This window comes from Neopelma chrysocephalum, unplaced genomic scaffold (assembly GCF_003984885.1).
Source record: "Neopelma chrysocephalum unplaced genomic scaffold, ASM398488v2 Primary Assembly neopelma1_23b, whole genome shotgun sequence".
Lineage (NCBI taxonomy): Eukaryota > Metazoa > Chordata > Aves > Passeriformes > Pipridae > Neopelma > Neopelma chrysocephalum.
The window spans coordinates 8,687,985-8,832,163 of record NW_020897692.1 but is presented as its reverse complement, the minus strand read 5'-3'; the positions used below and the strand labels follow the sequence as shown (position 1 = coordinate 8,832,163).

The following is a 144,179-nucleotide window of genomic DNA, read 5'->3' as shown; positions in this document are numbered from 1 at the left end:
ATGACATTAATTAATCAAGTTGATGGCACTTGGCTCAAGATATCAGTAACTGGACTAATTATAAGGCATTCACAAATAAGGAAAGGTGATATAATGGCTCCTTTTTCTCTTTTTTTCTATGAAACTTAAATTTTATGATGGTACCAAGATTATTCTGAGAATGTTAAATATAATACAGCCAGTAAATCTATATCAGAATATCAAGTGTAAATCTTCTGATACTTCTTTCAGAATATCTGATCTATAGAACAGAAAGCCAAATGAAGTATAAAATAGAGGACCTCTTCTGCATAATAAAACAAAAGCTCATAATTTTTCATGTGGCAAGGCACTAGCATCGTGACCAAAGTACTAGAGAAGTTAATGTAATACACAACATTAAAAGAAAAGACTTATGCCTTTAGGTCAATGTGCAGCTGTGGACCAAAACAGAAACAATGCTTTGTTGCATTAGAGAAGCAACAAAAAGGATTTAGAAAATCACTAAGTTGTTAATGTAATAAGAATAAGGACTGGGTATCAATATATCCCAATGGTCAAGCAGATACATACCCGCATTAAAACACAGAAAGCTCTTAAACCTTTAATTAATCCCTATTTGAGCAACAGATCCCACACAAACTTTTCAAAGAAAAAATAGAAAAAGAAGTAATTTTGTTAGTAATGAGATAACTGAGCAGGTTTCTGTAGAGGATTAACACTCTACTGCCTTAGCTCTTTGATAATGCTTGAGACTTTTCCCAAGGCAACAAGTATTAGTAATTGGTAAAACAATCTTGGCAAATATCAATCCACATCAGAATGAAAAATACATAGAGAATGTTAATGTTTTGGGGTTTTCCTGCTCTTTTAAAGTGATCTCAGATTTTCAAGGTGTTAGTGAGATCTCAAAGAACAGTGATGGAAGCTCTCCAGAAATCATCTGTTAACGAAATACTGGCAAAGGGGTAGATATCCAAAAATATTTTTCTCTATACTAGACTGTGCTCAGCTGGCTAGGCAGTGCTTATGTAGCTTTGGGATAACATGCCAAACATGGGACAAAACTAAGGGACACAGAAAAGTGGAGAGTGTTGTTGGAATGTGATTCCTAGGGAGAGGGGTGGAGAGAGTAATAGAAAAAGGAAGGAGAAGCAGGAACTGAAGACATTGAGGTTAAATCAAAACATAAAAAACTGTAAAAAACATGGTTTCACTAACTTTGCTTTCCAAAGAACTCCTTGTTTTTCTGAAGAGAGCAGGGTCCAGCGTCATCCCAGTGACAGGTTATTTTCTGAATCGTAAGTCTCAAATGGCTCTGCTCTTTCTTGGCATAGCTGCCAGGTAGGGATAAAGAGGGAAGACTTGCACAGGACAGACATGTCTCTGTCCCCTCACGTACACAAAGAAACAGGGAAAGTCTTTAGCTAGATTAGAGAACAGTGGAAGGGGCCAGGTTCTGTCCCATTAGCCAACAAGGCTGTGGGAACGATGCAGAAGCAGTAACACAGCCATACATTTAGAGACTTTTAAAGCCCTCCAGCTTCTTTTAGACCACAGATCTGATTTACATATACAGCACAGACACCATTCAAAGAGTGTGAGAGAAACTTGAGCCAAACTGCTTTGTTTTCCTGCTTGCCTTGTACCACTGAAATTTCCCTTGCAGTAAATTACCGCAGATAAACAAATGTCTTAAAAATTAACATCTGATTGCCCTTAAGTTAAACCCTTGCTTTTACCTCAGAGAGCTCAGTCCATGAACAAGAAAATACTATCACATTTTTACTAGAATACTTTACTAGAGAGATAACACAATTCAGAATTGATTCCCTAATGGAACAAGGTTTGATAGATAATTGTACAATAGAATTCTGTGAAAACAGTCAGTAAGTGCACCTCTCAGTATTCATTTTCCTGGCGTATTATTTACCTGGCTTAACTAACATTACAACCACAAATCCAGGTGAGGAAAGCTGGCATTGCTCTGTTAAAAAATACTTCTTTGCTTCTTGTGACTTAAACATGAACTAAATTAGAAAAAAACTAAAACATATACCATGAGTGCTGCACAGTTAACACTGCTGTGAACGGCAAGCCTTCTAGCAGATTTAACAAAGTCATGACTGCACTAGAGCAAAGTTTGGGTAGGTGAAATGTGCCACTGGACTCCAGTCAGCAAAGTACAGATGTCCAGTGCCTAAAGGATCCCCTCTGAGCTCCAGATGCCAGCTGATAATCAAGAAGTAGCCTGGTTTCCTGTAGATTCTTCTCTCTTACCTGCTATCCCTATACAGATATCTCAGGTACTTTTGGCACCTAGTGCACAATGAGATATCCAGTGTGTAAGAAGATGAAAGACCACCAGTGGTAACAAGTAGATGACCCAAACAGATTCTTCTCTTGTAGAAGCACCACTGAAAAAAAATACAAATATACTCATCCTGGAATAAACAAGTCAAGAGTCTTGTGAAAACAGAAAAACTCCCATTAAATAAAATTTAAAAAAAAAAAAAGGAAAAGTAGACAACCTGGATAAGGATAAGAAAGACACAAACTTACACATACAGACATTCACAGAGTTCACAAAGCCATTGCAGGACAATATGGTGTGTTGCCTGATCCCCTCTAAATAGCCATATTGGCAGAGGAAGTTCTGGATTGTATGTGAAAGTCATCCTATGACCCAAAAGAGAAATCATGTACTTTTCCTAATTTAATAAGGACTCCTAAATATCTAAGTATAATATCAGCTACATACTTCACATTAATTTTCTTAATATTTTATTTGAATGTATTATCTAACACCTTGCCAAATTGGATGTAAAATCCAAAATCAAAAGCAAATATTTTTTGTGCAAAATAAAGCTGTTAAAAATTACATTCTAACATCTCCAGACTAAAGAATAGTGAACATAATTAAAAGAAAAAAATAATTAAAAACGGATGGGGAAAAACCCCTGCAAATATGTACAAATCTTTAGTAACTTCAAGAACTGCTGTCTGTCAATATCTTGAAAGTAGGATAAAGGTAGTCAGCCTTGACATGAAGAGTACAGCACAAAGAACCCAATGGGAAAAATGAACATTCTGCAGAAGACGGGAGTATCTTCTTCTTTCATTAAAACTAATATGACTGCAGAAATTATCTAAATTTTTTTATTAAGGGTAAAATAAAGATCCGAATTTCCCACCCTTCTCTTCCATGAAACGTCACTCTCCAGTGTCCAAGAGTCTCTACATTCTAGCTGAGCAAAACTTTTCTATATTTAAGTGTGCCTATGGTTTTTATGTAATCTTTTGCTACGCAATATCTGGTTTCTGAATACCTCATAATTTATATTTTCGTTTGTAGCACATTAATGGTCTGGAATTCCTTTTCACTACAGGAAACCATCACTATGTTCACTTCTGTTACTGTTTCACAGCTCACACCTTAGCTCACATTTAGGAGAAGCTTCACCCAGAAGAAGCCCAAGATCTCTTCTACCTCCCCTCCTGAAGTCCCTGCTGTCAGATAAGAAGTAGCCCCAGAGCTCATTTAAACTGGCATATTTTAGCTCAAAACCCAGTCATTGCATTCAGGAACTAGACAGTAATCAGATCCAATGAATGAAATCTTTCATGCCCTCTTCTCCCTTCCCCTAAGAGGATTCTATCTTGCCTCTGATCCCTCACTCAGGAAATTGACTAGTAGCATCTGCTCTGGTTATACTTTTCAAGGAGTTGCAAAATAATTTCAAATATGTTTTTAAATAGACTTTTCCACAGTTAGATACTCATGATTTTAGATTTCAGGTAGCATTACAGATAACACTATGGCAAAGGGGTTTCTATCCTCAGGGTTTGAGACCAGAGCTCAGTAAAGGACTTGTTCCCATACATTCTTCTGGGGCATTGTCATCATCTGTTTCTTGACAAGTAATCATAACACCTTCATTATTCATCAATCATTTCAAATATACTGCTATGGCACTAACAACCATATGTTTTGGTTTGTTTCTTTTTGCCTCTTAAATATTTTTGCACACAGAACCTCAGTCATTTCCCACATACAGAGTTGAGTGACTCAGATCTCTGATAACACTGCATGATATCCCACCAACACTATATTGAGTTGAAACTTCAACTATTTTCATAAAGTCTATTTATAGACAAATGTTTTATGAAGTTTGTAATAAGACAGATAGAGTACTCCATTATGAACCTGGGAACTATTAAGAACTTTCTAATGTCAGATAGATGCAGGCAACCTGAGTAAGTATTACAGTAGGTTTGCACAGATTATGGACAATGCCGTCTCTGAAAATATATAAAGAAAAAAAGCTAATTCACACAAATGCAACATTTGTGAAATTCTACCTTGGTTTTGAATTGGGTGCAGAAAGAGATTTTTACCTTATACGAAAGCATTTCTACAAAATGCCAAATCCTATTTGCCAAATTGATCTTGCCCTTCAAGAGCTTCACCTCTTTCCTCCTACTTCTAGTTACCTGAAAATTCTTTCTGTAGTTTATCTTTTCTGTCATCTGTGTCTGTTTGAAGCATGGATTTGAATTAAACAAGGTAGCAAGGGCAAGTGGTTCTCACTTCAGAAAGTTAAAAAAGAATTAAGGTGAGGGACTATTTTCTGAACTCTATTGGCTACAGACTAATTCAGAATTTACAAAATTTTAAAGAAAATCTCATTATTTTCTGCAAACAAAGTTCCATTAGCTTAAGCATTAAAACAACAAGAAAATCTCCCATAAGTTAAGATATGCAGCTTGAACAGACAGACTGGATTAGGACCCAACACTTGCTCTTTTAGGCAAACTATTCCATATTTATGTATTTGTGAATTGAAGGCAAATAAAAGTAAAAATATTAGTAAGTTAGCACATGCAGAATATTTTCTGTATTTGCACAAGCCAGTCTTCATTTTCTCTGCACAAATGGGAAAGAAAAAAGTATACATTTACTTCTTTTGAAAGGGTTTTCATTCTTTCTTGGCCTAGGAATAAATCTACCTTTTGAGAAAGCCTTCGAAATATAAAAAATCACCATATATTTAGTTTCCTGCTTGGTTTTACCAATATTGCTCAGACTTGCTGCCAATATTCTTTGCTTTCTCCAAATTCTCAAGCAAGACAAAGCACTGGTGTCTTTTTTTATTTCTAATTAAACATCTTTAGTCTCTGTTAAAACTGTGGGCTTGAGGTTTGTTTTGCAGTTTTAAATAGCTGAGGACATGCCTACTGGCAAAATGCAATATGAGCATTCCTGCTGTCAGTGACTGGATTTGTATAAAATGCCTAGCAACTTCAATGGTTAGACTTTACTGCATGTCTTTACATGAAGCATCAGAACCTCCCCATTCTCCCAGAAGAGTCTAACATCATTAATCTACACAATGTAGTTAAAAATATGATAAAATAGACAACATTTCTGAAGAGTGGAATGAAAAAAAAAAAAAAGTTCTCTGAAGACATATAATGTTAACAGTTGGCTGCCTAAATGGACAAAATGTGCTTTAAAAACATGCGTTGGATCTTAAGAAAAATAAACCATCAATTAGTTTTGTTCAGTCTTAAATCCGTCTACTGCACATGCTTTAAAAATAGTCCAGTTAAACCTGATGCAGAGCTATTTAAACAGAAATATCATTAGTACTGGGACCTGAGACAAGAAACAGGCTCAAAACCTGTCTGCTTATGGCACGTGCTCAGACCTAAAAACTATTTCTCTTTGTATGTTTATGACATTTGGCTGCTACATATGTTTCAATACAAAACTCTAATACCCAGAAGAAAAGGATTCTCAGTGTTGAACCATCATGATCCCTGGATTTCAATTTCCTGAAAAAGCATAGAGGGTATGTTCTCTTTTTGATTTAGAGAAATTCCATTGTTTTGTGGGTTAGTTTTTAAACAGTTTCAGGGTTTTATTTTTAATTATTTTTATTTAATGTGCCTTTATTAGCCTGGCATTCTTTATCACCCTATTTCAGCTGTTTCAATTGTGTCCTGTCTTTGATCTATTTGTAAATTTAAAACATTCCAAACAGAAGAGTTTCTTAAAATCTTTCAAGAATTTGTTCTTATAGTGCTATTTTCCACAATTAAAGGATTTTATCACAATATTAACCAAACCATTATCCATCTATGGGCAACTGGCCCACAGGAAAAGCATTAGTACAAACTGTGGCATGATTCCCAAGAAGGAATCAAGATGCTTCATGCCTGATCCAATTTGGACAACCTCCACCGAGACAGCAGTGTCAGCCAAAGATGGGAATACATAATCTGTAAACGATAAGTTGCATCACCACCTGAAGCAATAATTGGTCTCCAGGTACCACAATGGGACAGATTCTATTTCTCAAAGTTCCTTCTTATCTTTCAGCTCACACACAAGAACATGATGTGCAGCTGAGGAGTTGGCGTTGACCAAAGAAGAAAAGAGAATTTCTAGCTGGATCCCTGAAATTCTTCCTCCCATAAGGAGCACAGTGTGGTTAATGTCAAAAGAAGCATTCAAATGGATTAGCAGAAATCCAACTTCCCCTTGTAACAGATACCTGCAGAGTATCCAGTGTACAGCAATATCTAGCTACCCAATAACATTACTAGATGCCAAACTTGGGGCATAAAACATGAAGATAAGGGGAATGGAAAAGAGTCACAACAACTAATAGTTTTGTAGGTGGGGGAAAAAAAGCCTACAAAAAATTACACTGTCAAGCCCTTACAGATGTTATCACTAAACAAACAGTTATTTTTTTTTTATTATGGGATCAAAAATTTCCCAGCAAAATGCAGTTAAAATCACCAATCTTCAGGTGCACAAAGGTAAAAAAGTATTTTGAAGAATAACCATGCTGGGAAGCCGTGGAAAAAGACAAAGACTGTAAATCAAAATAATTGTTTGAGTGTCAAAACCTCAACCAAACACAATCATTTCTACAGTAAGAAGGCTTTGGAGGAGGGATAGCAAGCCAAACTCTGCAAGTGGAGCAGTGATAAATACCTGCTCCAATGTACATGCTTCAACTGAATAACCATTACAGTCTGAGTCCAGTACAGAGAGAGGAAATCAAAGAGGTGGAGAGAAAACATGAAGAACTGATCATCCACCAGACACTTGAAATCTCTCTTAGGACTGAGTTATCACACTGTATTGAGAAGACTGTGCTTGCTGCTGCAATCAGTAGAGAGACTGCGTTGTAAAGACTCCTATAAAATCTTCTTTTCTCATAACCATGGAAAAAGTCAAGATTGGGTGTGGGACAGGGAGATAAATGGTACAAATAGCTAGGAGAGTTGGCTCACATCCTCCTGAACTCTTGCCATAAACAATGTCTGGGAATGGCCAGAGGCTCCTCCAGGATAGGAGCTGTGCATGTTCCAATGTCAGAAAACTGGAATTTCCAGCGCAAGCTCTGTGTAAATTACAACAAGGTCAAGCTGTCCAAAGTTGCACTTTTCCGAAGATCCCAGGAGAACAGAACTGAGATGCCCACATTTAATTTCATCATTATTGTCTCAAATCCTCAGTGAACTTAAGAGAAAACTGACTTAGATCTAACAGTTGCACTCAGAATCAGCTGGGAAAGGGCACTGGGCAGTGGAGAGATAACCAGAGAGATCATCATCATCATGGCCAGTCTTCACGAATGAAGATTTGGGAAAGGTCACTACCCACGTTTGCTACATGCGCGCTGGTGATACAGGGCTTTGCAAATGCGGGTAAGGCCTTCGAGCCTGCGCAATGGATTTTTTAGGTGAGACACAGCATGCGCTGGACCGAGCCCACCCTTAAATCCTAAGGTTCATCTGCCGGGGTCGAGCAAGCTTGGACGGTGGCAGCGAGGTCCTCAAGACGTAGGTTTGTTTTGAGTGACCTTCTCTTAGATGGATGGCCTTACAGGGCTGAATGAGCTCCATCTGCCTGGGTTTAGAGTTGTCCTTCTCTTCTGTGTGTTCCAGGGCTCCCCCCTCATCTCCCACGATGGCACTGTCTGCACAGGCAAAGCTCCCACTTTCTCGCTCCTTTTCGTGCCCGGGGCCGGGCCTGAGCACCTAACCAGAGAGATAACAACATTTTAAAGCTTTACCACACCAAGACAACCCTTTTCTTTTTCTCCTTTGCTCAGCATAGCTCACTGCACGTTCTGTCACCTTGCAGAATCAGTGGTAACCCCTAAGTGACACATGAATCCACTTTTAAATATAGGATTTAAAAATAGCAGGAATACAGAAACAGCTTAAAGACTGTACTTTCAAAATGTCCCCAGTAAATACCATTCAGATGCTGGGAGAATGTTTTTTTAAAAAACATTCTACATTCTCTTTGTTAATATAACATCAGAGTGATATAAATAATTTCTTGTTTTCATTTTAAGAAAATAAAGGATATGTTTAAAACTCCAGATAGTCACCAGGAACACTGAGAATACTAATAGCGTTTGGCTTTTATAATGATGAATTAACAAGTAAACAGGAAACCATAATTTTTAGTCTCATGAGGCAGATAAGAGATGAGAGAGTTCTGGTCCAACATATATCTCTTCACATATTTCTACGCATACCTAATAACTACACTTTACATAAGCACATACATGTTTCAGTACACACGTGTGGAAATACTCAGAGAAAAAAATTTCCAGATTAGCTTAAATAGCAAATACAAACAATTTTAATTGAATACAGTACCAGGGTAACATGGTTAAGCTTTCAAAGTCTAAAAAGTGTCCACATAAGTTTGCACGGGTAACCTTACATTTTTCTTCTCTCTTCTACATGCCAAGACAAAGTTTCAGTCAAGTATCATGCATAGCCCCCAGAGAGTTTCTGTCCATTTAACGGACAGGATACACTGTTCTCAATTAAAAAAACACTTAACGTAAATAAGTCAAAATATTTGAACATTTAAAAATGTCATCTCATGGCTTATTTACATGGTGTAACCAAAAATCTGTTCTGTAGGCAAATTAAGTTTTGTAAGTGCTCAATTCCACAGAGTTAATCAGCATAATACCTATTTTATAGTAAAAAGTTAATAATTAAATAAGTTTAAAAAAAAAGAGAAGAAATTGATAATTAGCAAAATAGAAGTGTGGGTTACAACTCACAACCAAGTCACAAAAGCCGTCTTCTCTTCTTCAGTAATCACCTGTTCTTCAATTTTATTGGCCACAAAGGAGGAAGGGATTTCACAGGGAGCAGCTGCCTTTATGACACAGCCCAAATTCACACTGAGCACTGGACAACCTTGGAAATAAATGGCAAAAATGATTGGTGCTCCTGCAGTTCAGAACTGCATCATTGTGCACACATGTAACTCCTTTAGAAATTGTATAATGCCAGCATTCAGCACTCAGCTTTCAGCTGTTTTATTTCCAAGTTTCCTGGTCTCCTCCTATCCCAGCATCTCCTTCCTCCTTCACAATGCCAACACCCATCTCGCCATCTGCACAAGACTCCTTTCCCCCAGCAGTCTGGTCACCATCTCCTCTTTTCTACTTGCATCTTTGAATTAAGAGTTGCAGGTCCCAAGCCCAAATATCACAGCAGTTCCTGGCCATGGTCAGGACCAATGGGTCCCATGCCACCTCATGAAGGGATAGGTTCGGCTTGGCTCTGCTGGCAGGACTTGAGTGCTGGCAAGGGATAGGAGCACACACATCATTACCGTCATCATCTTCATTATCAGAAAAATTAACTGCCAGCTGTCATAAGTCTGACCATCTACTAACAGGTTTTTAAACATGCAACTGTGGGTATATTTACAAAGGAACAACTACAGGAATCACTTTCCATGCCACAAACACCCTCTGCTGTCCTTGTCCCCAAATGGGCAGATAAAAAATACACGTATGTCTAGAAGAGAAAAATTGACAAAATCCTACAGAATCTTCAGGTTTTTTTAAGACTATACATTTATTCTCATTACCCACTATCATTCCTTCCTCTCTTCCCCCTTCCTGTCCCTCCATCTATAAAGAATAAAGGATTTCTTGTGGAAAGTTACTAAAAAAAAATTAAAATTTGGAGAAGTTTTAAGTCACTGAAAACAGTATTTTATAACGGAAATTGCGAGTTTTGGCTGGAGCCTGCCTCTAATAACTAACTGTGATGAGCTGGAGTAATAAGAAGACATTCAGACCCTGGGGTGACAGCAGCAGTTAGCATAGGCTGTACTGCATTTGGGAAATGCATCAGTCAAGAAGTTCTAACCAGGTGGTCTGGGGAGCACTTGCCTGTCACCCACAAAGAACTGCTTGGTTACATGATGCTGAACCTCCTCATTTCCAACTGCTAAATTGCATTAAAAGACAGATAAGCTTTCCTAATATTTGTCTCAATGTACACCAACCACTGCAGACAGACGTATTAGTGTAACTGTTTGGAGGAAGGGAAAGCTGGCATTTTCACAGATGAAAGAGAAGCATGTCTGCAAGACAAGCCCTCTCAGAGAATGCAACCTGTGGTAGTGAACCTTGCACTGGGCCATTAAATTCACCAGTATTTGTAGAATACTTTAGATGAGGAAACCTTTTCCACATCCTTCTGCCTCTCCCCAGCCTTGCAGCCAAATGTTTACTGCATCTGTGGGGAAATAGCAGAGTTGTTCCCTATGAGCCCCTGGCCTTACTGATTTCTGTGGAAGTCCTCCACATCAATGTGTTGTTAACATTATTCTCATACTGAATCCAAAACATAGCACTATACCAGCTACTAAGAAGAAAAAGAATTCTACCCCAGCTGAAACCAGGACAATATCCATCAAGAAAGCTGCTTCTATCTTTCTCAACTGCAGTAGAGATAAAAACCCCTTCAAGGATCTTGCTCAATTTCATCTGAAAAACTTCTACAAGAAAAACAATTGCACCAAAGTGAGTTCCTCCTTCACTCAGCATATTCATTGCAGTTTCAATACAGGCACTTTATTGTAAACAGAGAAAAGGAAACAAAAAAGCAGAACTAGCCATGATCTCATGCACATCCATGCACTGGAGGGAACCATACAGGGTAGAGCTGAGACAGGGGGGCAGACAAACAAAGAAGCAGTAACTCCTCAGGCTTTCTCACACGACAACTAGGGACAAACACACCACAAAGCTAGGACTTCTCAAACCGGGATGAAACTACCTGCTCTCATTTACAGCAATGCCTTTGCAGAACACTGCAATTTCTATACAAATATATTCATCTGTGTCACTGTTGGTCCTAGATACAGCAGGCTTCTCTGCATTCAAAGGATCATTTTGTTTGCAAACATGGAGGATGAGAAAGAGGGCCTGTGATCTTCCTCTTTGAAACATATCTCCCATGAATGGTCAGAAAAGGAAAACAGGAAGAGAAAAAGCAGCTTAATGAGCCCAACTAAGGATATTTTGATACTTGACATTGTCCAAGTCAAAAAAAATCCCTAAATATCTATATACACACATACAGAGAAATTAAGGATAAAATACATATATTAACACTTTAATATTTTTAAATGCTTTTATACACATTCATGCATAAAGTTGTATGTATATATATACACACAAAGTAAAAATTTCAGTAACTACTGTAATTTCTGATACATTGTTATTATCACATATTGTGTATGGTATTATAATTTACCTAAAAATTCAATTTAAAACCAAATTCTTGTACCTGAAGTCATTCCAACATTGCAGTATTTATCAAACATTATTTTTAGAAATAATAACTAAAGAGAACATAGGGTGAGTAAATATTTTTATCACTAAAGAAAAAAAGAACTTCCTATTGAGAAGACTAAAATATTTTTATACCAGTAAGACTTCTGGTTAAAATTTGTGAGTAAGCAATTGCTAATTTTCTATTCAATAATTCCAGAATAATGTTTTCAATAGCCTGACAGCGGCTAAGAAGTTCATTAACACATTCTGAATCCCAGAAAAAAACATTGAGAAGACCAAACACCTAAAATTTGGTAACTCACAGAAAAAAAAAAGAAAGAAGAGTATAGTCAGATGTCTAATCAGAAATCAAACACCTGGTATTGATGTTTCAGGTAGGGACATGTTACCCATTGGATTCAGGGGGAGGGTTCCTCAGCTGCAAGAAGTTTCTCATTTTCAGCTAAGAACCGTCTTAAGTGGCAAATGGGAATAAAAAAACAAAGCAGACACACTATTTTGTTTCAATAAAGTCAGCATCTGCTTGCCAGCTACAAACCAGAAATCCTACATTTACATGAGTTGCATAGGAGCAGTCTTGTTTTTCTTCTCTACATGGCAGCAGGGAAGCACAGTCTGGAAGCCAGAGGCCTGTGTCAGAAACTGTGGGTTTGGCTCTGTTTCCAAGTCTGTTTTTAAATTGAAGATAACTTAAGGCCAAATTACAGTCTTTATTGGATTATAATAGGTTAAAAGCTTTATATATCACTTTTTTATTATTGTTTTTTTTATTTTTAGCCAGTTCTTTTTTTCGGTAGAAAACAGTGATTGAAAGATTTCCTCTGAAACATCTTTTGATGTCTCAAGGTCTGGATTCATCTTCTTTAATTTCAGACACTTGCCTAAAGCACTAAGTACCCTACTTTTACTCAGTGGAGGCTATCTGCCTTTTGAGTCATTCTGAAAGTCCTTCCGTCAACTGCAGAAAAAACCTTGTGTGACTAGATTTATAACTCCATTGTCCCATTTTGGGTGGGATGAAACCAAAGGCAAGGTTACATGGCAAGATTTCCAGCTTTTTGTATTCTTAGTAAATCCAAATTTTAACTGAAGGATGAAGAGAACAATCCCATCTGTTGGATTTTGGTGCTTGTTTATTTGTTTGGGTTTTTTAAAATTTGTTTGAGTATACCTCAGCCAGATATTTCTCTCAATGTCTCAAAAGGTTTAGGTCTCACATCTTTTCCCTATAAACAGATGCAGTGATGGCTGCTCTACAGTGTTGCCTGATTATATCTAACTAAATGTTTTATTTCATTAAGACATCTTCAATGCAAGTAACTAATCCAAGCAATTCAGTAGCCTGTCTTGCCCAGCAGCTTAGAGCAAACTATGGTGCCATGAGTCATATTTTATTTCTGGTCAGCTTACATGCCATTCTGTGATGGATCCCCTAGAAATTACAGGGCATAACTGAGAAATCATTTGATTAAATTTTAAGCCATAAACATGTCCATCAGAATAGACAAGGCTGGTGGGACCCAGCTGGACTGTCATCCAAACCAAAGACTTCACATCTGCTCCAATGGTGTGAATGTGAATGTGAACGTGAATCCAAACAGATACAGTGGTCCTTTACTGGAGCTGAGTAAAAAAAGCTGAGTCTGTAAACAAGACCGGAATAACAAAAGAAACTGGGAAGAAATTAAGTAGTTTACTGGATCCGGCAGAAACATTTCAGAAAGAAATGCTAATTTTTTCTTAAAGATATTTTGAGTTTGACAGCAGCCACTTTCTCAATCACTGAATGAACAACTTCACATTCATTCATCACATAGGATATCAACCCTAGTCTCAAAGGCAAACCCAGAGAATACACATTGTGCTTTCCTCTATATGCTGCCATTTTTTGTGGGCCTGATCTGGCTGTCTCTGAGGTTCTAGCTCATCAGTGGTCCTTTTTCCCTCTCCCCAGGCCTGGACCATAAAATCATAAAGGTTGGAAAAGACCTCTAAGATCATCAAGTCAAACTGTCAACCTAGCACCACCATCATGTTCACCACTAAACTAGGTCCTCAGATGCCATATCCACATGTGTTTTGAACACTTCCAGTCATGGTGCCTCCACCACTTTTCCGGGCAGTCTGTTCAAATGTTTTACAACTCTTTTGGTGAAGACATTTTTCCTAAAATCTAATCTAAATTTCCCCTGGTGGAACTTGAGTTCATTTCCTCTCATCCTGTCACTTGTTACCTGGAAGTAGAGGTTCATTACAGCCTCTTTTCAGGTAGTTGTACAGAGCAATAAGTCTCCCCTGAGCCTCCTTTTCTCCAGGCTAAACAACCCCAGCTCCCTCAACTGATTCTCATATGACTTGTACTCTAAGACCAGATGGTGATGGGTACACATGGCACTGTGCTGTCCATCTCACAGGCCCATTGCTGTCATGGAAAGATAGAAACACAATTATAAGGGGCAACTCTGTGGAAGAAGGTGAGGAAGGGCTGCCACAAAGAGATGCGGATGCAGAAGCAGTGTGAGGGGGAGGGGGGTGGGCAGCCCAGACAGGGCTCCCCAACACACCAGTACCCTCTAGACAAGAGGGAAGGAACCCAGATGGCCTCTCATAGCACAGACCGAACACTTAGGGCTGCTCTCAGATGCCCTCACTGTCATGACCTTCTCACATGTTTCCTTTCGAGTCCTTGTGATCATACAGAGCTTTTGCAGTAATTCTCTTTTTTTCCTGCCTCCTTGCAACACCTCTTCTTATAATCTCCCACCTCTGCCTCCTCTGTTGGGTCTACCACTCTAGTTACATCCTCTGAGGTTTTTTTCCCCTCTTCTTGTCAACCTAGTAATGCATCTTTTTGGGATTTCCATTTTCTTCTTGACTAGGCAGACCATATGTAAAGCAACCCATGAAAAGAATAATTTTAAATGCTGTCACCAAACTAGATGTTTCCATGTTTCTTTCCTATGCTGTAAACTCGTAGGAAAAGGGAATGTCCCATATGGGATACATGTATGCTCTGTGTATCCCTACTGTGGAAGGCAGCCACTCTCAGAAAAACATTCTTTTAGATGACCCCAAAAGTTAACAGAAGCAGTAAAAAGCCAATCAAATTAAAAAAAAAAATCCACTCATAAACTAGTCCAAAGAGATAGGTTTTTTTGTTTTATATGTGTGCACATATATCCTCACAGCATTTTTGCAGTAGTCATTTGGTATATAACCTTAGCATGTACTAGGAGGTGGCTTACTCAATGGTTCTAGCCATAAGCTGTACAAGTCTTCCCATCTACTGGGAATAGGTTTGCTTTGGGATTAGGATTGCCTAGGGAACAGATGCCTAGGGATTGCCTCTGTGCAGAGCCTACATCACAGGTTGGCATGTCTGCCTACCAAGACCTCGGTACAACAAAGTACTGGTCTTGGTATGCAAAAGTGGCCTGTATCAAATCTTCACAACATTCTTTGCTTATTCCTTCAACTAACAGAATTTTTTCATGCTTCTCTGTTCAAGGATATTCAAATTACATACAAAGTCATCCACTTTGAGCTTTCAAAAGACCAGTCAGTACGTGTGGCAAGCAAATGCAAGGCAAGATGGATGCTTGATATATTTAGATTTATAGCTATACCACTGTTTCATAGAAGCAACGGCAAAAGTGGAAAAATAATTTATTCCAGCCTTGGTTCCAGTGCAGACCTGCTATAGCAAGATTAATCAATTATAGCTAATTGAAAACACAAATCTATTCTCACGTCCTACTTCCCTTCAACTAACCTAACTTTGGATAAAATAAAAAAGGCATGTGGTGGGAGGAGGCAAATTCTATCAGAAGAAATCTTTTACATTTAAATAAAAAAATAAAATATTAAAAGAAACTACTGATACAGACAGCAATGTTTTAAACTATCCATTTCCAGATCTCTTTCAGTGGTTCTGTGGAAAGAAGTAGAAAAAAATGGGCCTGGTTAGTTGTCATGGTTGTAAAGCAGTTGCAGTTGTTTATTACTGTTGATTTCATGAAAAAGAAGCTCGAAAAGGTTCAACTGATGGCTGAGATTGGACTGAAACTTTAAAACACATTCTGACTTTTTAAGTCAGAAGGTTAAGACTGGATTTGCCATTCCCTGAGAGAGACAGACAGACAGAGACTCTGAGAAGTGGTAACTGAAGAAAGAAATCAAAACACAAAACCATACTACTTTCTATGTGAGAAGACGTAAGGGAGCTTCCTTATTTTGGTCACTTCCTCTTCCCTCTTTCTCACCAACGGACTCACACACATGCACAGTATACACACACCCTCAGACGGCTTCTGAGCCTGTAATCCTCTGCTGAAAATCTTTCTTGCTGCTTTAATGAGCTGAATTCTCTTTGGAATTAAAGAGATTAAATAACAATTCCAGCACAACAGAGCAGTCAAGCTGGAGGCAGGAATGAATGGCCAGAGCAAGATCATGATAAATAAATAAACAGGAATGCAGAAGCAGTGTCAAATCAAAACTGTCATTAAAATATATCTTTTGTATGCCCCTGTTTCCAGCTGGCCATTAAATCAGTTGAGTTCTGCTTGGGCTCAGATATCACTTAGAGACTTCCATGTGAGTCCAGAGTTTAAAGGCTGACAAAAGAGAAATTTCACTAGCAAAAGTCTAATCACAGAAATCTTTATGTTATTGATTCACAGAAATCTTCATTTTATTCGTTCACAAACGAAAAGGACAGAAAAGAACCAAAGACCAAAATATTTTAGGTAAATATTCAAAAAGAAGAGTACTAAAATTAAATTACCACTACAGTTTATTTAAATTTTGAGTGTTTGGAAAACATTATATTGCCAAGTGCCATACAACATAGAGGAATTTAGGAACAGTTGATTCTGCTTAAACAGGATTACATGAACTTTTCAGTTCTATGTTTTATAATTCTTCAGTTCGTGACTGGGACCATTTGTTGCTTTTGCAGTGCTATTAGGAAAGGTGCTGCAGTACTACAAAATAACAATTATGAGATCATGACTCCCACTAATCTGATCTGGGCTATCAAGCCTAGTTATTCAGCACAGAATGTAACCATACAGCAGAATTTTAGACCATCCCACAGTTTCACTTCACCAAAAACACACAGCATCCATCCACCCTATAATAAGCCTAAAGCCTTTCACACACAAAATAAGAAACCTCAAGAAAAGCAATTATGTCACCAGAAAGGGGAAAGATTCCTACAATAGCAGGCAATTACTCTGGTGAAAATGTCTAGAGATCATGAGGGTGCCTAGAGATGCTTCGTTATAGCTGCAGCACTTAGGCTTTGAGACTGTGCTCCTACTAGAAAAAGACAATGGGCTGGCTGGGAACTTCCCAACAGCTGGACCACAGGCCCAAGTAACTCTGAGCACTGGAAAGTTCTCAAAAACAAAACCAAAAAAAACCACCAACCAAACAAAAAATGAGTAGCAATTCTTATCAACTTGAGAGAAAAATCTTTTCTAGCAATTAGTTTAACACTGGGTACACAAGAGAAATATCACTGAATCATCTGAGACTGAAAATGGAGCAAGCAAAGAAAATATCCAGGAGTCAATGTAAGGGATTAGCAAAACAGGTCAGGAAGGATTGGCCTTATAGATGACTACTGTATAACAAGTGTCAGTGTTTGTTGGCACATAAAATGATCTAATGCTAAATCTACTTCCATGTCTCCCCTGACAGCATGAATGAATTCAAACACCCAAAGTCTTAAATGTGTTATAGGGTTGACTATTAAAAATTGCATTATCTGTTCATACAATTTCCTCCAAGTGATGAGCAATCACCTAGTCCTACTATGTGATTATTATTCATATTTTAAAGGCCATATAAATGGACATATGGCTGGTGGGGCAGAAATTCACTCAACCTGACTCTAGACTCAGATTCTAGATGCTGCCTCTGAATCTAAAAGAACTCCTGAATGGTGAGAAACACTGCTTTAATCTGTAACTTAGGCCACAAAAGAAAACATTAAAGAAATTCCACTTACAATTTGCAGAAGCTTCATTTTAATTAAAAGAAACAAACAAAACCAACAAACTTGAGGACCATACCAACATATTCAAGAGTCCAGGCCTCACAAAGTCCTTGGTCTCACCAAAATACAAAAAGCAGGACACTTAATCCTTTTATCCACAACAAACTCACAGGACATGGATTGTAGAATATGGTTTCAAACTTTTAATTATCTGCATGCAATCTTCATCCAGATTCTTCAGATGCACCTGAAAACAGTTTAAATTTCTGGTATGTACAACCAAGAGTGATGCCCATGGAAATATCATTCTGCTTTATCAGTACTGATAATGATTCAGCCTAATAAGTGATGCAGTTTAGGAAGTCACAGTTCAAAAAAACCCAAACCCCATAGTTTAACTGGAAAGTTTCTGGAGGGAAAAAGAGATAAGTATTTAGAAGAGCAAAAACCCTCTAATTCCAAAATGCAGGGTGCTAAACCTACGGAGAAAAGACCAAAGAGCTTAAACAAAGTGGGAAAGACAGCACATGACTCCAAGTAAATAAAAATCTGTACAACAAAGGTGCTTGTGGTGGACAGAATAAAAGTTGCATAAATGGCACGCTAACCTAGCATGGACTTATGCATGTTGCTGTTACATTTAGGGAAAAGTTTTATAATTAAAAGCATAGTGAAGTAATGGAATAGATTACACACTCTAGGTCTTAAAAGTTACGTCTGTAATTGTAAACATCTGTTAACTTGTTTAAAATCCAACCTAATTAGCACAAATCCCTGTGTGGCATTTCACTGAGTTAAACTAAATTTATAGACTCCTTGGACTGGAAGAGGTCTCAAGAGGCCATGTAGCCCATTCCCTGTCCACAGGCAGGATCAGCTCCTCTCACATCATCCCTGACAGATGTTTATCTATCTTGTTTTTCAAAGACTACCAAGAATTGAGACCTCTTTAGACAATCACTTTACTGTGAGACTTTTGCTAATCTACATAACACAATATTACACAGCCATAGCAAACTAGGAGCATTCATAGTCAGACATCAAAGTGATAAAAAGCAATAATGATTGATTTCAATCATGTGAATATATTTATTGTCATCTATGAACAAATTATCATGCATTGGCTGACAGATGGTAGTAAGCCAAGAACACACACAACCTATCATAAATGTGAAGTGAAATAAAATAAATTTGCTTAAACTGAAGTTAATCATTTTACCTGCATTTGCCAGGGGCTAAAACCATGCACATGATTAATTGCTTTTCCTCAATTAGCAGCTGGTTTAGTCAGGATAACTCTACATTTATACATTATTTACATAGGTTGATTTACATATTGTTTTTTGAGAAGAACATTATTCTACTTAGAGTGCTAGTACACTTTTCTTTTTCTACCTATCTATATGACTAAGTCTGGGGGATCTAGCCAGACTTTGATAGAGATATAGAAGAAACACATTCTACCAACTACAGCAAATAACACTCCTTGGCATTTTTTTTTCCCCAAAGATACTTCTCATGCTTTTGACACAGTCACCAGTACCACAAAAATCGTGGTGGAGAATCATAGAACAGTGCAGGTTGGAATGGACCTTGAAGGATCACCCAGTCAGCCTTCTGTGGAAAAGTGTGCTTAGATGAAATTATCTAGTACCTGTTCGATAGTATCTTGAAAACCTCCAGCAAAGGGGACTCTATCACATCCTGGGGGAGGTTGTTCCAGAGATTGTTCTCACTGCAAAAAATTCCTGTCGTACGTCAACATGAAAGCACTCTTCTCCTCAAGAATTCTTCCTTTTGATTTTAAATCTAGCTCACTTTGCATCTACATTGATGTTAGCATAACACATATACTGCTACAATGCATTGTTTTGGCTACAGAGTAATGAAAAAATCATTTTTAATATTTGTTGTGTTGAGCAGAGACTGTTGCCTCTCTCAACCCCCAACTGACAGCTGTACACACTCCTAATGCCTACACTTCCCTCTGCCATCATGGTACTTTCTTTTCAGAGGAGAATACAAGCATAAAAGGTATTTTTCATCACATGGAAGTATACTGACAAAGACAACTTCAGAGACAATCCTGGAAACTTGCATCATCCTAGAAAGTCAATATTCCTTTGTATGATTTAAGGTATCTCACAAAGTCTTTCATTTCCCTCCCTTAAAACTGGGCTTATCATATTTTTTGCTTCCTTACACTATTAAAAAAAAATCCATTTTTTTATTTCTTAAAACATAATGATCAGTAATGGCAGGTCCCTTTTTCTTTTGTTAGATGAAAAGATATCTGACACATATTATATTAGTTCACGGTGAACCTTCACAGTTCCAAAGAATGAGTAAAGAACTAGGCTTATTTTTCTGCAAAAGACCGAGTTATAAAATTAACATTTTATAAATCCTTTCATTTTTTTCAGGTCTTTTAATATTCCACTTTCATCAGTGTATCAGTTCTATAAATTATAGTAAAATAATAAATCTATCACACAAAAGAACAGGGTGAAAAAGTTATTAGAATATTTCACAATTTTTAAAATACTTGATAAATATTAAAATGCAGATCTTATATTAAAAATATAATCTTATAATTTTAAAATTTAAAAAGCTACATTAAAACAGAGAAACATTGTTTTATGTTGTAGATGTTTTGTCATTTCATTTAGATCACACATTTTGAGAGGTAGAATGGGGAGAGTCTGTTTTCTTACAGAACTACCTCACGCAATTGCACTGTGTGTTAATCAGTGTTAGCAATAACATTCAAATCCATCAAATTTTAAAAAAATAGGAAAAAAGGATTCATCCTGGATAGAGAAAAGACATGGAAATTACTTTCTGGACTAAGGATAAGGCAATAATTGTTTTGTGAATTAAGAAAGATGCTACCACATGCCACCAACAGGCACTTAACCCATGGGAGAAACAAGATGCCCCATCCTTTGCAAAAAAACAGGAGGCTATGTCAATTTGTCACTCTGGAAAGCAGGACACAAACCCATTACAAACCAGGCTTTTCTACTTAGATTGCACTTTGACCAGTTAAGAGTTGTATTTTTGTCTCATTTAAAGTCAGAGCTTTCCTTACAATGATGTCTGATAAAGCATTTTCTACTGTGAAATTTACATACATTTTAGTATGTTGGTACCCCATCACCACTTAAATACATTCAAAGTTTCCAAAAAACTAGACAGGCTTGTGCTGACTTTATGTCATAAAGAGACCACATATAAAACAAATATACAAAAATACAAAAATAGTTCTCAAATGCAGACACATCACACGTTAATTGGAGTCCCTTTTATTTCCAAAGGGCAGCAATGTATTAGAAGTTTATGAAAAACACCAACAAAGATATTGGATCATGTAAGGATAATATAAAAATTCCCTCTTAATTGTTCTGTTTACGAGGTTTTTGGGGAAAAAAATGTCCTAAAAGAATAGTCTATATCTGGAAGACCTTCCACACAAAAATCCCAATGCTTTTCTAATCAACCTATAATGTGGGGTGGAGAAAATAAAGGAAAAAAAAAGAGAGAGGATAAATTAAATTATATCATTACATTCTACAATGAAAAGTTATCCAGAGTAAACTAACCCCTGGCTATTTAAAATTGTGCTGGTACTTCAAGGCACTTTGTTCTCATTTGTTCTTTTTAGAGAAAGGAAAACATTGGAGAAAGTCATACTATTTTTTTTTTTTATTCTTTCACATTGATGTTATGACACTAGATGACTCCCCAGATTGAACTAGCTGTTTATTTCTAAAATAATTTTTTAATGTTCATTGAACCAATTAACTAAGCAACCTTCATAAAGGAGATTCAGAAAAAGTTAATTAGGTCTAAAATACAACTGGCAAAAGGCAAATAATCTCATAGATTATTTGTTCTCAAATTGTAGAATAATTGATTGTAATTGCAAAGGAATTGTAAGGAATAAGTGAGGTTAGCACTGGTGTACATTGGTGACAATAAAGGGTATTTTGACAACATAGATTCATTGGGATGTATCTCTGTACACTGGTGCTGCCAGTCCTGATGAGAATAAGCTTCTGAAGTGTTGGATAACTATCACTGTAGATTACCTGACACTGGCCAAACAACAGGTGTTTCCTCCATTCCAGTCTTTAGCTGGCTTTAGCGCCACAACACTCAAGGATGTCATTCTACATAACACCCTTTAAAGAAAGCAATATAAAAGAAAGTGCTTTCTTACTAAAGAGGGATTTAAATCACTGGAGGTAACAAGGATGTTCCTTACACAGAATCAGAAGTCTTTCAAAAAGATTTTGCCATTTTTATCATTTCTTGGATAATAGGGACTTTGCCAGAGTTTGGGAGCTTTATTTTCTTCCTCTGTTAAATAATTTATATCTGACAGCAAGTGGCTACTGACCACTTGACAGAAAAAAAGTCCCAGACTTCTACCAGGTTCATGAATTGAATGCAAAACACAAAGTTTGGCTTGGTGGTTCCAAACGGAAATGGATTTGAAATTATTGAGCTCTAGAGCAAAACATATCAGCATTAATGAGCTGTGCATTTGTAGTATGCGTGAAGTAACACATGGGTAAGACTAATGCAGTGAAACGTAAGCTGTAGATAAGTGCTCCCAAGTAACTCATCATCTGAACATCTGGATACACATCTCATAAGCAACTGAAAATCTGTTTTAACAAATCTGTCACTGAGATGCATGTTCATGATTTTCTCTGATGGCTGGAAATCATCGGAAAGTATCTAATCAATAATCCCTGGAAACTCAGAAGTCAGATGTTTCAGGAGGCTATCAGCAGGGGGAACTCCCAGGTAGAAGACCAAGGGAATGCAGAAAGGACACTTAAAAATAGGACCAGTTTAAACAGACATGGATGGGAGACATACTTTTGAGGTTGTGACCTGGCAAGCAGGCAGCAAACGTCTTGTAATTGTCACCATCTAATTTTAACACAGAAACACATTTCTGGATTCTTATTCCAGACAAACTCTAAGCCATATATCCCCTGTATTCATGTAAGGTATTTTACAAATATATTCTATGCATGTTATCTTAGTGGACTTTATGTTAAAGAATATGTTTTTCTAAGATTACATTTTTCCCCTTCCGTCACATGGAAATGTGACAGTTTATTAGTAATTCATTTGAACTGACTCAAGTGATTTAAACATCCTGGTTTTTGGTTGTACAAGGTCAGTAAAAGAACTACAATACAGGAGGTATAATTAAATTGAGAAAGTTTTACAGGCCAATTCTCCCTCCAGGCCAGGCCAATTTATGGAAGCTTCTAGAGGACACGATAACTGCTCCCCAGCAGAAGAAAGCAGAGAGTCCTTGCGCAACAAATGATTTATTGGCTAGGCTACACATTAGATAGAGTATTTAGATGAGTTAACACCAACTCACTCCAATTCTGAACTTGATTCTCTGTGTATTTACTGTGAGGTCACATCGAGTAGTTATTACACTGACCTCCCTGCTGGCTGACGTTGACCAGAGATCCCGGCCCTTTGCCTTTTATCTTCTCTCTCGTAGTAAGGACATTCCAGAAAATTTAATCAGACTGTGGGTCTTGCGAAGAGCAACTAATGTGGCAGGTCCTGATTTGAATGTAAGCTGGCTTTGCCATCTCTCTAGTAGTTTCCATTTTCTTGCAACCTATATCAACAAGCAGCCATGAGCCATATTTTCTAAAGAATTACTAATTTTGCACTAATTAAAACACTAAAGATTTCACTTTTAGACCTATCTGATGACCAAAAAAAAGTGCTCAAGAATCCTAGAAAAAAAAAAAATTTTTCAGCTTTGCTTTATTTAAGTATTTGTAACTGCCATAAGGGCTTTCTGGTTTTCCTCAGTGGAATAAAAAGAAAAACACATGCCCTCTGAAGAGCTACTCATTCCTGTAAGTTATTATTAGGGTAGGCTATTCATTTACTACTCATTTTTGTGTGGATAATCAGTGTTATATACCCAAAATTACATGTATTCCTATTTTTTCCAGTTCACATAGAGGTCCACGCCACCACTCACAGTCATCTGTTATTCCCCTTCCATATGACAGCACACAAGAGGGAGGGAGGAAGTAAAATTAGCCTAAACATAACAAAACATAATAAGCATTATGTGGGATGTTCGCGCTTTCAAACAAGCCAGCTGCTTTTTTCAGTCAATAGGTCACAATCCTAAGCATGTGAGCTATCTCCAGAAGAACGAAGAGGTTGTTCTTTTTACAGAGGTTTCATGTTACTTCACATGGCATTTCCTTCTGTTCCATGATCTCCTTGAGTTCCCTTTGTTATCAACATCTTTTCAGACTAGTGAAGCAGAAAAAGAAATTTAGGAGCCAGAACACCAGGTTCATGACATTAACTTATCACTCTTCTCTCCCCATTTCCCAAAATCCTTGAAAACAAAAGAAAATTAAATTTCTTGGGCCCAAAAGGCATGAATGGACAGACTACTTTAAAAGAATCTTCTGGGAAACATCTGTGAAATACATAGGAAAACAATTGCCTTACTCCATTTTTTTCTTTTAAAGAAAAACATTATTTTGTGAAGATATAAAGACAACTGAAAAAAAGCCTTGTGCCCCTTCATGTGCTTCACTTTTCCTGAGACATCTGAATCTGCTGAAGTATATTCTGGTTGACAGACAAGAGAAATACATATGTTTTTGGTTATAAAAGTAAGGTATACTGGCAAAGACTGTGTTGTCCTGCTATATCACAAAATAAAATAAAAGCTATAAAAATGCAAATCTTTAAGCAAAGAAATAACTTTTGCTATTCACCTTTGCTTACAAATATACCAGGTGAAGTCCAAGGGCCGTATTATTGACTAGGACGAACTGCAGATGTCTGAGGAAGACACTGAAGGGGAAAAAAGCATATCACACTCCTCCAGAACTGCCTTCCAGCCCCGAGTGCTTTCAGGCACAAAAACTTTCTTTGAATTTAACTGCCAAGCTGCATTTTGTTCCATGAATTACCTTAATCAAACTTGTGGCATAAAATGATATCTACAGTGTCCCCTGGTAAGGAGTCTGGCAGAGTTCTTGCTCACTTGGTGAAGTATTACTGTGCACTGTCAAGCTCACTTAATGCTCCCTAACTCCTCTAGTGAGTAAGATCCTGGAGAATTCCCAGATGATCTTTCTCACAGTGCTCATACCTTTATGACCTTGTATCATCTCTCTCCAGGATGGAGATATCTAGTCCTGGGCTACCCTTGTTACCCTCTTCCTTTTGCAGCCATAACGGATAGTTTTGAACTAGACAGCATGAAATGTATTACAAAAAAAATACTTCATAACAGAAAAAACACTGATTTATAGAACATTTTGTACTCCGACCCCTAAGTCTACTAGCACGGTTTGCTTTTCCCCAGACCCCCCTGAGAAGCAGTGAAGCAATGCTTTTGTAGCCTGTTTCTGGCCCAAGATCCTATTCACAGGCATCAAAACAGATTGGCCCAGAGGCCAGCACAGAGCACTCAGGATTAGATATTTCTCCATTCATTTCGTTTTAAATTTAACTGGATCAGACTTCAGCTTTTATTTTGTTCTTTGGTATCAGATGGTGCTTCTGTGACTCTCTTCACTCAGGCTTTAAGATTCTAAATCACTTGGTGCCATCAGCGAATTTTGATGTTCCACTACTACACAAATCAGTTACTAAGATGTTGAGTAATGCAGATACCAGAACATATTCTTGAAAGATTCCAATAAAACTGAATTTTTCATAGTTTTCCAGCTTTTCAAAAGTTTTTATCCTTGTAAGAGCGTTATCTCTTGTATGGCAGAAACTTAGACTCTTTGATTTTCAGGCATGTAGCTTGTCAATTTCATTAGAAAAACCAGCTATAATATATTATCCAAGTCTCCTTTGTCCATAACTTCTGCTATAAATTCTTTAAGGCAGTCCAAGCATTTGAATGTTCTGTTTAAAAATAACAGATTTGCATTTTACTATTAGCCTGCTCACTGAAAGAGATAACTTTCAGTGACATAAATTGGACCCAGACCTTTATTTGGCCAAAATTTAATGGTTTTTGAATTCAGCATTTTGAACAGAGTTGTAAGAAAATAGCAAGTTCATTGTTGTGAATATAGTCAAAGTGACAAGATGTTGGCAGCTAGTCCATATAAGCTATTTGACTGAATAAGCAGCTTTCATGCTGAAGTCGCCTCCATTTGGTCTTCATTTTGTATTTCCAGTCTCATATCAATACAAAGACACAAAAGTTCTCACAGCTTTGATTGCTGCTGATGGCTTATTGGAAATAAATAGTCTCAATACAATGTAAGATGAGCATGTGATTGACATACTGACAAAGAAAAGACAAGGCACCACTGAAAGAAGAAAGAAGGAAGAATCAAGGGAAACCAATTTTACTTAGCTTTCTTGATGACAAAGACATTCAAATACAGTCGTCAGAATGCTAACAATAGTTTGGAAACAAAAAAATCGATCAAAATAAAAAGTGAATACAAGCAAAGTGGGACTCAAAGATTGAAAAATGATCCTGTGAGATATAAGAATTCCCCTCATAGTGCAACTGGAAGTCTGAATGGCCCTGAATAAGCTATTCATTACATATGCAATCCATATTACTTTGTTACTCTGAATTTTTTAAAAGGTCTCAACTGGAATTTCTTTTGTAAAAAGTGTCAGGAAAAGATTATTTACATGGAAATACAAAGAATGCACTTTCAAAGAAGTGGTCACAGTTCTATGTAAGTCCCTAAAAAGAAGATTGAAGTAGCTTAGTGTTTGTATCTCTACCAAGAGAGCATTGCATTTGTTTTCTGCACTAGTCAAAGCATGAAATGTAAACTTGGCTGACCTACTTTCAAGAATTTACTCATACTGGAGTGTGTTCCTTAGTAGCCTTCTTTGTTCATGGTAAAAGTCAGTGAAATATATTAAATACAAATCACCCACACAATAATTAGTCTGTTTCCTCAGCAGATTTCTGCTCCCTGAATTCTGCAGCAGAGAACTGGAACGCTAGAATGTGCTGATTTGATCTGCAGAAGCCTCCTCAAATAATAATCTACTGCATTAACCTCAACAGTTAAAAAAAAAAATCCAGATTAATTATGTAACTACAGTGATACATTGTTACTCAGAAAAATAAACATACTTTCACGTTTATTTAGCCATCAACTGCTATTTTTTCTGGTCTTTAGGATGTTTCCCACTTTTTTCTAGCAGTGCAGGGACTGGGTTGAACCTTCAGTTGTTTCAAAAGTGACACTGAAAACAAGAATTTTATTCAGCTCCAACAGAGAAATTTCTGCATAGGTTTGCAAATGAGCCATTTTCTGTCCTTCCTTTGAATGTTCAAGGAGTCCCAGAAAGAAATGGAGAGACATCAACAAGAACTAGATGTAGGTTACAGGGATCACCCTAGAAGTGATACTGCCTTCTCAAAAATGCCAGTTCAGAATAATATTTGAGAAACCAAGACTGTTTAATTTACCTATACTGGAACCCTTTCCCTGTATGCAATATTATGCTAATTTTTATAGCCTGTATCTTGTTCATAGTATCTACCTTATAAAATTGATTACATAGCTTCCTAGGTTTCTCATATTTTGAGGAAGTGCTTTAAAATATTATAAACTGTGACCTCTTTGCATTCAGTAATGTAAAGTCCAAGTCTTCAGGTACTGTCAAAATGCAACAAGGAGACCTGGGTGAGGACTTTGGTAGTTCGAGCAGACACAGGTTCCCCCCTGTCCCAACCCCAGTTATTTCTGCTTTTCTGCACATACAATACAAGTTATGAAAGCTCTAACAAGGTCAAAACTCAATATAATATCATTGAAAGGAGTGATAATAGTTTTTCCAATCTTTCAACCCTCTTCCTTTGTTTTCAGTCTACCTTAGGTGTTGTTAGTTATACATGAACTGTTTGCTACATGAAGCAAAAATGAAACATCTGGCAGCAGATTCAATGGAGTATTTTTAAACTGATAAATTCTACATATCCAATCTCCCCACTGAATTCAAAGGACAGAAGAGCAGCTATTCATCAAGAAGTGTACATATTTATCAGATGTTTATTTGGATGTCTAAAAAAGATATGTTCTTCTTCAAACTACATGTTACTTTTACAGTGGGAATGCCAGTCTCTGTACTGTATTCAGAGACTTAATTTTAAAAATTATACCTGCAAGAGTCTGTGTAGAATTTGGTTTTACCAACGTTAGTAAAATTTAATAATGTAGAAAGTACAAAGTGTCCTTTGAAGACACCGAAATCAGATGATGTCACATATCCATCAGTAGCCAAATTCATTATATTATTATATTGGAAGTTAGCTGAAATAAACCATTACAGATATGAAATTACTTTGAAATTAAAGGAAAAAAATATTAAAATCTACTGTTAGCTCTTTTTTTGCACGTCAAATTTCAGTAAACACCTTTCTAACAGTTTCAATTCATTAAGTGTTGAATATATTTTATCAAGAGTTTCAGTATGTATTACTAGCAAAAGCAATATTAAAAAAATTACTTTAGTATGTACCAACACTTTTAATTGGTATATGAATTTAATCTGCTGTGGATAAACATGCATATTTTCCATCTCTAGATACACCAATGAAAAGTTAACCAGAACCAATACTTCAGATTGCATCACAGATACAGGAAATGAAAAACATAGTCATGTGGAACTGAATTTAAAGAATGGTGCTGTGAACAAGTTATATCATTGTATTATCTGTAATGTACATGCCTATAAAATCACACATTTGAGAAATAAAGTGTAGTAGAAAACTGCAGATTTTGAAGCAACCACTGTAAATGCCAGGCTATATTTCATATCAATTCTTTTTTCCACTTGAGTCAGAGTATCACACATGGTTCACATTGCAATACTTGCACATGTTGATTGCCTTCTAAGGCAATTTAAATTGTCTCGTTAAAATAGATAACAATGTAGTCTGAGGTTCTTCAAAATAAAGCTTCAGAGGGATTACATTGTCTTTGGATTTTGAATCAGTTTAATGGAAAAAGAAGAGATGTTATAGGGCAAAGAATTCTGAGGAGGAAAGCAGTTTTATTTTCTGTGTAACAGATGCATCACAGTTTGAGAGCAAAATCAGAAGAGATCTGGTAGAACAACAGCATCTAGTACTCTAGACATTATTTTCATGTCCATTGGAATATAGTATTTTATTACCATTCCTTGGAAGTTAACACCTAGTGGAAAGCTAGAGCTAGGTAGGGAAAGAGAAACTGGGAGAAGAGAGATCTCCAGGGAAAGGTAGAACAAAATTGTTGCATTGACTTATATCAACTTTGCTCAACCAAGAATACCATCATAAGTACCACACAATGAAATGCAAAAAGCTCCACAGAGATACTACCTGTGTTTTTGAACAGTTACCACATCTATATAACAAACGTTTAGTCTCTTAGTCTAAAATTAATCAGTCTCAGAGCAAGGAATTAGTTGTCTAGCTGAAAGAGTGTATCAGGGACAAAGTTATCCATCTAGCACTGCTGTGTAGTGTTCTATGCACATTCTTAAAATCTCACATTAGTTCAATTACTTTGCACAACATATCTCAAGTTGCTGGATGAACATATCACAGTTCTGTTAAATATTTCAAAAACTACAATTTTATCACAGCACATAACTAGATCAAAAAGTACATAGCCTCTATAACATGACATTAAAAAAGATTTAAAGCCTGTTGCATGAACCTTTCTTTGTTTGCTGCAACATCAGCAAGGAACCTGGGAAACAGCATACTAATTCCAGCACATTCAGTATTATTCCTACACTCTATATCACTCTGTAGTCAAAAAGTAAGGGGACAAGCAAGTCAAAATTGGCATATCTATCACATACTACCTTTCTGCACTTCTCAACAAAGAACTAATCAGCAAAAACCTTACCAGTGCAATCAGAAGCCTATAATACCACTTGACCTACACAAAAAGCCCAGTTTTAAATACTGATGATAAAAGTTTTGACTAGCAATACTGACTTGTGCAGTATATGATTTCAGGCAAGAGGAAGTAGAGTTTGTTTTACATTATTACTCTAGTATCCTACCAAAAAAAGGTCCTGAAATGGAATAGACCAGACTTGGGGCTGCAACCTTTTAGCAGGAGGTGACACATGCCAACAAACTGCTTTAACAGCAGGCCTTGAATACGTGATCATCTGATCTGCTACCAGATGCAGTGTAGCAGCAAGCTGACTGAGGTCAAAGAAGCAATTTCTGCCTAGTGTGGTAATTCTATAATGCATTGAAGACAAATTCTACAATAATTCTGGGAAATGGTAATTTATACTTTTCTAGGAATTACTTATAGGGTACAAGTCCTACATACATTTTAAAGTTCCCAATGGGTAGCGATGTTCAATTTCCAATTGATGATGCTGAGATATGAAAGATAATGTGTGCTAGCAATTATTGCATAATTATTTTCAAATGATGACTTAGATTTATTTATTTTTGTATAATTGATGCCTTACACACCTCAGACAGAGCACTTTCTTATTAGAATGTCATAAAAGCAAAACATAATTCATCCTCTAAATATGTTAGCAAACACTTTCTACTGCAATTTTTTATTGTGTTGCTGTACTTTTGTTTTCCCAAACCATAAAATTTTTTATACATACACAAATACTTTAAACAGCCCTACATAGGAAAACTTTCAATATAACCAGAACTTCAATATTTGAAATCACAACCAAACCCCACTCAATCAGTTAAGCTTCCTCACTTACAGGAAGGGAGTGTCTCCGCAACAGAAACTATCAAAGGTAGAAAACTAAATTTTATCCAGCACTGAATATTAAATTTAAAAAAAAGGAAATCTCATTCATGGAAAGATGTGACTATGAGTGGCAAACTCTGACAAGCCTCAGACATTATGGTTGTTTGCACAGAAGAAGTATTTGGCATCAGACAATGTGGAGTAAAAGGTTCCTTGCTACTGCTGCTGTTGCATTACTGCCTGCCTTGTCTTTATTGCCAGTCTCCTCTGTGCTTCATTCCTTCATGCTAGCTTTCAGACTATTTAATAATACTGATTTCTGTAGCTTCCATTAGATGTAGGCGTAGAACAGAAGGCACTATTCAAAGAGAAAGGACAATATTCACCCTCAGCTTATCATCAGGAGCTCATTGCATTATACGGTGTTGCTGTTATCAAGCAAAGGAAAAATAAACAGTTTGAGAGTAGCAAAAGAGCTTGTTACTATTACTATAGAGTCTATGTGAATGGAAAATATCCAGTGTCAGAGAGAAATGTTTTCTCTTGGTGGTTCAATGAGCTTGCACCATATTTCATGATTTCTTAGTGGCAGCCAAAAATTAGATCACTGTTTGTATATCCCCTAAGCCTGTGTCAGTTAACTAAACTGTTAACAGGGAGCTATGCAGATATAAAAAAAAAAATAAAGAGCAAAAGAAAACCTCTTATTTGTTTAAATTTCCTTAATTGTACTAAACTCATTCCTTGTTTCACTAGATTTGATAAATCCAATCTAGTGGATTCCAGTAGATAGATCCAATATGATCTATCATCAGGGCTGTCCTCTGCTAGAAAACAGTGGCAGACAGACAATAATTTGCCCTGCAGATTTAGCACAGCCAGAAAAAACAAGGGGTTAAACAGCTGGAGAGATAATAAAACTAGGGACTGCAGAGTGCACAAATTCAGTACATCTCTGCAAGAGCATCTGCCAGGAAGAATCCTTCCTTGAACATACCCGGCAAGGAGTAAACTCCTTCAGATGCACTGGTAGCACTCCCTCACCAATGAGCCCACATCGGCACAGCTCACTGCAGAGTAACTTCACTGTCTTGTGACAGAATATGTCAAGGGCTTTTATTTTGCTAATGAGTTCTGTCTGTCTGTTTTAGTAATTCTAGCTGCTGCTCTGAAGTGGAAATTTTATTTCTCAATTACTGTTAATTTTTACTTGGAACATATCTGCAAGCACTTTTGATCCAGGTGGAAAGAGGCAATCACTCTAAAGGGTGACCTCAATCTATCAGGAAGCAAGTTTATTTTTAGACTGTGATTGTTAGTTGTGTAAACGATATGGCAAGTTGAACTTGCAGTTTCCCAAAGAATCAATCAGGGAATCATGCACTAGCAAAGCAGTGCAATGTTAAGACATCCCCTTGGCAACAAGATGACTACCAAACTAACAGGCAAAGAAACACATGTACAGAAAAAAATCTTGTGCATGCTGTCATCCAGCTTTAAAATAGAGTAAAAATTCAAAAAACTGGGCATTAAGGAGAACAATTGCCTCTAGCAAGCAACAGCTCCGTGAGGTAAAATGGTCAGGTAATATCATAGCAGCAGTGCATCAGCAAGCAGCAAGAAGTCACTCTAATTATGTTACTTTGTCAGATGTTCAGGAGCAAAATGCCACCTCTAAACTTTATTATAAAAGAGCATTACTACTAAGTTTGGGACACCAGCTATGGCTATTAAACTTAGCTTACTCAGAGGTCACGTATGACCACAGTCCCCACTTCTCCCTGTGGCTGCGATCAGCTCTGTTCCCTGATCATCTCTGCAAGGCAAACCACAATAAAAGGTAATGCTTGTCATGTCCCAAGAGAATAGAGCCTGTAAGATAAGGTTTGGCTCCATTAACTCTTCAAGATTAACATGATTCCTTTCTTCCCCCTAATTCAACCTGAGAAAATACATTACTGTTCTGTATGATGGTAGCATTTGAGGGAACTCTCAATGTTAGCACTCAAGTCTCTGAGTTGTAGATAACCTCTGATGGTTTCTCCTCCACGAGCATGGTACGTAAGCTAGCAAAGCATTATGCCTTCTCTCATCAGCCAGATGAAGCTTATCCTTCAGATGACTGTCTCGGAAAGCGCTAGAGAAGAGAGAGCAGTAAGGCGCTGTAAAGGCCCAATTCTACATCAGTCTGTGATAAAGTTGTCATTACAGTTGTCCTCCTGGGGCTCTGAAATTTTTGTTCTGTAGAGAGCAGAAATCCCCTGGAGAGGATAAATAAATGGAAAGAAACACATACCACCAAGTCTCCTAGATCTTTGTATTTGTACATATTTCCTTACCCACTGATGGGCATGGATCCTCTCAGGAGATCCATCTACTACTGTAGGGGTGAAGTACAGCATCTCTCAGGCCAGCCAAGCACCATTCTTCTTTCAAGGAAAGTAGCTGCAGTACCATTCACAAATCACAGTGTACTATCAAAGAAGCATAGCAAGAATTTGCATCATTGTTGCTTGTTTTCCCTAGTTTCTGCACTTCTGAACTGGATGGGTCAATTGGTTTCCCACAACAGCAGAAAGCTATTCATTAAGACAATTTAAATCCAGGCTGGTGCAGCAGACAATGCAGGAGCTCTGCAACAAGTACCAGTGTTTATAGCACCTGAGTCATGGGCTAAAATATGCTTCACGGAAGGAAGCTACAAATGCTTTATGGCAAATACCCTACACAGACACACATTTAAAAAAATAGAAAAAGAAAAAGTATCCTGTTCAGCTAAGTTGAACAGTAAGTTGGCACCAACATGACCCTGAAGTAATGATATTTGTTCCAAAACAGGATGCTGTCTCAAGGACAAATCTTTTCTGATGTCAATGGAAAGGGGGACGGCTGCAGAGAAATTCTCCACCTCTGCTTTCTCCTTAAGCATTCAAAAGCTGTTGGAAAAAACTCCGTCAATTTTCATATCTGCACTATCTAAATTTTTTTTTTTCACACCTGCTTTATGGAATGACCTCAGAAACATAAGGAACCACAGTACAGCCTAGGCTCACCAAGCTGCATAAAATCTGTTACTAAAGAAAGTGGATGCTAAATTCTCAAAGAGCAAAGAGAAATCATAACAGTAAGCTACAACACAACCCAAAGTCTGTGAAAGGTGTCCTTATCAACAGCATGAGTTCAGCTGCATAGGTCCTTACAGACTGCAGTTTTCTGGTCCATAGTTCACAATTATTCCTTCTGAGTTCTCCCTACTGGTCTGAGCTCCATATTACCTATGCTGAAGTCTATAATGAAAAAAGGATGTCTCACAACTGTTGCTTTCACCATTACCCTCATAAATTACTGCATGGAACTACATGTACTGCTTAAGCCTGTAACACCATTTGCAGAAGAAAATAAAGAAGAAATAATGCAAAGGAACAGTGAAACTAATGATGAATGACAGAGCTCCCTTCCTCCATACCTGACTCCTAGACCAAATTAAAGCAGAGGAATATCATTTGCTTCTAAGTGTGCTGTCTTAGGGTTAATAATCCTATAGGGAGGTTCTGACTCGATTACAGCCTATACAGAGACCATTTTACCATCTGTGCAGCCTGTTCACATCCCAGCAGAGCCTGAGTGCAAATTAATACTTCTGTAGCACAGAGTACCAGGTAAGCAGGCCCTCAACTTGAAGGCAGACAGGCTGATCTAACAGTCTGTATGTGTGAAAATTCTTCTCTTGAAAGGAGGATGTCCCATTATTCAATTATCTCGGTGGATGAATCCACTATTCCCATCCTCCAATTTCACGCTATGTCAGGCAGGGAAAGCAATGGGGAAAATTATATCAAATAAGAAATTTGGGATTCACATAACATGTTAAAAAGAAAGAAAAAAAGAAAAACAAGAAACAACAATCAAAAAAAAATAAAAATCACCAAAACCCAACAATCCAAATATGAAACTGGACCAAACTCTTTATGGTCCAAAGATACTCTTGGTCGCTTTGCTTCTCTGCAAGCTAATCCTTTTCTGGGGCAACGTGTATGACTTACAGGCAATTTTTAAGTTTCCTGAACTGTCATATCATTCTGACATTGCAAGATGCCAGGTCACGGTTTTAGGCTCTTGTAGAAATGGCTAAAAACTAGTCATATTTGTCAACTGCATACAGAACAATTCCACTGCATGAAGTAATTCAGGCATGAATTGGAAAAGGCACAGAATTAACCTGTGCTTTAAGTCTTTTCTCAAAGAAGTTCACAAAGATGTCATAGCTTTCCTGTATTTCCAACAGGTTACAGAGGTTCCTGCCATAACAATTATTTCTGTATAGTAAAGGAGAATTTTTCAGTTACATTTTTTTATCCCAATTCCTGCTTCCAAAATTTTATTTCCTTTCCTCAATAAAACGTGCACAGGCATGATAATGTTGTATTTCATTTTTAGAAGTGAAGCATACATTGGCTGAACCTCATAGAAACATTGGATGGAGAAAGCAGTAAGTCAGAGCAACTGAAACAATAATAAGAGATTTTGAAGAATGTGTTTTTTTCTAATCACAAGATGACCCTTTAAATAACAAAGAAAATGCCCTTGCCATAAATTCCCAGATATTCTTTTTAATCTGCCTGTATGTTTTTCCTGACTGTGCTAGCATTTATGTAGGTAGCACAAACATCATAAAGGCATGTTGTATCCTGGATTGCAGAACACACATGCAGTGCACTCTGCAATTAATTTAACTTTTCTTACCCGTAGATTCACTGCTTGAATCACATCCCTGGGATTCTGCTTTCACACTCCATACCTAAATGCTGTTACAGCTGAGTCAGAAACTAAGTGACCCATGCATGTTGCTGACACATTGGTGTGGATTCTAGGAAGTACACAAGTCAGCTTGTATGTCCTGGCTCATGGATTATTCCTGGCTGGCCTGGGGCACTTATGAAGAATTTTTATTGTCTCAGCAAACAAAAACAAAGAGAAAACTGTGATCTTCCTAAGGAATAAACAACAGCTCAGACAGTTCCAGAAGAGGCTGTAAAGTCCTTGAACAAAACATTAGCCTCCAAGAGCATGGAAATATCCTGCTTGGTAAAAAAATTTCTTTAAACAAACCAAAACACAACATAAACAAAGCTCCTGGTGTTAAATGTATATATATTTTACTTTTTTTTCCAAACCTTAGTAAGGCAAACTTTCACCACTGACAAATACAGACAGAATTAGATGTGTCTTACACAGCACCTGCATTGACTACCGGAGGCATCACACCAAAGTAATCATCTTATACAGAAGGGCTCTTCTCTGATCACTTTTGTGAAAGCTAAACATGACTCAAAGGAGAATATTCAGACCTGCTAAAAAAAGTACTTATTGCAGTACTTAAAGCATGTGCTCCAGTCTGTACAAAAGCATGCAGAATCCCTGCGCTGTCTGAAGGATATTCACAGATGCTTTGACATGCAGAGTGCTACCTAGGTACAATCAGGAGGAAAATGACAGATATTTCAATAGCATCTGAACTCCTTGGAGCCAAAATCGCGTCCATGTGAGTTTTCATCCACCTGCTACTTGGGTTATCCCCACATATCCCAGCTGATACAGAACCATGACTAGGGAAGGTAGAAACGGCAAAACTTGCCTTTTTTGCATCATAGTGGTTAGAGCTTTCATCTAGGCATGAAATGGAAACACTGGCTTCAAATGCTGTTAGCCTGAGGAGATTCGGACCCATAACACCTGTTTCTCAACAGATCTTCATAGGGCCTATGCTATTCTTGGTTGATGTATTTTCTGATCCTTTATTTAAACAATCAGCCAGAGGTCAGCCATGAACTCAGGGTTCACTCCACCAGAAGGCTAAAATGCAATACAAACAGTGGGCCCTGCTTCATAGAGGTTACCATGTCCACTGGAAAAGTGTAAACCCGAATTCTGCTTCCTTAGACTTTGAAGGCTTTTGCCTTTGGTTTTACTTGTCATATGGAAAATGCATGCATAATCTTAGAAACCACACCTGCCAAAAGCTCTGCCTTCTGACTGAGCTGCCTAACCAAGAGATTTCTGGGGACTTCTAGAGAAGCAAAATGACCAAAATACCTCTGTGATTGCAGGGCTATGAAGTACAGTCACCAGAATTAGGTAGGATCAAACAGCATTGCAGCAGCCCAGAGTAGTTCTCCAGATCCAAGTGCTACAAGCCTCATCCGTTGAGGCTACAGAACCTCAAGTAGGTAGCCTGAACCTTCTCCAAAGATCTCCACTGAGATTTTTTTGTTTACCTATACCGTTTAAGTTACAAATGCTGAGAAATAATGTCTTCTCTGTTGCCAGATCCAACTAGATTCAAACTGCAAAACTTTCCGTCTTGTAAAAGAAGAGATGTCACCTTAGGTGGAAGCTTTGACTAGTGGAAATGCGCTGACCTCCAGCCCCTGCTGTCATGTACAAAGTGAGGTTCTAGATCTGCAACCAGCATGAATGATGCTCAAGAGAATATCATCAAACAATAGCATTTACTACTGAATTTTGTCCTTAATGAGGCAATATATAACCATATGGAAACATAGTTCTGTTTGCAGTGCAAAATGACTAGAAGCCAAAAGCCATTTAACCTCTGAAAAATCAAGCCAGATGGTAGGTATCAAAATCTGAAATTGTCTTCACCTAATCAGATATTTGACATCACTGGAATATGGCAGAAATTGATCTCATTGTTTCAAGAGTAATTTTCTAGGACAGACATGTTCCTAATTCTCACTTTCAACAGCACAGATGATAACTGTTGGTAGTGGCAGAACTCATAAATTTGCTCCACAATCTATTTCACTCTTTATTAATATCAACATTTTCGGGCAAAACTCTTTTCCAAGGATTTAAGAAATCAGATCTGGTGAGTTTATAAGTGAAGAGATCAATAAATCCATGGATAAAAACAAATCCCCCAAAGTCTTGCCAAATGTATTATGGGATTCCCTAAATGCTTACTTGAGAAAAAGAGATTCATTTATTTTTTCCTCACCAAGAGCCAAAACAACAGAAATAATAACACTGGAATATATATGTGTGTATATATATATATATATATATATATATAAAACCCAGATAAAAAGAAGTAAACTATCTGTTTAGGGTTAGCATTACCAATGACAATTCCAGCGTGTTAATAAAATTGATATTTAAATTGCATGAGGTCAATCATCTCAGAGCAAGTTTCTTGAGAAAATATTTTGTAGACTGATAGGGAAATAGGAAATTAAAGTAACTGAATGTTCACATTCTAAGAAAAAGTTTGGATTAGTGATAAAAACGAAATAACAAATGAGTTCAACTCATGAAGAAAAAGGAAGTCTTCAAATAGAGTATCATAATCCATTTTTGGTACATGTTTATTATGATCAAGAATATTAATTTTTTAAAAATTCAAATAAGTGGCTCTAATTTTTTGTCTTTGTAATTTATGATTAAGGAATGCATTCAGATATCTCCACTGGAAGAGTAACTTTAAACTAAAATCTACTGTCTTTTTAAAAATTTCATCTGACTACTGGCACCTTTTTTATCTATAATGTTTAAAATTTCAACTATAATTCATTAATAAGAAACAAACTGACAACACAGATCCCATCTATCAGACCCTGTAAGACTTCAAATTAACCTCAGTTGAATTTGCCTAAGATTTTAATAAGGTTTGAAGTCCTGTAATAGGAAACGCTAATAGTCCCATTTTGAATCCTTTTTGCTTCAAAGAAGAAACAGTTTTACTGATTTACTATTAGTAGGCTCTTAATTATATTTGGATGAAAGGCCAGTTACAAGAGCATAAGAAATTATATGTATTACATGTCTGCCTCAATTCAAAGACCCTTTTATACCAAGAGTTGCAAGGAGAATCCAAATTAAGAGTTCTAACCTAAACATTTGTGCAAACATGGAGAAATTAAAATAAACTCTAGGCAAGAATATACATATTAAAAGGAAATGAAAAAGATGACTGAGTAACTTCACAGATTTTTAAGTTTAATTCCTTCTTAACAGCAGTCCCCACATATTCTCACTTGAACAAACTGTCCTTTTGCTATGATATGCTTCAGAATGAGAAATTCCGTGAGAAGCTCCAGCATCAGATCACACACACAGCAGATACTGATATCTACTCACACCTGACCCTGAAAGAGGCTGATTCCTTACTTCTGGTACTGGAGCTTGGCTTTTGCAGATCACTTCAGGGTACATTGGGAAGGATAGGACTTGGAGGAGCAGAACTTCTGGTTTCAGCTTACAGCAAGTGAAATTCTGTAGGGTCCCATTTTCTCTCCAAATCATTACTAATTTTTCACTGCCTGTCTATGCTCCAGTGTGAATATCAGACCTTTTACATCTTAATAGCATGTGTTTTACATCTGCTGATTTGAAAAAAAACACAAGACTCATCGATCTTCTATTCTTCTCCCTTCTTCTCCCATCATCCCAACTGTAATCAGTCCTGTAATTGATCCTGACAGTAACTGACCCTGATAGATTTTTTTTGAGCTTTCTACCCTTTATTAAAACCTGCTCTAGATCATGTCAATGTGATATGGCCACAACCTTTTCTGTCTCCACTGTCATTGTACATGAACACTGTAGTCAATTGACAGGCAACAGCATCCCAGCACTGGGAGCCATACAGATTTACAGCTTTATCCCACCCCCCAAATCAGTCTGATCCCAAAGGTCACCCACCTTTTACTTGCTAGATTGCTTCCATGAATAAGTATGAAATTAACATTACAGTTTTACCTGGCCAAAACCCAGTAGTTGTCAGAAAAGAAAAAGGGGGGGGAAAAAATCATCTTTCTTTAGGTAGTCAGCGCATGACAGCCAGGTGTGACAAACAGCAACACCAGTAAAAATTCAGCTGTAAGTTCACAAGGCACATTCAGCTTTCCTGCCATAGCATCAAAGTTAAAGTCAGCAATGAGTAGCTCAGATCCCCTGTCAAACACATTTCAATGCTTGACTTTCTCAACATTCATACAGATATTGGGGTTTCACTTCACAGAATTGTAGAATTATTAACGTTGGATAAGATCTCTGAGATCAGTGAGTCCAATCATTAAACGAGCACTGTCAAGTCCACCACTAAACTGTGTCCCCAGGTGCCACATCCACGTGTCTTTTATATACCTCCAGGGATGGTGACTCCATCAGACTGCCCAAGGCAGCCTATTCCAGTGCTTGACAACCCTTTCAGTGAAGGAATTTTTCCTAATATCCAATCTAAACCTCTTCTTCTGTGACTTGAGGCCACTTCCTGTTGTTCTACCACTTGCTACTTGGGAGAAGAGATAAACCCCCACCTCGATACAACCTCCTTTCAGATAGTTCTAGAGAAGGATACGGTAACCCCTGGGCCTCCTTTTCTCCAGATTAAACAATGCCAGCTCCGTCAGAGGCTCTTTTTAAGACCTGTGCTCCAGATCCTTCACCAATTCCATTGCCTTTCTCTGGATACGCTCCAGCACCTCTTTCTTGTCTTTCTTGTGGGGAGAGGCCCAGAACTGGACACAGCACTTGAGCTGTGGCCTCACCAGTGCTGAGTACAGGGGTACAATCATTTCCCTGGTCCTTATGACCATTCTGTTCCTGATACAGGCCAGGATGTCTTTGGTCTTCTTGGCCACCTGGGCATACTGGTGTATCAGAAGGTCTAATTTGTACCTATTACATGTTGTCTGGCTATGATCACAGACAGCAAAACAAGAAACACTACATAAACAGAGATATTCTTTCAAGTTTTCCCTGCAGCTTCCTAGTGGGGAGGGGCCGGGGAGGGAGGGGGAAGGGAAAGTTGCTATGCAAATGAACAAAAGGAAAGTGAAGCAAAGGAGGAAAAACACTCCAGGGAGCAGCAGACACAGCCCCATGGCAAGAGGTGCTGCTATAGTACAACACACTGACCCACAACGGAGGCTGTGAACAGCAAGAGCTTGACAGGGTCAGCCTGCTCATTGAAAATGCTTTCTTCCAAGTCAGAGTTCCTTGCATTTTAACAAGGGATAAAATAGGAAGGTCATAACACTTATTATTTAAAGTAATAACAAAAAAGAGGCTAGTTCATATATAATGCTTAATGCTATTCAGCCCATGTATGAGATTTACAAGTCCAAATTTTCCTCCTGTTTTTTTTCTGTGGTGCAACTTTTCATTTATCTTACGTTTAACAAAAAGTTTGGTTTATTTTTGCAAAGGTACTTAATCTAACCATGAAGGATGAAGGAAGGCAGCAGATGGTAAATACAGGAACCCTATGTGAACCTTTCATCTTGTGAAAGACATGGACAGAAAATGAACTGACCTCTGCGATAGCTATATCATAGAATCATAGAATATACACAGTTGGAAGGGATCCCATGAAGTCCAATTCCTGGCTCTGCACAGGACAATCCCAAGAATCACACCACATGCCCAGATGTTGGACAGGGGAACAGCATAGGAAATAATCGAGGCAGATAAATTATGTATTTTGTCCTCTATTCCAGTACTGAGTCCTCTTTCTGTGGTTTGAACATAGTCTTTCCCCTCATTTTTCACCAAACTCTTTCAGTGACACTATTCAGATGAAACTTCTCATGTGATATACATAATAAATTTAAGGCAGGGAATAAAAAGGCAGGTTGGGTATCAGTAGATTATTTTTCAGTGTGATTAAGATAACATGGTTATGTTAAATAACTATTTTAAGATGTTATGATTCAATTTTATTTTAATTGCCTCTTGTTGAACTTGTAACCTTCCACTCCACCCTGTCCCTCTTGGTAGTGCTCTTACAGAAGTCAGTTGGATCTCTGCCATAACATATACGGGCTGCAAGCAGTGGTATAGAAAAAGCATTACAGAAAGTTTGTGTGATGAAAGAATTTGGCATCCTTTTCAAGGAGAAATAGAATAATCACCAACTTGGCATTTGAGTTTCTAGAAGCTGTTCCCCCCCTTTCTTCTCCAATCTTTGATCAAATACAAAAAAATAACACTGCTTATAGAATCACAGCTTCTGCTAAAAGGAGTGTCTCACATCTGGAACAACAGACATGTCAAACTTAGGAATGAAGTTCACTGGCACACATGAAAAATTAATATAGTCTCTATCCATACTTGCTCTTCTGCCTCTTAGCCAGTGCTGCGTTAGTGATCACTCATTTTCAAGTATCGCCAGCATTTTTACTTAAATATTACAGAAAGCAAAGGCATGAGCACTAGAAGACCTCAGAATTGTATTATGTGTGTTCAGCTTCTATATCTAATAATAAATGTTTTTAAGGCACACCTCCCCTTTCTTACCTTCCAATAGTTTCCTTTAGAATTCAATATGGAATCCAGGGAAAGGAAATTGTGTCAAGTTAAATCCTTACTCACATCTCTAGATGTTTGGTTTTTTCCTCTGCCTTTGATTTCCGATAGCATCAGCTCAAGAAATATCAAAGAATTAAAATGGACAGAGGAGGAAAAATATGTAAAATAGTATCTCCATACAGAAAGAAAAAGAATTTCCCAGTCTTCTCACCAGTTCACAAATACCAATCTGGTGAGAGATGGGAACATACTCCACACACAGAACTTTCTAACCACTATAGATTTAACAGGGGATAGAAAAGCAATATTGTTTCAGTGAGATTATTTTGATGTAAAATGGAAGTAAAAATTTCTTTCAACACCTACAGTCTCTGAGCACAGAGACAGAAGTCTGGTTTGAAAGAATCCACTTTACAAAACAATTTCAAATGTTGCTTTTAAGACTGACTCAGCCTTCTCTGTTTCACTAACCCCTCACAACACCTCACTTGCTTGGCAAATATAAAAGAATAATGTGATTTTTGAAAGACAGAAGAAAGCCGGAGAAAGGAACTGTGTAGCTTGATAACTTTAAACTACAGCACATTAGGTCATATTCAGAGGGAAAAGTAGTGAAGATCTTTGACTTTAGTGCAACCAGCAATACAATTAATTTAGAGAAATCCAGTCAGCAGGAAGACACCCATATGAATGAAAATTACAGATTGAAAACATAACTGGGGGAGAAGGGCTGTCAAAGAGAATATTATAGAAGAGTGTTCACTACTGAGTATTAATAATCTCACTTGGCCTAGAATAATCCCAGTTCCACACGATGCCAGGTACAGGAAAGGCTTGAAATGATAGCCAGTTGGACCACTGCACAACTTCCAGGTATCTTAAACTTACCTATGCCTCAAAATATGCATGAAACTGCAATTTAACAGCCGATCATTATTTTAGACTCAGATGTCCCAGCAGGCTCATTTCGTTTCAGCTCATCAGCCATCCCATTTAACTACATCTTGACATATCCCTCAGCCAAGAGAGAGTATTCGAATCATATGTCCTGATCTCATGGGTAAGACATGCCCATATACCAGCTCGCACAAGAACTGAACTGCATGCCCTGAATTCTTCATTGGGACAAACCTTCCAAAAGCCTAATATTCCCTCATTAATGAAAGCATCTCTGGACTATACACTGCTGTTCTGCAACACACACTTCACAGAATTCATCTGATACTGTTACTAAATGCCTTGGGAAACTATACAGGCAGTTTAAAAACTTGCTGATCTTTATCTCTCAGCACCCCTGAATTATCAAAATGTCTAGAAGCAAATGGAAATCCTGTGTCCCAAAGCAACAGTCTGGTTCAACAGAAGGAGGACTACATAACAGAAGAAGGAAAAAGAAAGAAAAAGGCAACAACCAAAGTCATTGACCTAATACATGGAGAATTGGGCTGGACTTGGTAAGCGCTCTTCACCTCAATAGCCTGTTAAAATAAAACAACAAAGCTTTTATTTAGACATCTTTCTGTTGGCACCTACAATAAAGCCACTCCTGACTTTTACTGTCATGCTATGAAGTGCAGATCCATAAGACTTGAGAATTCATTTTTCAGTTCAGTATCTAAGAATCCAAATGGCAGAAGTTAGTACTGAGAATTTGGAAAAATGTTGAGCTCTGAGACTGGAAACTGGGAAAAATAATACGTCCTTACCACAGATGTTATTATTACTTAGCAATTAATGGATAGAACACAAAAATTTTGGGCACAGTTTACTTAATGCAATCCATTTTTTCTTCTGAATACCTTAATCCAGGTCTTTCATCTACTTAGGCACAAAACATCCTTGCAAATCACATAAACAGCAAGAAAAGTATTTTCCAGACATAAAACTAATGGCACTGGTTGGGTTTTGGTGTAACAGGTAGAGCCAAGACAGAGAAAGTGCCAGTGCCTCTCAGAGCAGCTTCTGTTACAAATTAATCCCCAGGAGTCCCCAAGTTGCTTGATATATCAAGAGAGCTACAAAGGTAATTCATCCTTTTCAAGTGCTACTGACTCCAAGGCTGTAGCTGCGCTCAGCAGGGTGGCATTTATTTTTCAACAAACAGGAATTGCATTTTCAGGTACAGTTTTGCCTACCACCAGAACACTTAGAGCCTGATCTTGTGAAACAGTTATTGATTTCTGCAAGGTGAGAGACTAATCCCAAGAGAAACAAGAAGTATCTCTACTTGGTATATTAGGACTTGAAGTTTTAGTTGTGATATTTTACCAGGCAGATAGTCCACCTTGATGACTGAACTGCATAAACCTTCTTTGCATCATTGAGCAGGGATTCTCATTCAGCCCCAGCTCCTGCTGCCAAAGTCTCATCAGGCATTTATTCTAGCTACCAAAAGCTATCTATATTATTTCATAGACAGTCTGGATCAGCAAATACATATACTGCTCATTAGGAAATTTAAGAACACTGACTGGAAAATAAGACAGATTTTTCTTTCCTCATTCCTTAGCTTCTTACCCACCAGAGGTGTTCTTTTCACCATATTGGTAGTTTCCCAATCACTGTTCTGTTCAGTACATTTGGAAAAGGTTCTTTTTTCTTCTCGAAACAGTCACTTTGACAGAATTTCACTATTAGAATTTCAATTGCTTACAAAATTATTTTCTTCATGCAATTATTTCTTAGCTTTCACTGCCTTCCTCAAATTGTTCAACTGCAATAACAGATTATATATTTCCATAGCCTGCAAGAGCACACACCACAAAACCTTACAGACTCTGTTTGCCTTCTGCATTTACCTTGAACAGTTGTCCGCCACCCATCTGAAGGAAAATTTTACTTTCCCTCTATGCTTACACAAACCTTTACTAATATCTCCACTCCAAATAACTCACATCTTCCCATTTCAGAGATTATTTATACTTCCTTGCCTACAGGTGAATGACATGGTCAGTTTACAGAACTCAGTGGTTAATTCACCTTACATCATGACAGGCTGAGGAAAGGCTTTTAATACCCATACCTTTGCACCTGTAGTTGTATAGACTATATATATGTATTAAGCTTCCTAAATGGACAAATGTGACCAAAGCACACATTACAAGATGCTATTGCAGAAAGACTTACAAGAACAGGCTTCATCCCCAGAGATCCTGGAAGCAGATGGAAAACATAAGAGCAAGGAGGGCAGCCATCTGTAAGAGGTGATGGGACTAAGCCGCAATTATCTGCTTTGAGTGTGTCTCCAGGAGTTACCACTAAATTTAAAGGCCTAGCACTAAAAACATCCTGTTGAAGGAATGCTTCTAAAAGAGAGAAATTTTGTATTAATTAAATGTATGAACAAAAAAAGGAATAAAAAGCTGTTAGAGGAGAGAAGAGTGCAGAACAATGTCTGAATGTCATTACACATCCTAAAAAATGGTGGTACCAATTCTCAGGGTTTGCAAAAATGAACAGGAGACACAGCATTATATTTTGTATGTTGCTTTGGTTATGCTTGCCTTCACTATTATCTTATTTTTTTCTATTATTTTTATTATAGCTATTATAGTTACGTTTAGACAATTGAATACAATTTACACTTCTTGGAAGGGCACTTCTCAATAGCACTACTTCTTCCTCCTGTTTTTTATGAGAAGACTTTTTCTGTAAGTGTGTTCTGAGAATATTAGGAGTGGAAATGGGTCATGTGTAGTTGGGCAGGGACTTTCAAGCCTATTAAGTGTAACCCTTTAGACTTCATATCCTCAACAAATTCTAAAGTGTAGAGAACATGGTGAAAACACAGACCTTTTAAATGTTTGTTTCCCTACATTGAGGTCACCACCAAGTGCTATTTTTTGAATACCTTCAATTTAGACTCATGATGACATTCCTGTTGAGGATCTGGCTCAAAAATTACTCTGGGTCCTGAGAAATTCAAAGACAAAGGAAGGGGAGTTGCTGGTATACAGGGAGTTTGCAGTTAATCCAGCTTAATCAAATCTACCTCTATGAATCATGTACTTTATCAAGTGTAGGTCTCTTCCAGGTCATTCATAAAAGTGTTAAACAGGACAGCACCCACGTGTAGAAAAAGCACCTGATATTCCTTCCAATTGTTGCCATTAATGAAAAAGAAGAAGGAAGATATGGTTTGGCACACCTGACAAAATTGCTGGCCATCAGAAAAAACTAGAGATACCGCAAGGTGTGCATTTACAAAGAGCTTTACAGTCCACTTGACTGACTTCAACCTACAGCAGTCCCCCGAACATCTTGCACTCCCTGGTGCTCACTGACCTCTGTTCTGCTCCCACCTGCTGCCACAGGTGGTCTCCCTTGCAGACAGCTTCATTGGCAGAGCCAGCACAGAAGTCTAAGAGTGAGTGGAGGTGAAACCTGTAGAGATGGTACAGTCAGGATGTACTTCATACTGCTTCCTGTTCCTACTGCAATAACTTCCCAGCCCATCCATGCTGATCTACTGTATCATGCAGACTTTTCTGGAAGACAGAGGTTTTCAAAGTGGACATGGGCCTCTCATTCTCACAATTCTCTTGCTTTTGCTTATGAGTGGCCTCTGGAGCTGGTAGACAGAGATAGGAAACCAAATAGTCCCCTTGTATTCCAGGAGGAAATAGTTAGTGACTTACTGAGTCATCTGGATCCTCACAAGTCTATGGGACCAGACGGGATCCATCCTAGGGTAATGAGGGAGCTGGCAGAAGAGCTTGCCAAGCCGCTCTCCACCATCTTCCAACAATCCTGGCTCACTGGGGAGGTCCCTTATGACTGGAAGTTGGCAAATATCACCCCAATCCATAAAAAAGGCTGCAAGGCTGACCCGGGTAACTACAGGCCCGTCAGCCTGACCTCGGTGCCTGGCAGAGTTATGGAGCGGATTATCCTGTGTGAAATCACACAGCAGCTACAGGATGGACAAGGGATCAGACCCAGCCAACACGGGTTTAGGAGGGGCAGATCCTGTTTGACCAACCTGATCTCCTTTTACGATCAGGTGACCCACCTGGTGGACGAGGGAAAGGCTGTGGATGTGGTCTATCTGGACTTCAGCAAAGCCTTTGACACTGTCTCCCACAGCATACTCCTGGAAAAGCTGGCAGCCCACGGCTTGGACAGGGGCACTGTCTGCTGGGTCAGGAACTGGCTCGAGGGGCGGGCCCAGAGAGTGCTGGTGAACGGAGCTGCATCCAGTTGGAAGCCGGTCACCAGTGGTGTCCCCCAGGGGTCAGTGCTGGGCCCAGTCCTTTTTAACATCTTTATCGATGATTTAGATGAGGGGATTGAGTCCATCATCAGCAAATTTGCAGATGACACCAAGTTGGGAGGGAGTGTCGACCTGCCGGAAGGCAGGAGGGCTCTGCAGAGGGATCTGGATAGACTGGAGAGATGGGCAAACTCCAATGAAATGAAGTTCAACAAGGCCAAGTGCCGGGTCCTGCACTTTGGCCACAACAACCCCCTGCAGCGCTACAGGCTGGGGACAGAGTGGCTGGAGAGCAGCCAGGCAGAAAGGGACTTGGGGGTGCTGATCGACAGGAGGCTGAACATGAGCCAGCAGTGTGCTCAGGTAGCCAAGAAGGCCAATGGCATCCTGGCCTGCATCAGGAACAGTGTGGCCAGCAGGAGCAGGGAAGTGATCCTTCCCCTGTACTCTGCATTGGTGCGGCCACACCTTGAGTATTGTGTTCAGCTCTGGGCCCCTCAGTTCAGGAAGGACATTGAGGTGCTGGAGCGGGTCCAGAAAAGAGCAACGAGGCTGGTGAAGGGACTTGAGCACAAGTCCTATGAGGAGAGGCTGAGGGAGCTGGGGTTGTTTAGTCTGGAGAAGAGAAGGCTTAGAGGCGACCTCATCACTCTCTTCAACTACCTGAAGGGAGGTTATAGCCAGGCGGGAGTTGGTCTCTTCTCCCGGGCAACCAACAATAGGACAAGGGGACATGGGCTCAAGCTCTGCCAGGGGAGGTTTAGGTTAGATGTTAGGAAAAAATTCTTTACAGAGAGGGTTATCAGACATTGGAACGGCCTACCCAGAGAGGTGGTGGATTCACCATCCCTGGAGGTTTTTAAAAAGAGATTGGATGTGGCCCTTAGTGCCATGATATAGTAATTGGAGTTGGATCAGGGGTTGGACTTGATGATCTTGGAGGTCTCTTCCAACCCTACCTATTCTATGATTCTATGATTCTATGATTCTATGAGTGAAAGGACAGTGATTTGCAATCACAAGAGCACAGAAAAAAACCACTTCTGGCTCATTCCCATTCAAACATTGTTACTGACGATCCTCTGGGTATCTGGCTGAAATATTCTAATTCAATATAAAAGGTTATTTGCTTTATGTTTTAATTTAGCTTTCTCTTATATCTTCTATACAGCCACAAAAACGCCTTTTTCCATTTTAAATCAGGTAGAAAATCACCATCTTGGCTCCAGTGTAGAGGGTGCAATATCAAAAATATCAGTATCCACCTAAGTAATTTTTAATGAATTGAGTCCTTTGTTCAACAACAGATGAACTTGTCCCTTTGGTGGAGTAATACAATCTAATCTGTTCTTATTTTTGGATTAATTTCAAATGCTGTCTCTCTGCATTTGAAAGCTTTCACTTATCCTTCTTTGTGTTATTTTTCTTTCTTAAAATAAACCTTAAGCCCTATTTTTACCTTCATTTCTAATTTCCACTTGGAGGGAAGATGTCTCACTCTGAAGAACTAGAGTTAAATTGAGAAATCCTTGCCAATGTGTAGTTTTATTTACATTTACCTGGCGGAAATATAAACAGTATATTTCCTATCCTGGCTTGAAGGACATAGGCCCTGAGATATTCAGTCTATGGGTTCTACTCTGACACACATATTTTTTATTAGACCATGCCATCCTTTTACCCTCTAGACCTTCAGGGAAGTAGAAGACAGACATTACTGTTGTTACATTCTCAAAAAAAAATCAAGTGTCCGTGGTTGATTTATGCAGTTTTTTAATCTGAAAAGCTTGGGCTCCCTCTTATATAACAGCTCAAATAATAAAAACAAATACATATTTTATGTGTTAAATTACATAAGTCATAAAAGTCTTTTAAAAAGAAGACTAAATATATTTTGAGTCCATCTACTCTCATGAACCTTTTTAGTTTTCCTGTCACCTCACAGTTCTTGACAAATTCTTTTGTCTCCTTTTCATGATATGCAGCTATTTCTGTTTCTGTTCACCCACAGCCAGACTCTGACCTCAGTAACATTGGTGTTGTTCCAGTGTAAATCCAGAATGGTCCCCACCATCTGGATGAAAGTCCGATACTCGTGGATTGATCCAGATAAAACAGTAGTAATGCTTGCTGGCAGAAGGCAGCATTTTTGGGGATTTGACAAGGACTGTGACCAGACTTGAGACTGAGGGCAAACATGTATATCCATCTGTTGTCAAGACAATCTGCAGTCCCAGGGTCTGTTGGGTTTGGCTGAAAAGGGTCTGCTGTTGGTCCCCTGGGCAGGATTCATAGGCTATGTTCTCAGGATCCTGCACTCCAGCTTTCTTTCCCACTGCTCTCTGCTATCATGGGCCCCAGCCCCAGTGCACTGTGCAAGAGCTCTCTGGACCAGCTTCTTCCTCTTTGGCACACATCCTGTCCTACCCTTAGACAATCAACTCTTCCAGATAATGCTCTGCAGTGGACTGAATAGGAAGGCTGTGCCCTCCTGCAGAAGAAGGAGACTTTTTCAGGATGTTGCAAGACATTGTAGCACAGATGTACAAACTCCAATTCAAGGTACTTAATTATCTTAATCACACCCATTAATACTACAGAAAGTGTAAGAACCTTTTTTTAAAAAGTGGAATCAATTATAGTATCATATACATTAAACAACACAGACATTAACTCCAAACTATATCTTTGAGCTTTCTGACTCACTGATGGAACCATCCCATCAGTATCTACAGCGGCCAAGAGAAACAAAAACAGTTGTGCTCTGACTAAACATCTCACTCTTCAAGGAAGGAGCTACTGCTGGAGAAGTACATCTTGTTGGGATTTTTTTATGAGAAACTGGAACCTTTATAAAAGCCAGTTGACTATACCTGAAGCTGAGTCAACATTAATAGGCTGGGATAATGAAAATCTGTTTTTATTCTGCCCTGTCTTTTCAATTTCATACAACCTTTCCACTATAGAAAAATGTTACTTATTATACCTAAAAGAGCAATGATATTTTTTCGGCTTGACACATCCAAAGACATACAAATTTTCTCATCTACTGTGGCCTTTCCTCTTCTGGTATGCCCTACTACACTTTTTGTATTCCATGGGTCTTTTAAAGCACCTCCCTTTACTCATCATGCCTTACTGACTTACTCGCTGAGCCTCACTTCTACTCTGTTTCCATATCAGTTTGACTGTGTACACAAGTCCTGCTTCCAGGGTCCTCACACAATTTGCATTTCCACCTAGATCCTGAGTTTTAACTGAAGTCTGTATCAAGCTGTAATTTTTCCATTAGGTTTGGAATGGACTTCTAACTAGGGAAGAAATTTGAACTGTTTATGTTGCTAGTATGTCTATGCCAAATAAAATTAATTTTAGCATAATTATATTACCATAACCCAAGAAATTCCTGAATCTGTGGGATGGTGGAGGAAATCCAAGACCACTACATGAAAGTATGACACGACTGTCATTTCTATGTTTGTGCATGCCACCCTAGTGAACCGTAATAGCTGATGGGCATTGGCTGTTCTGGCACCCTCAGAGGGTGGTATTTCTTACCGTGCTCAGTGAACCCATTATTCATCTGGGAATTGCACCCTTTGCATGTTTCAGCTCTTTTCCACAACAATGTTCTGTGAATCAAAGGCCTGACACAAACCTATTCTGACAAGTCTGAAAGGGAAGGGCAACTTCACAGGAATATCCCAAACTCCTGTCCAGGGTCCGCGTTCAATATCTCAGCCAGGGATTGGTCCGCAACCCTCACACTGTGAACCATCTGCTCACATGCTAAACAAAACTTGCAGGACTATGACAGCAGCATATTTAAAATGTTATTAAGCTTGAAGAGAGTTGAACTATATGTGTCCTCCTGTTTGTATTGATTATTGCTTGAATATCTATCAAATTACCATAAGCAATCAAAAGATATCCAGTGCAACAATTGCTATACCCACTGACCTTCAAAAAGTGTCATGGACTCTTAAAACCAGAATTACACTCATGTCTTGTTACTGAATCCCTTGCTTTCCTCTGCAAACAGACATCAGTCAGGGAAACTGTCTTGCATTTCTGCTGACTTTGGAGCTCTTAAACTCTTTGTATGGATCTAGGTCTGACTACTGCAACTGTCTGGATTAGGATCCTGCAATGTGCTCTGTAGCTTAAATTACCCCACCAGCCTGACTGCAGTCAGCAGAGGACAGCCCAGTTCAACTTGCAACGGAACACTGATGATGCTAGTGTTTAACATCTGTTTTGATTGTCCAGAGACAACATAAACTGCAGTTTTGTTCTGTAAATACTGAGTGACTTGGACTCATTAAATCTGCCACTGGGGTGCCGCCACTGCACTGGTTAATGTAGCCACAGAAGCTGAAGTTCCCACAGTTTAAAGAGAAGCAACTTACCATCATGGTCTTGGGAGGCCTCTTGTCTTTGCAATTTAGTCTACCTATTGGAAATACAGCATCTTGTATCATTCACTTTCAATAAAAATTTCATTTACAGGAATAGCCAATGCAAGATACAGGCTGCTATTTATTCCTCACCAATGAGGTACTGTTTAGATTATTTTGTTTCTATAGGAAACCTATGTGAAGTCTTCTGTTTTACTGGTCCTGTACCATGATTTTACAGTAGAGTATTTGAAGGGAAAAAAAAAGATAGAAACTTTTAAAGTGCTTATAGTAATTAAAATCAACATAATACAGAGTGATACCTGCACACATACACTGCAGACAAGAGTGCAGAGACAGCTCCTGGATCTGTTCATCTGCATGGGCATGACCACATGCCCACCTTCACCCTGCCCATCTCCACTGTGCCTCTTCCTCCAGAGCCCGGGCAGGCAGAGCCAGCTTCTCTCCCCCAACATAAATATACCTTCAGACTGTCAGAGTCTGACAAGGGCTGATTCAAGCAGTGTAGGGGGAAGAAGGATAACATACACATGCAGTTGCTGCAGTGTGGTAGCCTGACTCCTGATCTGCACTGTTCTTTCAATCATTACTCGACAGGATCAACTGCTCATTGCATCCATTACACACTCCTCTTTTTCTCTGTCCCAGTTCAGGAATTCATCCCTATTTAGCAGAACATTAGTATGCAAACTCAAATGTCCTTAGAGCTGTCAAAGTAAGGCTGGAGGTGGATATGCAAGTTCAAGGAGGTGTCATTATGAGACACAAGAGCTGGGTACAGAACTTCAATACGAAGTGAGGCACCAAAGTATCCTGAGAATTGAAAATGGTCTTTGGAGATAGCAAATAAAAAAGTCCAACTTTGCTCAAAAAAAAACCAAAATACCTTATGACAGGTTAGCAAAAGAAGAACCAACTGTGAAGCAGAAATTAACGTACTGATTAGAACAAATCAGTTGCCCATGTAGGCAAATACAAGTTATTTCCTGTTCATGCAGTCCCAAAATAAACCTACGAAAAAGTCAGAGATTTAAACTCATTTCACTTCATTTTAGCTACCCAGAAGTTGAATTTCTAGTATCAGCTGCACAAAGAGGCTCTCTGTAGCCAAAGAGGAGACAGACAGAAACCTCCAGCTCTGTCCTCCTCGCTCTTACCTGTCCTACAGGAAAGGATTGGGTTGCCTCTTTGCTCTCTTACAATATTTTCAGGGGAGAAAGGGACTGGAAAACTGCTGTGTCTGGCTTTCTAAAGCTCTTATGTAGATGTCTGCAAAGAAGTTATGCCACTGGCACATCAGATCCTACACACCATTACTTGGTGGCTCTACTTAGTGTACTTTTTTGGAGTCATACCAGTCAGGAAGCCCAGGAGCAGAACTACATTTTAATTTTCGTGGTAGTTATGCTGCAGCTAATTGGAAGATACTTTGCAAACTTCAAGGAGATAACTGAAAATGCCAGGAGGTAGCACACTGCAATGACTGTTAATATCTGAGGAGCTTGTTTTTTTTCCTTCAAGACCCATCTCACTGCAGTGGCAGTAAGCAGTACTACTGCAAAGCTTTGACAGTGTGTCATTCAATGCTCTCATCATGATTCTTGATCTCAATGTGAGGTCATGGCCTTACAGATCCATGTGCTTCCTGCTGAAGCTGGCCAGGGAATTGCAGGCTCACAACTGTAAAGAGGAGTCTTTCAGCAAAACAAGTAACATGTCATCTGCATCCTTGCTCACACTCCTATTCCCTGGGGACACAGAGGACTACAAATGAAGCACGATGGTACACAGGCACTCAGTGGAAAGGGAGCACAATTGGAAGGGAGTCTGAATTTCTACATCTTTGTTCTTGCTTCCAAACAAGCAGTAAACTCACTCTGGGATCCCTTGCAAAGACTGCATGAAGCAGAGAAACCAGGAAAGTCTAAAAAAACATCTTGGCTCTTCTTATATCCATAAGTTAAAAAGCAAGACCGGGAAAGAGGCTACCAGAAAGTTGTTTACCCATCAACAAAGATGTTGTCGAAGAGATTTGTCTAGTAGACTAACATCTCCCAAGATAGATGGTGACAAGCGTTCAACTTCAGAGCCTATCTGTGCAAAAACTAAACTCAACAGGTTTATGCTTTGTGCTGGAACTTTACATAACCTGTAAATACATACATAACTATCTTCATCAAGAGATTGTTTATTTGTATTCTCCCACCCATGTCTTTTGCATCAACAAGAAATCTCTTCTGTATTGAAGGAGAGGACTGTGAAGGGTATGTCTAGGATACCTGGGACTAAAGCCCAGTCTGCACAGATCACTACAGTTTACACAAGGCCCTGCATGTCTCAAATCTATGGCATATACACTGATGGTATACAAAGAACCAATAAGTCAACCCTGTCTCACTGCAGTTCTCTGTACTACTCCCACAGCCCACGAGGTATGTCAGACATGCATCACCGGTAAAAATAAGACCTACATAGGAAACCCTCCTTCTCCCCACAAATCCTTACACCTGAGTCCCAATCCATCTTGTACAAAGCTGCTGTTTCTAGCCATTTTTCACTCATGGCTAGGCTTCGCGAACGAAGATTTGGGAAGGGCTCTACCCATTTTTCATGCAAGCGCGTTGGTGGCTAAAAAGGCCAATACGAGAAAGGCAAGTCCGGTTGCAAAAGACACAGCAGAAAGACTCCTTAGATGGTATATTCTGCAAGGTTCGATTCTTTCTGCGTTGTCTTTTCTCCTCAAGAGTGATCCTGCGTGCCTTCTCAAAAGCATCAGCAGCGTTATAAATGGTCTGTCTCCAGGCCTCCCGATTAGAGGCCAGAGTGGACCAGTTATGGTGATCAATATGCCCGAGGCTGAGTTGTTGCTTCAGGGAGTCCTTGTATCTTTTCTTTGGAGCTCCTCTCTTGCGGCAGCCAGTGGCAAGTTCACCATAGAGCAGGATCTTAGGGAGGCGGTGGTCCTTCATCCTAGAGATGTGCCCTGCCCAACGCAGTTGCGTTCTCAGGAACATGGCCTCAATACTCGTAATTGCTGCCTGTTCGAGAACAGATGTATTGGTCACATAGTCTGACCAATGGATGTTAAGGATTGTACGGAGGCAGCGTTGATGGAAGCGTTCTAGGAGACGCAGGTGGTGGCGGTAGATGACCCATGATTCGGAACCATATAAAAGAGTAGACAGCACTATGGCTCTGTAAACACTGATCTTGGTGCTTTTCTTCAAGTGTTTATTACACCAAACTCGTTTATGGAGTTTTCCAAAAGCACTGTATGCCTTCGCTAACCTATTGTCTATCTCCCCATCAATCTTACCATCTGAGGAGATGAGGCTGCCTAGGTAATTAAACTGTTGGACTGAATTGAGTTCTGACTGGCCGATGGTGATGTGGGGACGGTGGGGGACTTCCTGAGGTGCAGGCTGATGGAGAACTTCTGTCTTCTTTAAGCTGACTTCCAGCCCAAAGAGCTCAGCAGCCTCTGCAAAGCAGGATGTTAAACGCTGCAGAGCTGCTTCTGTGTGGGCAACAAGGGCGGCGTCATCAGCATAGAGCAGCTCCCGGACAAGATGGTTTAGGGTCTTAGTATGGGCCTTCAGTCGCCTTAGGTTGAATAGGCTTCCATCAGTACGATATCGAATGTAGATACCGTCCTGATCGTCGAGGTCTGCCGAGGCCCTTTGAAGCATCATACTGAAAAAGACTGTGAATAGGGTAGGAGCGAGAACGCAGCCTTGTTTCACACCATTCTTTATTAGAAAGGGCTCAGAAAGTGTGTTGCCATATCTGACTTGGCCGTGCTGATCCTCATGAAGTGAGATGATCATTTTAAGGAACTTGGGGGGACAACCTAAACGTTCCAAAATCTGCCACAGACCTTTTCTGCTCACAGTATCGAAAGCCTTGGTGAGGTCGACAAAGGTTACATAGAGACCTTTGTTCTGTTCCCTACACTTCTCTTGCAGTTGTCTGAGAACAAATATCATGTCTGTGGTGCTCCTGTTGGCTCTGAAGCCACACTGACTTTCAGGTAGAATTTCTTCTGCTATAGCGGGTATTAGTCTGTTCAGGAGTATTCTTGCCAAGATTTTGCCAGCAATGGAGAGCAGAGTAATACCACGGTAATTTGAGCAGTCTGATTTAGTACCTTTCTTCTTATACAAGGTGATGATGACTGCATCACGAAGGTCTGAAGGTAGTTTGCCTAGTTCCCAACAGCGCACCACAAGCTCATGAAATTTAGCATGGAGTGCAAGGCCCCCATGTTTCCAGACTTCAGGTGGGATTCCATCAACCCCAGCTGCCTTGCCGATTTTCACCTGCTGTATGGCCTTGAGGGTTTCTCCTAGAGTGGGGGCAGTATCCAATTCGTATTTCACCGGTTGTTGTGTGATGGACTGAATTGCTGAGTCTTGTACTACACGGTTGGTACTGAAAAGAGTCTGAAAGTGTTCAGACCATCTATTCAGAATGGAGGTTTGATCTGTCAGAAGCGTTTGACCATCTGCACTGAGTAGTGGGCTTTGGACTTGGTATGTAGGCCCGTATGCTGTTTTCAGGGCCTCATAGAATCCTTTGTGATCCCCTGTATCTGCACATAGTTGAGTTTTTGCAGCTAGGTCGGTCCACCATTTGTTCTGGATGTCACGGAGTTTCTGTTGGAGTTTGCTGCAAGCAAGACGAAAGGCTGTTTTTCTAGCGTGACAGGAAGGCAGTGCAAGGTGTGCTTGGTGGGCGGTTCTCTTCTTCCTCAACAATTCCTGGATTTCTTGATTATTTTCATCAAACCAGTCCTTGTTCTTCTTGAGGGAGAACCCTAAGGATTCTTCAGAGGATTGCAGGATGCTACTTTTAATATGCTGCCAAATTGTTTCGGGAGAGGAAACTGCAGAATCTGTGGAATGGTTATCAAGCTTAGTTTGAAGGTTTGCCTGGAATCTTTCTCTTACTGTGGCTGATTGGAGATCGTTAACTTGAAGTCTTCTCCTTGGGATACTGCCCCTCTTGGGTTTGAATTTGAGATAAAAGTTGAGTTTACAGCGCACAAGCCGATGGTCTGTTTGACATTCTGCGCTGGGCATCACGCGGGTATGGAGGACATCACGGACATCTCTCTGTCGCACCAAGACATAATCAATGAGGTGCCAATGCTTAGACCTGGGGTGCATCCAGGTTGTCTTCAGACTGTTTTTCTGCTGAAAGATAGTATTGGTGATGGTGAACTGTTGCTCCGCACAGAATTCTAGCAGAAGTCGACCATTATCGTTGCAGTTTCCAACACCATGCTTGCCTAATACTCCTTTCCAGGCTTCAAAATTCTTACCTACTCTGGCGTTGAAATCACCAAGGATAATGATCTTATCATCTGCGGGCACCTTTTGGGTAAGACAGCGCAGGTCAGTGTAAAATTTATCTTTTTCAGCAGGGTCAGCTTGGAGAGTTGGGGCATATATACTGAAGATGACAACGTGTTGCTTGTTGTTTAGTGGAAGGCGTAGGGAGATAATGTGGTCAGAGTGACCTGTCGGCAGATTTTCGAGTTTAGGGACAATGGAGTTTTTGATCATGAAGCCGACACCTGAGAGATGTTTTTCGGTTCTGGGCTTACCTGACCAGAAGAGCGTGTAACCGGCACCATGTTCTCTGAGGCTGCCTTCCTCGTGAAGGCGAACTTCACTGAGAGCAGCAATGTCGATGTTGAGACGACCCAGTTCATGGGCAATTAGGGCAGAACGTCGCTCAGGACGTCCACTATTGGCAGAATCGAGCATGGTTCTGATGTTCCAACATGCTAGAGTTAATTTGAGTACACCTTTGGAGGCAGGTGCATGCCTTTGTCTTTTGCTCTTTGTGCGACCGCATTGGAAGAAGATGCCCGTCGGTCTGCGGTTAACCAACCGGGTGAAGGTGGAGATGAGCTTTGTTTAGGCCACCTTTTCTAGGCCCCTCTCCGAGTGGAGCAAGCAGTGCTGTCCTTGAAAAGGCTGTTTGGTCGTTCAGGGTGCTGCCCCAAGAGACTCTCATCTCCGTCAGTCTCAAATGACCAATATCCTGAACCGCCTGTATGCAGGGTTGAGTCTGCGGCTCCCAGTGCATCTTTCACCTACCGTTTCGACCCTCGCCCGTCGCTACAGGACTTTTTGCATGTGGGTAAAGCCTTCAAGCCTGCGCAATGGATTTTTTAGGTGAGATGCAGTATGCGCGGAACTGAACCCACCCTTTAATCCTGAGGTTCATCTGCCAGGGCCGAGCAAGCTTGGACGGTGGCAGCGAGGTCCTCAGGACGTAGGTTTGATTAGAGTGACCTTCTCTGAGATGGATGGCCTTCCAGGGCTAAGCGAGCTCCGTCTGCCCGGGTTTGGGATGAGAGTTGTCCGTCTCCTAGGATGACTGCCAGAAGGCTAATGAGCTCATCCTGCCCAGGGATGTAGTTTATCTGGTCCTATGGTTTTGACCTGTCTGGCATGGGCGACCCTACCGAAGGCATGAACCCTCGCCAGCATAGCTTGCAACCACACAGGGGTACATAGGCTACGTTCCTGTTAGAACGATTTGGGCAAGTCTTTTATTTCCAGTAACAACCCTTTGTCCTGCCCACTCTTTCAGGTTGTAACAGAGCAAAGCAAATATATCCAGAACATGCCAAACCTGGGCAGTAGCCGCAGGAGAGCCAAAACGAAAGAAATAAATAGACAAACAAACAAACAAACTGACCAACCGTTCTGGCCCCCGTACCTGTCCAAGGCTGAGGTACCTTACAAGGCCCCAGCCTGGCCGGGACCCCCATCAATCAAAAGAACCCTCTGTCCACCCAGACCTTATCCTTCCCCCACTGTGTTACCACAAATTCCAGGTGCACTGCTCACATGTGATGTGATGTTTCATACGGGACAGCCCTGCTCTCCCACCCGCCAGTCGAAGGACCCCCATGGCCAGCTCAACACCCATCCCTCTGCTCCGTCCCCCTCCCCCTCTCCCTCCCTCCCCAAACCTGGAACGGCAAACCTCTGTGTGCTCCGAAGCTGTGCTCTCATCTTCCACGGGGGTGCAGTGCTCGCTGGCAAGGCTCCCCCTTTCTCTCCTTTCTCCTGCCGCGGCCTTGCCTGGGGTCCAAAACCGCGCGCGCGGAGCGCGCGCAGCGCGAAGCCCCCGGGCCGGCGCGGCGTCCTGCACAGCGCCTGCAGCAGCCCCCGAGCCTAGCGGGGTCCCGCATGGCGTGTTCAGGGCCACCGGCCAGGCGCGGAGCTCCGTGCGCGCAGCGCGGAAGTTTCCCGCCCGCGCGAAGCCCCCAGGCCGGCGCGGCGTCCAGCCATTTTTAATACTCTAGTTATTAAGGTCAAGAAAAGTTTGTCCTGTTTTTCTAATAGTCTGTCTTTAGGTATTGGAAGGCTGCTCTAAGTTTTCTCCAGAGCCTTCTCTTCTCCCAGCTGAACAACCTCAACTCTCTCAGCCTGTCTTCATAGGAGAGATATTCCAGCTCTCTGATCACCTTCATGGCCCTTCTCTGGACCCACTCCAACAGATCCATGTGTTTATTGTGCTGAGGACCCCAGAGGTGGACACAGTACTCCAGTTGGGGTATCATATGAGAGCAGAATAGAGGGACAGAATCGCCTCTCTCAACCTGTTGGACACGCTTCTTTAGATGAAGCCCTTGAAATGGATGGCTCTTTACTATGTCTGGTATAGCAGCACTCAGAAGTGGTGTGACTTTGTTCAGGCTTCAATAGTCCACTGTTAGGATCCACTCTTCGTTAGATTTTTGCACTGACCATCTGGAACTATTAAAGGACAAACGAGTTTTACTGATCAATTCTTCAGTCTCCAGTGGTCAAATCAGCTTATAATGGGAACCTAGGTGTCTCAATTCATAAGGCACTCTCACCAGTGAACTCTCATGAAAGGAATCAACCCCTGCTGTTGTTTAACACCCAGTAACCATACCACAGAGGGACCCTCTGAGAGACCAGGCAAGCTAGACAGATGTTTCGTCTTCTCCATACTCAGGGGAGCTCTGTCAAAAGCCTACTGGTACAATTCTGGGTCTTTGAAGTACCTCTCCTGAGGTAGTCAGGATGTACAGAGCCTTTGGGCCAGTCACAATGAGTTGTTTTTACCACTCATTCCCAGTTAGGCTTACCTCAGTTTCCAACACAGACAGATCTTGGGATTGTCCCATCACTCCAGAAATACAACTGGATTCTGCCTTTTTGTAACCTAATGTCACTAGGGTACACTATGTGCCAGTGTCCACTAGAGCTTTATGCTTCCATGAGACTGATGTACCAGGCCATTGGATCCGTACAGTTCAGTAAACCAGGTTGTGCCTTTCCTCCACCTGGCTGGAGGCGGGGCCCCTAGTGCTGATCAGTCTTCATTATTTGCTTGTTGTAACTGCAAAACAGAAGTCCCTTCAACAAGGTGAAAAATGTCAACAGACACTCAGAAAGACTCAACAGACACTGGAGCAGAAATTTTCCTGAATGGATGTTTTTTGACTGTTGTCTTTCCTTGCAGCTCCTGTATCCAAGCTTCTAGTTTCCATGTAGGTTCCCCATCCCACTTCATCATGCCCTCCATCTGGTCACTCAGGAAGAACTACAGGGTTGCATGTGGCGTGTGCCACTGACCCTTTCTGTTGAGGAGAAAAAGGTTGACTCTTGATAGCTGAGACCTTGCTTGGAATGCTTGAGCAAGAGCTATGCTTCTCAGCTGGCTAAGATATTTTTGGGGCCAGTTACTTCACAGCCAAGATGGAGGTCCACATGGTTATCTTCGTATTTTTTCTGTTAGCTATCAATCTTTCTCCTTTAGTGTGAGGACTTGGCTGAAGTCTGGTTGTGTACTAGTGTGTTTACACTAAGATGGATAGTATAATTACATATATCAGGGTGCACCTCCTAAAAGCTCACCTAAAGCATCAGTCTCAGAAATGTCTCTAGAAGGGCATGCGTTATCTCTTTACTTTTTGGTTAGACTATTCAACACTTCCATCATTCCCTGAACTGGCTAGTATGGAGAGGTACTTCCCTGATCTTCTAGGAACAAGTTAGATAGGACTGGGATTATTTGGTCTTCCAGGCTAACAGTAACAGCCATTAGTGAGCGTTTTGCTACACAGTGTTGGCCTGCTGACTTGAATCCATGGCAAGCTGCGTAATAAAACAGCAAATCACCTGCACTGCACCTCCAGAACTTTTGCATAAACAGAAATAGTTTTCTTTGTTAGTTTCTTCCAATGCATTGATGACTTTTCTGTGAGCATGTAACCAGATCTTTATGAAATGATTGTAATAGCAGCCTGGAGTAATGGGGGGAAAACCAGTTTTTATTCTCTTGCATAAAATGTCAAAACGTGGATCGGACTGGCTGAACATCCAGAAATTCTTTCCATCGGATCACTGGATTTGCCAGCCATTCTAGGATGTCTTTTTCAAAAAATGAAGATGACTTATGAAATTGTCTAGCTTGAGTAAAGACAGATACTGTTTCCAATAGGAGGAGTGAGTTTATTTTCGAGTTTTTTATTATCTGTTTTTAAAGTCTTATATTTAGGGATTGCTTTTTTTCCAAAATAGTCAAAGATACTTTATGCCACAGCAAAAGGTCCCTAAAATGGTCTCGTTTGTTTGTTTGTTTAAATGACACATTATCTTATTCTTAACATTTAATATAATCCTTTTGAAGTTCATTAGATCTTGTCCAAGTTGCTGACTGTGTAAAATTCCAAAGTATTTAAACAGAGATCAGCAACAGCACAAAGCTTAATAAACAAAGTATGAATGGTCAGCTTTATATGCAAAGAGAAGTGCTCATTTTGGGGGGAAAGTTGATTATCCTTACAAAGGGCAACTGGAAAAATTGTAGTTTTCATGATAAATGTCTCTTTAGTAATGAAACTGAGAAGGAGAAATTAGGTGATGTACAGTCTTCAAAGACTTACCTAAACCTTTCTCTGCAGGATTTGTATGTGCGCGTTGCAATCAGAACAAAAACTGATGGGTATGAATTACTTACTAAATTTGATGTTGCATTTAGCAGCTACAGATGGTGGTGACAAAATTCTGCCAGATTTCTCTGCTCTGTATGCATACTCTGCAAAACTTCAGGAAAAAGTAAAAGAGCATTTGGAGAGTCTGTGCTGTGCACGCTTACAAAATTTGAAGCTTGAACAATTAGAGAAGTGGTCAATGAAAATAAAAGCTGCTGCATATATGAATATGCAGCATATACATATACTTGCTGCAATGAATAAGCAAGAAATATTTGCCATCTGGAGAAGTCATAGATGGAAACTGTCTGCTGGAACAGCCATAAACCAGTAAATTTGACATTATTTTTCCTGCCTTTGTCACTAGATCTTCTCGATGTGTCCTTCTTTGGCAACGCATTGTAGTGTCAAGACACCCAACCTCCAAAGCCCTCAACTTCTTCAAGTTATTGACTCACAAATGAAGACTGAGCACATCTGGGAGCATCTGCTCTGCTGAATGCAACCAAATACCTCAGCCTGAACCCAAAGGAAAACTGTACTCCTATCTAAGCAGTCACCAAACCCTCAGACTAATTCTTCTGGTTAAACCAAGGCTGTCCTTCCACTTCACTGTGCCCATTGCCTTTTAACGCCTACCAGGATCACATCAATGCTTAAGACCATGCGGTATATCTTATACAGCAGCACTTCTGCACTGCATCCTTCACTGTTTAGCTCAGGAGGTGACACGTGGTTCAACTCAGCCTGGCTGCCACTGTTTTGGCAGTTCCCATGGTGGTAGTGCACGTACTCCTGTTTCACCCGTGTGAGAGGCTGGATCTCTCCATTAGGCAGGTTAGGAACTGAAGCGCTTTTGGCCTGAGACTCCTTCTTCTAAGGGCAATACAGTGTGTCATGGTGGGCTGCACCAACCAACCTCTGAAACCCGCCAGACTTCAAAGCCGTGAGGAGCCAAGGCTTTACTGAGCAGCCTGGCGAGTGGGAAGAAACACCATTTCTTTGCCAGCCTAGCCAGAGGATTCCAACCTGAACAGAAGGCAAGGATGAGCTACTTTTATGGGACAAGAGGATCTGGAGAAGTAGAAATCCCATGACGGATGGACAGGAGAGGCCAAATTTCAAGAATCTCATGCTTTTATATTCACTAGAGAAGGAAGATGCCAGGTTACTCTTTGTAGGTAGTAAAAAACTTTTTCTGTAACAGGAAAGTTAGTGCATATAGTGTATCTAGTATACAGTGTATCATATAGGCCATGATTTTCCCTTGTTCCCTGCTTCCCCCCATACAGTTTTCCGACTGAAGATAAAAAATCAACTACGTGAACATGGCAGTAGCTGCTTTTATTCAGTCATTCCCAAGAAAACCAGGTGGATGCTTCAACAAGGCTGGTTTTGTCAGAAGATAGATTTACAAAGGAAAGGTTTACCTCAAATGACCTTAGACTAAAGATGTAACCCACTCCCCTCTGTCCTTCAATTTTGTAACAGTGGATTTCTATATGGGTAAACAAGCCAAGACCCAGCTGTTGACACCTATGGAGAATGATTCCAGAATGTTACAGGACACTGCTTTATGTGTAGAGAGCATCTAACCTGAGTACTTGAAATAAACTTATGTTTCTAAGATTTAGTATTAGCAACTGTTCCATAAGAAAGGTGATATTTCAATTGGCAATTTTCAATTGCAAATAAAATACTACAGCTGGAAAAAACATATACTGGAATTCACAAAATTCCCATGAAAATGAGAGAGGAAGTCTTCTCCTAGTTTGAAGTTGTATGTGGAAAAGACATTAGATACTGTCATAATCTGAATTGAAGCCCGATATCTTTTATCCTGTCATTAATGTGGAAAAATCAGTGACTTAACGGGTAAAAGTAATGTCTATATGAGCAGTCTTCAGTTTTTTATTTCAGCTTCTCAGAATGTGGAACTTCAGGTACTGCAGTGGAGCACATCACTGGAAAATTCAGCCTAGAAATGCAACTGTTTGAAGACGCTATCCTAGGGAAGCATATAAAATCTGCCTGCTTTTTTTTTCTTCCTTTTTTCATAGCAGGATTTTAAGTTCATTGAGATCACAAAGAAAGACAAATAACATAGAGTCTTTTGGTTAAGATTCAGATATCTAGATGAACACTAGATAAAGATAGATTTTGAGATGGCAAACTAAATCCAAACCTTCTCATATCCACCTATAAGGTAGGTGATCGTGAGTATCTCATGCAATAAATCACCAGAAGAAAGTCCACAGATTCACATCCTGCTTTGATTTAATTTCCCTACGGTCTCAGAAGAAATGCCACATGTTCTCATCTAACAGAAGGGAGTATGCACTCTATATTGCATGAACACTACGAGTAAGAGCAGGAGTGCAACCAGAAATCCTACTTGGAATACCCAATAGTCAAAACCAATAGAGTTCAGTAGGTTTTGGGGTCAAATATCTGAGTCCTGTTGATTCTTCCAACTCCTAGTTAGCAACAGTGGAGAAATTAAATGCATACTGGTCAGTGGGCTCGAGGAACAAAAAACTATTGTGGCAACTAAACAGAAACGATTGTGTAGCAAACACACTGAGATCTGGAATACAGGGCTGCTTGAGGACTTCTCAAAAGAAACTGTGGGCATCTTTAAGGAGCTGCAATTACTTGGATTCTGCAAGTAACCATGTCCTGGAACGCTGGACACCCATGACTGGCAGCAAGGAAGCAGAGGAAGCTGAGGGTACTGTGCTGTTGCCAAAATTGGTTTTAATTGTTTCAGTTACAGAACAAAAAACAACTCCAGACCTCATTGAAGTCAATGCAAAATCATTGGGTCTGGGCATACAGATCTGCTTTTCTCACTATTCTCCTTGCTTTTCAGAAAATTCAGATTGTTCTTAGTGATATTTTAATTTCTCATCAACATGCTACTGTTACTTATTATTTCTAGGCAATTCAATAACCATTCAATTTATAGAATTAAATCCGGTCCTTGGTGCAACTTTCCGTTTCGTACTTATTATCTTTCAAATTTCTCACTGCTTATACTTGCAGATCCTAGTGATGGTCAGTATTTCACATTTTCCTACGTCATGCCACCTGCTACAATTATCATTTTACCAGTAAGACCTCAGGATTATATCATACTCTCCAGTACACTCATCTGTCTAAAGGAAATTTTCAGTTCAGTTTTCACTGTGAAGAAAAGAATTTGCTGGATAGTGTATGAAGTTCCAGATGTGACAAAGTCTGGCACTAAGACTCCCTGATGCAAATACAGCAAAGTGTTAATAGATTTTACTGAGTAATCAGCTTGAAAAGGAATAGGGGATTTAAGCCATCCTTTATTGGTAGAAACTCCAGACAAGTGGGCAACTCTCAAAGGTTTTTTGTGAGGGTTTTTGGTGTTTCATGACCTATTGAATTTTGCATTTGTATTACCCTGAGAAAACTTCTGTGGTTCTCATTACAATTTATGTATAACCTGCACTGTTTGCAGCCAAGGCCTAAAGATGAGAACAAATCTCTGCGGAGTTAAAAGTGGCAAAAGGGTAATCTAACCCCAGAGGCGAACAGAAGGAGAGTGACTGGGAACACAGCTGGTTCAGGTAAAATCTGAACTGTCACCAATTAAACATGACAAAGAACTGAGGACACTGGAAACAGTCTCCATCAAGCCTGTTAGAAAAGGGACAAGACTACAGATGCCAGGTCATCGGAATAGGCTCTCAAAATTACACTTGTATCAATAAAAATCCAGCTATTGTTTTGTCCTGTTTTCTACTCCCCCTGCTAAAGCCAGTGTCACCTGTTGAGAGCACCCAGATCTGGAAAAGTGATTTTGTGAGAGTGAGATGCCCTTCTGATGGTTTCCATCCTTTAGTCCTGTTCTGTGAGGTCATGGGCCTCCAAAGATCTGTTATTTTTTAACAGATAGTTGGTTCTTAGGTTCTTGGGTCAAAGGCTGTGAGTGGAATGACAGATCAAATGTGCATTGTGCATATCAGAAATGAACTCATTCTGCTCCAAGAAATGGTTTCAAAGTCTGCTCAAGCATCTAAGGAGAAGGCAAACAAAATCCATTGCATGACCAGGGCCCCTGGTGTAGCTGGAAGTTAAAATGCAACGTGAAATGTATGCCATGGATGAGCCTCTGTAGCACCTCATAAACTGCACCCACTCCTCAGTGTAGTAACCTGACTTTGTTGTTCACAGGTTACTAATAATTAATCTTTCTTCACAGTCTTTTTCAGCAACAGAGACCCTCAACCACAAAATAACACTGCAGAAATGGGGAGAAAAAAACCCTCAAATTCTCTTTGGGGCAACTGTTGCTCCCAAAATAAATGGGAGAGGAATACTTGGCAGCCAGGCACACTAAAACCATCAGGACACCCTATGCAGGACATAGCAAAAGAACTGGAGGAGAAAGGTTTGTTATTGAGCTGTGCTGGGCAGCATGGGAAAAATGAGAAAAGAATAAAAAATTATTTCAAGTCAGAAAAACAACAAAAATTGGAAAGAGTGGGGAAGAAAGGGAGGGATGGGCATTTATTACACCATTTTGGGGGAGCTAATGATCAGGACTAGACTTGGCATGTATCTAAGGAGCTTCTTTTTTAAGAAAGGGTCCACAGTACATTATATGGGAAGCCATGTAGGGGACATTGCAAAACAATTTCAAAAGCAGGATAGGATGCAGCAAGCAAATCCTCTGTATCTATCTCCAGTAACTATATGCATGGAGCAATTCTGCAGGATTGAGCTCTGATATGCCAATTCTCACACCAACATAGTTCAAAAACCCAGACAAGGAATGAGTCACCTTGATGTTATCAGTCCAAGTCTCATCCCTGCCGTCTTCCCCTGAACTAGTGTCCCTTGCTCAATCCTCTGCTTCTAGATTTTACATCATCTCTGTGTCTTCTCATGGGCAAGAATGAGCTTGAGGTGGTAGGTGCTGCTACACTGCACAGGTGCACAGCCTCATCCCTGGCAGCCAGACACTAACTGCTGCAGCCATGCCAAGCAGACAGCTACACAGAGAGTCACAAGACAGAGGCATTAGGAAATGAAAACTCAGCAATAACATTTGATGTCACGTCTCCCATTGCTTTTTCTCAGTTCCTTAAGCAGAAGGCCTGTACCTTAAACCAGCTTCATCCAGTTTGAGTGTTGAGAAAACTCAAAGGCTCAGAAGTGCTGAAATTCCATGGGGCAAACAGACCTGCTGGCTTAAAGTCCTTACTCTGTTGATCCTTTCTCTCTGTGTCTCCTGCACAGTTTTTAAACAGAAATCTTTTCACTCTTCACCTCCTGCCAGGTCCTGATGATTCCTTGCCTGTACCCATCCTCCGCACACATTTTAGTTTGAGGTATGAAATGCTAATTATCTGTCAGCTTTGGAATATGATCTCTCATGGTTTAACCCCGGTCGGCAACTCAGCCCCATGTAGCCACTTGCTCATTTCCCTTAGCTGGATGGGGGAGAAAATTGGAAGGGTTAAAGTGAGAAAACTCATGACTTGAGGTAAAGACAGTTTAATAGGGAAAGCAAAAGCCATGCACACAAGAAAAGCAATTCCAGGAATTTATTCACCACTTCCTATTGGAAGGCTGATGTTCAGCCATCCCAAGGAAAGCAGGGCTCCATCGTGCATAACAGTGTCTTGGGAAGACTAAAGCTGTCGCTTCAAATATTCACCCTCTTTCCTCTTCTTGCCCCAGCTTTATATGGTGAGCATGATGCCATAGGGTATGGGATGTTCCTTTGGTCAGTTAAGGTCAGCTGTCCCGGTTGTGTCACCTCTCAAACTTCTTGTGCACCCACAGCTTCCTCACTGGTGGTATGGGGCGAGAAGCAGAAAACACCTTGATGCTGTGCAAGCCCTGCTCAGCAATAATAAAAACATCCCTGAATTACCAATACTGTTTTCAGCACAAATCTGAAACATAGTCCATACTGGCTACTCTGAAAAAAATTAACTCTATCCCAGCCAAACTCGGCACCACCTCCTTCTGCCTGGTGCTGGCAAGGCAGTGTGGGACATTTGCCTGTAGCTGCCTGACCAGCCGGAGAGGGCAAAGGACTCTCACAGGAGAGGAGCTAACCTGAAACAATTTTATCCCACCCAACTTGAAGGGTTTGCTACAGGAAAATATTTTAGATATTTATCTCCTCTGGCTGTGAATGCACAATAAGGAAGAGTTTAAGGACAGCTGATCCTGCTTTGGGGCAAGGAGACGTTGCAGAAACACTCCTGCTGGCTCTTCCCACCCCATGGAAATCTCATGCAGTTTAACAATACCATGTGCACGGTCCTGCACCTAGGTTGGGTAACCCCCAGTATCAATACAGGCCAGATGGTGAACAGATCAAGAGCAGACCTGCCAAGAAGGATTTGGGGACGCTGGTAGATGAGAGGCTGGACATAAGCCAGCAATGTGTGTTTGGAGTCCAGAAAGCCAAATGTATCCTGGGCTGCATCAAAAGAAGTGTGGCCACCAGCTCCAGGGAGGTGATTCTGCTCTCATGAAACCTCTCTTGGAGTACTGCATCCATCTCTGGGGTCCCCAGCACAGGAAGAACACCTGTTGGAGCAGCTCCAGATGAGGGCCACCAAGATTAGAGGGCTGGAGCACCTCTCCCATGAGGAAAGGCTGAGAGAATTGAGATTGTTCATCCTGAAGAAGAGAAGGTTTCTGGATGACCTAATTGCAGCCTTCCAGTTCCTGAAGGGAGCTAAAAAATGGAGAGAGATGTTTAATTGGGGCATGCAGTGATAGGAAAAGGGGGAATGGCTTGAAAATAAAATAGAGTAGATTTAGATTAGATTTTGGGAAGAAATCATCCTGAGTTGCCGACCAGGGTTAAACCATGAGAGATCAATCATATTCCAAAGCCAACAGATAATTAGCATTTCGTCTCTAACAGTTTGAGTACACAGTGTGTGCAGAGGATGGGTACAGGCAAGGGATCAGTACATCTCTTCTTTACTGTGAGGGTGGTGAGGCACTGAAACATGCTGCCCAGAGAAACTGTGGATGCCCTGTCTCTGGAAGTGTTCAAAGCCGTGTTCAATGGAACTTTGAGCAATCTGGTCTAGTGGAAGGTGTCCCTGCTCATGGCAGGGTAGTTGGAAGTAGATGGTCTTTCAGATCCCTACCAACCCAGGCCATTCTATGATTCTGTGATTCTATGGTTTTCTCTGATAAGGGGACTACGTGGACTGACAGTTTTAGAGTTCCCCACTAGTAGCACCAATCACCCCCCAGGTGTAGAAACAGCCTATATATCCCCCTCTGCTTTATATACCCTCCCACCCCAACTCACTGCGCTGCAGCAGATTCGGATATTCCCAACAACTGGCTGGGACCCCTGGGAGGAGGAACTGAGCAATCCAACAGTTGTGCCAGGTGCTCGCGGCACTTGATGTGGTTTCTGTGCACTCCCCAAACCACCGCGCTCCTCAGAGGGAAAAAAAAGCTGATCAGCAGCAGGTCTGCAGCATCATGAGGGAGGGGGTCAAAGTCGTTGGCACTTCCTTGGAAACACTTCCACAGACACAGTGATTTCTTGCTAGGAAGTTAAAATTTCCATGTGGTCTTTGTGACAACAGACATCCTTTTGTGGATTATTGCCAAAACTCAGAAGCCTGTAAAACAAGCTGGGAAGTATCTGCCGGGGAAAGAAATTCCCCTGCCTTTCATGAGAAGATAGTAAATGTTAGAGAAGAAATCTGAAGACATAATAATGGCTGTGAGTATTAACTTTCTCTTACAGCAGCAGTGCAAGATTATTTATTGGAGATATATTTTTCCTATTTGAGGTTTGTTTGAGGGTTTTTTTCCTTAGAAATAGGTAACCAAAGATTTATGAATGAAAGGCATACTGGAAAAACAAATCAACCTAATACACAAAATTAAATGTCAATGTTAAAAACCTTGGATTTAGCACAGAAGGAAGAAGGGCATTTCTTGCAGGCATCCTGCTGCAAAGAGGAAGGCCACTGGAAATTAATGAGGAAATAAATAGGATTAATATATAAGGACTAAATAGGGAGGATGTTTGGGCCATAAGAGATTAATGAAGAACATCCAGATGCTCTTGCTTTACCAACACAACAACGAACTGAATTGTATTTTATGAGTTTCAAGGTGAATTGAAAGTGATTTACAGCAATGAAACATTCTGAAGAGTTTTCACTCATAGTCCTCCTAGGACTCTTTCCCTCAGAGGTGGGAAAGGCTACTTATGCTAACTCTGCAGACAATGCGCTAACTCTGCAGTCTTCAATGATAAAGAGAGGAAGTCCTTGTAGAAAGCTTTGTTGGCACATGCTTTCTTCCTTTGAGCACAAGACAACCAGTGAAAAGGACTTGGTTTTGCACAGAAGTCACTGAACTGCTGCTGAATAGGCCTTGCCTTTTAAATTATATAATTAAAAGCAGCAACGAAAAACTTAAAAGACATTATCCAGTCTTTATATTCTCACTGCCACATGTGTGCACACACAAGCTTGCTGTCAGAAAAATTTGCTATTTCAAAACAAATTTACCGCACAACTTCAGATAAATATCTAGACTACGAAATGTCAAAAAACTTAATATAAATTTTAGTCTAGAAATTGCATTTTTTATTTCTACATTGACTTCAATTTTTAAAAGACCTGAACCATATTTTAAAATAATTTGTTCTGTTTCAGATGGAATAAATATCTCAAATGAAGTTAAGACAAAACGAATTGGGTAATTATCATTAAATCCCCTATTTCAGTACCAATTTTTCCCCATCTTCTATACCTTCTCTTCATTTTCAAGTGTGCTAGCCTAAGCCATTTCCCATCCCCTTCTGCCTTCTGATGTTTTGTCCCAGGACTAAAAAGTGCTTTTCTGACCAAGCTCTCAATTTACTCACCATCTCCACTCCTGACATGAGTTGCCCATAACCAGGGGTGCCCCCCGCGAGTATCTGAGACCCTCAGCTCTCTAGCATGGCAGCCCACCACCATTTCCTTTGGTTTCTTTCCCTGCATACTAGGGGATGTTCTGATTTATTTCAAGTCCCTAGCTGGGTGCAAAGATGAGAGATGTGTTTGAATTCTCTGGTCACTATATCCAAAATCAGGGCTCCCATGGGGGCAGCTGCTGGAGTGCAGTGTGGGCCAGACATAAAAGTGGCATTTTTTGTATGTCCAGTATAAGAAAAGAGCTTAGGCAGGCCTCCCTGAAAACCCTGGCCACCTTGGGTCCCATCATAAGCAGTGTATGAAATCCCATATCCCAGATTCCCACCGAGTAACACCTGGTTTCTTCCAATAGCTCCACCAAAATCCAGCTCTTCTTTGTAAGAGGAAAGTTGGCATAATTCAGCTCTATTGAAAAAAATTTCATAAGTCACTTTTCCCCTGGTGCACATCTAGCTAATTAAATGTACACCACAGCTACTGCACTGGTCAAGGCCAACTGCATGGTGACTCTTCGCCTGACCACACCCATTCCAGGCTCTTCTTGCCAGTATTCTGCAAGGGCTGTAGACACCAAGAATGAATACTGCCCACAAAGCTTGGAGTGACCAGAAATAAATAACAAAATAGCAAGCTGTACTTTCTATTGCAAGGATAGGGCAGGAGGCCTCCCCCAGTACATGTGCTTTTTGCTCTCATCGGTCCAAAGAGTAGAAATGACATCAAACTATATTGGGAGTCTGAGCCATGACCTATCACTGGTCTTCACGAAAGTCAGCTTGGACCAATATGAGAAGGACATTCTCAGTAGTAGACTGGCCATACCTCTGATTAGTGAAGTAGTTGCTTCCCCAAGAAATCAGGGGAGTTTTGTTTAAATTTGCCGATTTTTGCTTTTACTATGTCTATGAAAAACTGAATCTAAAATTATTGGTGTAAAATAAATAGATCTTGGCCCAACCATTCCAAACAAACTTGTTTCTGTCTATTGCACAACCAAAATGAGCAATATCTGAAATACTTTTAAAAAAAAAAGGTTCTTCTTCTGGTCTTCCTTGGCATGCTATATAAACTATATCTAACAAATGGATTCATTTAGAAATGCATATGCCTTTCAGAAAGTAAATACAGTTCGCATTTAAATAAGTTTCTATATTTGATGCCAAGCTCGCAGGGAAAATGTCCATTAATGTTTATCACAACATCAGAGACATGAGCCAAACTTTTGTCAATGGACTACATTATACTTTGTGGTGGAGGGGTTGGAATTATATATTTAGAAATAGCTTATATTAGTCTGAAATTTTACTGTGAAGAGCTGCATGGAGGAGATCACCCACAGGCTATCATCCCTCCCAGTGGACAGCACAACACAGTACAATGGACTGGCAGGGGGCAGGACAGGGAGTTCCAGCCCTAATTCTGAATATCTTGCCTTTTGTGGGTTTAAGCCATATGTGAACTCACCGAATTTTTGATGGGTGTTTTACACCTGAAATGTAAACCCTGAAAACAAGGAATGATGAGGAAACACAGACTACACCATGACCACAGTCCACAGCTCTCATGGGAACTGCCACAGTCACAGGCTTATAGCTGAGTTTCAAATCTTCTATTGAATTACAGAAAGGGCTGTTATTAGGATCCTCTCCCCTCAAGCTCATTATATGCAGTGGTTTGCCATCATTAAACCATCTTTCTAACAAGTTTTGTCCATAAACTGCTTAGCATATCAAGATTTTTATAAACAATTTGAATTTTTCTAAGCAATTTGATATATTCAGGAGTTAATACACATTCAGTGAGACTATGTGTCCCAGGATAATGATTTCCTGCTCTTAGTTTAGGGCTTGGACATTGTAGATTTGTGACAGTGAGTATTATGGGGATAATACTGGTGGATTCACTGGTCAGCTGGTGGAGGCAGCCCTGCAGAGTGCTCAAGGTTTGCTTGTTAAGAAAATTCCTGAACCTCATGCATTTGTCTGGTAGCCAGCCCAAATTAAAAAGAAAAAAAAAAGTGGTATCACCTTCATAGAAATAAAAAGCAATAAATGCAATCAGGACACCCACTCATTTAGGGGAAACTCAGTTTCAAGAGATGAAATGTATGGGCTGTTTCTTCCGAGGTTTGCTGTGTGTGGCTCTGCAGTCATTTAATGTTGCTGCACATTCCTCCACAGTTGTTTCTTTTCACCTACTGAACTGATTGCAATTCAAGATGGAGGGAAGAGAAATGCACTTGTGTCTGCAGTGACTACAGAACTGATTTCAGGTCTCTGACAAAAGTGTATTGCATCAGGTACACAGATTTTTAAGAGAGCAAGTTCAGTTATTCATGAAGGCAAGCTGAGATTATGACATGACAGGCTTAGCAGGTGAGCAAATTTACAGAATTCTATAATATTTCAGGAAAATTGCCTCTTTGGGAATAATTTCTGCAGTATATATCCCATTTCTTAGAAAAGCAAGAGCTTGCCTTAAGCAAATGAGTCGACTTACTGTGAGACAGCTAAAAGAAAAGAATAAGCTCATTGAAATCTCCACAGCGAGAAGCTCTGAGGGAAGGGACTTATACAGGGGTGTTTGCATAGTGCCTGGTACAATGGGTCCTAACCTGGTCATGCCCTTTGATTGCTATTGCAGAGCAAACATTCAACAACAAAGACCTAGCAAGTAATGCTAAGGTCAAGCTCAGCTACCAAACCTGCATATATGTTCCCTGAATGCCTTCTCAAGTACTGAGGCAGCTGCTACAGCTGCATTCAAAGTCTGGCTAAAGCCAGAGGAAAAATGTATTGTCCCCACCAGCTTCTGCTCAGGTGTCTGGTGCATTGGCCAGAATTTCATCAGATGCTTCCTGTCCCCCATGGATGTCCCAACTACTGTGAGAAGGCATTTTTGAGATGATGAAAAATCATTATTCCATGGGAAAGACTCTCATGCAAATGTATTCAGACACCAATGACGGAACTTTTGGCAGTGGACAACACCTAGTGGGCACCTTTCTGCTATGGAGAATACCCTCTGAGCAGTCAAAGAGCACAGTTTAAAGAGCACTTCCATGTGCATTGGTCAATAATGTTTACCAATAAGAACTAAAATGCAAGTAATGCACCAGATGATCTGTGGCAACTATGTCTGCCCACAAAGCAAATTATCATGTTCAATGTTGAGCCAATACTGTGTGCATTTCATGGAAAGATTGACAGTTGTTCCTTACCAGCACCTGAAGCCCTTTTTTCTCTATTCTTAGTAGATTATCTTTGGGATGGCTACCAGTCCACCCTTGCAGAGGCTCTGCTGCCTAGTGCATTGTCTTCATAAAAGTGACGGCAATAGCCTGATCCAAGACAGATGCCGTAATCATCATTTGCATATGAAATTCAGATATTCTTCCTGGGGGCAGAGAATGATGGGTAGCAAGGTGTGTCTATAAGACCCTGGTGACAAGCAGACGGCTGTCTGGGTTTGGGTTCGGGTGAAAACTGGTTAGTTTCAAGTTTTTGGAACTTCTGTGACTTTTTACTAACTTTATGAAATGTGGCATATGTAAAGAGCTATGGTGGCTATGGTGGCTGCAACAAAGCAGATGCTGCTCCCAAAGCATCTAGCACACAGCACAGATGCCTCTGCATGAGGCATGGACAGGAGTCTATGACTTCAGCAAAAACAGGCAAGAATGGGTTTGGCAGACTAGAAAATCCCTCCTTTAATATTTGACATTAATAGTGACAGAGGGTTGGGAAGAATTGAAAAGCATGTTGGAAAGCTCAATCTACAGAAAATGTGCTATTCAATTTTACAGTTCCATAAAAAATGCAACAGAGCTGTTTCACAGCTGGGGAGAAGGAAGCCCAACCTCTTGATTTCGCTTCCTCCACTGGCTGACATTTATAGGATTTTACTTGTAAACAGCACTTACATAAATTAGTCAAGTCACAGTTCACACCACTATCTCAAAGCAGACAACGATCATGCATTTGTTGCTTCCTAAATGACAAAGCCTAAGGTGAGGAACAAGAGATGTATATGCTTCCTCAGTGGGTAGTTTAGCCTAAAGCCCAGTGCCTGGTTTGCAAAGAGTATGAACAGGTTGCTGAAATCCAAAAAAAAGCCTTCAAGATGAGGAAGAGCTTCACTTACTAGTTTGCACACTGACATTTTTAATAAGTACCTTGCAGTGCATTTTATCCGTGATTGAATCATAATTGTCATTTTACTAAATTTTGAATTAACTCTTATTCTGCACTTGGGATGTCCAAGTAATTTTTTGTATAAGCCTGTACGAGTAATTCCCTCTGTCATGAAGAACCGCTAGTGGACAACTTGGATTGAAGTATTTCTGAAGAGCATTTCATGGGACACCCAGGACCCCTGGTTACACAGAGATGTACCTCAGATAATGACCCATCTAGCACCAACCTTACATCAGTGGCTCCACCAGTGACTAGCAGGATTGCTGACAGCCTGAAGAGCATGTAGTGCTGGTCTCTCCACGTCTGCTGCAAGAATCAGGATGAGAAGGCAGCAGAGAAGCAAGCACAGAACAGCAGTGCAGAAGTGAAAGCGAGAGAAAGCACTCAAGAACAAAAGAATAAAACCAAAAAGACTGCAGCTTTATCTTTTCATCAAAGCATGAGTTAAGATTGGTTGCAATTACAGAAAGTTTTCCATACAATTACTTTTCTGCATTAGAATGTAGTCCAGGAACTCCATGGATATCTTGGATTGAGGGAATAAGCCAAGGAGGGGAATCACAGCAAAAATGAAAGCCATGCAGTCATTGCAGATATGTGAATACTCTTTGAGCACACATTCACTAAGAAACACGTTCCCTTGAAGAAAATTATCACAGAGTCATGTACATCTCCCTCAGGAATACCTGCCAGGAAGGCACCTCTCATCACCTTTGTTCAAACTGCAGAGAGGTAACCAGATACGCACACTGACAAGGATGAGCTGGATGTATCCGAAGCATATTCATTTGTCTACTGTCTTTAGCTATGACTCTAGAAGTGACTCCGTTCTACACCTTTTAAGGGAGGAACTTAGAGAAGAAACCCTGCATAGGTTGGGTACAGAGAGTTTCACTTTTTAAAGGTGCTGGCTGTTCTGGATTTCTCCTTTTTCAGGAAGAAAAACTTAACTCAGGACAGTTGTCCACCCAGAACAGTTGTCCATTCCCAAGTCAAATAGGAGGCAAAGTACATTTAAGAATATTATTCTCTTGAAAAGCAGCAATTTATGCCCTCAAAGCCGTCATGGGAATCTAAGGGATGTTTTTACCAAGGAGAATACCCATGTTTTGCGCACAATATTTAGATGTGTACATAGGACATAGTTTTTTGCCCAAACGGTGCAAAAGGAAAACTTTCTGACATGTACTGGCATTGCACATCCTAGGGCAACAGCCACGTGAAATGGTGGAATTGTGCATACACAAAACAAACACTCTGGACAGCCTAAGGCTATGTAAGTGTTTTGGAGATGAGTCTGTTCATCACATATTATCAGGCCTTTGAAGGGTGAGTATTTCTGAGTATTTTGAAGTGAAGATTTTGGTTTTGTGCTCTTGATCCTTACATGCAGACTAGAGCCGCACTGCAGAGCTGCTTCTGACACGCATCTATAGAGATTTAGGTAATTGTTGCAAAACGACACAGCTCCAACGCAACTATTTAAAAAACATGTAGATGTGGCACTTAGAGACATAGTTTAGTGGTGGACTTGTCACTGCTGGGTAAAAGGTTGAGCTCGATGATCTGAAAGGCCTTTCCAACCTAAATGATTCTACGATTCTATGAAAACTAGAAACTCAGCCTCAATCCTGCACAGAGGGGTTCCCGGGGAATTGTTTTAAGGTAATAAAATAAAAATGTGCTGCTGCAGCCAAGAAAAACTGCAGAATGTTACTTATCTCAACAAGAGACAGCTTCCCTGACCAGGCTCATTTTAGCAGGGTGAGCAGAAGTTAAAGACTTGAGCCATTTCTCCTCCCCTTCTGTAACCTATCAGCATGTCCTCTAGCTTTCCACTGTGTTGTTGTTCAGGTGATTCCCATTCTCATACTTTGCTTCTGTCCTCCCTCTTCTTCAGTCCTGAACACTTCCTTCCCCCCAAAAAAACACAGCATTCTATAGTGAGCCATCAGTTGGCTGCATCCTCATCATACTCCTTGGGAAAGAGGACTCAATGCTCCAGATACTCAACTGGCTCTCAAAAAATATCCCTCCAAATTTAAACAGAGAAATGGGAATTAACTCATTCCAAAGCATAAGAGCATCCATCTGGGCTTAGATCTTGAGAGACAAGCAAAGGTATTTGGATTTAGATGTTTTCTAATCCCCCAGTTTTCATATGTATCTTTGGGCAGTTGCCTTTGTCAAACTGTCTAAAACATTTTCTAATTCAGCAAGTTAACAGGAGGAAAAGTTAGGCCACATGCACCTCCATTTCCTGGCATTAACCTGGGAGAAAGGTGATGCCATTTGGGCAGGGATGCCAAGTGCATCCCCCTCTCCTGGCGAGGCTGGCCAATGGTCCCGTCCCACGCCCAGCAGGTTTCAAAGGAGGCACTGGGCAGAAGGCACCTAGCATTTGGCAAGGGGGCTGCTCTTGTGCCTGGAAAAACGAGCAGTCCCAGTAGCTTGTTTGTCTGGGTTTTTTTACAGAGGAATACAGGTTCACTCATCATGACAATAAGCATATTCACACTCACACTGAGCTGGTTTGAGACTTCCAAGACCAGCACCGTGTATGAATGAGCCTAGTAAGAGCTACATACTGCAGAGTCTTAGTCAATGTTTTTCAAGTTTGGGTCAGTCTGAGGCATCATGGCTGAAAAAGTATTGCAATGAGCATCGTAAATTAATATTTTATATTCCCTTGAAGTGCTTTTTGAGGAAATTAGCCTTCATTACTGAGGCATCTCTCCTGTAAACACAGAAAACAGAAAATACCTCTGCTGACAAGGACAGCATTGTGGGGCAGGGAAGGAGAGTAAACATTGAATGTGATGGGAAGAACTGGGTTGATTCAGCAGCTGAATCAATCAGGCATATGCATCCCTGCTCCCCAGCAGCTCCCCAAGCTGCAAGACCTGCAGCACCCATCCACTACAGATGGCCCCACCTTTACACCCAGGGAGCACCACCCCATTGCCCCCCCAGACCTACTGAAATGGTAAGGTGAAGACTTCAGCCCCTATTGAATACATCTCAAGGGCACTAGAAGCCCCACATTACTGTCGGCATGGTGGTTTGTGGTGCACAGGTTGCAGGTAACACAAGATCCTGGTCCCCAAACCGTGAGGGCAGCAAGGGCGTGGAGCTGCCAAAACTCTGTTTTGCTTTTCGTGTTTTGGACCATTTGCACAGCCCAACCAGTGCTGGAGTGAGTATTTTTGGCACTGGCTTGGGAGGTTCCTCTGCAGCTGAGTGCAGCCAGCCAAACTTGGCTGGCACAAGGCAGGGCTTTTCAAAATGTTCAGTGCTCCAATCGGAAAGCAGCCGAACGCTACTCTTCTCAGAAAAGTGCTGCCCTTGTCCTTTTTTAATGAAAGCGAACTTGGTATTCAGTAGGAGCAGGCCAGAGCTATTTCAAACACGGAAGACAGCAGACACAAATCAATAGAAAAAAATAACTTCTTTTTATTTACAAAAAAATCCAAATATTGGATGCTGTAAACAAAATTCACAATCTGTTCCCTCTAGAGTCTGTTTTCCATCAGCTCTTTTTCTGTCTGTGACAATGCCTATAGTCAAAATGTTTCAAAAGAGCAATCCAAGGAGCAGTTTGCTGCAACAGGATGCCTTGCAGAAGGCAACAGTTGTAAGGAAATTTGAGGGAAAGCAAATCTGCACAGACTCCTACAGACTGCAGGAGCCTGCAGTGCCTTTAGCCAAGCTGTCTTGAAATTTGCAGGCTTTTTTTTTTTTTTAATATTTATTTTGTTAGCAAACCACTATTACAACAGCAAAACAGTACACTGATTTTCTTTCTTGGAAGGGAAACTCTCTGCATAAAGAAGAATATATGCAAAAGAATATATGCAAATAGGAATATGCAAATACAGTTTTTCTCTTCTGTGCAGTTTAATCTAACACACTTTATTTTCTCAATTTAAAAAAGCGACTTTTTTGAACTGGTAGGAGCTTCTGATGTGATGCAAACCAAGCATTTAATAAGAGCTGTTTAGAGGATTTGTGTGAAGGCCTTTGTGCAAGATAAAAAAATATTTTAAGTGCAATAAGAGAAACTAGAAAAATATCATCTTTTTGGTCTTCTAATTGCCCTTCTATTTTTAGAAGAAATGTTCTTACATTTGAGAGGACAGCTATATCTAAGGAAAAAAAGAAAAAAATCCCATTTCAAAGCTCTTGGTTGTTTCTCGATCGCTACATTTAACCAAGTTTAGTGCCCCACTGGTTAGCAGGAAATTCAGCTGTGGTACAAACAGTTTTACTGTAATCAGGTCAATGTCTTTAATCAGTTCAGCTCTTTAAAAGGGGCACTGTCTCCTGCAGCACAAGCTCTAACCTTACAGCTGATTGGATAGGATAAATGAAGTCCACAAAGCAAGAAGGCGGTTGTTAACTTTAAAAGTACCAGTGTGCCAAAGAGGAGGGGAAAAAACAGTTAAAAGAAGTCAGACTTTATGGAGGGGAAGGTGTGCAAACCACAGAAACAAGCCAGCTTTGAAAAAGGGTTCTTATTTTACTCTTGGCCTGAACTCATGCCTTCTTCCCACCTCTAACACCAGGTACCTTTTAAGCTACCAGTCACAAATAAAACAAAGCTCCACCAGTTCCACCACTTGATCATCAACATATGCAAAACAGATCTGGAATACCTATATAATATATATAAAAACATATTATATATGTATCAAAATGCAAATACCAAAAGGTGCAGTTTAGCTCAGAGCCCTGCCGTATGCACTATAAGGTAACTAGCTGCTGTCAATCAAAAAACAAACAAACAAAAAAAAACCCCACAATAAAATTTGAGCTGAGAGGAAATAATTCAAAACTTTCTTTCAAGCAATGGCAAAAAAAAAAAAGGGTCCTTCAAAGGAAAAATTTGTTTCATGTATTATCAGCATTCTGTGGTTGTGGCACAGCTATAGATTCTCCAACCCTTTTAAAGAGTGGATGACTCATTTATTTGCTGCAAATAGTTGTGGGAGAGAAGACATACCACATTACCAGCTGATCCTATTTCCCCAGCCCTCCCCTTGCTTCCGCTAGCAATCTGGGAGCAGGAGGCAAGGGGAGCCAGTGGGCCAGGAGCACCCAGCCCAGACCCTCCAAGGGGCTGGAGGGGAACCTCGTTGGGACAAGAAGCCAGTGGGAGGTTGCAGCCAGCACCAGAGGAAGGGAAGGTGGGGACAAGATCTGTACGTCAATGCTGGGAATGGCAATGAACCAGCTTTTACGTTTCCTGAAGGACTCACGGGGAAGGTGCTTCAGTAAACAAATCGGGTTCCTATTAAAGTGCCTGCAGAGTGAAAAGTACAAAGCGCCACAAAAATAGATGTGCCTTACTCTCTCCATAGGGAAAACACACTGCCAGAACTCGAGCCCTTTCCCTCTCCCTGCCTCTGACTCCAACACCAGACCCTGCCTGTGACCAGACAGGGCACAGCCAGTTTTCCTTCAAAAGCCTGAATTCCCTTTTTTTTCCCCCCCCTCAGCAAGAAAAAGCAAAATATCAGAGTCAAGTGTCACTTAGTCATTAGGTTTTTGAAGCTCAACAAAGAATTTAACACCTTCAGAGATGGCACTGAAGTGAAAACAACAGCAGAGGTTGGGTTTTTTACCCCCTGCTGATCTTAGGGAGAGGAAATGAAAGTGAATAGTTATTGTTCCAATGTAAAGTGATTCCATTTAAATAAAGTACAGTACTGAAATTGTAAATGCAGTGTGACAACCAGATCAAAGATGTTTAATATTTGCATAAAAATATATATATAATATATATATAAAATATAATTTTAAGCAATCGTGCAACACTCTTAAAAAGGGTTCATTTCACATTTGCTAAATTCTAGTGGTCCTGGAATGCATAATGCATTCTATTAAAAATACTCCTTTAAATATTAACAATTAGTGTTCAAATAACCAACTAATACAATATTCTTTAGCTGTCAGGGGGTTTAAATAAACCTATCTTTGATCCACGTTCCACTGAATTACACATCATGGAGGTATGCAGTCACAACATTAGTGGGTTAAATGTCAAAATGGCATTACAGTACAAAACAGTTAAAAAAATCAGCTAGTCATATGTTTCTCCATCTGTGGAATTATTATGGCTCACAAGCAACCCACTGAATTACTGTAATCCTTGTTCTTGCAACCAAAGACATTATCTGAATCCCACCTTAATCCTGACTGGTTCATTTACTCCAAATTTCTCAGGTGTGGGTTAAAAATTCACTGCAAGGTGCCCACTGTCCTATGACATCCTGTTGCAAACTGGAAAACAAGTAGTACTTTATTTAAACATTCCTTAATTGCTACATTTTCATAGACCACATTAATATATATTGTGTGTGTATATATATAGATATACACCTATAACATGTACATATATACACACACAAACATATATACACACATACACACACGTACCCAGGATAATAGCACACTGACATAACATTAACTCTATACAGGTATTTGCCAAGGAAAAAAATAGGGCATTTCCTCCACCACTTATTCACAAGCTTATGGGGTTTTTCGTTTTTAATCCTTGTGTCCCTGATAAAACAAAATGCATGGTTAAATCATAAAACTATATTTTTTTCCTCACTTCAAATTTTATGAAGGTATCAGGCACTTTTGATTACTATTGGTGTGTACAAATATAGGAACATCTTTCTTTTCTTTTACATATATATATATATATAATCTACTGTATCTTCTTTGCTCGGATAACTTATTTGAGAAATCTTTGGTCCTTGAGTATATTCTTTTTGCCACAGCTGGTTTTCCAGCATTCTCACATATTTAAAATGTGAGGCATGCACGCAGCTGGAAATAATAGACTTTGTCATCGTACGCGTTTCTGTTTTTATAACTGTACCAATCCACTACTGTTCATTTGGAGCAAGCTGTTTCTGGTAAAGCATTCTAGTCAAGCAAGCTATACATTCTACACGGTCAATCCATAGACAGCACTTGCTGCAAGCCCCAAATGCAGTAATTCCAATATACAATTTTATTCAGCTTATCTCTGCTTTATGCCTCTAACTTTTAATTCCTGAATATACATAGAATTGTTTTTTGTGAATTTTTTCTTTTTGTTTTTTTTTTTGTGTGTTTTGTTTTCTTTCATATTCTCCCTTTTGCAGATCCCATTCTAGAGTAAGAATAAAAATAAAAGAAAATAAGGCTTTCCCACCTTCTCTATGCCAAAGCTATGGGAGCAGATATTGCCAACCCATATTGTCATCAAGCATTCCTCCTGCACTTATTTCAGGGGAAGCTGGTTGCTTTTAATGACAGGCCTCTTGTGCTCTGGGGTAGGATCCAATTATTTCGGGGTTCTTTCTCGATCATGCTCCCATTATTTATTAGAAGAACCACAAGCTTTTCCCAAGCTTGAAAACTAGAGCAGATCATCATTGCACAAAACACCCCATTTAAAAGGGACCCGTTGCCCCTTCCTACGTATTAGAAAACATTCTCCCCGCCGGGTCTACTAATTTTGGTCCTTAATTACAGGGCAGCCAAGTAGAGTATGTGTGCTGCTGGCAAGGGAACACCGTCTGAACCTGGGCAATATAGTAATTGCTGAAGTTGGCATCTGCTACGTATGGGGCTGGCTGGTAATAGCAGGTGACATTGGCCACATTAGGGATGATATTTTGCTCAGCTAGGACCCGGATGGCCAGCATGGTGATCAGATTCAGAGTCTGTCTCCTCTCATGTCCCATCAGGCACACTGTGCTCTCGTTCACCACACCGTGAAGGGTCATGAGATAGTCATACTTGCGGTCCTCTAATCCCACAAAGTGGTTCTGCAAGTAGGACTCCAGCTTTCTCTGCTGTTCTCCAATGTCTGAGAAGTCAATGAAAAACCTCGAACACATGTATCTCTGCAGGGACTTAATCTCAGATTCCGAGGCAGCCCTAAAGCCCCTTACCAAAAGGTTGCAGTACTTCAGAAGACCACCTCCTCTGATTTCTTCTGGGTTTCTGGTGGCAATTATCTTGTTGCAGAGGTGATCAAAGGCTTCCTGGAAATCCCCATAGACGCTCTCACCAATGATAGTTGGGTGAAAAGTTTCAGTCATCGGATTCTCTGAGCACTCATAAAATAGCAGTAGGGAGTCCAGCTTGATTTGAAAGGAATCGACACTGAATTCAAACTGCCGCCTCAGAGAGTCCACAAATTTCAGCTCCACATTTTTGCCACTGTTGTTGGACAGGGAGATGAGACTCCATCGGTCTGAATCATTGCATACTTTTACCATTTTCTGCACATAAGCCTCCTATAATTGGAAAGACAAAATGAGCAAATCAAGAAACAGATGCAAGAAATCTCCCCTTCGGTGCATTTGCTTGTACCCCTAAAGCCCCCCCAATCCTTGCATTTCGTAAAAGATTTCATGAAGCCTGCAGATACAAACCAGAGAAGAAATGCTTAATGCGAGAGCTCAAAATGCTACCACTGCAGGACAATGACAGAGAAGGGTGTTCTGCTGGGACTGTGGCATGCAAGGGAAGCATATAGCAACACTGCTTCTTTCAGTCACTTTTAAATAAATCTACACACTAAGCCCATGACACACATGCCAGATATGCCTGCACCCACACACAAAAGGGCGCTACTACAACCAGATAAGAAATCTTATTTATCTATTTCCACTTCTCTCTCTCCTCCCCACAAAAACAACTTAGCAAGTGTTCACTCCCCTCAATCCTTCCAGTGCAGGTTCCACAAATTTGCCCCATATTAAAAAAAAAAAATCCGTCTAAAAATCTGAAAGACATCTGTCATTCAGTCTAATCAACTCAAGCAAACTGTCTTCGAGAGGAGGGAATATGCCTCCCCCCTAGGCACTTAGCGCACCTGAATGCATGCCTTACAGGCGGGGTTTCGTTCTTGCAGCTATAAAATCCAACTATGCTCCCCTTGCACCCAGGAACCGGTCCGGCACACCAAGTTGCCGCCAAGACAGGCTGGGAGAGAGGTGTGCAGCCCCCGGCACACACACGGCCCAGGTAAAACAACGCTCCCAGCAAATCAACCGAGAGGGAGGAAAGGCTAATTAATCCTGAAGAGCCCCGGCCAGGGCGCTTCATTGCAAACTCCTCGATCTTAAGCGTGAGGTGGAAAAAATCGTTCAGGGTCCCCCTGGGTCGCGGGATGTGGGGGAGAGCTGCGTCTCTGAGTCCACCCCTCCATTCCCAGTGGGAAGATGCCCACTCCCCGCAGGCAGGTGCTCACACTTGCCCGCTCCGGGCGTCTGAGCACAGGGCAGGTTTACCTTGAGGGTGAGTGGCGTGATCTTCTCCTTATTCACCCCCTCGGGTAAGAAATCCAAGAGGCAGTCCAAGACCACGTCCTTCACAGTCTGAAATTCGGCTTCCCCTTTGAGGTCGGCGCAGAAGATGAGGTCCAAGTCCTTGTAGCCCAAGCCGCTGTCCTGGTGCAGGACGTGGCTGGCGGCCGAGCCGTTCAGCCGCACGTCACGCAGGCCGATACCCTTCTCCTCCAGCCGGCTCCGCACCACCTTGACGATCTGGCGGGGCTGCATGGCCAGCGTGGGGAAGTTGCCGCGGCCGTGGATGGGGATGGTCTCGCTGAGGATGCGGTCCAGCCGCTGCACTTGCTCCCAGCTCAGCACGTTGCAGTGCGCGCTCTCGCCGCCGCCCGCGGAACTCCCGCCGGGGCTGCCGCCGGCCTTCTCATCGTCTGCCATAGTGTGCGGCCGCCGCCTCCCCGGGCTGGATCCAGGCACCGCTCCGGCTCCTCGCCGGCCCCCCGGGCCCCCTCTCCCTCCGCGCCTGGCACAACAGGAGGAAAAGCCAGCGGTCAGCAGCTGCGCGCACCTGGCTCCCGAGCTCCGCTCCCCAACGGCCGTCCCTTCCAGCGGGGAAGCGGGGGACACACCTACTGATTAGACTAAAAAAAAAAAAAGAGGGAGAAGAGGGGGGAGAAAAAGCCCCCCGAAGCCGGGCGGTGCTGCAGGATAGAGGAAGGCGCCCGACCTGCAGAGCCGCTGCTTGCGCCCTCGCCGGGGCAGAGGCCGCCCCGCGCCGACGGAGAGGCCGCCCCGCGCCGCCCAAAAGGCCGCCCCACTCTCTGCCGCCGCAGGCTGCCGCCGTCTCCGAAGCTCTCGTAGTCCTGCCCGGGAAAGGTCCCCAGTAGTTTTTATACGGGGTTTCTCCGCGCTTCCGGGGCTCCGAGTCACGGCGCCCTCGTCCCGCCCCCTCCATCTGCATGGCCGGCCCGGCGGTGCCCTCGGCACGCCCACACCCGGCGCACCCGCGGTCCGCCCGCCTCTCCGCGCCGGCGGAGCGCCCAGCGCCGCCGTCCCGCACCGCCCCGCGCTGGGAAACCCGCGCAGCGCAGCTTTCCCCGGCACGGATCCGGGGAGGCAACAAGTGCAAAACCCCTCCCTGCCTGCGCAGGGGGCGCGGCCCGTCCCGCTCCCGCCGTGCCCAGATGCGCGCCCAGGGGCACCCAGCTCCGCGCTAATGTCCATTCCCGATTTCCCCCCACCCCGCCTTTTTACCTCTTGCCACCCCCCCCCCGCTTCCCCCGCGACATTCCCGGGCATCCCAGACGCAGCCAAACTTCATACCAGAGCGACGGAATTTGGCAAGGGCCCCTCTCCAAACAGATGCCGAGGATCCCGGGCCGTGTGGTTTGCTCTGCTCAGCTCCTGATCGAGATTTCCAGAGCTGCCTGCAGCAGCTCAGAGACACCACGCCGTGCCTGCCCGGCCCCGGCCCGGCCCCCTCCCCCGCGCCCGCCCGCCCTCCTCGCCGGCGCGGAGGGAAAAAAGAAATTCCGAAGAGCACGAAAGAGCCCGTGCCTTCCAGGCGAGCATCCTGCCTATAAAGCATACTTGGGTAACTGCGGAGCGGGAAAAATAACGTTTAAGACATGCATATTATATAAACATACACATATATTTTGTTTCAGTTATGTTTTCGTTTGAATAACAATGGATGTACCTGCTTCTTTTTCATCCTTTTAATACAAATACATATAGATACTACTTGAAATACGTATAGATACTATATACATATAGTTATTACTTAAAATACAAACATACTATTTAAAACATAGAGATACTATTTTAAACAGGCTAAGCGCGCACACATACACAGACTACACCCCGCGCGCAGCAGCACCCGAGGACCCCGGGGCCCGGCACCGCGATGTAGAGAGCGGGTTGCGCGGAGAGATGCAGGGATGGGGGAAGGGATGGGGTGGGCAGGACAGCGTTGCATCATTGCTCGCAGCTTTGTGACGCGCGGCTGGAAAGCAAATGGGGGTGCGCAGAGACGTGACGCACGGCTTCCTAAACCAGGCACCTCGCCGAAGTGGGTGGGGGGGCAACAGACCCCGACGAGGTTTACTGCCTCCTCCCCTCAATTTTAGTGCCCCCCCACCATAATCTCCTGCCTTGGGATTGGGGGTGTGTCCTGCTCCTCACGGGGAAACACCTGAGCCGGGCGAGCTGGCGTGGTTTATCCTCCCCCCTCCAAAAGCAGAGGCGGGGGTCTCGCCGAGCTCGGCGCCCGCCACGTCGGGGGAGACCCCCCGGCCCGGCCCGGCCCAGCCCAGCCGCGGGGCAAGAGCGCCCCCTGCCGGGCTCCGGGCGCTCCCGAGGGGGCGGGCGCAGCCGCGGCCGGAGCGGCGGGGGGTGTTTGTTCTGGGGGTGGCCTCGGCTTTGATCCACTGCCCAGATTCCCTCTTACTTCAGCAGCACATGTCTGCTCCTGACTCTGGAGCAGGCAGGGAGCAGGGGCGACTCCACACTGTGCCCCTGTCACGCAGCACCGCCGGCCCCTCCCCGTGCCACTCACGGGACTAAAAAATTGACTGTAGTGCTCTATGACAATGCATTATACGAAAAAAAAACCAAACGAAAGAAAAGGAACAAAAAATAGGGCAGGAAGCTTTTAAAATCCGGATGTGCACAAGTGACTGCAGCTTGCCAGCATAAGTAGAGTGTCGTGCGTCCCCTGGCACACTGAATGGGGTTTGAAAACTAATTCCTTTATTTTAAATAAATATTCAGACTAAGGGACCTGCTGGCAAGGGAGCCTGGGCCACTGGCTGTTGCTGCTGGGCACAGAGAGCCTCCACTCTCTGCTTGGGTCCAACTGACAGTGCATTCAAAGAGGAGGGTGCCAAGCAATGCCCATCTCCCTGCAGGGCAGAGAAATGCCCGAGCCTCCCCAGACCCCGCCAGGTCACAGCTGACGCCAGGGGCTTACGGGGTTCCCACGGGGGGTGGGAGGGGGGGAGCTGCCTGCCTGCCGCACTGAGGCATCTATGCACTGCCCTCAGTACATAGTTAGGAAGCTCAGAGAGGTTAAAGCACAACCCCATTTGCAGACTGGCATCACTCAGGTGAACCACAGTTCACTAGGGCATACGATTTAAACTTTCAGAAGGAATAACTACGACCTTATTTATAAGCTAATTATCACTATCAGTAATCAGCCAGATTACTGATTTCTAGAGTAAGGGCAAAGATCAGACCTGGAGGCTCATCCCATATTAAGCCAGGATGCATCCAGGAAACCGAGACTGCTTCCTGGTTGGGAGTAGTGAACATTTCATTTTGCTTGTGTTTGTCAGCATGTTACAATGAAATTTTAGCAATATTTCAAATACCACAAAATGTATCAGTCAGTTTATACTGGTCAGTAGGATTTAATGTTATTTTATACAGACCTTGTTTAATTTCCCCATGAAGTGTGGGTTTTAACCTCTCAAGTCGCTAATTCTTGCCCACTTAAAAAGAGAAATGGGCAGCAGTTCATCCTGGGGAATACAGATTTGCTAAAGACAAGGTGAATATATCTCAGAAGGAAGACCTTTGCACTGCTGGGCTTTGCCAAAGGAGCAAGGCCAGCCAAACCCTGCCCTCACTTCACCTTCCCTTTTTCAGTGTAAGCACCTGCAAATCACCTCCTACTCACTTGAGAGAAGAAATCCTTTCCAGTCAAAATCACTGCATTTACCTTTTTCAGTTCAGAAAGGTATGTGGGATATTAATCATTGTGCTCTTTGTATAGATTAACATTGTTAATTGTTAATTGCATTGTTGTGCAACTTTTTTTGCTTCTCTTCCCCTAATTAATGGACTCTAGGTAAAGGGTGTGTTGTGTTTTTTTTTTTTAATAACTGTCTAAATATAAGGGAAATATAAGGGAAATATATACTCAAATATGAAAGCCCAAGTCACTTTAAATCAGTAGACATCATTAAGAATTTTAGCAAGAAATTGAATTAGGTTGTATTACCTTACAAGAAATTCAGAAATATTTGCATGATTTACATCAATTACAATTATTCTAATTATGAGTGGTAATGCTGCTGCTAATAAAAGAATACATTCAGCTCATGAACATGCTCTGTCCCTTTAATGACAAACTTACTTTTGGAAGGAAAAGGTGGGGGGGTTAAAATTGTCAATGTGAGCAGTAATTCTTTAACAGAATTTTGATTCTGTTACTCACACAGGTTGTTTGTACTGCCCAAGCAATTAGTAGAAACCCAAGATATGCAATGTGAATCATGTCTTTCTGTATGTCTGCACAATATTTTTCACTTAGTCCCTTCATCTCACCCGTACTCTCAGTCCTGCTCTAGAACAAATGAAATCTCATAGCAATACATGTGTTTCTTTTGTATGCATTTGTGTATATTTGCTAATAAAGTCCTCAGTGTGAGATGTTAATTCAGCTTGGCCACATAGCAGAGAGCGCATTCTCCAGGTGAGTTCTGCTGAATTTAAGAATTTAAGTATTTTATTGACTGAACCACACGTACTGTGACTGTAACATCATTCCGTCTCCCTCCTGCCCAAGACGTGGTGCCTAAAACAGGAATATGTTCTCTTTGGACAAAAAAAGAGTGAGAAGCTGTGACTCTTCAGCTGTCCCTATTCTAGGAATTGTTGCCCATTTGCTGCGCAGCAGGAGCAAAACTTCCAGTTTAGTTTTTTCCAAGAGGAATTGAGTTCATGTGACACAGCTGCTCTGCCAACACAGCCAACATGTGTTACCTACAGACAGTCAGGGGATTCACTTCTGAGCAGCAACACTATTTCAGTCCAAAAACTAGTGTTGACTCACCCAGAGGTGTTTGGTTTTGTTAAAAACATAACAAACATCAATATTGGTATCATCAGTAGGTATTAAAAGCAGCAGCTTTCTGTCTTGTATTGACTTGGCAGAAACAAGGAAGTCTAGGAAGTCCAAAATACACCGTCAGAAGTTTGGAAAAAAAATATCATAATTGTGTCATGAAAAGTTTAGTATTAACATAATTCCTCCTTTCTTTTATTTATTTCTAATCCTTCTATTAAGGACAGTGATTAACAGTGGAGACAAATGGCGGGTCATTGTCTCTTGACAATGTTAAATATGCATGCAGATGTTCAATTTAGTAAAAAAGCAATAGTCTGTAGCAAGATGGACATCGAGGACCACAATTTCCAGGTGGCTGGATACGCAGTGTATCAAGTGTGGATGAATAGGCTGTGGAAGGGGAGCTCTGGGGCCCCTCGGCAGCCCTGGCTGCAGTGGGAGCACTGGCAGTTGCAGGGATATGGCAGCCCTGCAGCTTCCCACCCAGGCCTGGCACAGCTGCTCTCTCTGTCTCTGCTCAATAGTGTCTTAGCATGGCTGGCGTGGTCTATCTTATACGGAGGCCAACAGCAACTGAAACACTAAAAATGAGATCTTGACCTAATTTTTTGTTCTCTACTTGCTAGAGATGGAAAGACATTGCTGGGCAGCAATCACCGGAAAACTTCTTTATGTTATTCACTGTGTTGCAACACAATTATCTTGCTGGAAACAGCAGCTATATGAGAGAATATTCATAGCTGTTCTCCACCCAGACAGTATAAAAATGTATCAACTCAGCTCCAGATACAACTTTGTGGAGAGTACCGGCTGTTGTACCCTTTCCCTCCCTCCTCATCACCTCATGTGCAGCTGCTGGCAGGTGCTCTGGGCAGCTGCTGGCTCCGTCCCGCTCCACACGGAGTACAGTTGGATGCCTCTTCTCTACCGGTTGCTGGGGAAGCAGAAAGTGGAGAGATCTCAAATAGGCATCAGTCAACAGGACAAAAGTGCAGAGAACTTGACTTGGATGGGAAATGCTGGGAATTACCTCAAAGTTATCAGATCCTTACAGAGCCCAGCCCAGGGTGAACCTTGCAGCACACATACACATTCCAAAAATTAGCTTAATGAAAACAGCCCACAATAAATGGAAGTTTGCTAGAAATTACTTTGAATACCAAAATTGTTATTGACAATAGCACAGAACAAAGTACCTTCAAAATTAACTGTAAGACCTTGTCTATACCATGACACACTTGTAATCCTTTCCAAACTTTTTTTGATTCATATATTTCCTCAGAACTAGTCTGGGCAAAGTTTGAGCATGGGTGTGGAAGTAGAACTCAAAGGCTAGTTTTGTTTATTGGTTTTGGTTTGGGTTTCTTTATTTTTTTTTCTCCTCACTAAAGTACTCAAATCTGATTTTTTTTTTTCCAAGGGCCTTGTCTTTCTTTTGCATGCATGCAAAGTAGTCTTCTGATACCTTGATATTCTATAGTTTACACTGGTTTATTTCCAAAATTTATTTCTGTGTTTGACATTTTGTGATAGAATAATCAATATTAGGAATTATTACTGGAATTAACATTGGCTGCTGGAGTAGTCAATACTAAGGTCCTTTGAATAAAATAAAAATCAGATTTACTAGAAAATGGTATTTCAAAGATAAATAAAATAAATCGTTGTGCTTTCAAAGTACTACTGTTTTCTTAGTTTTATTTTACTTCTGCCAGATTTTACTGGAAAGATGTTTTACTCATCCTGGGAAAAATGTCAATGTTTGGTCTAAATACTGTGATGTTTTGAAAAGGTGAAGTTTGAAGAAGGCCAAATTATCAGAATTTTCTGATGAGCTTGCCAGTAGCTTTTCTGCAATTCTGCTGAGAACGTGTATGTTAAATGAAATAGTAGTATTCGGCATGTACATTGCTGCAACAACCACTGGCCAAGTCAAGAGATCAGGGCACCAAAAGGTTCATCTATCAAAGGACCTGTTCCTGCCTCATCTAGGTAGTTCATAGCCTAAATACACCAGTACATAACAGTACATTACACAAAATCATCAACATCTGCTCCTGAGTAGGATTTTTCAGAGCTGGAGCTGTAGTCAGACACAGGAGATGGCAAGCCTCTCACCTTCTCCATGCCAGGCCAGCAGCCATTCCACTTACGCTGGAAAACGTAAGATGGTGTGCTCCTGGCAAACCCTTTTTCTCTAGTTTACCTGCATAAAAATAGTCATGCTCTTAGTTTCAGTTATGTTTTACACTCAGATACTGTTGTGATTTTGCCCATATTGACCTTTGGGATCTAAGTGTGATAAAAATGAACTATACAAGATCTAGGTATTCATAGTCATATGGCAGCCAAGAATAAGATTTTTTTCTTTCTTTTTTTTTTTGTTAAAAAGGCCACATTTTTCATTGTTATATAGGAGACTTTGGAGCTTCTGTCTTCCTATCCCCATAAGAAAGACATCCCACCAATATTTCATGTCTCACGCATTCATGAAATCCTAGTTTCTTGTGACTCATCGGATTTTATGCTGATTTTACTTCTCATGTTTTGTTTACCTTACAATGAATTAAGCTCACATGGGAATACTCCAGTGGATTTCAGCATTCTGCCTTTTATTCAGAAGAGATGGAGAAACTCATAACTTCAGATTTAAACAAGCTGTCCTGCTTTTGGAACAGCAAACTGCAGAGTGAAAATACACAATGTGAACTAACAGAAATCAGTTTACTGTTCATTCAAAAAGAATTGTTTTTACAGTGTCAAAGCCATAATTTAGTTTTACCAAGTACTTTCACTATCAGGACTATGACTCCTGATGGAGTCAGGGCATCTTTCAGTCTTGATTAAAGCCTATAAATGCTTGAAATTAAGTGGTTTACCATTGAAAATGTGTTTCATTATCCAGTTAATCTCACTGTTAAAAATGTGCATTATGTTCCTAGTCAAGTCAAAGGGCATATTTACACAGAATAGGTTTGTGTTGAATTTGCTGTACACTGAAATCACATGTATATTTCCAGGGTGCAATTTTTAGCAACTAAAAAAAAAATGAGATATACAGATTTGGTGCTCCTCCTGTTTAAAACTACCTGGTGAAGTAATACTGACAAACATTTGTGTAGAGGCAGAATAAGAATTCCTTAGCTGGCATCTCACACAGCTTTGCATCTCACCCAAGACTACTGAAGATGGCAGGCTGCTGTTAAAGAAGGTTATCTATCTCTAACTGTTCCCAGGGAGGCAAAATGTGTTTGTTTAAAGCAAATACATAACCATTACCCATACTACGGCAGATTTTTGTTATCTAGAGTTGTATGGATGGGTCTTTCACTTAAAGGCAAAGAATCAAAACTGTTACCCAAAAAAATGCGATGTTGTCCCTTCATTTAAAAAAAAAAATTAATCCCTTCTTCTTTCCCCATCACAGATGATTCCAGCTCTCTACATGCCAACAATGGCAGCTGGAGCAAGAACCCGGTTTGGAATCATGCTGTTGTCACAAACAAGAATACAGTGGTGTGCTTTGCCAAAGCACCCACCTGCAACATTCCTTTTTTCTTTCATAGATCTACTTTTCATTCATGGGAAACCCTGTTCCTCCACATCATACATTGCTTGGGTATGCTAGCTTCAAAGAGCAAAATAGTACTTTAGTCAGAGTATTGAAAAAAGTGAACTAGGCAATTTATCAAGTACATTCCACAGCAAAAGCAGGGTATTTTGAAAAAAAAAACAACAAAACAAAAACAAACAAAAAACCCCAAACAATACTTTTTTTCCCCAAATTAGAAAGGGGAATAAGTCATAGGGGCAAAAAAAAAAAAAAGGTGTTTTTTCCCGTGCAAGCTTTTTCCTCCAGAAATGTGAAAATTATACAGATCAGTACCTTATGCAGGTTGTTATGTGGCAGTAAGCCCTGCCTCCACATCACCAGGGGGGTAAAGAGCCACCTCTGATGAGGAGAAGACTCCAATCTGTGCTGCCAGTTCTCTTGCTGAGACCCTGCAGGATCCCAAATGGAATGAGCTGCCTCTCACAGCTGCAAGTTACCACCAGTCTTTGTGCAACGCAAGCCAGGAACCCTGAGGCTCCAGCCCTTCCTGAGCATCACCACAGCATCACCAGCACTATTTACTGCTGGGAGGGATGGGCAACTGCACGGCACCAGCTGCAACCCCGTTTTAGCTCAGAGCAGGATACAAACTCCTGCTGTGCAGGCAGGAGAGTTGTTGCTTTCCTGAGGAGCAGTTACCAGAGCACAGCAATCTTCACTGCACTATGCCACTGAGGCATGGACTTTGAAGATCTCAGAAATCAGCAAGACCTAGGAGCTGGGAGCCTTTTCCTGACTGGGAAAGGACCAGACCAGCTTCAGCTCCCAGCTCCTGCTGAGTTTGTAGCTCAGCTGCTGCCCCGCTGCTCAAGAGGCAGAAGCAGGCTCTTCTTCAGAGCAGCGGCTTCAGCTCCTCAGTCCTGCTGAGCTCAGCAGTAGCCCAGCTGAGCTCTGATCCGTAAGCTGGCTTTGTGGATAGATAAAAATAGTAAGGCATGAATAACATTAACACTGAAATAAGGGCAACTGTCACATTTCTGTTCCTTTTTTACTGTGAAGCCCTCACAAGGCCAAAAGGGCAGAGTCTAGAAGTCCAAGTGCAAAAACTCTCTTAGCCACAGCACTCCATAAGGTCCATTTAGGTCTGACTTGTTTCTGGACAGGCTCCTTGGGCATGCAAACTTTCAAGTGGGCTCTGCTAAGGAATAAGGAGGAGGCATCACAGCATGTAACCTCAACGCACCATTGGGATTGTAGAAAGGAGCTGAACTGGGAATGGAACCTTTCTTTCCGTCTCTGATGTTTAAATGTTCCTTGTCATCTTCTAAAACAGCTTATCTGAGCCAAAATGCTGAGAACAGTTTGTAAAATGTTGTCCTTTTGAAATAGAGCCCTGAACTTTCCTCCTACTCATATCCACACCTAATCTTATCCCAAGCAACAGCTTCAGCTACTTTGCAGCCCAGACTCCTTCTCAAGTCTTTCCCTGACATTAAGGGATTTCTTGTTGTTGTACCACTGTGCATCTAAAACAGCTGTGATGTGACCTGGTAAATGAAAACACAGTGAATGGCATGCTAATATTATTAGTCTATTTCTTGTTTCTTCGCTGAGGAAATTTGCATAATTAACCCCCAGAGGTTCTTATTTATCAGCATAACATTTGTTTCGCTTGCCATTGCATTCCAAATATTGCTTTGCCCTGGAGACCTGTTGTGCTAGCACAGAGCTTCAGAGAAAGATTTCTATTCCACATGCCAAATGTTGCTATTATCCCTACTAGAATAATAGGGGAAGGATTTTGGCTCTAGATACATGGAATTTTATGAAGAGGCAATCTGTGCTTTTACACAGAGGGTCCCACAAACAACCCTGGATTATTTCTTGAGGTGGTGCTCAGAAGAGGGTTGATTCCAATGCAAGAGGGGTGATTCCCCATCAGTCTCTTCCCAACAATCCCAGTATACTGTTTTGGTAGGAGCCTTGTGTCTCTGGGCAGCCCACTGATGAGGCAACTTCATATGAAAAAGAAGTTCCTGCCCTAAATATTGCTTCGAAAGCCATCCAACATGGTGTTTCACGGCAAGGAAGGAGAGGTACATTGTCCCTTTTTTTCCGATTACATCACACTGTGTGCCCACTTGAGACAGGTAATACATTTTGGTCTTTCTGTGACGTTGAGTGCCTGCTGCATAATTTACAGTACTTTGTTGCTTTGAACATTTGCACCCTAATTGCTGTTAAGCAGCAGATGCCCAATAAATGTTGGTATTACATGTGTCCTTCCAGCATCTGTCTTAGATTACATCATCTTTGTAGGTAAACTCATAACATCTTAAAAGCAGCTGATCCCCTTCAGGCAAAGTGACTTGCTGTTCCTATTAATCACTTTTCATAACTCATTGCCTTCCTCACCTAAATTGCAGTCTCACTGACACAGTTGCCCTGGATGTGCACCCAACAAGCCCTATGTAATGCTGTGCCAGCCCTGTGAAGAGGCAGGGGCGTAGGCATCCCACATTGCATTGCTATTGATCTCATGGCAAGTCAAACAGGAAGCCCAAAGCAAGGCAGCAGGGCAGGTAAGCAGACAGACAGAGGAAAAAACCCTGAGGCTCAGGAGAGTGGGCTGATCGAAGAGGCGGTCACCAGGAACAGAGGAAACCCAGACCTAACTGAGGACAATCCCAAGGCCATTACTGCTTTGATGGGAGCTGCAACTGCTCCACCAGCTTTCATCTCTGTCTGCCTCCTCCTATGTTTTCTCTTCCATGGGCGATGTGCTGGGGACTGGGAAGGAAGTGCCAGGAGGCTTCCCGCAGCACTTCCAGCAACTACACTACTTGTGGTAGTTGGCTCCGATTGTTTATGTGCTCATGTACTAAAAGAGCAGAATTATCACATGCCCTTTAAAAAAACACACCTGCTGAATGCACAAAACTAGAGATGAACAAAATTGCTGTCTGCTAATGACAGTATGGAAGTAGTGGGTCAAAAAATAGCCAGAAAATGATTTCCCCATTTTCCCTCTAATAAACTGTAATCCTGAGCTGATTTGTTTTTAAGGAGTTCTGGCATTATTCCAAAGGGCTGCATTTTCCAGAGATGAGCTATCCATTTCCTCTGGTCTTTTTAACATGGCTGCAGCTGAACTTTTAAGCCAGATCATCCCAATTTGCCAGGCATGAGATTATTGCTGGTGTGCAAAATGAGGAAGAGAATTAAAAATAACCATGCCAGTAGCTGTGCAGTCTGTTGGTTTAAGGCTTAGAGGTTTATGTGTCATTTGGAAGTACTTGAGTTCCAGAATAGGCTGTTCAGTAAGTCCCTGTTGTAGGGAGACACACAGTACAGATCTGACTCCTTTGCTTTTCACAGATCAGCTTAGGATATAGAAGCATGAAAAAACACCCAGACACTCATTTTAGAACTGAATAGGTCAGTGCTTTAACTGCACGTGATGAAAGCCAGTAGTGTACTTGGGTATACTTAGCTCAGCTTAGCTCAAATTAATTGTATTATGCACATGTTAGGCTGTATCATATAATGCAGCATAGCACACGCGTGGTCCTCAAAGGCAGAAATGAGTGACTCCAGCCACATAGAAAAGATGCTGATGAAATTTCAAAAATCAGATTTCCTGATGGTTTATTTATTTTTGCAAAAATGCATTTTTTGAATGTAAGCATTTTTTGATTCTTCCTTTTTATTGCTGAGCAAATGCCCTACATTTAAGTGCAGTTCATAAACCTTCTGTACCCACTAATGAGGAAAACGTTTGCAACCCTTAGACACAGGCCAGACAAAGAACAGTCACCCAGTAGCCAAAGCTGTTCATATATCCCAAGACCCTCTTATTCCTCACCTCTTTTTCTGGTGTATGTGTTTTAATTCCTACATAAAGAAATGGAACTTTCTGCAGTCTTTCAATGTAAATTTAGTGCAGGAGGTTTACTTCACATATCTCTTGTGCTATTGAAAAGAGGTTCTTTAAACTAGATTTGGACACTTTAAATACATTAACAATTCATCATAAAACATGTGTAATTTAATGTGTCATTTTGCATCCAGATATCAGTAGCTTTTCTTAACATTAAAAGAGTTGCTACGTTATGGTCAGCCTTCTGCCAACCCAGGTAAAGAGCTCTTCATTACCTTTTGTTTTTAATTATACCTACCTAAGGCCTGGGCCTGATGCGCTTGGAGTCCATGGTAACTCTTTAGCAGGCAGTGATCCTTTAGAGGGGAAATGAGGAATGTTTAGCTGTTAAAAACAGTTTTTAGTGGAGCTGATGTCCTAAATTAGTCCTTTTTACTTAATAATTGCCCCTTCTTTTCCACTTGCTAGCTAACGTACGTCTTCTTTTGGTTTCTGAGATGTCCAGAGTGTTAAAACTAAACTTCCTCCTTGCCTTGAATAACATAAATGCAGCAGTCACCACTAAACATCTGGCAATTACACCTGAAATATCCACCAAGGATTTGCTATTATGATTCTAAGAGGAGGGAAAAACCATAAGTGATTGGGTTTGTTGTTAGTATCCGACAGAAAAAAGTACGTCAGTGCCCTTAGGAGAGGACGCAGGATTTCATAATCTTTTTGCGTAGATGATTTGACTTCTAATTATTTAGTTTTTATGGGCCTCCCCCAGCTGTGTTCCTCCTCACCCTGAGCAGAGTGAACACACATCTTTACTGCCCCTACCTGTTCCAGCCAGCATCCTGGAAGTGACATCTGCCCAACCTTTTTTCAAAGCCAGGTACTGTAGCTGAGGTGTCCAGACACTGCCAGTGTCAGGGCACTGGCAGTTCTAGCCAGAAAAGCACACTGGATGGGTGACATAGCATCCACATGTGTTGGTTATTTCAAGCAGCTCAGGCAAAAATACATTCATTGTTCAACAGTCCCTAGAACAGCTAATCTTGTTCCTCCGTGCCAACAGCTGTCCTATTAATTGTGTATTTTTCATAGACATAGTTCCGCAAATTCCATGTGATACATAAAGATCAATAAAAATAAGGTCATTTACAAACACCTCGTTCTTTCTCAGCCTCTCTGCCCTGCTCCCAGGATATGCCTGTTGCCAGGGTGAACTGCCTGTCACAGACTTTGTCCACTTCATCCAGACCAAACAATAAAGCAATGAAAGGCATAATGATGGTGAGCAGTTAAAGGCAAAATAAAAGGGAAAAATAATAAAAGAAAAGCACCTATAAACCTATTGGTGCATGTATAGCTCATCCAACATGGACTAGAACCACCAAATACATTTCTGCTACCTAGTTTATACTTATTGAATGCCCTCATGTATTTTCCACAAGGGCTCACTTTCCATTTCATTTAACATAATCCATTGATTTCAAAACTTGACATAGGAAAGGTCTCTCTGGGGCCTCACAAATATAGCAAGTTGTGCAACCTGAGTATCAGCCATTTTGATAGAGACTTCCTACCACACAGTGTGTTTCAGCTCTGCAGGCCTCTGCTGTGATGAAGTAAATAAAGGACCATGTACACAAATACACCATTGGCTTTGTCTACCTCTCCCCTCTGCAGTCACATCAACTGGGGACTTGGGTTTCTGACAAGACACCTGGACTCTGGCATACCAAAACACAATGCCTTGCAGGACAGGAAGATTTGGGGGATATATAATTTCAAAACCATCTGGGTGCTGTAATACCTCTGATCATTCATGTCATGGGGAAACACTGAAGAACAAGATGGCATTTGCGTGCTGACCTCTTTTTTTGCTCTTCTACCTTTCTGCTCATGTACTGTATGTCAAAGTTGCAAAGGGTTGTCATTCATAAGAGTAATCTGGTGCCAATCCTTTTAACTTCCTTTTAACAGAGATAAGATAATTCAGTCTAACAGTTCTTTAACTAAATAGGATTAATTAGCAGGAAGCTGGCTGCTTAATTCACCACTGACCTGTAAAACCTGATAAGAATGAGGTCACTGGACATAACAGAGCTATTTATGAGTTTAGCTCAAACTCTAATAACAGAAAACTTCATTTAAAGATCAGTCTGATATAATAAAACTCTGGGGTAACAAAATATTACTTGTTAAAGAGAGATCTAATCTTTAAAATAGTGTGCTCTGTATACGCAAAAGCATATTCCTTCCAAAACAAGCAATTGCAACATCTAAGCACAGCCAGTGGACACCAGACTTTGACATTCAAACCAAACCCATCCAGTTTCACATCCTTTCCCCCCAAATTTGTTATATAAAGCTCATTTTTTGTGACCTTAAGAACTCACAGGAGCTTCACATTATGAGAATCTTTTTTTCATGTTTCACTCCTTTGAGCATATCCTGAGTAATCATCTTGATTAAATGAAGCTTGTTTAAGAATCAGAAAAAATAAATAGTGTGCATGTACTTCCATAGCTCCCCAATTTCCCTCCAGCTTCCACCTAAGCTTTCACTATTTTTTTTTTGACAGCAATTTTTGCAAATGACAGTTTCTATTACTAATACACATGTGCATCTGCATCATTTCTACCAAAACAATGTTCCTGTTTTCCCCCAGGAATCTCCTATTTCTTCCCCAAAATTATGTCCTATCTCTTTTCCACATTAAGTCAGGAATATCATGCAGGGTTTCAGTTGATTTATCTACTACAGTGGGCACCATTTTTGAAAGAACTTGGTCCAGAACTATTTACAGATTAGAAATACCACCTGAAGGCACTCTCAGAAACTAACTGGACCTGTTTTAAAACCTTGCAGTCCTGTAAAAACCAGACACAACATCTGAGGCAAGGAACTGTCAAAAGAAAAATTATTGATTTTGATGTATTAGGCCAAGTTGTGGTCTGATTCCAAAGCAGAGGAAGAATGGTTACACCTAGCTACCCATCTGGGAACAAAAAGATTTTCCTCTTTAATTTTTTCCCTCCTTTTATTATTCCCTTCCATCTTCAAAGCCTTCATGTAGTAACTGGCTAGTGTCCCACCTTTGCTTGCCAAGGAAGTTTGAACATATTCCTTCAGATAGCTAAAAAGGTTGTTATGGTTTGAAAGAAAACATTTCTTCTACCCAGGAGCTCAGCACACCATGTCCCCATTTCTCCAGCCTGCTGCCAATACTGAAAAGTGAGATTACTTTTCAAGCCCACAGCTCAATAACGAACAGTTTTGTGTGTCTACTACAAAAGATCAGGAATCCAGACTCACTTTTGTATTTAATATACAGAGCCAGATTCTCAGCTGGTATAAGCTGAAGCCACTCTACTGGTGCAAAGAAAAATATACTGATTAACACCTGCCAAATTTCTGCTCTGAATATTATGTTTGCAGAGTAAATGGCATAAATCGTGGAAACTGTACTTAGTTTTTCCACTTAGAGACATTCTTTTTCCAGTTCACTCTGGGAAAACATTGTCCCTCTTAATAAAGTGCTAAAGATTCAATTAAAAAAACGTAGGGCCAAAATGCTTCCAGAAAACTCAAAATATTTTCTGGCACCATTCATCACAACTACCTCCACAGCCACAGAGACAATGGGATGAACAGTTCCTTGTCTAGAATTTTTCCCTCCTGTCTAGTATTAATATGCCAGAACTGGATGTATGTGTGAAAGGAGGGGTATATGCACGCACACAATACGCTCCTTCACTTTACCTAGTGCTGTCTTTCTCTCCGGCATACAGGGCTCAGGCTACTGGAATTCCCATTAGTTCAATCTATCCCAATGGCCAGATGATCCATCAGTAGAAAACATTTAAACTTTGCCTGCCTGTTACATTATTTGTAAAAAGTGTTGTACATAGAAAAAACCCTTCCAGATGTTGCTAGGTTTTATTGAATTAATCAGTCTTCCAGAATAAGTGTAGAAACTACATTTAAAGAGGTAATGTCAAAGGTTATTAGAGATGAAAACTAACATTGCTTGTTATTTTCGTATTGAAGTTCATATATTGAAGTTCACATCTTCAGCAATCTGCTTCTCGTGCAACATTTTGGGGTATGGATGCAGCTTTACAAAAAGGAATGCTACTTGGTGGTATATTCTTAATGCTTAGATTCATTATTTTTTTTAAGTAGACATACAAACCACTGCAACATGCACAGTGAGTAAACAAGCACTCCCACGCTGCCAGAGAAGATAGGGATATGTGCAAAGTGATAGCACAGCTAGTTTACTTTTATCCTCAGATTAAATAAGCATTTTTACCTTTTAATAGATACCTGAGCTGGCAAAATGAGGGAGAAGAAGGCAAGGCACAGGAAATTTTGAGAAAGACTGTGAATAGTCTTTCTAGTCACTCCTGCCTGCTTGGGACAGGGGAAGAAGGAAGCAAAGACAGAAAGGGATTATTCTCGTGTTGTTACAGTCTGTCCATGAGCTGAGAAAACCCTTCCAAAAAGCAGTGTGTTGAAATGGATACACTTCCAGGATTTCTAGTTCCTACACTCATACCTCTGTCATCCTAATAAAAACCCCAAACCCAAACAAACTGTCAACTACATGAAATCTCATTGCTTGAGATTAATCTTCCCCTCCATGCTCCAGTTGCTCAGGCTATAGCTGGAAAAGGTTTAGTAGTCTTAGAGAAAATCCAGGCTACACCAGATGCAAAACCAATACTAGCTGAGAGCCAGGAATTCAGAAGCAACTGAAGTCTGCTGACATGCCTAGTCCACACAGTGTCTCATGTTCAAACTGATTACTTGCCTCCTTCCCACTGGCATGGGCAAGATTCAGACAGCTCGGTGATTTTGTCACGTGCCAACAGGTTCATCCATGATGATCTTGGCCTTGTATGCTGAATTTCTGTTGTCCAGGGCAGGATCATGCCCCAGGACACAGTCAAGACTGGTGAACTGGATCACCTAATGGGCGACCTTCTGCTGGTGTCACTCAGACTCCTCAGACACTTCTCTTTGCATTCAAACTGTTGTTCAGGCTCCCCAAAAGCACGGATCGCCATTCTCCCCCAGCATGGCCCATGCCTCAGAGATGCCTTCTCAATGCCCTGAGAAGGGATATCCACCCCAAGCTCCTCCTAGGCAGCTTTAGGGCACATAAGCGGTAACTAAATACCCAGTGTCCAAAACCTGGTGGGAAGTTTGGACTTCCATGGTGGTTTAGTTTCAGAGACACACATAGCTGTTTGAAGGTCACTGCTCCAGCTCTTTCACATCCATCTCTATTTTTTTTACTTCCCTCCTGCCCAGGACATATTACATTTGTCAGCTCTGTCAACACCAAGTTTTTATTTTCCCATTTTGTTCTTACCCCTTGTTACCCAGTTCATCTGTTTTCCTCCTGCTTTTTCTCTACCCTCATGAAATCAGAAGCCTGGAACTAACACTTATTTCAAAAGTGGTGGTGGAGCCATCAGCTGAAAGCAGATTTTTTTTCCAAGCCTTGAACATCTGTCGGCAAACATTGCGGGGTAGTGCTTGTTAACATAACAGGTTGTGTGGAAAAACACAGCAGTGCCTCTCTGCTCTCCCCACAATCTTCCTCAATTTTGATTCACTGGGACTGTCCTTCATCTAGGGCCTACAAAATGGGTAAACAGGCATGTTTATCAAATCAAAATGAGAGGGAACATTTTAGGGAGTAGGGTGTACAAAGGACTGCAGGCAAAAACCCCACAATGCTCTGGCTAGCTTAAAGGGCAGAAATCATTGCAGCATGCTGCTGCTATCAAATCTATAAGACATAAACTCATTTATTGCTCATCATGTTGCCACTTATGAGAAAATGAATGAAGATAGTAAAAAAATTTAAGTTTCAGAAGAGAAGTCCTGAAAACAGGTGTGTGATGTACCCCTCTGGGCATGTGCTGGTGGCTTGTAGGATCAGTTCTGGCCCGACTCGTATGTGAGAAACCCCAGTGGTGAAAGATCATACAAACCCTTTAACACAAATGTTGACATGTGCCAGTTTTACATGAGCCTTTCATTTACTGGCCTTTTTTAATTAGAGATACAAGGTGCAAAGAAATAAGTTGCACAAGATATTATACCCAGGAGAATACCAATCTCATGTGCAGGAGCAGCTCCGGGTTTTAACTGTAAAGTATTTGACTAAGTATAGTTTATTTAACCTCGATGACCTTTCATGAAGGTGCTCTCTGTTCTGCTGCGGCAAAGGAAAAGTAAACATTGTTATTTTATTAAAACCATTTATCATAGGGTATAAACGACCAATACCCTCCAGGCATCACCTCTCGCACATACACTCTGAGTTTGCACTTGCACAACAAGTGTTTTGATTTAGAAGAGATATTTCCCCAAAATCCAGGACCACTACTCTATGGTAGGTCTACAGAGTACTTCACAGAGTATGCTGCTCCTCCCCATTTACAGATATGTTGCAAAGCACATTGAAACCAATGTATGACTTTCCACCCACTCGACTGGGCTTCAGACCAGGATAGCTACACCTTTGTCTCTTTCGACTCCCCAGTGAAATTGGCATTAGCCCTACCCAAATGTGGAAATTGCCTGATACAGGCAGACTGGATTTGCATGATCTTGGCTTAGAGCAGTTGCTTTTGCCATGCCAATATTCAGCTTGTTCTGTGTGCTTAGTTTAGTGGGAGAGTTTGCTGTTGATAGTGTTTTTACTGATAAATGTTTGCTGTCATAATTCAAGAACTGGTTTCCTGAGCTATGAAATGTCTGCACAGAAGAGCTCTAGTAGGAATTACTGCTTTTCAGGGGTTCAAGTGGACTTGGGACTGTGTGCAGACAGCAATGGGGAAGGAAGGCGGCAGGCAAGGAAGGAGGGATGGCAGGGAGGGACAGAATATTCCTGACCATATTAATTCCACTTCTCACTTACTGCTTTCTGGACAGTGTTTCTGTAGCTGGAGTTCTGTCATACAAGCAAGATCCACCCGCTTGCACTGCTCTCTGTGTCCCAGTGCTAGAGAAGCACCAGCATTAGTAGATGACGCATTTGTTTTGCATTTTGTGTGCCATAAATAGCATCAAGACATGTTACCATGTTCCGGGACTGATTTTGTCCACTTACTGTTGCTGTTGTATGAGGGAAAAAATTAAAATAACCATGAAAATGCAGAGGAAGCATATGACTTTTTCACATAGGCTCTGCCTATGTGCCACCTGCTCCATTTTCCTCAGCCAGAAAGCAAGCTTTGATTGGATTTCTGGTTTTGGTGCCAGATTAAACCTGTATCACTCCTGCAGGTGTCCAGGCTGTACCACTCCATCCCTGATGGAAGTTTAAGCACTTCAGCAGCCAGACTCTGGGGCAGCATGAGCATCTTTGTGCTCTCATCTCTGAAAAGCACAGTGTTGGTAACTTTTATGTCTTTTCCATTGACTTTTCTTAGCCTCCACATGTGATGGAGCAGAGTCAAATGCAGACCTTATTTCCCAGTCAGGTCATTAATCCATTCCTTCCTTGTCCCTGTGAGATGCACAGTATCTGTATTTCCAAAACTACTTTCCTTTTTGTCTATGTGGTGAGCTCTCTAGCCAAGGCAACACTTGGTTCCAAGTAAACAGTCCTTCAACCTCCTGGTAGAGTTGTTCTTGTTGGAAGTGTTCCAAATGAGAGTGAGCAAAGCCCTCTTTTTACACCTGTGTTTCCTCAGTGGGCAGAAGAGAAAATGCAGCTTTGATTTTTTTTCCCCCAAAGTCTTAACGCCAAATTAAATTCTAGAAAAAGTTAAATTTTAAAAACTCTGAAGGGTTAACAAAGCTGCTGTCTCCCATCTTCTCTTTGCTTCCAGAAAGGTGGGACCTGAATTTTTTCATTGGATGCCAGAATCAGTTTTTTTCAGCAGAAATCCTTTGACTGAGTGAAATATGCAATATCAGACAGTTTTCTGCCTGAGAAAAAGTGAATCATTACTGCCTTTATTGCTCGTTCTGTTTATTAAAACTGCTGGGCCAAGATTTATTTTTAATGAATTCTGATTAGTCACAGCCAGTGATTTCACAATTCATGTTAGTAATGTAGGCATTTGTTGCACTGAAAACAGCTCATTTGCTTATTTTCTGGAAGACCTTTTTTTTCATCTGACTTGAAATTGGTCACACAGACCTCTCTGAGATTTTTCAGGCTGAGTATATTTGTTCCCATGGATAGAGGCCATATGTCAAAACCCTTTATTGTCACCAAAGAAAAAAAACAACTCACTTTTATTCTGCTAAGTCGTTTTCTTTTTTTTTTATGTTTACTCTGTCTTGCCATCCTGCCTCAATAAACCATACCTCATCCTTGTGTTTTCTTCAATATGAATGTGTGTGTAGGGCAAACCACATACTTTACAGATGGGAAAAGATAACAAATAAATCAAACTGTATCCCAAAACAGAGACAGTTATAATGAAGGTTGTAGAATAATGTGTCTGTATTATATCTTCTTAAAAAAAATAAATAAAAAATAAAAACGGAGTGATGCAGTAGAAATCAATGTGCTCAGTCTTTAACCAAAAAAGAGCTAAAATTCTGTAGCAGTTTTTTAGTGAAACTGGAGCTTTTGGACTGACTGTTAGAATGGTAGGCTGTTGCAAATCAGTGCAGAAGGGCCACACAGCAGGGCTGGCCTGACATGAGTCCAGTGCCTGACCAATGGCACTGCAGCCAGTTCCTTCTCTCCCTGCCTGTGTTCCCCAAAATCCATGAGAATGAACCCACTCATTCCAAAGGAGTGTTTACTTTAATTTTCTGAAACAATTTTAAAGCAGCTGCTGGAAGATGATTAAACAAAATATTACAGAAATTGCTTCAGATGAGGCAAGGATCACACTGTGTGGCGCTGGCACCAGATACCCATCTGGGTCATGGCTACAGGTACTGATGAAGCAGCAGTGATGGTCCCCAGCTCAAGATGGGTGTCCAGCTGCAGGGCTTTGCTCACAGCTCAGGTAGCCCAATCTCAGTACGCTCCTCCTCTCTCAGACAGCTATCAAAGAGACATCACTCTTTAAAGAAACAAATTATACTACAGCTCTGCACAAAGCACTGCTTTAAGAGGAGACTCTTGCCAACCCCCCACTATTTCCTTCCCTTTGCCTCCTCCTGGTATGGTGCAGCCTCATCTTACATGGGAAACCATGGCAATTGGATCATCCAATGCAACAATGCTGTATTAGTCATTCTCCACATCTTTTTCCCTTGTTTACTGTCTCACTGTCTGTGCTGAGGTTGCCTGCACTGCCAACAGCAGTGGTATCTAATGGTATAACAGAGGGGGACAGGATTGACACACGGATAATTCATCTCTTTGTCTACTCAGAAGATGGATTGTAGCCAACATACAAATTTGGAGGATGTTGGAAGTTTAAATTCCTCTGCTTCCAGCGTTCAGTCAAATATCTGTTTGCATCCCCGTACCCTTCAGCATTAGTGATGTTGACCAGTTAGTAACGTTGGTATCCACTAGTAATTTGAGTAAACTCTAAGAGAATTCAGTCCCAGTCTCCCTGTGAGGAGCCTGGCTTAGTCTAGGCCTCAAGCAGTGAATTGTCCCCTCTGTATCTCAGAAGATGGGCAGGAGCAATATTCAGAGCAGAGTGGAATTTCCAGCTTGCCTCTGAACTATGGTCGAGGTTCTTTGTTAGTGGGCTTGGTTGCACTCTGCCTTTAACATCTGACCATCATCACCCTGAGATGCACAGAAACATGGGCTCCCATGGTGAAATCCAAGTGTCTGGCATTTCTAGCTTGTGACTTGGGCTTTGTGCTAGTTTACATTTATCTAGTACTGCCAGAGCAGTTGGTTCATGCAACATTATGGTGAAAAGAAAATAAAACTTACAAAAATATTAAAATATTAAAAACCCATTTAACACAAATATTTGCATACCAGAAACTTGTGAAATAGATAGATCCATCTATCTAAAGCACTAATATTTGCTTTTACACAGCAGTACTCTAGCACTTCGGATTTGAAAAAAAAAAAGACATGTTGGCAGCAAAATGCATGGACATGCGTTTACTACAGAGAATAATGGCTCTATATTCAGACACAAAATCAGAGACACTCCTCTGTTTTGCTTTTTAACATCAATGCATAAGGAGTTCACTTGATATGGGAATACCTAGACCCAGCTAAGTTCTGATTCGTTCTTGCTTTGCTTTCACAAAACATAATTAACAGATACAGCCTTTCTTTTCTAAGACATTTCATGTTGACTTTCAAAGAAAACTCCACATTTTTATTTTTAGAGTTCTTTCAGAGAAAATTTAAAAATATTAAAATATAAAGTATAAGTTTTAGCCCAAGAAGTTGCTGTTGGTGCCAGATCTACAGCTGTAGCCACAGTGTAACCAGATGTCCAGGGACAAAAAACAGGAAAATTGTTTCTGCTTAGTGGGATTCCAGGACTGACACTACACCAGCACCCTGACAAAGCAATATATGACCATTGCCATTTTAGGCACTCCTTTTCTCTGAGAATAGCCTGTTAAATTCTAATGGTGTAGAATGGCTGAGAAGGAGCAACGCAAACTGAATTGTTTCTGACGCACATGCAGATCGTCATTGACGAGTTAAAGGATAGCCCTCCTAAACCTCTTCTCACGTGGATAAGTCCCTCCTCACTTGGGTAATCCCATTAACTTCCTCAAATTCCCAGGCAGTCAAAGAACCCAGAATGTTTGTACCTATGGTTTTTTTTCAAGTGGAGAAATGGAGAAAGATTATATGATTTTTTAGGTAATATGGGTCATCAGGTAGAGAACGGCCTCTGTATTGGAAATTTGGACTTTGACAGTTCTCTCAAAGCTAATGGTGGCTTTGTTTGACCTGAACTAAGCCCTGTTTGGCAAATACTGTGTCTGACTCAGTAGGGCTGAAAGGTCAGAAATGAGGAAAACCTTTGCTGTGAGAGTCTCATCAGTTTTTTATGGCATATTTCATAGTTCTCTATTGTCTGCGATAGATGTAACTTTCAGCCAAGTCGGAAACCCCAGTTCTCACTCAGATGCTCAGCATTATTTACAGAACAGAAGAAGATCTCATAAACTTTTCAACAAAACCCAGCTGAATTTTAAATATGTAACAAACCAGCTGAGTTTTGGATGGTTTGGAAAGTAACGACGTCAAATCTGGAAGTATTTTATATGAAACCTGCAGATCTGTTTTAAAAGAAAACATTGCAATAAATTCAACACTGAAGTTGTTGGGCAACTTAATAGACTTAACTTCCTCCTCTATCAAATGAACTGCTTACATGGGACAATTAGTCTGAGACTCTGCAAACAAAACTAAAAGAAACTACTTTCTCCTTTCCTTGCTTTTTCAAAGCATTTCTTCTGAGTTTTACAGAAGTCCGTAGGAATGTACACAGCTGTTTTAATGCTTTCCATTGCCTTTTTGTCTTCACTTTTGCAAATTGATTTGTTGCTTGGTTATTTGCCTCTTAATATCACAAGGACCTTAATTAAGGCTTTAGGCTTCCCTGCTCACCAAGTTTAACAAACGAGCATACAGACTAGAGGCTCATTAGCTCAAAGGGGCACATTTTGCTATTCAAAGCCAATTTTCAGGCTGATCCATTGTGAAAACACTAGCATAAAAAGAGCAGTTTCGCAATGGAAATCTGAACACTTGGCCCTTTTTGTATATACTACAATGATAATTTATTATCTTATTCCTTCTTACCTTCAGTCTTAAATCTTATTTTTACAATGATTAGACAAGCTTTATGTGACTGCAAAGCAACAAACATAATTTATTAGTGGCTTGATCCCAGAAACCTCTTTCAGATAAAACTCCTACTGTTCCCTGTGAGATTTTGTCAAGCAAGGATTCAGGACAGAGTGTGTGGATCTTCTCAAAGCACAGGGCTGAGCAACCTTCACAGGCTAAGTGGTAATCACCAACACAGCTGGCTGCAGATGAGCTCATTAAAGGGTGTCTAATCACCATCCACATGCCTCAGTCTCAAAGAGAAAGGAAGCTCCAAGGTGGCATTTATGGGCAGAAAAACAAGAAAAAAACACCTGGACCAGGATAATAGACTGACACCAGCAGCCCTGAATTTCAGTGCTGGAGACCATAGGTTCCTGCTCCTCACCAGGCAGAGAAGAGGCTTTGGTGTGACTTCACATATCCTATGCAAGCCAAAAGCTCTGCCTATTAATGAGTTTTTTTCTTAATAAATTACTTAAACCTCTTTCATCCTAATGTAAAAAGGGCCTATGGTGTTGCCATGCACTGGAGGCAGCATGTCTTCGGTCGTGGTTTAGTTGCCTCTTGTGTGAGCAAAGCAGTAAAGAAAATTTTTGAGGTGAGTCAGTGACTTCCTTTTGCAATGGCCTTTTGGTACCTTCAAGGCAACATTTCTGTATCATTTTCCACTTGGCATAACAGTGCAGTTTGGAATCCGGATCAGCGGGATTGGTTATCTGAAATTATTTTAATTGCAGAAGCATATTGACAGTGTAGAAATGAGAATTGTGAGATAATTCAGTCTTAATAAATATTCACACATTTCAGTAAGCATACAAATATTTTGACTGCAGTTAGCATTTCTTTTGCAACAGATAGGCAATATCAGCATGCAGAACAGCAGTGCCCCTTCACAGGTGATTCTTTACTGCCATAAATTAACTCTCTTTTTCCTTTCTCCACTACAAATATTAATCTGGGTGATTCTAGAAAGCCCGATAGATAATTCCACTTGACAAATAACTCCAAGAAAGCCTGACAAAAGTATGGTAGTTTTCCCTCCCCAAGTGACATGACAGTTTAGCTGTGATGTTTCTGAATCAGTATTTAAGTGTTTGGGTCACGAGCTGTGCAATAAATGGCCAAAAGAAGCAGTTTCAGCAGGCTATTGATTGCTTGAGCGGAACATGCAGTATGTTAGAAAGCCTTTCTGAATATTTGCTAGACACCAAGAGATAACCAATACTGGGAATACAAGGCACCAGGTCGTCTCTGAAATAGCACGACAGAACAGCCTCAAGTTGAAAAATGTCTTACCATTCCCAAATGAATTTCTACAGTTCAGGATGCTGTCTTCCAAACCTGCCTTGTTGCATTTTGTCAGGTAAGACAGGGATATAAGTGTACCACAGACACAGGACAGAGAAAATAACTTAAAAATAACTAGCTGCCTTTTCTTGTGCACGTGTCCAGTGGCACTTGAGGAGATCCTTGAGAAATGAAAGCACAGAGCGGCAGCCTCCTCTGCTTTGGTGTGGGGCAGCCCTAGGCAGCTTCTGTTTCCACTCCCTAGTTTGCTTGTGGAAAAGCCAGAAGGGCTGGAGCTGGAGATTGCTGTTTCACCCTGCACAGAGACGTGGACAGAGGATGCAGTACAGCTGCTGATGTGCAAATAGATGATGGACAAGAAAATATTGCTCTTTCCTTAGATTGCCTTTCAGCCACAGAGAACTGGTCATGTTGTCCTGGCTGCTCACTAAGCATGGACAGATCTAGACAGAGAGAGAATTACTTAACCTGTAAAAACTCAATGCAGGACCTTCCTGGGTCTTAATCGCTGCCCCTGTTTTTGAAACAAGTCATCATTTCTTTGTTCATTTTCTGTACTTAATTATAGATTTTCTCAGCCCATTTAGGCTAATTCTGTTTAAATATTAATTTTATTAGGTGTTTATTTTACTGATTTACATTGTACAGTATGTCAGATACCTGGAAGGGGTATCATACAAAATAAAACCCAGTAAAATATTTTTTAAGGGTGATTAAAGTCCTTCTGTATCTGCTGAGCTTTAGCAATCAAATGAGTGTAATTCACTGCATCTGCACTCAGAGTCTTCAAAGCAATTTGTGAATAAGTAGATTCCTCTTTCTTTACAATATGATGACCCAGGAAATTGAACTTAATGGAAATTACTCTGTGAAAGATGGATTATACCCCTTGAAGTTTACTTGGCAATGTTGTCATCACAAAGTTGTGCAGAATTTTGCAACTGGGCCTGAGCTCCATCACTAGCTGGAAGACAGTGTCAAAAACAGGGTTAAAGGTCATCATGGCATTTCAGCTATTTACTAGCATTTAATATATATAAAAACTTATAGTACCCGGACAGTCAATCTCTGCAAATCCTGCAATAATCACTGAATACTCAGAATAAACCACAATTACATTGTCCGAACTCTTTGGTCAGTGGGTAAAACCCAGTTGACACTGAGAAATCTGAAAGTCTGGCACCTTTGGGGGAGGCTACATGATCATGCCTGGGTACAAGTTTGGAAGCTAATTCACAAGCTTCAGTTTCAAATCAGTGAAATCATAATTGGGAGGAATTTCTGCAGTCAGTGGCAGGAACTGCCACACACACAGGGAGAAGAAATAAAGCATAGGGAAAGACCTTCTTCAAAAGGGACTGTGGGATATTTAGGTCAGTAGTCATCCACTTAATCTTACGGACTTAAGAAAGCAAAAAAGGAGAAAATGCATTTCATCTCTCTGCTTGTAAAACATGTACCTACAAAATGGTTGTCTGGACATCACAACTGATAGATATCAGGTAATGAACATCCATCCAGTATGAAGAGCCAAGACACCTCTAACTTCTGAAGATCCCTGATTTATCCCAGATTGTGTCCTGTGACAAAACACAGAAGAACCCCCAAATGTAAGGAAATCTGTCATGATTTTTTAGAAATTACTAGTGGATCCAGATGCAAAATCTGAGCCCCTTATTGAGGGTCTTGGGTTTTGTTGGGTGAAAAGAAACTATCTTTCAAGTGCCCCAAGCTGAACGCCAAACATCCCTGATCGGTTCTAAATTATAACACAAACATGTAAAACAGATATTTGCACAGATGGCTACATATATGTATGCATGTCCCATACTTGGAGTGAATTTGTAATGTGTTCGTATGAAGTCACTTGATCATATGAGAGACTTAAAACTGATTATTTAAATGAAGTGTGAACTACACAAACACTGTCAACTAATTCTGAGCAGCTACAGTATTGGCTAAAACAATTGTTTGAGGATTAGAAGGATTAGTTGTTGAGATTCAGTATAAACAGATCACAGCAACAATGCAATTGCTTGGAGGGCTTTGCTTCAGCACACATGCTGTGGCTGCAAAAAGTACACAGAGCATAAGGCCTGGAGTATCCATTCAGAGGTGGTGGCAATCAATGCCTGGACACTGGATTTCTCTTCTAACTGAACACCAGTATTCTGAGTAAGGGATGTTCACCTCTTCACATTTATTTCATTCTTTCTCAGGCTGGTCTTCACTCTGTGAGACAACATGTCAGTGAACCTGTACTAGAGATATATTCAGCCATATCTATTCCACTTAAACCTCATTATCTGCAAGGCTTCAGGCTGGACAGTGAGCCAGAGGCAGCCGTGTCCAGCTGTGAAGAGCAATACTCAGCTCATGTCACATGAACAACAAGCAGGGATTGCCTTGGAGGTGACCTAAGACCTCTCTGGATCTGTTCACATACATGCGCTTTTTTGAAACAAAGCTAAATCCTTGGAGACGAAGTGTCTGTGTACAGAAAGGGTCTCTTTCTTATTCGATCTTACAAGATGTGAGTTATGGTTAACAAATGCAAACAACCCACACCCCATATTTAGTGTACTTTTTGTTAGCTTTAGCCTGTCTGAAATGCTTGGAGCCTGGTTGGTTTTGGCATAGACCTGTGATGCAGCATTGCATGGGCGAAGAGCCTGAGTCCAACAGGTCCTGTAGGAGCACGTTTGCTCCATAAAGAGCACATACAATGAAGTCCAGAGGATTGCAGCTACTTACATGCAATCTTACTGAGCTCTGAGGGGCATCCATTTCCCATGGAAATGTGCTCTCTGTAGACAGAAATTAACTCCGCTTCTTTTTTGTACTTTGTGAAAGTTATGGAGAGGTTTCTTTGTTTTGAATTTGGTTTTAAAAGCCATTTTGTCTCCACTATTTGTGCCTGTCCAGTTAGATTATCTTTTATTGCGTAAGGGTACATAAAAATTTGAAAAACAAACAGAAATTCAGCTATGAGCACAGTTAGAAAAAAGAAAGCAACACAAACCCTGGATGTGTTAAGCATCTCTTTCATCAGTCCACCCTCTTGTGTTGGACTGGGACCAATGAAATAACACGGAACATCAATCTTTTTCAAAAAACAATGTGATTCTTGCAATGTCTAGCTTGCTTCTGGGATTTGAGACTGTTTACTACAGTTTCTGAATTATTAAGACAATGTTTATGCAAATGAAAATATTTATCTAGGTTACTGCTGTCAAGTACCCACTGAGAAACATTTTGCATTTATAGATGACCTTAAGCAACAATAGCAGAAGAAATTACTAGCAGCCAATATTCGGGATAGGCATGAAACCCTACATAAATCTAAAAAACAATAGTCCAGATTCTGCCGATAGGGACCACCTGGTGCTCCTAGTTACGCAGCTTTAATTCCCATTAGAAACATAGAATTTTGCCTTTGGATTATGATGTTCAACCACAGAAACTAAACTACAGCCACTTTTCTGACAAAGAGCAATGCTATTTCATGTTGTCAGTGACAAGTTTTATAGAAAATTATTGTCTATCCTTTTAGGCACAGTGGAGGACCTTTTTTAACATTTCAGTATATCAGAATAATCCAATACCGTCACCAAAATAAATTAATATCAACTTACCTTCTGGGGAGTTCTATGATATTGTAGGGCTGGATGTCATATGACATAAAGTCATGACTGTATTTAGACCAAGGGATGCAGTTTCATTAGCCTTATAAAAGGATTTGCCTGGATGAAAAGGATAAAGACAATTAATCTAAGCATTTTAAGTGGGTTAGTAAAACGTTTTTAAGACAGTGAGCAGACAGTAATGATAAGAATTAAAGCAGTCCTTACTAAATTTAATTTGTTTCACTTCCAACTGAGCTTTCAACTGATGATAAATCAGAACTTGTTTCCCTTTTGCAAAACTTAAGGAACGTTTGAGTCAAGTTATAGGCAGACAGTGGGTTAAGGCTAGCATCCACTTCTGACACATGCTTTCTGGCTGAAATAATGAAAAGACATGTAGGGAAATTATGTATACACCTTTGTTTATCAGGTGGACATAAAATTGCCATGAGTCTTCTTGGGAAATGGTAATGTTTTTATTGTTCTTCAGTACAGAATAAATTGTAGTTTCAGGTTGGTGATTAGGGAACTCAAAGCAGATCCTGCACAAGCAAGAGAAGGAAGTATGGAAGCGCACCTACATAGAATCATAGAATCAGCCGGGTTGGAAGGAACCTCTGAGATCATCAAGTCCAACCCTTGATTCATCTCCACCATGGTTACTAGACCATGGCACTAAGTGCTGCATGCCCATATCCATCCATCCAGCACAAAACTGCTCTCCCCAGACCACTGTGCAGGATACTATTCTACTTTCCTCAAGGACCACTGGAGAGCCAAATGTGCATTTATATGTGTTCAGGACTGGCCCACATAGACTTTGCCCCCACCCCCTCATGCTTCTCTGCCACCACTGCCAGCACTACTACTTGTGCGTCTGCCCAGATGGGCCAGTTGGCCAAACCAGTCAGAATAACCTCAGGCTCGTCTGTTCCTCAAACCACAGCAGGCAAATCCCAAAACACACTCCTGGCACTGTGGGCCAATGGAAGACAGGAGAAGAGTGGTGGCAGAAGGTGTTGGCAGCTGCACAGGTGGCGGTGCCCAGTATCAGGAGCCTTTTCACCTCAGTGTCATTCTGTTTTCATCCCTGCGCTCCAATTTATAATCTCTCATGCCACCACACTCCTCCAAGTTTGGCATGACACCAAAGATGTCTTTATTATCCATATGTATTTGCGCAAAGTCATCACACTCACACCTCCAATTATCACGTGGCTCTTCTATCACAAAATCATAGAATCATAAATGTTGGAAAAGACCTCTAAGATCATTGAGTCCAACCTTTGGCTGAACACCCCCATGAAAACTAAACCATAGCACTAAGTGCCTTGTCTAGTCATTTCTTTAACATTTCCAGGGATGGTGACACCATTTACCTGGGCAGACTGTTCCAATGCTTAACCACCCTTTCAGTGAAGAAATTTTTCCGAATGTCCAACATGAGCTTTCCCTGGCACAGCTTGAGGCAATTTCCTCTTGCTCTGCCACTAGTTGTCTGGGACAAGAGGCCAACCCCCACTTGGCTTCCTTTTAGGTAGTTGTAGAGGGTGATAAGGTCTATCCTGAGCCTCCTTTTCTCCAGGCTAAACACTTCCAGCTTCCTCAGCTGCTCCTCATATGACATTCTCTCTAGACTCTTCACCTGCTCCGTTGCCCTTCTCTGGATGTGCTCCACTGCCTCAATGTCCTTCTTGAAGTGAAGGGCCCAAAACTGAACGCAGATTTTGAGATGTGACCTCACCAGTGCCGAGTACAGGGGGAATATCCTGCTGGCCACATTATTTTGATACAGGCCAGGGTGCCATTGGCCTTCTTGGTCATCTAAAGTACTTATGAATACATTCCCTTTGGCTGACAACTTTCTTGCCAAGATGATTCATCCCAAAAGCATCTCCCACATCCCTCCTACCAACATGAGAGAGAGACAGCTCACCTTGATCTGTGGAGCACTGTACTGTCCAGGCACTTCTTCATCACCTGCCTAGCAGCCTCACCCTGTCTTGTGGCAGGCAGGTAACATTGGCTGCAGACTTGGTAGTCTCAGGGTCTGCCTCACAGTGCCTTTACTGCCCAGAATAAGCCATAATGTGTGCTGACAGACCTGTTGCAGCTTTGGTCTAAGTTATTCTGATACAGCTTATTACATTTAGATCATTGACTGTATCGTTGCATCTAGTCAAATGACTAGACTGTAGGGAAAAGAATGCTAAAGGTCAGAAAACAGTTCCTACTCACAGCCAGCTGCAAATTGTATTGTTTTTTCACAAAAGAAGCATTTTATACGTGTTTTCACATATACATGCACTACATATATATACATATATATATGCATGTATGTGAATAGGTACACGTGAATCTTTGGATATGTGGATGTACATAAGCTCGTACATATGGATGTACATATGGATATGTGGATGTGCATGTGGATGTGAATATGTACATCCATGTATGTGTACATGTGTATTTACGCACATACACACTTTCACATATAGGCCAACAACCAAAGAAGTTGAATTCACAGTGGTGCCAGAATTTCTCAGGAGATTTGCTACAAAGTGGTTTATACAGCCCCATTTCCACCTATGGACCAATCCTCTGGCATCATAAGCAGCTTTCTTCCCTTAAATACCGAAAATGTATCTACAATAAGAAGTCCATCATAAATGATGTAGCATGACCAGAAAACTTGATGCCTAGAAGAAAATGGATGTGTGAAACCATTGAACATTTGTACCTAGGAGACCTCCACTGGATTAAAAACAATTTTAGACTCTTTAAATAAACTCTTTTCCCAAGACTGTAATTTTCTGAGAAAATGTCACACCCCAAAGAAGGCATTTTACAGAAAAGTTTTCTAGTTAAGAAATACATTTTTCAGTTATTAAACAATCCTGACAACATATTCCTCACCACAAGGGTGGTCAAAGAATGTGGCAGGCTGCCCAGAGAGACTCTGTTGTCTCCATCTCTGAGAGTTTTCAAAACTGGAGTAAGAATGGCCCTGAACAATTTCCTACCAGGAGAGGGAGGCTGGACTACCCCACCTTGCACTTTTGTGTATGATCCTGTGATTTTCAGCTGGTTACCACATGGAGGAAGCATGTAGTTTGTGCTGGTCATACAGCAGCCTTTTATGATTTAAAAAATTTCAAGCTCTTTCTGCAGCCCTCTGTAGTGACTAGAATGTTTTCAAGCTTGCAAAGGATCCTGACGGATTCCTGTCCTTAGTGGTCATAGAATCCCATATTTAGCCATATCTAATTTATTATTTCCTGGCTAGCAGCAGCTGAAGGATGACAACCTGACTGAAGTGGTCCAAGCTCTCAGAGTCTCTCTGTAGCTCTCTCTTGTAGCTCTCCGAGTCTCAATGAGGCACATGAAATGGGAGCTGGCAACAAGCCCCTTAGAAGAAAATTCAGCTACTTCGGCATCCCGCTCAGGAATAGAGACAGAAGCACATGTGCCACTTGATCCCTGTTCTGCTCTTGCAAAGCTCTAGATGGCATCACCCCTCTCCAGCCTGACACAGCACATTTGCGACACTGTAGTTGGTGAAACTCATTCCTCAAGATCCCCCAAGTCGAGCTGAAGGATTGCAAGGATGGCTGTCAAGAGATCCTGAAGGTCTGGCACCTCAGCAGGTCCATCAGGAGGATTTTCAAAGACCAATCTGCTCCTGAAGGGCTGAAGTGTGTATGGTACATAACTCAGCTACACTTCACATTTTTCTTGATACTGTTGTAGTTTTCAGCTCTTACTGAAAGTCTTTTCACTTCTGTATTTCTCATCTTTCATTTTCCACTTGTGCAAATAAACAAGACATAGCATTAATACTAACTCATTTAGCAAAATTGTAGCCTTGGCAAAAGGGACCATTTTCAAAGAGAACTGGCAGCAAAATAAACATGGGAGAAAATAAAAGAGAAGGGCTGTCTTTTTTCCTGAGCTGCCAAAGTTGCTTTTGATCTTACTGGAGCTAATTTTGGTTCAGAAGAGGAAAAGAAAACTCAAATGCAAAGTGATATGGCCAAGTTTACATAAACTGTGTATCTCACAAGGAGAAAACCATATAATTCAAAGTAGAAAAAGTCTGACATTCTTCAGACATCATGTTATTGAAGAGGGACAAATTCACAAGAGAAGTAATGGGAAGGAATGAGCAGCCCAACACCAACCTCTAACCTCTCTTTGTTCTGCTCTTCTTCAACAAGAAACGAAATAGTATGGTAACAGCCAAGAAAATCTTGGCTTGCACATCATCATATAAGCAGGAAATTCCAGTAATGAAAATATAATCCTGGAATACAAGAACAAGCAGAGAAAATAAGAAAAAATATTTCCAGTTGAGAGGAAGGAAGGAGAATTATATAAAATTGAAACACCTTCCTTGCACCTGTTAAATACAGTAACAAAATCTTGTAGTATATGACTTTTTCCCCCAAGGGACTAATATACATTAGATTTTTCTTATTGACAATGACTGCTATAATAATCCCTTTGTTCACATCCTCATAACATTCTGGAAAAACAATTCACTTTGGGGACTAAAAATTCTTTAAATCTGGTCCCAACCCAGAGACATTTCTGAAAATTTGAACAAGATGCTGTCAAGTATTTCTGAATTATGCACACATATCAAAACATATATTTCTTTGTTTTCTTTTTTTTTCCTCATTCACAACTTACAATAAGGCAATGTTGGTTTAGTATAAAATTTCTCTTCTATGCCTATACACTTTTGTGGACAGATAAGTCATCTCCTTGTAAGTGATTCCTGCAGAACTAGAAGTGTTAGTGGCTATGAGCACACATTGTACATTTGTACAGAAATAATCTTTTTTCAATAATTGTGTCAAATTCACATTGCCCATGATCAGTGGATCATCCCCAGGCAGGTGGGTGGGAGGCTGAGATTCCCTTCCCTCCATGCTGGGTCTGTAAGGCTGTAGCATGGAGCTGAGACAGCCTAGAGAGCCCTGACCCAAGGGGTCTCCCACAAGAACCCCAAAATGCTGCTATTCCCAGTGAAATGTGTCTGTGATGCTGGAGCTGGAACCCTGCTCTTACTGTAAATGCCCTGTGATTTTCAGTGACCACAAGTGATTAAGATTTTAGTTTTAAATTTCATCCATAAGCCGGAACAGGTTCACTAAGATCAAAAAGAAATACCAGAGACGAGGGAGAGGGACATGGATGTCTGGGAAAACTAGTCCTTAAAGAAGAGAAGAGTTGAAATTCCCCATGGACTGTCTGGCTTTGTGTTTTGAATGCCGTTCACTTAAATTGGTCGCCTGGTGTAGCCATATCTGCTATAATTGCAGCAGATGGCAGTTGCTGAAACATCTCCTGTATGTGTACCCTTTCATTATGGCATATAAGCACAATATTTCCAGTAATTTAGAGGCAGTTAAAATCTCCTATTCCTTGGAAGCTGCTTTTCCTGTAGTAGTTCATGCAACATTCGTGGAGAAGTACAAACTGGAGAGAAGTACAGTAGTTACTATGTTAGAAGTTGATGTCACTAGTTAGAAGCTCCTACTTAGATTTAAAAAAAACCCAGGCTGTTAAAATCTGAAAAAGAAGTACACAGAATTGTACTCAAATTTCAATTAGAAGCAAAAAAACCCACTGTGTTTTTGCCTCTTTCATTAAACTCTAGTGTCAATTTGACAGTTTCTGTCTAGATCACTGAAGACTTGTGATATATGGGGTTTTTAGCATCCTCTGAAGCAATAACTTGTTTTTTCAAGGTACTTTGCCATGATATTCTTTCATAACAACCTGACAGATGGTATGATTTATGAGAAAAGAGGTCTAGAGTGAGCCACAAAGTCATAGTGATCTCAGTGTCACTGATTTTTCCAATACTCAATGTTTTTCAAGAATCACCCTCTACTGGAAGTGTGTTTCATTAAAATGAGGTAAATTGGAAAAACACTTGAGGATATTGAAGTGACTGCAGGAACCTTTAGGCAGTTAAAAAAGAAAAAAAAATTTGATTCTCATGAAATCTTAAAGCAATCCCATGATTTCTTAGGATATGCTTCAGGATTTTTGATCTCACACAGCTGGCAGTACTATACTCTTTCCCAAACTATGATGTGGCTTCTCTTTCTCCTTATTTAAAAGCAATATTTCATGTTTCAATGAAGAGTCAGCCTTTGGAGTTATGCCATTATAAGAGCCCTCTTCCCTCTCCCCACCATTGCAGACAAAATTTTGAAAATATAAAGCCTAAAAATTAGGATATGAACACAAAAAAAACCCAAACCAAACACCAAATAATGTGTTACCTTTTTTTTTTTTAAAGAATATCTCAATGCTTATAACTTATACTCTTGTGAAAAGCTAGCTTATGGTTTGTGGACTCATAAAGTGAGTACTACTGCTAGTTAGCACTTGAAGGAGAAATTACATTGTATTTTTCATTTTGCAGTGCCTTGTAAATGGAGAGCACTGTTTGCCAATAGTGCCACATATTGTTTATACTTTTATATCTCTTTGTTATTTGTACTACTGTAGAGTCAGAGAGCCTGCAGTAATCACAAGTCCATTCCATTACTTACTACACACAGCATAAGCAAGCTTCATGTCTAAAGATCCCACAGTTTAAATAGATTGCTGTGATCAATTTGTTCAATTAGGGGGATTTTTCTTTCATTTATCTTTGATAGGGGAGAGGCACGAATTATGTTTTATCCAAAGATGGCCCAGGAGGCTCAGAGGAGGGATGATTTTAGGTAGACAAAGGGAGGCAGCACTCATCCTTCACTGGAAGAGGCTCTCAGGGTGGCTGAGCTGCCAACAAGCAGGAAAAGCAGAGGGCTCTGCTGACTGCAGGGACAGAGCAAAGCACTGCAGCATTTACAGATACTTTATATATTCCCTAACTTTGTTTTTTACCATCATCTAGGGGTTAGATATATATACATACAACATAATCCAGAACATAGACAAGAAATGATGGCATCCTCTTGGTATTGAGGCACTACATTAGGCTTCCTATAGCCAATGGGAGGTTCTCCATTGGCTTGAGTAGGGCATTCATGACAGCACAAAGATAATATACAACCTTTTTGCCCCAAGCAGAATAGTTGGGCCCTCTCATCTCCTCTGTCTAAAAATAAATATAATTCAGGAAGTGTATATAACAGGAAATTAAAAAATACCCCTATTTAAACACTAACCAGAATAAGAACCAGCAGTGTAATAGCATTATTGATTTCCAGCCTGATCCTAATCAGGTTTTGCAAGATCTTGCAGCTGCCAGCCATTCACAGACTTTTAAAAGGAGTTCCAAGCCATGACCAGCTGAAGAGCTGAAAACTAGAGAGCTGTTAACACAGGAGCTGCTGGTAGGGACAGTCATCCGTCCAGCAAGGAAGACATTTATTTATAGAAAAGCCTTTGAACCAGACCACTACATTTTAACATAATAATAACCAGTTATACTGAATTCAAAGAGCAGTAGGGTGTAACACAGCCGTGCATTATATATCCTATTGTAAATGGTCTCAGAGGGAAAGCTTGTAATTTAGGAAGGTTTGAATGGCAAACCCTGGGTCATTGTAACAGATACTTTTTCTTAGTTATTTTTATGGAGAGCATGAGAAAGAGAAACTGGCTTGAAGAAGTCAGGCAGTGTGTGTTTTCATTCAACCTTAGTCAGCTCTGAAACATCCTGGAGCTCAATCCCCCTTGGCCAAATATTTGTTTTAAGATTAATTGTTCACACAGGAACTAAACAGCAACTTGCTGAATTCAAAGCTTTTAAACGAGATTTCTGTTCCTCCTCAGGACGTTTTTCTCATGTGTTGCTGGCTTTTTCATATGTTCTGTCACCTTCAGGAAGCAGGATTCAACCAGAACCAAGGAAATGGCTTTTCTGTTTGTTTGTTTGTTTTTAAAGTTTATCCACGTATGAGGTGGCTTCAGGATTAATATTACAGGAGAGCCTCGGGGCTCCTTCAGAGGTCCTTGTTGTGTTAGATCACTTCACTGCAAGCACTCAACAGGCAACGTACCCCAGAGCACAGCCTAGGGAGCAAAATCTGACCAGTGCCATCCCCATGGTGCAGCACCACCTCAGGTAGGTGCCAGGTCATGTTGAAATCTACAGGCAAGAAAAGGAAAAATTGTGAGAAGCGAAGCAGAAGCTAAGGTAATGAAATTCTGGTTGCCTGGAAGTCAGCGGTCCAGCCTGGCTTCCACAGAGCCAGATTTTTCGCCATACGATAAAGGCATATCACCTAACTCAAGTGAAGAGCAGGGAAAAAAGCTAGCCCTTGCTCCTTGTACAGCCCCCGGGTTTGTCAAACAGCTCTTTCAAAAGCCAACTGCTCCTTAAATCCAAACTCCTTGAACCATATAGTCAGTTTGGAGCACAGTATTCTTCTTTGGCTTTTCTGGCCAGATGGAGACTCTCCCTGTCTCATCTGATCCTTTGTACCGGCACCTTTTGTTTTCTTAAGCAGTACATTTTTCACTCCCTTTCATCTATGCAGAGGATATGTATCCCAGTCAATTTTCATTGTTTTTTCCAAGGCTGTAAATACGTACACCCTGTGAATACTGTCATCAATTACTGTCCAAGGACTCTGTTGTGGGTGGGCTTTGGTATATGGCTCTAGCAGCATTATTGTTCCTTCAGAAACATTAGAGTTAAAAAGTGAGAGAAACTACCAATCAAAGCCAAATACAAATATTAGAAACAAAGATGTGCAAAAGGAAGATTTCAGTAATACCATGGAGTGCTTCCAGGTTATTATTGCCAATTAGGAAATTAAATGTGAACACATATAGTAAAACACTGTTTTCTTGTCACTAAAAAATACTTATTTTCAAATTAATTTATCTCCTTATTTCTACCTGCCTACTATTAATGATATTCTACCCAGAATAGATCCAGATTTTATCTGCATGATTGTTCTCAGCTCCCTCATCCTAATTTCCTGTTTATGCAGAATAATCACAACTATGAACTGGAATTTTAGTGTGAGAAGAACTTGATTTTTGTCTGTTTTTCATGGATTATGTTTATAGATGGAACAAATTAGAAATATAAAAGGAAACATTGACTCAACCAACACTTTACCCTTGTGTTTTGTGCAAGAATTCTTCTCTGGCTTCCAACAAACACTTGATTTCCAATCAAACATTTAATATCAGCATTAAAATATTAGGTTTTATCATTGAACCCCAAAATATTGAAAGAAATCACATGCATTTAAAATGGTGCAGAACCATTTTTAGTTCAAATCAACTTTTGCAGTATCACATCAAGCAGTAAGTTACTTGTGGAAAACTTTAAAATTTTCCTCTTTTTTTCCCCTTTTTCTTTTGGGAGGAGTGCAAAATGATAGAACTACACTGGATATATGTAGTATGTGTTCCTCCACTGAATATGTATTCATCAGCAGAATCATGTGCTGAGGAACCCAGTAAAATTACTTACTCATGACACCTGTTGAAAGGGAAAGTGTCTTTGGTGCCAGGTGTTTTAGAGTAAGATGAGTATAAGGCACATGCTATGGTAAGTCTGACTTTCATTTATTATAAATCACTTCTTCATTACTCCACAAAAAAACCTACCTGAAAGTGAATATTAGCAATAAATGAGAATTAGCCACTCTACTATTGAAACTGAAGCCAAAACCAACTAAACAAACAGAATCAAGGCAGCATTTAATACATAGGTCATTGTTTCAGAAAAGAACCAGAAAGTGATAATTAGCCACTCTTCCTAGATTACCTGGAACCCCTGTTGTGTAGCATATTGGTATTAGCATTCTCTTTTGTAGTAAACAGACTATTTAGGTCTAGTAATTGAGTTGAAGGAACAAACCACCAGTTCAATTTTACATTCACTAACACTGATTAAATGAAAAACATGACAAAGCACTGCTACAACTTACAATACAGTTTTAGGGTGGAAAAGGATAAGCAAACTCTAAGTGACAGTCAGCATCTCTGTGTGTTCTATTGTCAGAGTATGGATTCTGATGTGAATCATCTCAGACTGAAGTCCAGAGTACGAGGTCTGCTACGTTGTATGGTTTGATTTGGTTTAGAGTATGCTTAAATCTTTTTTTAGGATCTAAATTAGTAATATTACCATCATGCAGTAATGTCTGGAGCTTTTCTAACATTTACATGGAAAGTACAGTTGGGTTTGTGCTCAGCATGAGTTAAACATTCAGACTCTGGCTGAGTTTCATATGCAGATTTCTGCTAATATCTCCCCTATCTCAGCAGTCCAATTTAACAATACATCAAATACTCTATTCACACTTTTCTAGTATAAACAATTCAAATTGCCGTCATTTAGTGACACTTTTTCCCAACTACTCTCATGTTAATTTTGATATTATATAAATACAGTAAGTGATCAGAAGAAAATGCTAACAACCAGGGCTCTGTGGATGATAATACCACTTATTAACAAGAAAACTTCAAAATATATTTCCTTTCTTCCACAGCCTTCTGACATTAAAAAAAAAAAACAACAACCAGAGAAAAGTTGTGCATGTGAAGTGACTTGAATTTGGCATGACTAGAGACTGAGATTTTCTGTGTGAAATATGGTTTTTATTTAAAGTAGGTCATTAGTGCAGCTGTTGAAAGTGTTTAAACGTAATTGCTGCTAAGCTATGTTTTCAGAAAGTAATATTTTGTGGATATAATTTGGTCAGAGAGCTGTAACACAGAGATAAATATTATTTAAAATATTTATTTTACACTCCAGAGGCTTAACAAATATATCTGAATCAGACACTGTTCCTGGCCAAGATGATGACTGGGATTGGTCCAAAAACGAAAACAAGTGCAGCTAAAGCCACGCATTTATTTTCTGGATTTGTGGGTGAACATGCCAGGCTTTGCTGTTGTTTCTAACATTCAAGCATCTTTCCATACTTCCTTGCCTTGCCTAGCCTCTCTTTTTGCAGACAAGGTGTGGAAGGAGCATAAATTGTCAGTAGAAACAGCAGTTCCAGCCTGGATACCAGGGTGAGATTGGTTCATGCACAGGAGGACACTTTGAAAGCAATAAGCAAGGTTAATTGTGTCTAACCACCTGCACTCATCCACCCCACCACAGCACAGAAATCCTGGAAAACCAGGTGCTTCTGACAATAAGACCACGCAGGGCAGTGAAGCTTGTGCCTGGGACTGAATCAGGAATAGAAACCAGAAACATCTTGTTTCTCTTCATTATCTGCACAGGGAGACCTGCATAACTAGGTTGGACTTAGACAGTTAATTTTTAACTTCTGCAGTTAAGTGTGATGAAGTAAAACTGAGGTTACCACAGGGCAAAAGACTGCACACTGCGTCTTCCAGTTTTGGCCTTATTAAGGTAAGGCTGTAGCACCAATAACAACACTCAGTGGAAGTATCTAACTGAACCACTGGTTTCAACATGTGACTTCTGTGTCATAGTCCTTCTTTTGCATCAAAGTACATAGTTTTACATAAGTTTTGGCCCTGCTTAGAAAAGAAAACTGTAGACTTCTATAGGACTAAGACTGCACTATCACAGTGCTCTATGTAGCAGCGCACGTTTCACCAGCTGAACAATACTTTCTCCTCTGCATATATGCAGTGAGTATAGCTAAATCACGGACTTCTTTTTCCTTCTGTCAGAAGGTGAAAAGGAACAAACACCAGAAGCCCAACCTTCTGGGAATTTGTCAAAGGCAATACAATTTCCTCCAGCAACTCCAGCATCTGATGTGATGACTTGTGCTTGAAATGGAATATACATTTTAAAAGGTTGAACACAATATAGGCTTATGGTTTCTTGGAGGTTGTAAAAGCTGTCGATTGTCCCTACTTAAAATACCATGTCTTATATCATGTTTGATTTTGTCAACATCCAGATTCCAGATCTTGTGCTCATGATTCTAAAGTTAAAGAGCATTTTCCTACTGGACATGTTTTCATTGTGTGATTATAGACATATATATATGTACACACTCATCAAGATCAAATGCAGTTTCATCTTTACATTCAACTCTACAGATTGATGTGGGAACCAGAATACCATTGTTTCAAATGTTTTTAACTTAAAACATAAGCTTTTCTCTGTCCTTCTCATCACTTCTAAATTTCGAGTGTTTCAGGAATACCCATGATTATCTGCTTCACAGTGGAGGAGTATCCCTTCATGGAAAAACCTGGAGATGGCTGGGAGGAGAGTAAACAAGATAAATCAGCTGATTTGGGAAATCTATACATTTTCTTGCTCAGGCCCCCAGCATTTTAAGCGCTTTAACAATTCATTGCAGCTAATCTGATTCACAGTCAGGTATACATGATATGAGAGAGCTCTAATTCCCAGAGTGCCAAATCCAGCATTTGTTGCTTTACTAGAGCTCCCAGTCCCACTAATACGCAGAAGCATAAAATACCGCACAACACAGGACTTTTAACCCCAAAGTAAAATTAAAAGACTTAAATTCTGGAGGTTGGGGGATGCTGGTTTTATTGTGGCTTGGTTTTGCTTTTTTTTTTTTTTAAAGCTCTCCTATAAATCATGTTCAAGTAACACTGGAAAATCTTAAACTGATCTATCCCGTAAACGAAGAAAATTCCAGACACTTCATTGAGGGGAGACTATAAAGACATTGTTAATTCTCCAGTGAGTCCTGTTATTCTGTAACAAGCTGATTAGTCATCTGGCAGCCAGTGGGTTTTGATCTAATCATCCACAGAATGCAACTGGCAGAAGAGCCAAAACACATCTCCTGTGCATGGCAGTCTCTCAAGTCTGAAAGTTGGTTCCAAAAATAACAAGAAAAGAAAAGAGAATTAGGCTTACATAGTACCAACACCAAGATGAAGGCGGCAGAAGAAGGGGGAGGTGGAGAGGAAGGATGGCTGAAGATTCATTGCACATGATTTTTGCACATCTTTTCACTCACACTGAGTTTAGTCAATGGTCAGCCTTTATGGATCCTGATGGAAAGGTGGGTGCCATGAAGATGCAGCTGCCTGAGTGTTTACCATAAGGAGAGCTCTCAGATGAGATAATTCTGCCAAGAAAATTCAAGTTAAGCCCTCAAAGTAGGAGCCAGGAAAGAACAGTGCAGTGCAGTAGCTATATATGGAGAATAAGCATGGGAACAGGGCATTCCACTGCACTGCATATGCTTCACTGCTTTCCTGACAGCTAAAAATAGGATGTCATGCATGGGTATCAGAAGAGTAAGGTTTATTAGGAGGGAGAAAAATGATCTCATTTTATTTCTGATTATCTTTGTCTACTTGACTGCCTTAAAAGCTAGTTCAAATCACAGTTCAAAGGCGAATTTAAAAATATAGATTTTGCTCCTATTATATTTCATGAAGTTCATCCATAAATTTTCCTTAAGTCCATGTGACACTATTTATTATTTTATATCCTAGTTGATTCCAATATCTCAATTTTTAACAGCTTAAAAAATATTCTAAAATGCCAAATTGCATTAACAGCAATATATCAAGTCCTGCAATCAGATCTTAAGCCTAATTTCCAGATTCAAAATATATAGTTACCCAGAAAACCATTTCTTGGGAAAGAGTAGATTTGGTTTGGATCTGATTTAGTGGGAACTGCTTACAAACAAAACAAACAACTTCAAAATTTATTTGAAAAAAATCTCCTATGTAGGAACTAGATACATCCAGGAAATTATATGATAATATTTTCCTCAAAATGAGCATAAAAGATTTTCACCAAAATGAGCATAACAATTCAGTGTAATGTGATCAAATAAATCTGCTGTTTCTGAATCACCTTTAGAGCAAGATATGAGAGACATTATTACTTTAGACTTTGAAACAAATATATACTATGCCTGAATATCTACCCAATGAATATTATATATATATAATATATAATAATACCTGCTGTAAAATGAAATAGAAAAAAGGTGTTTTGAGGAAATGTATTTAAGCAGCAATGTGTCACTGGTGCATTAAGAAGAAACTTCTGCTTGCAAAATATATTACTTACTTTGCATTTATGTCCATCAAATTGTATATCAAATTGTATATGGTTAGCTTTCTATGCACCAATATAGGTGCATAAGGCCAAACATGACTTCTCTCAAGGATCCTCAGAAGACTAATGCAATTTGTTCTGATGCTAATCCAAGCTGATAAAAAGCTGGTAATTCACTAACAAGTGACTCTCACCACTGGCCAGACTGAAACCTGGTATGAGCAAGTGCCAGAGTCTGGAAAATTCAGAGATGAAATTCTGACAGGATATTAACTGGTTCATCTTTTTGATTCTACAGAAAGGAAAAGTAAATGCATCATCCACATCACCTTTGGACAAATGCAGCCCAAATCTGCATGCTCCACTTAGTACATGTAGTGATTTGGACACCCAAAAAAGGTCTTATTCTGTGTCTATAAGTTCTAGACATTTATAAAACTTTACATGTAAACATCATGGCAGAAAGTGACCCTATGGATGTCAGTAGTGCTATAAGCTGAAGTTATAGTGTTTGTAACCTCTAGCTGAAATTTACTCAGGAATGGGACTGTGATTTTGCTACACATGCATACTGTATCCAGCACAAACGTGCCTTGATCGCCAGCTGAGGCTATGAAGCTTCTTCCATATTCCATTTTCACACAGAAATGCTACTTCATAGGAGTAGAAATATGCTTATGCATAAAGACACAAGGCAGAAAGTCCAAATGTCTGTCTAACAAGAAATATATTGAAATTATTTAAGATTCCCTCTCACCATAATTATTAAGAATTTCAGTGTGAAAACTTGATTGAGGTGAATAAAAAGACAACACAATGGTGGTATAAAACAACACTATTAAAAAATTCGATGTATTCATTTAAATGTAATGGCCATGACCCTGATTAACATTTTCTCTGTAACTGGGATCTCACAGGTCTCATGAGGAATTTTGAGTTATGATTAAAAAAAAAATCTATAAAAAACCTGATAAATATATGCATTCTCTGTGAGCACCCAAGACATGCAACAAACTGCTGAAAATACAATGTTCTTCTTTCAGCAGTTAGTTGCTAGCTCATCGGTCTGGTTTTACAAGCTAATGGTCCGCATGATCCTCTCTTATAGCAGCTACAGCATTTTGTTAAATTATTTAGTGTCAGACATAGATGAATAAATTTTCATACTTTTCTATTTAAAACTTGGAGTGAAGGAAAAGGAAGGATACCACAGTTTGCTTGGGATTAGACCAGTCATGGATATTTCTCAAACAAAAGCAACTTCATATTTGCTTTATACAAATATGTGATCCTTTTTATTCCAGAAATGGAGAGTTTCTGTCAGTCAATCCCTTTTACTGCTCATACTTATTGTGATACTTGCCCTCATGACTTTTCACATGTCAGATATAATTTTGCTCTTCTCATTTCTCATGTTCTCCCTGCCATTAAAAGTATAACACCATCATTCAAGGCACAAGGAGGAGTTACATATTATCCCTTAACTGACTCACACTCTCAGCTTCTGGATTTCAGGCACTTCAGCTCTCTCGGCTAAATATGACACTGTATTTTAAATTCATCTCTTTCATTCTCATATAGACCTCTCACATATACTGAAACCCAGAGAAAGACTTCAGCTGGTTTCACTAGGCTTTCAGTCAAATCCAAATTACTTTCAATATCAAACCAGAAGTACATCAGGAGACTCTTAATTAAATAAACCAGCTCCAAAAGCCGGTGGGCTCCTCCTATATTAACATCCCAGATTAATCTCAGCTATTCATCATGCTACAATTTCATGCTTAGCACATGCAACTAGCAATTACTCTATGAGACCTGAAGTGTCAGAGCAGACATACACCTGACTTAGGATCCTAGAAAACCTCAGCAGCAGCCCATGAAGAAAAGCAGAATAGGTCACAGCAAGAGTATAACTGCATTGAGTCAGCTGAAGAAGGAGGCTCACTCAATTGTCTGTTCCGGTTAAATGCCTGGATAAAGTAGGAATGCCCTGGTGTGACCTCCGCTTCCTGCAAGTCTACTATGCTGCCTTATATGATCACTATACTTATGTAACATATCCTGCAGTTGAAGGATGGGAGTGAGCTGTAGATTTTTTTATGGCTTTCTTTGGCTCTTTAGACCTGTGCTATTGAAATTCTGAGAGATCAGGACAAATCTATGGATACCATTATCCCTCTGCATCCCTCAGATCTGTTTTTTGAGGGCAGGAGGTGTACAGGTCCATGGGTCCCAGAAAGGCCTCTTCCAACACAGTTATCATTAGCAGGCTTTTGAATATTAGAGACCAGCAAATATCTTCCTTACTTCTCTGGTGCTTCAATTTCCCAGTCTAAGCCCTATCTCATAAGTCATATAGCAGGGCTTGTAAAGGGTTTTCACATCCAGAAATCTCGGTGTTAAAAATATCCAGTTTATGAAACTTCAGAATTATATTCACATACATCCCTGGAAGTGTTCAAAGCCAGGTTGAATGGAGCTCCGAGCAACCTGGTCTAGTGAAAGGTGTCCCTGCCTACAACAGAGTGTTGGAACTAGACAATTTTTAAGGTCCTTTCCAACCCAAACCATTCTATGATTCTATATTACAAAAATGAGAAAATGTGTAAGAAAAAAAGAATCAGTCGAGACAACTGAACGTTTAAAGCATCAGTACACTAAATCCTTAGTAATTAAAAATATCAATTAAATACTTGAATGATACCTACAACTTGCATGAAGGTGCAATAAGACTAAATTTTCCACAAGAATGCCAACCCAATTCCTTTTCTCCAACTTGCTCTATAAAGAGCAGTGATTTGGCAGATCTCTTGAGAAAAGGAGACCAAATAACTCCTTTGTTACATTGCCATGGAAATACAAATACAAACAGAACACCTCCTGCTTCCACAGGCTCCAGTGGTTCACAGCTCAAAGGTACTGTAGAGAAGGAGATGTAACAGACTCAGGAACCCAGGTAACAGCAGAATTCAGTTGCTGCCCCCTTTCTGAAATTTTTCTGAAGTTCAGATCATTTATGTGAGATTCAGCATGCTCTTGCTGTAATGCTGTCATTATTTTGCATTTGTATGTGACTCTACTCTTCTCTGTTGCAGCTGTGAATAGAAGCAGGAATACTGGAATGCCATATGAAAGGCTGTGGCTTTTTTCCCTTTTTTTTTATGTGAAATAGAAAATTCCAGAAACTTCTTCAGTGACCCTGTTTTTATAAGGTTCTTAGGCTGGTTTTTGGATAAGCAACCAAGTCTTTTCTCCATTGAGCCACAAAGTCTTTTGAGAGGCAGCCAATTGTCCACAACATTCAACCTTCAAGTTTTCTTCTCCCTGTTTTTTCTTCTGAAGTATTGTTTGAGTGGAACTATTCCAGCCTGCTTCAGCAGATACCCTAATGCCTCCTCCATATCTATATGGCATGAGAAGGAACTGAATCAAGAGTTACCTGGCAAAGTTATCAGTGAGATCAAACAGGCAAGCAGGTAAAAGTCATAATTCTACATATTAATCGGAATAGGATATGTAAGAAGTTGTTTCAGTAAATGAGAATTGAAGGATAACAGTGCTTTGCTAAATGCCTTCATTGAAACTACCCGCTGCTATTTTTCAGAGACAAAAGTTCTAATCTGCCTATAAATATTCTTTATCTATAGTTTTATTTTTGCAGGAGGAGGAAGAACTGTAGTGTTCCCCTGCACATATGCAACTTGTATCCTTTTTAATATATTTTTCGCTATATACCAAACTACTGTACTTGTTCAAGGTTCAGATGTGTCAGATGCTTCAGACTCGTTGGACTCTCTCCCAGAACAGGATTACAGGTGTTCACTGTGGAAATGTTAAAATATTGTATATACAAAATCTCCCCCCAGACAGCTACAATCAGCGGCCTGTGCCCTTCAAAGAGGCTCTCTGGACTTGGCAACACCTTTTTTAAACAGGCAATTTATCTTCTGATAAGAAACAGAAAGACTTCATTTACAGTTGTTCAATGCTATTAGAGCCTATGCACGCAGTTTCCATAACAAGGTAGGAAAAACAAGCCAAGTCTTCTGCGTAGGATTTTTCTGATCTCCAGGATATAGGAACACACCTATGGTATCTTGGTGTATGAGTCACTGGGTTGCTGATGTCATGTAGTATGTGCTGTTAGGCTCAAGTAAGTGATAGAGAGAGTTCACTGCAGGACAATAGCTTCTGGTACTCTGACGTATCACCTGCCTGTTATAAAGTGGTAACCAGGAAGAAAGTTATTCTAAAACATATAAAAAATTACATTTAGAGACAGAAAAGAAACATTCTATATTTCATTTGTAATGTCATGCTGTTAAGCCTGTGACTGTAGTGCTGAACATGGAAAATCAAAAGCAGCACTGACCTTTGTCCCCCCATCTGTCTCACTGCCACTGGGCTCCCCGGGCACCCTGCAAGCCTGTGAGGCTGCGGCAGCCATGGTGTGCTGCAGGCAAGGAGAACTGCAGAAAGGGTTGCCAATTTTAGTTGTTCCTCAAGGTCTTGGAAAGTGTTCTTAAATATGGTTCAGCAAACAAAGCAAACCACAGTCCTGAACAGTTCGCAACATTTAAATAAGAGTCTCATGTTTACTATCCAAACAGCTGTGTGGGTGTTGTCAGAATGTGCACTCACACGTCCCAGACATTCTGACACGCACAGGGCGAGCAGGAAAAGCAGTTTATTTCAAGTGAAAAAGCATCAAAAAATCTGTGAGTCCTTAGACAAGTGAAAATGAGGCTTTGCAGGGGTCCCCATCACAGGTGGGAACACACAATGTTCCTGTGGCTTGCAAGGACCACTGTGACTGCACCAAAGGAAATAAAAGTAAATGCAGCTGGCTACTACAGTGAAGAGGAATTGTTTGCTTACAAACCTATTGGACATTCTAAAACATTTATCAGCCAGCTATGCTCTATGCATACACCATAACATACCTTTTTTGAGACCTAGGCTAGTATACAATATACTGCTATATACAATAGCAGTTCAGTGTCAAAGTCAGTTTTTTCCCCTTACATCCAATGTTCCCTCTTAAACCCTCTGCTGAAAGATCCAGGTTCTGCTCAAAGATCCAGGTTCTGGTCCCAAAGGTCTCTTTTGCTTAAGACTCTGCTTCTCTTTATCCTATGGAAAAAGCAACTCAAGCCACTCCCTTAGGGCTGGTGAGATGAGTCCGTTCATGTATCTTCTAGGATCCTATTTTTTTTTCTGCAGATAACTCTCTTTCCCTGCTCTTTCCTTGTGCTTTCACCTTCCAAAGAATTGCCACCGCAACAAGCACCCAAATTCTCATTTGCTCAATTCACTCTTTCTTTAGAAAAGAAGACTACCAGCTGGGGTAGTGCAGAGAAGGCTACTGAGCTGTTTGAAAAGCAAGAGTTAAACTAAGGGGAGAAGGCCATAGACACTATTTTACCCATTTGCAGAAGGTTAACTAGCAAGATAAGGACTGCTGTCTGATAGTGCCAGAAGGTAAACAGGAGAGTCATAGAAATAATCTCAGCTCATCTGGAACAACTGGGCATAAACTAGCTGTGAAGAAAGTAATGTAAGGAATCAGACAAAAGTTTTTACTTTAAGGCTGATACTCTATAGAAATAATAATAGCAGAAAACCAATTTGTTTTCAAGCTTGAGCCGTTAATTAATGAGGTAAAAATGTGTTTATTGTCATAGCAGAAAAGAGACCTTGAAAATTCAGAAGTTCTCCTCTAGTTGTTTCACTTGGTGTTTATTGAACTATACTTGCAAACCTGAAAAGAACAGCAGGAAATGGTGAAAATAAAGGAATCACTCTAATGCAGTCTATATGAATCAGGTAACTGTTAAAATATGGCCAGTTGGATCCATACAACTGCACTGGAAGCCAATGTTGCTATCAGGCCTGTGTGATCCTGAAATAGCTCTTTGTTACTTGTGGATGGCTCCTATTTCTGCTAAGCAGTGTAACTCATAGATGGTTCGCAGATGGTGGTCACCTGTGGGCCCTCTTCCCCTTTAGCCCCTTTCACTACCAGCCCAGCATGACCTGAGGCTGCTGGCTACAGGGCTTCCGAGGAGGTACAACTGTCCGCCAGAAACCACAGAGTGTCTGACTCTTTTAAACTGGAGATGAATGCGGGGATTTGTTACTAGTGATTTATGGTTGAGAACAAAGAGTCCATAATAAAGTTGGTGAAGATACCTGTATTCATTTTCACAGAATCACAGAAGATGCTGAGTTGGAAGGGACCCACAAGGATCATCAAGTCCAACTCCTAGCCCTGCACAGGACCATCCCCAAGAGTCACACTGTCTTCCCAGGAGTATCATCCAAATGCTTCTTGAACTCTGTCAGACTTGGTGCTGTGACCACTTCCCTGGGGAGTCTGTTCAGTACCCAGCCACTCTCTGGGTGAAGAACCTTTTTCTAATATCCAACCTAAACCTCCCCTGACACAACTTCAGGCCATTCCTTCAGGTCCTGTCACCAGCCACCACAGAGAACAGATCAGTGTCTGCCCCTCCTCTTTCCCTCACGAGGAAGTTGTAACTGCAATGAGGTCTCCCCTCAGTCTCCTCCTGTCTGAACAGACCAAGTGCCCTCAGCTGCTCCTCATATGGCTTCCCCTCAAGGCCTTTCATTATCCTCATTGCCCTCCTTTGTATGCTCTCTAACAGTTTAATATCTTGCTTATATTACGGTGCCCAAAACTGCACACAATATTCGAGGTGAGGCCACACCAGTACAGAGTAGAGCGGGACAAAAATTTTGTTAACAAAGATGGTCAGAGCACTTCAAGGCTATATGATTTTAAGTGATTAAAACAAATTAAGACCACTAGTTTTCCATCATTGTAAGTAAAAGGCGGAATTTTACTTGCACGCCATCTATTAACTCTTTCATTAACAATTTTCTTTGGCTAATGCTGCAGTAGCTATTAATACACATTTCAGAGTTATAACTCTGAAACATAACCAGATAAATGGATATCTGAACATAGTCAAGAATTTTACCAAATCAACTAGAAAAGAAAACATATGGGAACTGCCTGTGACAACTTTCGAAAAATTATTCAGCATGCTGTTTTCACACTAATTCCAGGATCATGATTGAGTTCAAATACAAAGCCCACATCCCACAGTAATTTAAAAAATACTCAGCTAGTGAATGAAAGACCATAGTGGAGTGAAATCCAGTAAAAAAATAACAGTGACATATATAATGAATACTTAGCATTAGTAGGTCATGTAGATTATGCAGTTAGGGGATACTTGGAGAAGGATGATAGAAAACAGTCACTGAAATAGCAAAACTATTAAAACTGGAACAGCTAAAAAGCTTGGAACCATATGTCTCAGAAAAGCTTCAGAGAAGTCATGTTTCTATTCCCTGTCATGAACAAGAGCAAAGAGACATTTACCTGTATTGGGAAGTAGAAGATATAAATCTTCTTATGCAATTTGATCTTGGAATTTATTGCTCGAGGATGTCACTGATGCCAAAAATCTAGGTAAACTGAAATAATAAATACCTTTTCATAAAGAAAAAGGTATCCATTGTTGTAGCAATTAATGTTAATATTACAAAAGTACAGGAAAGGGTATAAAATAATTTTTCACTATTTATTCCAATCCACATTTGCTAGGGAACAAAGGAATTCCCATCTATTAGATGGAGTTCTTGCGTCTTTTAAATTATCAATACCTTCTTTTTGTTATCTGGTTCCACCCATCTTCAGAAAAGACACAAAAAGCAATTCTTTTATACTGGCAATTTCAACATTAAAACTTTCACAGAGAGTAGGAGGAGGCATTAGAGAAATATGTTAGCAGAAGAGAAGATGAATAGTAGTTTTAAAGCTTATTAATTCTTCCTGCTCCACTGAAGGTAAGAAAATCCTTACAATGACTCTGCACTCTGCTGAGAAATATTCCAAAACCTTGTTATGTTCCAGTATTATGAATTAATGAGGACATGACACAGCTAGCTAAGAGCATCTCCCAAATAACCTTGCAGGTTAACCAAGACAGTTAATACATCAGACTTGGTGGTACTACTTGGTAATATTAGGTCAGACTTTTTGCCATCACTTACCCACTAAGTGCATTTTAAAAGAGTAAGAAAAATACAGGAAATGGCTCTCAGGTCAAAATAGATACAAACTGGAAGGACGGGTGGCTTTAAATAAAAAGTCACCACAACAACTGTCCCCAAAGATTCTCCAGAAGATATGTATTTAAACCTATTCATTCCTTCTCTCCAATTTCATAGGGTTATAAAGTAAGTTCTCTCTGGTATGTTGACTGGCCATAGGTGTGCAGTGTCATCTGAGATGCCGTTTGAGCTGGCGGATACAACACAGGACCCATGGCAGGGCAGCAGGAACTCCTCCTCAAGGGCAGTCAGAGGCCAGGCAGTCTACTTGTGGGTATCTCATATGGTGACAGATGTGTGTGGGTGACTGAATCTGGACCCCAAGACATACAACTTCACTGATTTCAATGGAAAAACATTAATTTATGATGTTTGAAGGTGTAGCTGAAAATATGATCTAGAACTACAGCAGAGCATAATTAAAACTTGTTTGTTACCCAAATTTTATAATTAATAAAAGATAGAGAAGAATGAACAGGAATCTCATAGGTTTTGCTAATGCTATCCAAGGAATCAGACTTTAAAACTTTAGCCTTGGTTCTGAATGAATATGACATGCTGTTTTTCAACACAGGGCACTTTCAGCTCTCTGATGTCTTACAGAGGAGGAGAGGAAAATCCATAATTAAAGATCATGTTATTAGCCTTAGGAAACCTCTATAAAAGAAACTTGCTACATAATTCTAAAAATCCTGATTAAAACTAAATTATACTCTCATGTTGTTTGATAAAGTGTCATCAGTCAAAGCTGTTATGTCCAAAGAAATTTCTTTTTTGTGTACATGTTTTTTATAGTCATCTTAATATCTACTGGATTTATGACCAGAATTGTTGCTTGATCCAGGAAGGCACAAGCAGTGTGGAACTGCACTGATATATGTCTTGAAATTCAGTGCCTTTCATGTATTCATTGCTGTTTCATAAGTGTCTGTTGTTGGTTGTAACGAAGGAAGGCAAACTTTCCTGACGGAATTGAAAACTATTTTTTTGAAAGGAAAATATCTCACAAGCACAAGATAAGGATTACAACAGGGCAGACTAGGAAGGTCTTCAACATGAGGTTTCCTCCTGTAAAGTGAGATTCCATTTTAGCTGTTTATAGGAAATCACATCAGTTCCATGATCCCTACCAAGGAACAGGAAATTGGTGTATGAAGACAGATAGATAAATAGATAAATCGATAATCAAATGCACATTGTGTGTGTGTGTGCATGTGGACGTGTTGGCAACACTGAAGCAATCATGAGTTCTCATAATGGAAGATGGAATAAAAGCCCATATAAGATACTGGTAGCGTGCCATCCCCTGTGAGTGTCCTGACAGTTTACCATTTTCCCCACTCAGCATTATAATTTGCTACAGCAGAACATGAAACTCTACAAATTCTAAACATATGAAGCCAAGAAGCGGAAGCAGCCGAGAATAGAGACCCTACCAATAAGTAAACTTTGAGCAGAAAAGCAGACTTCTCCCTGTTTTCAACCTTTCAACATGCTTATCTGGAAATGGACTTTCTCCCCAACTTGTTCTCTAGTCTCCCCCTTCCTCCCCACCCAGGAGCTGGAAAAGTCTTACTGATTCCTGGGTACTGCTTTTTTTTGTTCAGAGCCTATAAAGCTGATGTCCCATCCTAATGCAAGTCAGCTGCAGAGCAAGGAAACAAAAAAGGCCTAATTAACCTAACTGCATAGGGAGCATAACAAAGCATCTTTAGTAAACCACCGTGTGGCTCCTGTGGCTCTCTGCTGTCTCTCCTCCCAGGCAAGGGTAAGTTTGTTTGCCTTCACTAGTTCAACAGCCAGTGTATAGCTACACTGTTCTCCTGAGGGCAAGGCAGGAGGGCATTAGCCAAGAGGATAATGGCACTGTGCCAAGCAACATAAACAACTTCCCCCTCTGACTTCTGTCATTTCTAATAGAACAGGTCAAAATATAATGCTTTTTTTCTTTAATTCCCCTGTGAAATTTTGCCTAGATGTAAGGATACAGGAGTAGCAGGTTGGGGCTCTGTGCTCTGAGCAGATAGAGCAATGCTGCAGGAGGAAAAGCTTGCTGAAAAGCTGCAGCTTAGCTCTAAAGCTTCTGACCTTAACTTAGCAGAAGCAAAATTAATGGCACATCTTTGAAAGAACTGGGCATTCTAAGCATAAATGAATCCACTTTGAGATTTCAGAAACACGGAGAAACTTTGAGCTCAGGTTTGTTGTTCTTATCAAGGTAGTCAGACTTAACAATCATGATGTCATTATCAAAAAGCAAGACAGGCCCACAGCCAATTTACTAATACCTCATGTTAGAAGAATAAATCTCACCTGGATACAGTGAAGCTATATAGCATTTTCCTTGTCAGAAGAGCATGTGTTCACAAAACTTAAATGTTAATCACTTAAATACTAATAACTGAAAATATGTTTCGAACTTGGAAGGATTAAGCATGCATCCAACAAGAAATCTCCCAGCAACTTACAAGAAATCGTCCCTTGCCAATCACAGGCACAGGCCTAAGATTAAAAACTCAAGGTTTCCAGCCCCACCTTTGCAACGGCCCCTGTGCCTCATCTTGAACAAATCCCATTCCACCTCCCAGTCAGCACAATTATGTAGCATAGCTGTCCTTTAGTCGATGCGTTTTTAGATTACCCTCTCTAGTTGGCAATATTATTACATTTATCTTTCCACTTATCAACCAAATATCTAAACTTCAAACAACATATCCTTTCTAGTTGAGTAACAAAATAAACAGCATAATTCTATCAAGGCAATTAAGCAAACATTGCACAATATCACCACCTGAGGCTGTAAGTCTATCAGATACCTCCTATCATCCCAGCTATCCTAACTGAAACTTGATATAATTAGGAAATAAAACAAAAGTGACTCCTGAGCTGTAGATAGGAATAAGCAAGAAGAAGCACTAGATGGGCACAAAAGGTAGATGCTGATTGCAGATGTTATGGGTCCATGTCAGTGATAGATGTAAAAAGTTGGGAGAGGATACACACACAGACAGGGAGCATATGTTATTGCTGCCAAGTTTCCCTTTGATTCTGGCAAGGGCTACCTCTGGCTTTCTGGTTTAAAAAATTGCCCAGCAAGCAATATCCATTTGTCTTTTGACCTTCCTATGCTCCACCCTTATGAAAGCAAAAATTCTGAGCCTTGAACAAAAAAGGAATCAAATTATATGTTACTGTATCTTTTGAAGCAAAACATTTAGGAAGATTGTTGAGGAAAGTAACTCTCAGTTTTATATCAGTCAAAACTAGGCTGTCATAAAGCACTGAGAAACAGCTGAAGTACAAGAGTGGTGAGATTACAGAAAAGGCAGGATGAAAGATGAAAAACATTTTCATATATGAAAGGACAGTAGAAAAGGGTGCTTATTTATCAGAGGAACAGAAGGCAGATGCTCTCCTAATAAGAATTGAGGTCATATGGGATAAGCAGATGGTGATACTCAGCCCAAAGGAGTGCTGTACACACCTGAGAGTCAAGTGTTAACTAAGGCTGAATTTCAACCTGGGGAGACAAAAATAAAAAAAAGCCTGACTATATTATCCAGCATATATAAGGTGAAAGATATTTAGAACTTGCACAAATTTACAGAAAACTAGATGATTCCTTAATGAAATATAAATATCAAGCACTCTATTTTTTTTCATTTCTCATTCTTTGCCTACCCCTACATTCTATTTTTCAGTTTTGCTTAGTTTCATTTTGAGTGCAATAGAGTGAAGAGTTTGCCATTCGTTTCTCTTAAATGGCTTATGATCTCCTTGGAACAGACTTACTCTATGTCAGCCAGACTAAATATTCCCCTCTCTTACATCTGTCCTTGCCAATAGAGCAGGTCAAAACAGAATGATTTTTCTTCTCTTCATTTCCCCATATTGAAATTCTGAAAATATTCAGGCAGTTCCAGTTCCTAATTGCCTCCTTTTATCTCCTTAGATTACTCACCTGTGACTCCTTGGAATCCATTTCCTTCAAATGCCACAAGTAATTAGGTCTCGCTATAGAGTTATTTACCTCTAGTGGGTTTTGTCATTTTTACTAAGCCATGCCCATTATAACTATTGCCCTCCCCAGGTTTCCTGCAAATTTTCTTGCTAAAGAAATGCCTAGAAGGAGCATTCTAAGAACAATTGAGTGCGAACTGGAATAGCAACACCTCACTTTTCTAGGTCCCATCCAGCTCCCCATGTACTTATCAAAAAGGCACGTGCAGTCTGTTTCTCTCAGGGGTGCCTCTCCACGTTCTTCTCCATAGCATCTTCTTGGCCCGTGCCATTCAACTCTGGAACAATGGAAATTTAGACCACAATAGTTTGCTTGGGATAATTTAACACAATTGTAGATGAAGCCTTTTCAGCAGGCTTCATGTCAAAGCAGCGATAGTTTTACATTTGCAGTTATGCTGCAACAACTTACAGCATGTTATTTCTTCTCCAGAAATTTAGACCTGCTTGGGTGCCAAGCTCTAGTCCCTGAGATGGATGGATGTGGCTCTTCCTCCCCAGCAGGGGTCAGCTCCTTGCAGCAGGACTTATCCCCACATTCCAGGTGTGACAACATGGTTGTCTCCCCAGTATGTCCAAGTAATGAGCTTATCATCTTCAGTTATCCTTATGAGCTCCCCCGGTGCCCTTCTGCCACCGACAGCTCCCCAGCCAGAGCTCAATCCATGCTACCCTTTCTGGAAGGTGCTCACTGCCTTCTGCCAATCTGGGGATTTTTTATTCACATCTTTTAATCAATCTAAATAAACATTGTCAGTGTAAGATTGCTACTGCTCACAAACTCTAAGACTTTTAATGTGTACCAAATGTTCCTGCAATATGACTGGTTCACTCCACATTAGCATAAAAAATACACACCATAAACCCATCCAACTGCTTTTAACATCAAAAGGAAGTTTTCCACTGAATTTTATAAGAGCTGAATTGAGGTCTTGTGACCCTGCTACACTGAAGTATGCCAGACTCTAAGTATGTGAAGAAGCCCCATGAATTCAATAGGCTTATCAGATGCTTAAACACTTCAATCAAGGTCTTAGGTTTTTTTTTAGGTTGCTGAAATAGGGATCCTGTTATACAAAATAAAATCCATGTGAGAATTCCCTTCATTCCTACGAAAATTCCCTTCATTCCTTTACATTAATATAGATGCATACGTATAATGTGCCTGTTTACATACATATACACACACATTTACATACATATATTAGCATCCCTTCTTCTCTTCATTTTCCTGAAAGAAAAGCTTTCATCTCATTAATAAAATTAACTGCAAAATCCAGTGTTTGCATCCACATTCTTTACAGTGGAAAAATACCTTCCTTTTAAATACCCTTGTCCCAGTGCTGATGGATGCTCTCCAACCTGGGACACTTTCACAAAATAGACAAATCAAAAGCCTGAACCTAAGAGGAAGAAATATTGGCCTTAGAAATATATTAAAAAAAAAAACAAAAAACCAAAACCAACAAAACAACAGTTGGGCAATATACTGAAGGATTTACCTCAAAGACCATCAAAAGGAAGAATCATTTCCTTTCCTGCTTTAGGGCAATGTTTATTTAGATTAAAATGTAGAAGGTGCAGTAGAAATAAACATCCTCATTGTTGTCTATAGAATCTTCAAATAGATCTTCGCCTTCTAATGACGTTGAGGGGACATTTTAGGTCTTCCCCCTTGATTCTTTTTCCCTCCTTAATTTCCTACATATATATATATATATATATATATATATATATATATAATATGCAGACTTCAGCCTATAAATTCCCTACTGAAATTGAGTGAATTCATGCATATATATGCTGAGCAGCTGCAATCACATGTGACGGAGAAAGGGGAAATGCAGCATTTCAACTGCCAAGTCTCCAAAAATTAAATGAGAACAATGAGACTTTACCTTGGGGTAAAGGCTGGCAGATTAACACCAGAAGAGATAGAAACAGTATGTTCCCAATTCTTCTGTCTCTGATGGAAAAGACTGAATTCTTGCATTTCTTTATTGAGGAACAAATTCCTCCAGATTCACTGTAAGTCACAGCAGTATAGAAATGCATAGGTAGCTAAATACAATCTTCTATTTTACTAGCGAGTTGTTTCTGCTCTGTTTTTATTTGATTCTCCACAATTCATAAATAAAATAAATCAATAACATCTGTGAACATCACTGCCCTTCCTCTCCTCTCAAATACCCCATAAATTTCCATAACTTTCTTTATTGCTCTCAAGCCTCATGTCAAGCTATCTTAAAACTTCTATCCCAACAGGAAATAATGTCTGGACTACAAACACTTGTTTTTTTTTATCATGGCAGGCAGGGAGAGGAGATAACACAAATTCAGGAGTATTAAAAGGATTATGATAGCTGTTGTGCTTTGAGGGGTTTCTTTGGAGTCTTTTTTCTCCTTCAAGTGCAAAACACCTGGGAAGGCAGCCAGCCGGCAGAAATGGGCTCTGGAAAATTCAAATCAGCAGAGAAGAGCACCAATTTATTCTGCCATATACTGTTAAAAGCTCCCCAGGGGCTTAGTTTCCATGAAAGTGGTCTGTGGATAATGCCAATGTCAAGAAAAGCAGCTGTGACAAGTGTCAGGACCTGGGGGTTTCATCAGTGGCAAAGCCAGTTCTGTACCCTCAGTGACTGGAGACGTAATCACAACAGTCCAAGAGCTAGCCCAGTATTCCATCTGTGCTGTGCCATTTCTCACCTGGAACTAAAGAAGCACAAGGATATTTCCAGAAGGCAGCTGGCGGAGGCAAAGGCTGGTAAGGAGAGACTGCTTTGGCTGGTGAGGTCTTGTAGTACAGCTTAACAGGCACGTCGCATTACAGCACACTACTCACAGCTCTGCTGGGACTATGACTTCTCAAGGGACAATTATAATTTTTTTTCTGTTTTCTCCTTTTAAAGTCTCTAAAATGAGAGGGTTGTGGTCGGTGTTCTGCATGCCCTGGCTCCAGTAAGAGAAGGTGTTTGATGGTGACAAGCTTTGAGGATAGAGTTGAGGACTGAATAGAATAAAGGAAGTTAAATTTGTTGCAATTTCACTCATACTAACTATTGGGAACAATGCCTATAGTGTAATATCATTTCAACCATGTTTGGGTGGCCTAGGAAAGACGTGGTTGGGGCAGAGTCAGAAAGGAAATTAACAGCTAACTGATGATCTAGGATCTAGTTCTTGAGCTCATTCCTTGGCTCTTCCTGGACACACAAAACTATTTTTCCTCTCTCCACTGAAGGAAAAAGCTATTTTAGTTATTGTTGTTAGTTGCCATGCCTTCCCATTTGTGGAGGGGATGTGGTAATGGACTGTATCTACTTTCTGGATGATGGAAAAATTTTTAATGTTAATGGTCCCATTTCTTCCCAAAATTTATTAATCTCTGCATGAGAGATCACAGAGAGCCTTATATAAATACATTTACACGCATAATCCCTTTTTCCCGTGTCACTACCTTCTCCCTTTTCACAGGTGAATTGATAGCCACAATCCAGACCCATCCTACACAGTTGCATACATCCATCTCTGAATCTCAACATGGAATTAAAAACACAAAAAAGTCATATGTAGGTCAATTTGGTAGGTGTTTGGATCTGTACAAGTTTCCCAGACCTATGTCTGAACTTTATGTAGTTGTGGTACATCAGGCACTAGCATGCATGAGACATGAAAATCAGAGAGTTTTCTCTAAGGCATCATTAGATTATGCTTTACAGTGTAATTTCTGAGCAAGATGATATCAGTTGATGTATAAGCACAGGCAGCGTATACCAGGGGAAAGGCAAGCCCAGCAGTGAGAGCAGTGTAGACTAACTTGCACTTCTTTGTCCTCAGCTCACTTGAAGTACAGACACGTTCAGTTATATGATGTGAGACTGGAGAAGTAGCTGCCCCATCCTCAGATCTCATCTCCCAGCTGAAAACCAATATTTGTGAAACCTGCACTAGACAGGCTTTGTGCATGTCAACATACCAAAGGTGGGTGTATTCTAGACATTTGTCTTGTCTTGAATGACTTCAGTGCCCTGTGTGTAACACTGCAGCCATATCCATTTTCATCAGCTTTTTCCAAACTCAGAAGTTACCATTTGTCCCTCCTAAAGCATTTGAGCTTTGCATATTAGCCCCCCTCACATACCCTAACAAAGGTTGAATACTTAATTACACTGATCTAATTTGGTTAAGGAAGCTCACAAGTGCTGTTATTTCTTACTATCTGTGTAATTTCTGTTTATCTAATGATTTTCAGCATATGCTTCAAAGAGACTCAGGGACTGAACAGTCCAGATCCATAACACGTGATCCAGAAAATCTTCTAGTCTTTATCAAATGAAAGAAGTTAAAAGAAATTCTTTCCTGTGTCAAATTTATTCATTTCACTTGATAATTATCATGGACAGATGCTGTATTTAACTGTCCATGTTCAGTGACATGTTAATCCTTGTTTTTCTAGCCCCTTTTTTTTTTAACAAACACCTAGACAGTCTTTCTGAAAGATGAGAAGAGATCACATCTCTAAAATGTCCCATTTTTGTTTGCCTGTTTGGAAAATAGATAAACCCGAAGTCGTGGACTTCTTTCTTCTAAACAAAATATTATCACAGAATGTCAAGATTATTTTTCATGCCCCTCTTCTTTTTTACTTGGATACTACCTCCCACATCCACCTCCTGGCAAGTCAGCAAGCTCTGTGCAGTCAGTCCCCACTTCTGTGACTCAGTCTCAGAGCATTAAAGACTTAAGCTTGGCAAGTGTCCAGGATGAAGAAATATTAACAAATCTCCCTCAAAGAGCACTCCAATCATAGCAAGCACTAAAGCCTTGAACATAATATTTCCTTCATGTATAAGATTTCCAATTTGCTTAATGGTTTCTCAAACTTTGCTGTATGATATTGCAAATGTTCTTTTAAAAACCCCAAGTCCTCCCCCAACACATAACTTGTGTGTACATTATATAAAGAAAAAATGTAATTTACTATTCATTTCTGGCTTCTGCCAAGGAGTATTCTTCCAAGTATCATTTATTGGAAAATTAAAAGAAATACCATGTTCAAGTTATCTTTCAGAGCTGTCTCATCTTCTAATTCCCATTGCAACAACAGAGGCACATATTTCCATGAAACACTTGTTTATCTCTTTTTGGGTGACCTCACTGAAGGTTATTTGGAAGAAGATAGAAATGCAGCTTGATTTATTGATAGCTGGAGTCTAAATTTCACGCAAAAGTTCAAATGGCAGAC

The 144,179-nt window shown here is 40.5% G+C and overlaps 1 protein-coding gene and 2 long non-coding RNA genes across 4 annotated transcripts; 1 reads left to right on the top strand and 2 right to left on the bottom strand.

Moving 5' to 3' along the window:
- Positions 1-77,929: 77,929 nt before the first annotated feature.
- Positions 77,930-85,137, bottom strand: TENT5A (terminal nucleotidyltransferase 5A). Of its 2 annotated transcripts, none has more exons than XM_027696603.1 (3): positions 85,120-85,137; positions 83,800-84,319; positions 77,930-82,800 (listed from the first exon to the last, which is right to left on the bottom strand). In XM_027696603.1, the coding sequence occupies exons 2-3, from the start codon at positions 84,232-84,234 to the stop codon at positions 82,021-82,023; spliced, it is 1,215 nt and encodes a 404-aa protein (XP_027552404.1). In that variant the 5' UTR covers positions 84,235-84,319; positions 85,120-85,137; the 3' UTR covers positions 77,930-82,020. The 2 variants fall into 2 exon arrangements, with proteins under 2 accessions (XP_027552404.1, XP_027552414.1); XM_027696613.1 differs by lacking the exon at positions 85,120-85,137 and adding an exon at positions 84,524-84,759.
- Positions 85,138-87,443: 2,306 nt separating this feature from the next.
- LOC113973934 lies at positions 87,444-95,007 on the top strand. Its single transcript, XR_003536379.1, has 3 exons — positions 87,444-87,538; positions 92,079-92,270; positions 93,368-95,007. It is a non-coding gene; the product is annotated as an uncharacterized LOC113973934 (long non-coding RNA).
- A 14,745-nt stretch (positions 95,008-109,752) lies between these two features.
- LOC113972899 lies at positions 109,753-137,535 on the bottom strand. The gene is made up of 3 exons (XR_003536058.1): positions 137,450-137,535; positions 112,789-112,896; positions 109,753-110,117 (listed from the first exon to the last, which is right to left on the bottom strand). It is a non-coding gene; the product is annotated as an uncharacterized LOC113972899 (long non-coding RNA).
- Positions 137,536-144,179: the final 6,644 nt, after the last annotated feature.

Bases quoted from the DNA above. Each gene is read 5' to 3' on its own strand.
- TENT5A (XM_027696603.1), bottom strand. From the start codon at position 84,234: ATGGCAGACGATGAGAAGGCCGGCGGCAGCCCCGGCGGGAGTTCCGCG. The intron at 82,801-83,799 runs GTAAACCTGCCC...TTCCAATTATAG, and splicing joins TCACGCCACTCACCCTCAAG to GAGGCTTATGTGCAGAAAAT.